Source organism: Dermacentor silvarum, chromosome 6, assembly GCF_013339745.2.
Source record: "Dermacentor silvarum isolate Dsil-2018 chromosome 6, BIME_Dsil_1.4, whole genome shotgun sequence".
Classification (NCBI taxonomy): Eukaryota; Metazoa; Arthropoda; class Arachnida; order Ixodida; family Ixodidae; genus Dermacentor; species Dermacentor silvarum.
In genome coordinates this window covers 3353765-3497943 of record NC_051159.1, presented here as the reverse complement: position 1 = coordinate 3497943, position 144179 = coordinate 3353765, and the positions used below count along the sequence as shown (strand labels likewise).

Sequence of the window (144179 nt, the reverse complement as noted above, 5' to 3'; positions counted from 1 at the left end):
GCGATGAGGCGCAAAAATAAAACCACGCGAACTCTACGCGAGTTTCGAGGCTGCGGGCACATCCGGTATATCCGGCGCTTGTTTGGAGGTTAACGCTTTACACCGCAGATGGCGCTGTATCGCGTTCCGGCGTAGGGTGCCTCGATGCCCAGCGCCGCCGTCCAGGGTGGAGACAACCCCGCTGGCGCCGCCATATTGTGTCACACGAGCTGAGACTCAGCTACGCTTGCGTTCATAAAGTGTTACTCGCGGCGCGCTTCCAAGTGCTTTGCCATGATGAGGATTTTTTTATCGGTGTCCCATCTGCATATCTTTATAACCAATAGCCGTTAACTCGTCGAAGGTCGAAGACGTAAATGTATGGCGCCGGGAACATGCCCCAAGTTGCCTAATTCAATCACATTTAATATGCCGTGTGTATGTTTAAAATACGCACTATTTTTTTATTTTTTTTTTGCGCTTCGTTGCTTGGTATATAAGGTTTGCGACCCCCTGTGTGTGGAAGTTTTTCTTTTTCGCTGTTGTATTTTGGTTTACACGTCACGCCTCCTTTACCGTAGCCAGCCACTCGCGCACGGCGGTTAGTTTCCCTTGCGTTGCGCGTGCTCTTCGCGTTCGTTGCAATTATTTGACGATATCTACGCGCAATTTTTGCTTTTTTTTGCCCACAAAACTGTGTGCTGACAGGATTAAGCTGGTGTAAAAATAACTGCGATGTGAAAATAAGGTTTAGTTAGTGCTGTAGAGAAAAATGTAACGTAACTTGTCTGCGTCAATCTTGCGTAGTACACACAAGAAATCAAACGATGCACAAAATACATTTACTTATAATGTCTAGTACAATCAATCATGAAAGAGATATGTACATGAAAAATTATATGTACTGTGTGGCGCCTGAAGGTTATGTTGAAAGACGAGATAAAAAAAATTAATTCGCAAGGTAGGCTCGACACACAATTCGGGATAGAGAGAGTTTTTTATTTTTTTATTTATTCATTACATGGGGGGGGGTTCAAGTGAGTACATCAACCTTATTACACACAATATAAATCGAAAACAAGAATGCAAACAAGAAAACGCAACCGCGGGTAATATTAATCAAGATATCCAGCCAGAATACATACATCAGCTACCATCGAATACGTCGCATCAGCCAAACACATCGATAGCGAGTACAGAACATTTCATAAATAACCATTAGAACACTGATAACTACATTGAAAAAATAAACAACACTGTATACATATCACGTACAAAACCGTAAATGAAACTAAGACAGTCAAATACAGATTAGCAATGTTTTTCACTTCGAAAATATAGTCCATGATGATGTAGGGCTGTTGACTTTAACAGACGGCGCCCATCCTGTCGATTTCCCTCGTACTGGTCCTCTTCAAAGTGTTTCTAAGTACAGGTAAAACAACAAAAGTGATTATTGATATGAAAAGTTGCCTTGTAAATACAGAGAACCCATTACAGTGCTTAAAAATAAATTTTAGCAGAAGCAATGCTGTATTACCTCGCTTCACACGTTTCGAAGAAATGCACAGGCTACAACAGACACCATGCCAGAAAGTGCCGAAACATTTTGGTCCCATGATGCCCCTTAACTGTACTACACCTGTGCATACCGTGCACAGGCATTTAAAGACCGTCACAGTACCCACTACGATCGGGAATGAGCACGAATGACCATCGGCTTACGATCACCACGCTACAAATATGTACAAGTCTAAAAAATCAGCTATGTAACGTAACACCCTGAGATCCGCAAGATATCTCCTGAGAAATCAGAGAAAATCACAATGTTTCGCTTACCACGTACAAAACAGCCGCTCTCCCCAGACGAAGCACTGCGTTCTTTAGTCCCAAATAACCAGTACCGAAAAAAAAAAAAGAAACAAGAGACACACACGATGTGTGCTTCCCGTGAAAAAGGAAAATAGGTGGCTTACGTGACGATTCGTAGCTAATGTAAGACTATTTCGCGGCTAAGCATCTTCGTCAGTCCTTAAAATAAGGGTACAGACTGCGCCCATCAAAACGAAAAAAGCCTATGCGACGCGCGCTCGCAAACCATACGCTACTCAGACAGCATCGGTGCAGTGCTTACTTAGTTCGTGAGCGAACGTAGGTACGTGAGCGAGGATCAGAGAATACTTTCTTATTTAAATGAAAAACACGGTGCGGTTGTCTAAACATTCTTGACACTTACCTCGCAAATGCAGGAGTTATCCGTTGCCTTCCAGTGATCGCGCTTTACTTGGGCTTCCCATCTCTTCCGTCGCTCTGGGTCCCGGGGGAAGCGAAAACAACGCAGTCCTTTACGCGTCGATCCGGCGCACTTGGGAACACAACAGCCCGTCATGTCGACACGATGCACTTGATAGCTTGTCAGTCATGCGGCTGAACACTGTCTAGCAAGTAGAAGCGTCCGCGAAGCATCCGCGCGCACTGTGCCTCGAACTCAGCACCGGCACCAAGCAATCGCAACGGCTCGCTGTGACACAATATGGCGTCGCAGCGAGAAAGCGGCGGCGCGGGGGCGGTCAAAGGTTGGCACCACCCTGAACGGCGGCGCTGGCATCGAGGCACCCTATTCCGGCGGCGCGGTCGGCTAGCGGTGTGACCGGCGCGAATTTCGGCGGCAGGAGAATTCCGTTCGCTGTAGACGCCAGATTCTCCAGTGTGAACGTGCCCTAAGGTTGGTTAGGTGTGCTCGTAGCCATCGAAGCCAAGTGCGTCTGCGTTGGTTTCAGAGGCATCGATGGCACGAAGGCTGGGGAAGCTGCGGCTACCTGCGCGTACGTTGGTGGGGGCCTAGGGACTAGAGGGTCCGTATACACAGTACCCGCCATAGACGCCAACTCCTCCTTGACAACGTCAAGCAAAATGGTACTGGGGGCGTGCGCAAGAATGGGACCTGCCGAGAAGCCAAAAGACTGCAACTCTTCTCGTATGATTGCGCGGACCATTGCGCGCAACGAGGAATCGATGATAGGGTTGTTGTCAGGGGTGTCCGGGGGTGGCAATCGGACAGATTCGAGTTCGTCGAGGCGCTGGCACGTAGCTACAATATCAGCGACGGTAGCCGGGTCTTTGATGGCCAACGCATTGAAGGCAAGAGTCCCAATGCCTTTGAGTATGTGGCGTACTCTGTCTGATTCGGTCATAGAAGCGTTGACGCGTCGACAGAGAGCGAGGACATCCTCTATATACGAGGTATATGACTCGCCGAGTTGTTGTTTGCGAGTGTCGAGTGTCTTCTTCGCGATGGCGAAACGAACAGCCGGAGTACCAAAAACCTGTCGGAGCTGCTGTTTGAAAATATTCCAGTCGGTGAGGTCGATCTCGTGGTTGAAAAACCAAGTCTTCGCAACGCCCGTGAGATAAAAGGAGACGTGGCGTAGCTTCATCACCTCGTTCCAGTGGTTAGCAGAACTCACCCGGTCGTAGTTGTCAAGCCAATCCTCCACATCTTCACCACGGAAGCCAGCGAACAGATGGGGGTCGCACTGGGGCCCACTGACGATCCAAGATGGAGAGGCTGCGGCAGGCGGAGCCAATATTGTAGACGTAGAAGTGCCCGATGGCTCGTCCTGCGGCATGTTGGCGGAAAGCTGGCACAAACGGCGACCTGAGCGAAGCTCCAGGAGGTAGAGCGGGCGAGCAGAGGACGGGGGACCGAGGAGCAACCTCCACCACTTGCGACATAGCGTTTACACGACCTTTAATACGCCCCGAAGACGCGGCGGACCGATCACACTCGAGGCACAGATCAGTCTCAAGATCAGTCCCCACAAGCGATGAAGACGACTAAGCCGATGAGATGATGAACTTGTGCAGCCAACGAAGAAGTCACTAAGAAATGCCCACACTCATTTATACCTGCACACGAAGAACAAAAGCCTGCATACTACATAGTCCAATGAAAGTTCAAAAATCGGGCAACGACCAGCGTCCGGATGCGAAATCCATGGTTGAACATTTACAACTTGGCCAAGTCAAGAGAAAAAATCTCTGCTTACGCTGTTTACATTTTTACGTTGATAGGGAAGGTGCGCTTTCATTCCGCAACGTGACCTGGCGCCTTTCTAGAAGAGCAATATTGTTGCTATTACCGATAAGAACTGCGTGAAGTGCTGGAACATTGATTTTGCTTTACGATATCTACTTGAGTTATGAAATTTAGAAATAGACTACGTCGACCTCCCCGGGCGACCTCCCCGCTCTCGGGTTGCTACTACTAATTTCGACAGCTGTCTCTAGCTCTTTACACTTTCGAGCACGCATATAATTTGTGTGTTCAGTGCAAAGTAGCTACATGAACGTTAGAAAAGTAGTGTACTCCCCCGATGTGAAACTGACATAAAATTTTAAAAGGGTAACGAGCATCGCGATGAAAAGCGCTTCTGTCGCGACGTCGGAAGTTCTGTCGTTGCGATAGAAAGTAAAGCATCTCTCACGACATTTGTCGTCGGGACAGAGAGTCCCTGTTGCACCGCTGGAATCGTTGTCCCAAATTCGTAACCAATAATATTAATATTAATAGTAATAATATTAATATTAATAATAGTAGTAGTAATAACTTTATTCATATTAATATACAAGTCTGATATGCGACAACGTCTGGATGCTAAGGATCCTGTCGTGACAACTCTTGTTGTCACGACAGAATGTTTATGTTGAGGCTTCAGAACTTCTGTCGTAACATCAGAAATGTTTGTCGCAACTGCAGAAAGCGATGTACGTCAGGAATTTGTGTCGTACGATAGAAATTTCTGCAGTCTCTTTCAACCGGGTTAAAACTGCGCTATTTTGGTCCCTGCTATATTGTTAAATATCGCAATACAGTTTGAGGCGCATCACAAGCCATGAGGGTTGTGGCGGCAGGCCTCCCGTTTATCAAATTCCCAACAACGGAGATTTTACCCAAAGGAAGTTCATACGACAGAAAAGGGCGGTGCAGTAGAGTCATCAACGGCGTACTGACGAAGCTATACTCGGTGAAAGCCTAAGCATTCGGCGAACGCTCCTCCCAGTACACCTCACGTACAGCATGTGCCCCCTGTACATCTGCGCTCCAATTAACACAAGTTCCCGAGGGATGCTAATATTGAAATAAGTTCTGCTCTACCATGACGTCACGGAATTGAGTAAACGTAATTGGCAGGCACCTTTATCCAACTTGGCAGTCAGAATTTGTTGCTGGGTGAGTTGGTACATCTCAATGACAACCAGAAGGGTGCAAACACATGCACATGCAATGTACAGCCAAGAAAAATAAAATTGTCTCTTATTTTTCTTCGCTATACAATGCATGTGCATGTGCTTGCACCCTTCGGGCTGTTATTAATTTCTCTATGATTCAGAGAGCGGTGTACAGCCGAACCCGGATATATCAAACCTGAAGGGGATCTAAAAAAATTCGATATATAGGTAATTCGATATATAAAATAAAAATTTTATGCAGAAATTTTCAAGGGGATTTTACAGCTGTTTCATACACACAATAATTCGTTATATGTGGGCTCTATATATCCGCGTTAGACATGTATTTGCCACTGCATTCTGAGGTGGTCACCAGCTATAGCATGTAAGAGAAAACCTGCTCTGTCTCCACTGACTTCTGTGCCCGAGACACTAGTACAACAAATGAAATATGTGGACAGCCCAGTTTTAGCTTCGGAAAGCAGGTAGCTGTCACATGGCGGCCGCCGTAATAGAGGCTTCCCTATGTTAGGAGGTCCTGTTACCGATGCAGTTGAGGTTTGAAAGTTGACAGTTGATATTTGACTGTTGATAGTTGTATGAAGCACAGGGACTCTAACGGGCTTTCCACATTTCAGGTCTGGACATCTCCTTAACAAGAAGTTTCCGTAATAATGAGGTACAAATACACTGGAAAAGTTCAGTGTCCACAAGACTGTCCGTAATTCGAGTCATGCATATAAACGAGGCTCATAATATCGACGCATGATTTCTATATGTCATTTTATTATATCTATCTTCACCCCTGTGAAGTCCTCAGGATATACTTATCTGTTTCTCGTGTGAAAAGTAGCCCCTCGTACACTTCCAAGGTGCCAACATCTCACATCAAAAAGAAAAAAAAAACATACGTGATAATACTAACGGTACCCCGGCAGTTCGTCAATTTGAAAGAAACACGAGGCGGCACTCGCCGTGTAGAGATTTAAGTCTACTACGTATCATGTATACATGTCCCAAGGAGCACAGAAGAGAAGTAGCTAATCCTGAGCAGTGGGAAGCCATGTTGCTCAGCTCCGACCCTTTTGTCTGAGACAGGGTCATTGCACTAGCTGAGGAAGACGCCCAGGTCCAAGGCAGCTTAAAGGGACACTAAAGGCAAATGTTTAGTGAAGCTAAAGTGATGGATTAGTGCTCGAGAATCTTTAAAGCGTCAATATTATCGCGAACAGAGCCTTAGTAATCGATAAATTGAGGTAAATGCAGGATGCGATGAGAGACTCCCCCGGGACATTACTTGCCCGATGACGAAGGGACTCCTCATTTAAATTCAGCCCATAGTACTCAACCACTCGTTACATAAACATCATTGTATTGCATTACACGACGAAAGAAAATGCTACTCGTCCAGTTCTATTTCATTTTTAGAAAAAAGAACTCATTCACATTACCCTCAACAACGACGCGGGTGGTCGAAAGGTTTCGTTTTCGCTCGACTGTTTGGTGCCCGCGCTTTCGCGTTTCAGTAGTTTCGTTATCGCGTAGTGCTGCGCTGATTTTGCTCGCACGAACTGCAAGTAGCAAAGAATTTGAGTTCCATGTGATGTCGCGGGATGCCTGAACGGTCCACGCCACTTGGCCAAAAGCAGCCGCAGCGGCGAATCCACCGCTCTGTCTTGGCTCGGTTTCTCCATAGCCATCCGTTTGCGTTTTGTGCAAAAAAATGACAGCAGATCCACGAGGTGAATGATGATGAGTGGGCGAAGCTCCGGAGGGAATCATCGGATCTCCCGCTTAAGGGGACGCTAGCACAAACGCGTTAGAAACGTGCAGTACTCTCTAGTAAGGGGGAGCGGCCACAGCGTCTTACGCAGCCATTTACACATGCCGGAACGTGCACCGCGTTTGCCGACGCCATCACATGACTGCTGAGAAATTATACCCCCCGTATTCATAAACGCTCCTCGACTTGAACTTGACTTGCCACCGCTTTGGGCAGCGCGTTCGAAACGCATTGAAGGTAAGGTGGAGAGGCCACAGCGTCTTACACCAGCTTCTTACACGGGCCGTAACGCGCTAGCACAAACGCGTTAGAAACGCGCTAGAAACGCGGCCTTTCGTTAATGTTGGGTATTTATAGCCATCGTGGTGCGTTTGTCCATGTCCGCTTCGTGGCCTAGAGGGCTAACGCCGCGCGCTCGGAAGCGAGGGGTCCCTGGTTCGATTCCGCGCTACGGACACAACTTCGGAATTTTTATTGCGATAGCAATTATATGGACACTCAAAAGCAGATTTCTGCCGTCGGCGTCGCCGTCGCCGTCGGCGTCGCCGTCGCCGTCGCCGTCGCCGTGAGGTTCCGTATGACGTCAATGGAGATGAAATCGTGGCCGCGCGCCGCCGAACGCTGTATGTGCGAGTGAAAGGGCGCGAGGGACGCGCTCTTTCACGGGGAGTGAACGCCGTGCTTCCTTAAGGGCTGCAGAAGTAGGCGTCTCTTTCCTCCTTTACAATCACCATATATGTAGAGCAAACGCGCCTTCTTCCGATGCGCGAGAGGCCGTGGGGGAGGGAAGGGAGGCGACGTTTAGCTGCGGCACCAAGTGCCTATTTATATCAGAGGCTCCGGCAACAGTCACCAACGCCGCACGCATTTTGAGCGAACGCGGGGCAAAACACCGACGGCGTCGACAACAGTTCTGCGTGTTGCCGGTGCTGCTGCATGTCCAAGTTTATACAGCTGATAAAGCTAATATCATTACTCCGTATATCTCTCTACAAATTTGCTATCGCAATTGATGCTTCACCTTTCAGGTGAAACTGCGACAACTTTTTTTCTCAGACTGGTTACACACTACTACTACTACTACGACGGGGACGGAACGGGTGCCGCCATAAGGAGCTTCGCCCCTAAAACCGTACCGCAGCCTGTCGGGCACCATTTTACTCACCGACGGCAGCAAAGGGTGGTGATGGCGTATGCAACTAACCACTCCCCTCTTTGGTGGCGGGAGACTTGTATTGTGATAAAGGTATTGGGACCCTTCAGATGAAATTTTCTCGTAAAATAAGTCTTTTATTGGCACGAAACAAGCGTTGCAAATTTTCTGGAATGGTATTTAAAGAGTCCACGTCAACTTAATATTTGCCTTTAATGTCCCTTTAACAGCGCCGCCTTCAGCACTCTAAAATCAGCCTTTTGCAAAATAAACTTTATACTTTCTTATCACAGTGTATTTTTACCTTTTTTTTTCTGTACTCGTCTTACACTTGAGCAATAATAATGAAAACAGTATTAGAGGAAAACGAAGAACAGTTTGAAGGCTTAATTCCGCGAAATGAAAACTTGCACAATTGAGGTCATGTTCAAGCCAGGCACCACGTCCCCTATGCCCACAATACCACTGTTGCCATAGAGGAGGCCTGATAATCTAGAAAAGACACAAAAACAAATTACAAGTGGTGACGCCGCTTTGAAGTTCTCGCACCAGCCAGCCGTGACGTCGTGAACTATGACGGCGTCTACTATGGGCTCGGTATTTTATTTTATCGGTGAGGATCAACTGCGTTGCAAACTAACGGATCCAGAGACCGCACTTACCAAGTTTCTAGAACTTTTACTGCGGCAGAACGGGGCAAACACGAGAAAATACGTTGAAACCCATGGCCTCACACAGCGACTTACCAGCGCTGTGGTTTCAACGCGAAATTTAAAAAAAAATGTATGACAGTTCGGACTTGATTATCAATTTTCATAATCAACCCATTATCGCGATGTTAACAAAATCGAATTTTTCACAGCATATCTTACAAATCTAAAACTGACTTAGGGTTTTACGTTTGTGTTCGTTTGCAACAGGGTCCGTCCTCCTTTAGTGTCCACATTGCAACAAAATTCATCCCTACATTTCTGAAGCATTCCGATGAGTGCAGTGGGAAGCCATGTTGCCACTGTATGTTGCCAACCATGTTGCCAAACCTGTATGAAGTCGCCGAGTTCGGCGTTTCAGATGATCATGCTACCGTGGGCGTACTGCTGTGTCTTCGCTGTTTCTATCGCAATCAAGGCCCCTATTTGCGCTCGTACACAAACCTATTCGGGTCTAATGCTTATATATATAAAAAAACAATGTATAGCCTGTAGGTGCATAGCGTGCAATTGTTCCTCTTTGGTAACTCCGACACAACGAAAGCTTGTATTCTAAAGACCCCACAATCCCTCAATAGCAGCTCTTAACGATACAACCATATTGAACGGGCTGAAGCACACATGACACGTAAATCAAAATATTTCTTGAGCTCCGCGCGAAATACTAAATCAGAGAAGTGTGTAGAAAACAATCAACTAATGAAGAAAGTTCCACAATGGCTAAAGAAAGGAACGAGACCAGCACTTAGAACAAAACATACGAAGAAGATAAGGCAAGATTAATCTTTAATCATCGCATGGCGCTTAGAGCACAATTCGGTCCATTCTGGTGCATTACCTAAAAAGGCTTAGATTACTTACATGACAAATAGAGGTGTCCAGGTAGCTAGTAAAAATATCAACAAACAGTTTTTCTTTTGCTATGCATTCGAGGCCCAGGTTGCGATAGCGAAATGGAAACCGAGTAGAGAACCTACATTGGTTTGGCGTTCCAGTTCGAGCCATCCTGGAATACTAGAGGGACGCTTTTAGGAGGCTGGTAATTGGAACGCCAATGTATTTTGCAGCACATTTTAGTGACGGATATCTCGAAAGCCTTGGGATTTCTTATAAGCAGACATGACTTTACTAGTGCTCGGTTTCAAGTTGCTGTTGCAGCATACAACCTGAAGTGAGTAATTAGGAAATGTTTTATTAAATATTTTAGTTGCCAACCTGAACAAAGGGATTTTCTGTGCGAATACTGTTCGCCTCTCCAGAAATGCATTTTTAAAAGCAGGACAAGTCTTTCGCAGGTTATTGCTAAAAAAAAAAAAACATCTGCTGGAGGTTAAGAAAAATTAACAGGTGGTAGTACGTATCACGCACTACCACCTGTGCGTCCTGTCAGCGTGCGTCCTGTGACAATCATGAGTGACCCCCAATCTTCCTCGTGTCAGTGACCTTTCAAGCGTCTTGCTGCGAACTTAGCTATTTAAGCTTGCAATTGAGTACACCAGTCAAAACATGTTAGGCAATGTGGTTCTGGTACAAGAAAATTGCGTTTTTCGGGATATCCGTGGTCGAAATACTCTTGCTCAAGAACGTACTTTTCTTTTACGTAGATATGTTTTGTTTGTAATTGAAATAAGGTATACAGGGTGTCCTAGCTATCACGCAGCCCGATTTAAAGAAATAGGAACGGCGTTACGCGAAGCGAACCTAGTGCGTATTGTTTCCAGTACAGTGGAGTAGCCGCCAGTAATTTTTTCGTTACTGAGATTTAATTAGGTAATTGTAATTAATAATCTAGCTAGAGAAGTACTGTCCTAATTATCAAAGTGTCAATGAGAAAGTTGTAGAGCAACATGAAAAACTCCCGATAGAGCTTTCGGTTGTTCAATGCGTGCTACATAAATGTGTTTTTCCGGGTGTGAAAGAAGCTCGCGAATACACGCAGAATTGCCGCTCGACTGGCCGCTCGAGGCACTTTGCGTGTATTCGCGGGCTTCTTTCACGCCCGGAAAAAAAACATTTATGTAGCACGCATTGAACAACCGAAAGCTCTATCGGGAGTTTTTCATGTTGCTCTACAACTTTCTCACGCACTAGGTTCGCTTGGCGTAACGCCGTTCCTATTTTTTTTAAATCGGGCTGCGTGATAGCTAGGACACCCTGTATAATAGCAATCAGAGAAGCAACACAGACATAGATGTCGCCAGGTAGTCAATAATCACGCGCCATCCTCATCACCACCATCATCCTTTGTTCTGTGCATTGCAAGACGAAGGCCTCTCCTATCGGTCTCCGATTACCACTGTCTTGTGCCCGGAAGATTCCTACTTTCATCACACCGGCTAGTTAGTTCTCTGCCGTCCTTGACTGCGCTTCCCTTGTCACCCAAGTCGATTGATTATCTGGCCCACGCATTACATGGCCTGCCCAACGCCATTTTTTTTCTTTTAATGTCAATGTCATCTGGAATATCGGCCACCCCCGTTTGTTTGCTAATCTACACTGCTGTCCTCCTGTCTCTTAAACTAACATTTGTTCGTTCCATCGCATGTTGCGTGGTCTCGAGCTTCTTTGTTAGCCTCCACCCTTCTGCCCTATGTGTTCGTATCGCACTTATGTAAGAGAAAATGTGTTTATCCCGGTACAGCGCCAGTATTACGAAGCACATAAATATGAGATTTGTCACCTATGAGCAATTCATGCTTAATTATTTTATAGTATGCTAATTTCTGATAGATTTCTGACACTAACAGAAACTTGGCTAACAGCTGATATTAAAGACGTTGAGATAGCCCCTCCCAACTACGCCATCATCCGGAAAGACCGGACGACAAGAGGCGGAGGCGTGGTCATTCTAGTAAAGAAGGGAATCCCGTTTTCACTGTTACCCGATGTTGCAGACGTTGAGGCTATCTTTTGTAAGCTGTGTTTCGCGTCTCGCACTGTAGTCGTGGGCTGCGTTTATCGCAGTCCTTCTTCCGGCCTCGACACATTGCGCCGGTTGCATGAATACACGGAGCAATATGCATCAGGGTCGAGATTAATAATCGCAGGTGATTTTAATGTTCCCGAAGTGAACTGGCAGACAATGCAGCATTATTCACCCTGTGCGGATGTATTATTTGATTTTATGTTATCGTTCAACCTCACTCAGATTGCAACTGAACCTACACGTGTACAGGGATCCAGCTGTTCCATACTAGATTTAATATTCCTCAGCAACCACTTTATAAAAGAAGATTAAATTAAGTTTACTAGATGGCATTTCTGATCACAAGATCACCTTTTGCACTATACCACTTCATGACGCCGTTATTCCTCAGCAAATTGTCGCATACCCTGACTACAGCAAAGCTAACGACACTAGTATACTTGATTACCTGATTAATGAATACGACTCATTCCTGCAACTTTCACTTAACAGTAAGGACATCGAAACCTTGTGGCTCGCATTTAAAGTGATTATATCTCACTGCATAACCAATTACATACCAACTAGAAGAAAGAAACGAGAAACTTGGTAAGCGTAATCCATGGATAAGTCGCGACGTTATTCATGCCAAACGTAAAGTAAGCCGAATGCGAAAATTGCTGAAAACTGAACCATTCAAGTTCACGCATCACGATCTCAGCACAGCTATCCAATGTATGAAATCAAAAATTAAGACAGCCAAGCAGTTCTACTTCACTAATACATTGACAAACTTTTTGAAAACTGCTCCAACCAAGTTTTAGAACTACATTAACCCAAAGAATCGTAACGACAACGGAGCCTCAAATGAACAAAACAGAAACTCTGCTAACGTGCTTAACGACTACTTCTGCTCCGTTTTCACAGAGGACGACGGCACAATATCACAAGCAGGATCTACTAGAAATGAGCCACTACAGCCGCTTCACTAACCGAAAAAAGCATACTTAACGTACTACTGAACTTAGACCCAAAGAAATCACCTGGACCTGATAGTATACCAAATGCATTCCTTCGCAGATACGCTAGCTGGATGGCCAAGTACTTATTAATAATTTTTAACAAATCACTGTCCTCAGGCGCCCTTCCTAAGGATTGGAAAACAGCTAAAATAAAACCAATCCATAAATCAGGAAGCAAAACAGAACCCTCTAACTTCAGGCCAATCTCACTAACATGTACAGTCTGTAAACTACTAGAACACATTACCTTAAAGCACATAACCAAACATCTTGAACAGGAACAAATACTAACAGCTTGTCAGCATGGTTTTCGCAGAGGAGTTTCCACGGTCACACAGCTCATTGAGCTTGTTCACGATGTATCATCAAGCATTGATCAACAGAAACAAATAGACCTAATCTTTCTAGATTTTTCAAGAGCTTTCGATCGCGTAACACATAAGAAATTAATTTATAAACTCGAACTTACCTTGGGAAAAGGACCTATTCTCGATTGGATCAAAGACTATCTTACTAATCGCACACAATTTGTAGAAGTTCAATTAAACACAATTCAATTAAAAGAGGAGTCATATCCGGCGTTCCACAAGGAAGTGTTCTCGCTCCAGTTTTATTTCTTATATACATTAATGACCTGCCACTTAATATTTCTGTCAATGTTAGACTTTTTGCTGACGATTGTGTTCTGTATCAGGTAATTAATTCGTATAAGGATAATCTAGCTTTGAATGACGCTTTATCATTAGTACACAAATGGTGTAACGAATGGCAAATGACTTTGAACATTAAAAAATCGGCTACACTATCAATTACGAGGAAAAAACACAGATCATAATTCAACTACACTATAAATAACGCCACACTTAACACAGTGAAGGAGTACAAGTACCTTGGCTTGACATTAACACACGACTTTAGATGGGAACGCCATGTTAACAACGTTACCTCGACCGCACAAAAAATGTTCTTTCTAAACAGACGTCTCAGACTAGCACCCCCAAACACAAAGCTACTAGCATATAACACATTTGTCACATCAGTATTAGAATATGCTAATGTCGTTTGGTTTCCTTTCACTAAAGAACTCATTAACAAACTGGAAGCAGTTCAAAGGAAGGCACTAAGATGTATTTACAATAAATAAAAGTTAACAGACTCAACCACGGAATTGCTAAAACAGGCCGGTATTCTTACCTTACAAAACCGAGCAAAGCTTGCGCGGTTTAAAATGATGTACCAACTTATTCATAACGAAATAAAAATAGACAGCTCAAAATACTTATCCACAACACAAACCCGACCCACCCGACATAAACACACTCTAACATTAAACGAACACCCAATTCATACGGAAAGTCATAAGCATTCCTTTTTTCCTTTAATGACGCGTGATTGGAACAAGCTGGACCCTACCATTACAAACAGCCCAACCTTATCTGCTTTTTTAACATTAGTCGAAAACAAATTGCATGCTTCACAATTCTGACCTACATGTGTCACCATTCATTTCTGTGGCATTTTATTCTATTTTATTGTATGTAAAATTCCAATTTACTTATAGATTATCACCTCTTGTGTAAACCTAATATTAATACCTTGTACTTTGTCATAGCTGAGTTCCTTTGTTTATTTATGCTAACTTTTACCTCTTTACCAGTTGTTTATTATAAAGTTTTTTGCCTTGTATTATTCTGTTATTACTACCTACCACTCTTTACCGCTTATAATTGTTATCCTATTTCATTACCTCTTGCTATTCCAAAGCATATGCAATGTATATGTTGTAATTAATGCTACGATTTCGTTCACCTTTGACAATTGTCTCCCTTTGTTTTGTACTCCTCGTTCATTTTTAATACGATTTATTTGCTTTGTTATTTCTGCCAACCTTACTGTTTGTCTTTGCTAATTGTCAATATATTGTATGCAAACTAAATATTGTATTAATTGTTATCGTAATATTGTAAGACAACTATGTACATGCCCTTCTGTTATGATCCCTGATGGGATCGACAGTATTAATAAATAAATAAATAAATAAATAAATAAATAAATAAATAAATAAATAAATAAATAAATAAATAAATAAATAAATAAATAAATAAATAAATAAATAAATGAAATTATTGGCTTGTGTATCTTGAGACAGAAATATTCTCTCAACAGCAATGCTTGGTGTCGTGATTTATGATCTTACTAATTGTCCCTGCCAGCCTGCAACAGTGTTCATAGTTCTGCACTCTACAGATTAGTAACTTTCTTGGACGCGGTTGTGAGTGCTTATACGCATAAAATGATTAATTGCAGGAAAGCTCGAATGACCTTCACTCCGCATAAGCACGAGTTCAGTTCAGAGAGGAAGCGATACCGGTTGCCGTGAACCGATGCCCGGAGATCTGGTAACGCAACAAAACAAATTTTATTGAACGGTAAAGGGCAAATCTGATACTAGCGATGTGAAAGCGTTTCAGATGTGCATCGAGTATTTTGCTGCGTTTAAGTTCTAACTTTGGTGAGCACGAACTACGATTTCATTTCAATGGCATTAAAGCGAGACGGTCCGTGTTTGAAGCTTGAAGGAGAACTTCTTGGAGCCAAGCTGAAAGCGGACACATTATTCATTCCTCTCTCACTTCTCTACCGTTTTAAAATCCCGTTCTTCAAAGGGCACACATGGTGGGAAAGAGACTGTTTCCCCGCCGTTGACTTGCTTTTGGCCGATCGAGAACGCGATGGATCGCGTCTTAGCGTCCACATCCCCGCAAACTTCACTGTTTACTGAACGCAGGGAGAAAATTGCTGCCGTTTGTTCTGTGCATTGCAAGAACGAATAGTGTTAATGCGGCACTCTGTCGACAGCAAAACGCGTTACGAGCTGCGCAACGCAAGCATTGCGAGCAAATCGCCAACCTCTTTCACCGAGCATTCATACGATTGCAAAAGTCGTGCTGATGTATCATCCGGAACTGGGAATGAAATTCTAAATACCTATCCACTAAACCATTTATTTTGCCGCGTTCTTTACTATAACTACTGAAACTTATTCAAAGCAGTCTAGACAGCACGAACGTAGACCATCAACGACAACTAGTGTGTCCCAGCTTACGTTAGCAAAGGTCTACAAAAAAAATGGTACAATATGTAAGTATGAGAACCACCGTTATCAGTCGATCCTCAGTCATGTTCTATTGCCGTGAGTGTATTTTTTCGTACTAATTACTCTGTGAATCCGCCCATGCCCCAAGGAGGCGCTACGCAATAAGCAAATCAGCATTTAGACCGTCAGGCTACGTTCACACTTGGCCCAAGGGGGCGGAAGCGGCAAAAACCCCAAGAAATCCGCTCTCTGCATGAGCGTAAAACTAGGCGGCGAGCCAGATCAGCATCGGACCGATTTTTTCGCCTCAGTGAAAGCAGAAAGTCGTTCCGCTTCACCGGAAGCTGAAGTAGCATGTAAACATCCGGTCGTATATGAACATTGCGGCCAAAGTGTCAGCGGTGATGCTCATAAGCGCAGTCAGAAATTACCCCGTGCTGTACGATAAAATTCACAGCCTCTACAGGCACACGTTCCAGAAGAGTGATATTGAGGCGAAGACTGTAAGCATTCCCTATTAGCAGAATGCGCAGCAACAAATGGTTGCCTTGTCCCAACTTGTCATGCTCTTGCAGGGCCGGGCGAATCCATCACCGCGGCTTCCGGAGCGTCCTCTTCTTCAGCTGCTTCCTGTGCATCTGCATAAAACAACAGTGGTAAACAGCGCAAATGACAGGACGAGAAGCAAACAGACGACAGCGATGATGTTAAGACAATGTTTATTGCTTCGTTCGCGCTAGAAACATACATACTCGCAGGGGGAGGGTGTCATGATGACGTCATTGCCAGTTATTTCCTAACACTTGCCACTGCTCGCCCGCGCTCCTTGGCAGCCATGCATCTACTAATTCAACCTCTTTATATACCAAACTGATTGAAGGTTTGCTTATACAATGTGCATCTCTTCGCGATTATGTAGGCTTCATAGATTTCCAAATCATGCGAACGTTGTCCGTGGCAAATCATGTCCGTTGAAAGTCATGTCTTTTGCAATACGTAATTTCGTAAAAGCGTTGTATCGCTCAAACCTGGAAGGCAACCGCACTCTTTGCAATGAATGGCGAGGTTGCCATTTAATTGAATTATGGCGAAGTTGAATGGCGAGGTTGCCAGTGATTTGAATTTGTTCAATAACGCAAGTGCGTCACAAAATTTGTAAAGTGCGACTGCAGACATGATAGCATCAGATTGTAATTTGAGCATACGAGAAAACATAATTCTGGAGCTTACTAAAAGCTAACTGGGACACTAGCCCAGGAGACGAAAATTTTTCTTTGTCGACGCGACGATGTACACGCACGGACGCAGAAGATGTGCCCGGGTAGCCATATACAGCTTCGCTGTAAAAACCAAGACCAACGGAAAAACAAATCCGGGAAGCCCTTGCAATTAAAAAAAAGAAAAACAAGGAAAAGTACGTAAGCACTCGCTCTATCACACCTATCGAATCAGATAAATTGTACGCAAGGTTCACTGAGTGGCAGCAAATTTGTTGTTTTGCTTTGCCAAGTCTTCCCATGTCATGATCCTGCTGCTTCTTATATTTTATTTCTATCATCATGTATATAAGCGTATTCACTGGCAGGATTAAAGAGTTGGTAGCTTGCGCTTTCTCCTTTTTGTCGCAGTCGTACACTTTTTTTTCAGTTTTAGAACTCAGCGGAACACAATCATGAATTACTCATGGACTTCTTACAACAGCTGCCTCTGGACGGAAGCGATAACGACGAGGGCTGAAGGGTGAGTGGATAGTGCTTGGTGGTACATTACACGAACGCACGTGGACCTCATCAATCTATCAATCAATCAACAAATCAATCTTTATTTTCACTCCAACCAGCAGAAGGCAACAGGAGAAAAAGCCGTAGCTTGACGAGCTCCTCAGCCCTACACAATCAGACAGTGCCAAGGACATGAAAATTGGCCACAATCAAGATTGCATACAGGCTTCAACAAGTACGCATAACAAAAGCAATCGTCAGTAATACAGGTTTCTTAAACCAAAGGAGCTCGAAGTCTCAGGGCTGTGTACACAGCTCGTGATGTGCCACTAGGACACGTCATTGCACACGTCCATGCCCTTTGCAGGCTTGGCGGTCAATCTCAGCCCTCCCCGAGACGGCGCGCCGCCGCCGAGCGTGGAATGTCAGTTCGGAGCGTCGTTATGGTTCAGGGCCTCTTCCTGGGAAGGCGAGAACAGCGGGAATAGGAAGCGTCCTCCGCAGCCATGACTAACGAGTTTTCATTGATCGCTGCTGCTACACACGTGAACACAGTGTAGTTCACACACGCGCCTGCTCCGGCTCGCGCGTCGCCTGCCAACGAGCGGCAGTGCTAATTTTCCGTTCACCTCCTTGTTTCGCTTTTTTCGCTGTTTCCTTCGCAGAGAAAGGACCGCTGTGTGGACCAGTCACCAAAGGCCGTGCTCGTCCCACGACGGCGAGTAAACACGCGCCCTTTGTCAAACCGGAAACAAAATATCCTAGGCCCTCCAACTTCATTTTCGGCAAAGTACAAGGAAACGCTTGTTGGAGTGGTGCGCCGTATTTAGGCTTAAGAAAGGCTGCGTTCATAATACTGCCCCAAACCATGTTTAAACATCTATGCCAAATCTCAATGAGTACCTTTGAAAAATTGGTGCGATAAGCTATAGGACACGTCGTTGACAATGCATGGCTACAATTTTTAATAAAAATATGCTTTTAAAGCTGCTTACACACGAGAGCAGATAAAAATTGTGTATCTACAACTCGAATGACTGGTGACCAAAGCAAAAGTTGCATGCTAGCATCAGCAATTGCTACCAAGCTACCAAACGAAAACTAACCAACTTGTATTCAACGCAGCGTTCAACCTTCAATCCATCCACCAACAGCAATTCCTGACACTAATCACTCCGATCAGAACACTTTTGGCGCTTTACGACATGCTGTTAGCTTAAAGCCAACGAAAGATATCAGCTGTGCAAATAATGACCCGGTATATAATTAAGCTTCTGCTGGAGACGTAGAGATGGTGATTGTGTACTGCTTCTCGGTTATGATTAGGCACCAACAAATTTTTCATCTCTGCAGCCATGATGGTGCACCCAGGGTTCATCAACATCGACAATATGGCGGCAAAGCAAGTCGTCAGCATCGTAATGTCTTTCACCCTTAAGAGCCCAACAAGTGTGCTTTGCTTTTCCTCATTTATATGTCGCTCTGAGTGCAATTTGGTATTGGTAGTTGTGAGCAAGTTATGCAGTCAGATCTGATTTACTTTCACTTGCCGTGTAATATGCTTTATTGTGCTTCTGTTGAAATGTACTGATTTTACCAGCCTTATAATTCGCAAACGCAATTGCACTTTTTGTATATATGGCCCCTTTGTCATTTGCCCTTGTTTCTTTGTACCTACTAAATAGAGGGCGGCAGGGGGGGGGGGGGGGGGGGGGCTAATTCCTACATGTGTATGTCGTCAAATTTCTGTATATACGACAATTGATGGATCCGGCACAAGCCTACTACGGCTATGGGTTCTGTGAACTGTGAGAAAATAAATGCACTGGCTTTGCATGAAAGTTCATGTAAATCCAATTCAATTGACTCAAAGTGAAACGAACAACAAATCGTTCTTACAGCAGTGCACAGGTCGTGCTAAACCGTAATCAAGCAGTGATCATAAGCCAGCCAGTACTATAGAGTCTCTGTCAGAGGTGCGCCCTTTTTACCTTCAGTGTTGGCTAACTTGTGGAGATCGCTCACTGGTTGTGTTGTCCTGCTGTTGAGCACGGGTGTGTTCAGGGGTTACACTCCTTATACCTTACTGCGCTAGCCGCCTTGCAACGGGCACTTATGTAGAAAGATATCCAAGCCCCAATATTTGGGACAGGTGCACGCTTAAAAATCCTGGGCGGTCCAAGTCAGTACAAAGCCCTGCACTACATCATTTATTAAAGTGCAACTTTTGACTTAGAAGATAGTTCCTATTAGTGGCTATTTATTTTTACTAAATTTAATTATCAAGTTCTCGAGAAAACTACACCCGGATTACAGTATACTGGATGTTGCGGGCACAGTTAGCATTGGTGCCGTTTTCTCGTATCAGCTTGCACACATAATTGTTTAAAAAACGTGTTTTGAAATTATTATCGTGACTGTGACGCACTCGCACAGTTCGTGTAGATTGTATCGAAGCCTTTATGTATTGGTGTGTATACATACGCGTACTATGTGCATACATAGATTTGTTTGCAAATCAGTTGTGCGGAAGCACGTAAAGCGAAGGAAAGGTTGTGAAAGAAAAAATTTATATCTACCCGATGTGTAGCACGAAGGTACAAAGGAAACCTTCTCAAAAAGTAATCTTCGTAGATGAAGAAAATTCGTCCTAGCCCGGGATTTGGACCTGGGACCAACGCCTTTTTGGTACGAGCTAACCAGGAGATCAGGAGATTGCAGGGCGAGAGTGAATTAATCGAGAACTCGAAGCACTGGGACACTGAATATGGCAAACCAGTTCTGCGGAAGGCCGCAAGGTGGGAGAAATATTGTGATAAGGAATATTGACATCCACGCAAGCATGCACATAACAGATTTTTCAGAATCAGAGCTCCGCAGTGGAAGAAAAAGGAAGAAAGATCGCTCTACGATCTGCTAGACTCCTCGTTAGCCAGATGGCAGAAAGACTGCGCCGGAAAGACGATGGCCCCGGGTTGAAATTCCGGACGAGGACGATTTTTTTTTCAGCTGCGAAGCTTTTTTTTTTTTTAGAAACCCGCAGGTTTCATTTGCAGCTTCGTGTTATACAAGTCGGGTGGATGTCAATTACCCCTTTCACATAGATGTGTTGTGAAAGATCCGGCCAATGCATGTCATCTGACAGAGGATGCCCTGCTCATTGTATCATATTTCGTCATTTCTTATCCTCCTCTACTTCTCTCTATTTGTCTTCGGCCTAATGTGGAGTAGCCGGTCAGAAGCACGCTCATCCGGCCAACGTCGGTGCTATTTTCCTTTTATTAAATTTTGTTCTCCCTCTTTCGCGGGTGTTCTTTCATGCTCACGGCAATTCGGAATGACCAGAAGTAAGCTGATATGCAAAAAAAAAGAAACATGCATACAAAAAATTCTAAGTAAACCAAAAAGGCGATGAACAACTTCATTCCCTGCTTGGGTTAACGACTTACTTGTCATGAGGTTAGCGCGACGCTCGTAAAAGTACGGACGTAAAGCTCAGAGTAACAACCCGGAAGATGGCCAGAAGCAATTCGCAGCACTTCTGCACTGCTCTGTCAATGCGATGCACGAAAGGAATAAGCAAAGCGACGGGGCACAGGTGTTCAGTTGGCAAGGCCACCTCGAAGCAGGATGGTCACACAAGATTAGAGGTCAGTTCTGAAAGCGCTGGCTTGTTTTTCTTTCGCATCACGAACTCTTCCAAGGACGTTTAACGAAGCTTCTGCATAAAGTCGAAGAACATAACCAAAAGCGCAAGTAACATGTGGTGAAATATTATATTAGGCTTAACATGCTAGTGCCAGAGGCCCTATGAGTCAACTGTCTCGAGAGAGAAAAACATTTTGATGTGAGAGAAGCAGAGAAGTCGGCCGGAGGAGCCTTACCTCTTGCCTGCTACTCTGCATAGGCGAAAGGGAGAAGGGGAAGGAATCGGAGAGACAGTGAGTCAAGATGATTATGATAGCGTGCAATTAACTATGCCCACGTCTGATCCGCATACGTGTTCTGCGCAAGCACACCTCAACCATGTCAGATTGGGCAGGCGTCTGTCACGTAGGTCTAGAGCCTTGAGGTGAGGCCACTCACCATTAGAAACGTCAAGAGCGCTCTTGTTCGCAGGGCGCTTTGACTGCTGTTCCATGGCCCTAGGAACTTCTGCTCCGAATGGGGCCTTTCGTCCAAACCAGACAATGTCGCGTTAAGTGTGTCTCGTTCTGTGCGGTAACCAGGGCAGTCGCAGAGGATGTCTAAGATTGTCTCTGAAGTGTCACATTCCTGACATTTGTAGGCCATTTTGTCATTTGGGTCATTTTGTAGGCCTAGCTTATGAAGATAACGTAGTGTGAACGCTACCACGAGCCTCAGCTTGTGTAGTCACATGATTGCACTTAGAGTGTCAAATGTATACACAGATTGACGGGCATTTCACAGAAAAACCGTCGGATGGACGTATGAACAAAGGCAACGCAGTGATGCAAAACGAGCGCGAAAATTGTTCTAATGCTAAAAGAAATATACGTTATATTCTAAAGAGTGATTTTATCGTCTGCAATACATAATTCATTTACATTATTTTTGGATTTAGCAAGAAAACAGAAAGTCAGGTCCGAAATTCCACAACGCACTAAACAAGATGGAAGATGTCGTTTGAAGATAATTCCTTTACTTGATTGTAATTAGAACAAATACATCCCTAAACCAGGTCACTGAGAAGAAATTGGTTGTCAGCGAAATAAGTTTCTAATAGTGCCTCCCCAGTGAAGCTAATCGCTCTTGAGAAGAAAGAAGTTCACATTAAAATGTGAATGTTTACCCTTTCATGTTGCAGAAACCCTGATGGTATTAACGTTTATGCGTGAATAAGTTACAGACCAGACTGACAATGCTTCAAGTCAAACAAGAAAATAAGCAGGAACAAGGACGAGCGATGGCAGTCGTCAGCTGGACTGTAAGACTGGTATGGCAGAGCGCACGCAGCTGATGCTAATAAACAATCGGGTTATGCGCAAACGCGCGAGCAATTTAATAGCGCCGAGAGCGAGCTCCAGGAGCGGCTAGGCCGAGACAGGTCAGACGATGAAAATTCCAAGAGGTAAGAGCGGACTACCAAGCAACTAGCATATCGGAAGGCAAGGTGCTTGACAGCAGCCTGCCAGGCCAGCTGCGTAAACACTTTTGACAGGCAAGTGAAAAAGCACAAACTCGTGGAAGAAGAGTCCCAAACAGTCTTTTGGCAGAATCGAAAGAACGTGGCGGCGGCAGGAAGAAGGAAAGTCAACACAGCGCCACTGACAAGCTGCCACTCCCCCCGCCAGGTTCCTGTCTGGACCCAGAGCTGGACTTGAGCAGGCAGCGGATGTTCGTGAAAAATAAGTGAAGCAAAGAAGAGGACCGACGAAATACCACAACATGCCATCATTTCTTGAGTGGAAAACAGCAAGATGTGGTAAAGTGACGAAGGTAGGCACCTCAATCAAGCAGAAAAGAAAAGAAGCCCAGGAGAACTTCTTGCTTGATTCTCGTAACAGGAGTCTTACAGTGGATGGGCGGAAACCGAAAGGAAGGGGGCGCAGTCACGCTGGGATGAGCGAAAGGGAGGCGTGGGGTGAGAGAGAGGTGCAGGCAGGAAAAAGAAGCGTAGCACGAGCGCGCGAACGCACGCGCGTGTAAAAGGGAAAAGAAAAGGAGAAAAAAAGATGGCGCCGGTCTACCTGTAAGCCGAGAAGGAAAGTCACGTGGACAGACCCCGCCTCCCCGTATAAAAACGTAGGCCGCGCTCTCCGCTTGAGGTCACTCGAAAACGGGTTTGGCGAGAGTGGGCCCCCAGTGCGGAACAGACCATCGTCGTCGTCGTCGTACTCCGCGGATGTGTGGTGTGTGCCAGGTTCGAGTCGGCCCCCACCAGCGAGCTCGGACCGCCTGACCGTCGGATTTTGCGTGCGCGCCCACGAAACGAAAGCCGCTACAGGAGACCGCTGTGCTTACGCCCTTCTCGAGAGAGTCCGGTACCGCGCGCGAGCGCCTCTCGACGACAACGCCTGGTCGAACGCGTCTGACGAACGAAGCCTGAAGTACGTCGTGTCGGCGCCGACTCACGTCGCCCACCACCTCTAGGTGAGTGAAAGTTCCTTTCGCGGCTTCGCGGCGTGGCAGCCGCGGTTTGCTCGTCCGAGCGGCTGTACTCTAACCACGCGTTCCCCAATGCGGTAGTGACCTGCCGGTGTGGGGAGTATGATTCAGCATTGCTGACGGCGTCCTCGGGCGGTGCGCCTTCGGGCCGGGAGATGCGGCACCCGCTCGCTGCGAGCGCTGCGTCCCAGATTTCCTCTAAGGTTGCGAGAGAGCCTTGCGGGCGCGCTTAGCGTGGGACTGACTTCCAATGGGCACGGACGCCCAGAGGGTCGCGGAAGGACCCGATGGTACGGTTGATTCCGCTCCTCACCGCGAATCGTGTTGTGCCACTTTGTTACTTTCAGCTGAAGGAAGCGATCGTTTGCTTTCTTTCTTATACTTTTGGATCGCGATCAGTGCCGTTGCTGCTCCAAACTTCATTGAAATTCATCTCTCCCACGCGGCAGATAGCGGTGTCGCCCTATACCCGGGCGAAAAACAGACGTTCACTGATAACCCGCACGTCTGCCAGTCGCGTGTAACAAACGGCGTGCGAGCTATTGGGTCTTGCACCAAACACGCGTTTGCACTGACCTGCTGTGCCTTCCCAGCTGCACGTAGTCTCTGTAGTGCATCACGTTGCCACGGGCGTTTCGACAAGGATTACGCAGCAAGCGACAGCGAAGCGCTCCATGCACGTCGTGTCGTTAAATGATTGCGATGCTTGAAGCGCGTGCTCTCGTGTGGTGCTGTCAACAAACTAACAGCAATGATCAGATCACGATGCAGGTAAACTTATACGACTTCAGGCTTCGTTGGTCAAGGCTTCGAAAGGCAGAATGTCGCTGCCTCCCGGGAGCACTTGAACTGGCTCTGCATCTACCCATTGCCAACCCGTTTCTCTCAGTTCGCTCTAGAACACCAGTACGTCAAATTCATTGCATGAAATGACGTTTGCAGGAGCGATAAACGGGCGGGCCCCCTTGTGATTTTATTTTGTTGGTTGTCCGATTCAAATTTCAAGGGTCGCTGCAACAAGTATTTTTCACTTCACTATTAAGGCCATGTCACTGAGAAGCTGTGTCATCTTCCAAGAGTCTCCTGTTTAAGAAAATTTGCTGAAATGATAACACTGGGTTTTCTTTCAAAATGCTTGCATAACGACGATTCTGCTTTCCGACAGCAATAGCTCCAGGTTTTCTGTCGACTTTCGTCGAGTTCCATGAGAAAATTATCAGTGCTCAAATTTCGCACCAATCCGTACCCTTTCAACATGCCAGTAAAATATGCAGTTAAATACCCTACCCACCTCCTCCCATGACAGCGCGACCTAAGCTTAATAATACTTAACCGTAGACTAATTCGTGTACAGGAGTTGCTTCACGGCATGCTATCAGAATGAAAATAAGGGTACTAACCATGTGTATGCAGGAACTTAAGAAGCGCTTTCAAAAAGTTGCACTAAGCATCGGTAGGTCCAGTTACAGCACTTCGGTGACGAAGGAGAATCATTTTCCTTGATGACTTCTCATGAACTATAAATTATTCATAGTCATTTTACACACCATTAACAGGTCACTCATTACTAACATATTAAAGCAGTAAATGCAGAATTTCATTGGATTCCATAAGGTCAAAAGAGGCTGAAACAGCACTCTAACAGCAGATGAAATTTTGCATGCACGCTGTAGTAAAGCATAGCTAACGCGCGCTACCACTTTTCTAAGTTGCTTTACTGCTGTTTCCTTTTTGCGTGAGCATGTATGTCCCATGACGAGGGTGCAGGAATCTATTGACCCATAGGTCAGGCTCGGCTAATTGTCTTCAATAGCCGGTCTGTGCAAGGCAAATTACGCTCAACTACAAGAGAGAGGTGCAGTGTGTCCCTTTGACCCCGGTAGAAGCTTGTAGAGTTTAACGTTTAAGCAAGTGCTGCTTTGTCTTTAGGCCGGAAACTACACAAAAATGACGTCTTTCTCATTTCTGTCAGCGAAGGAATAAATGAAACTAAAGAATAAATCGCTTCTACGTAAAAGAAGAAATGCCTTCCAGGAACTGTCACGTCTGGGAACGTTTCTTCAGGCAATCAGGACAGCTGAAGTTGGCATCTCGCATTGTTTCCGAATATAAGGTTCAAATAATTCTCAAAGCAATGTTTCTGTTTGTTTGTTTTGTTTTTTGCCAAGAACAAAGGCACGCACGTTAATGCTCGCACACACTGAGTTTTCATGCGCCCGTGCTGTTTGCGGATGCTTACGCATTTAGAAGTGATCGTTCAACATATTGCATGGTAACTATAGGGCACACGTGCTTGCAGAGCCTTTTGCATTACATTTGAATAACACATGGCTTCAAAGCGTGGCAACGCAGTGCAGTTTGGTTGCCTGAAGAAGCAGTTCACATCAAGAAATTTACAAAATTAGCCGTTTTTCACGTGGCGTAGCAAATTTGTACTTCTACAGTCATCTCCCAAAGTGTGCTGTAAGAAGCTTCAGCCAAAAAGCGCCGGAAAAGAATCAAGCTGGCTTTCCGAGTCTGTGAAACAAAAATGATTGCAGAATTTAGCTTGTCAGCTTAATGCAGCATTAGAAAGCGTTGCCAGAAGACTGTTTGGGCCCACAGTCACGAACAGCTCTTATGCTTGAATTGTTCGTAAGAGAAAATTTCAGCCAATCCTATCGTTAAGACGGCCGGCCAATGGACAAGAGCACGTACGAACAAGGGCGTTGCGAATTCAGCTCTTGTTACTTTTTTTTAATTTTTTAAAGAAATTGCAAGGAGCAGTTATTACCGAGAATCGCAAACTCAAAATAAGCAAATATTTGTTCGTTAAAGACATTTGTGTTTAATGTTTCTCTGAAACAGGAGCCGACATCAAATAAATGTTTCTTTTTCTAAAACTTTCTCTCGGCATGTTATACATTCATTCCTTGACACCACCGCCGTTCAGCAAAAAATACAATAAAACATTGATCCCTATTTCTAAAGTGAACTTGAAAGCCTAGTTATGAAGATAGGGACACCTAAGACAGAAAACGGAGACCGCGTATGTTTACTGCGGTAGCCCAGAAAGCACTCGTGCTTTTCACATTTTGCAGGCATTCATTCAGGCAACCAAAGGCATAGTGTTTATAAAAAAATAAATAAAGTTGCAATCTAGACAAGAAAGAGCCGCATAACAGAGCTATTTGCATTCCTTGTAGCAACCCAGTAAAAACATATTAATGACATGAGACATTGATCACTTTGTATTGTTATCCAACTGGAATTTTAACGCCCCTATCCCGGTGAAGCGCTTATAATTTGAGACGCGCCAGTTAGCCAACGTAGCGCGAGTTCGTAGTCTTTCACTGAGCTGGTACAGGGGCCAGGGTGGTATAGGACCAGGGGGGTAATCTGTAAGTGTCCACCTAGTGGGTTGTTCATTTCGGCTGCTGCTCAAGTGCTGCTTGGCTGGGCTGGGGTACCAACGAGGAGGAGGTGGGCGCCGACAGCCAGCCGCCTTCTGGCCGGTACAGCTCCAGCCAATTGGCGGTGGCCGAGAGGGACAGTCTACTTGGTGGACACTTGAAGAATACCAACTCTGGTCCTATACCACCCTCCGGCCCCAGCGTGTATAAGCTCAATGAAAGGCTGACTCGAGATACGTTGGTGTGAGCTTTATTATAGTGGGTGAGCGTTACGGCGGCAATTCGTGCGATAAGGCTTGTATACGAATTTCCTGCCTGAGGGTATACTGCGCTTCTTATAAAGACACTTGTGGAATGCCGTAAATGTTGCTAAATCAGTTGACGAGCAATATCGCATGCCTTGTCCTTGGCACTAAAGCAACCATAGAAACTTTATTCATGGTATCCACGTGCACCGATAACTGATCGTATAGCCATTTCTAAAGAAGCCCAAATAAGCGCCTCGGCGTCCCGAAGAACTCAAAGTGCAAAATTCTGTGTCATCAATTCGGCAATAAGGTATTCAAAAAATAAATTGAGTTTTATATTTATTTTCCTCTTGTGTCCTTTAACAGCAGTGAACCTTAAAAATTGCAGGCACAAGGCCAATGAAGTTTAATATAGTATAGGGCCGGACAAGAGGAAAAGAAAATCAAAAACCACTTCTTGCTCCTGAACTGGAAGATGCATCTTTGAAACACAAGCAGCTGTTACGCAATTTTTTTTCTTGCATACTGTAAGCCTTACACAGGCCCATACAAAAGTGAGTACCTATAATACAGGCAAAGATCGTCAAACAAAGCATATTAAAAGCATAAAATGAAAGTCTAGCCATACATTAACATTGTTAACAGTGTTAACCTAACAGCTTTTGAAAAAAGGGTGAGCATCTTTTATTTTGAAAAGAACATATACATAAAGCCTATATGCGTATACTAACGTATAGACATGTCTGTTCAGGTACATGGGCACACCTTTTCATCAGCTACCAAACAATTTCAAAAAAGACGTTTATAAAAGGGTTAGAACAGCTCGGGAGCGTCAACCTTTTATTGGTTGCGTTTAATAAAACAATTAAAGTTTAGCGGTGAATACGTCCGTTGATAGACTCATCCACTCACGTGGTAGTGTGGAACGTTCGATAGTGAGGCTATAAGTGCTTTGCGGCCTTTACGTATCATTCTGTCTATCAGTTGAAGTCTCTGACTGTGTAAGCACATTTGTACGCGCAGTCTGGTTAGTCTTAGACCTTAGATATGCTAAACCCAGGTTTTTAGGTTCTTGTCAAGTTCATGGACCCGCCTTTGTCTTTCTGTGGAAACATTCTGGTATTTGACATCGGTACTTTAGGCTGCTCTTCCTCAACAGTGTTCCTGTATTGATGTTGTTCTTATCTCCTTTTTACTTGTCGCTGAATCAGGCTGACTGAGTGTCAAGTTAGCCTAGTTTTCGACGTGTGGATACGTACTACTGTAAACTTCGCAAACACCAGCAAATGTTCACATTCAACCCGGCCTACTCACTCTTCTATATCTTATTGTGTACTAAATAAATAAATAAATAAATAAATAAATAAATAAATATGACGGCATTTTCGGCAAAGGAAGTCGCACTTTATATGTGGCCTAGCTGCTGTGTAGTAGAGAAAAATAACTCATAATTTGTTTCTACGCGTAGTGTTTTCGAATAAAAACGTAAACAATGCATTTGATATAAATGAAGATCACAATGTCTGAATTTTTTTACAACAAAAGAATTAGGACTCCAAACAATCACGGACTTTTCAAAGCATCCTTGAAGTGACAATGAAGAGAAAGATTAAATCAATTTAGACTGATAAAGTATGCTTTCAGAACTATGTTTCGGTAATTTGACTAATAAGTTGGTTATTAAAGATAAAATGATTATCAAAGCTGAATCTTGAAATTTCACGCCGGAACCCGAGTGCCGGCAGATCATTCTGACGCCACGGATGTAAAAGTATTTTTTTTTTTTTTTCGTATTGGGTCCATCGTGGCTCAGTAAATGTTCTCGAAACTTGCCAAGTTCAGTTTTTGGGTCTTTTTTTTAAGTGTCGTTCATTTTGATCAACGGAATATTAATTAGATCCTAGCAGACGCCGTCCAAACTCGTGACGTCATAGCGTGTTGGCGCCGAGACTTCAAGGCGGCATCGCGCCACCGTTTTGTCGTTTTCGCATCGTTTCTAGCTTATCGCGCCTCCTCTAGCGGTAGAAGTGGCTTTCGTCTTTCTCTTTTCTTTTTCTCTTTTTTTTTTATTCTAGAAAGGCAGTTTACTCATACAGCTGAAATTATTTTTGCGTCTAGTGTCCCTTTACCACAGTTTTCAATTTTTTTTTTACTATTATCGTCCGTCGCTCCTGCCTATGCTAAAGAGGCAGCAATACGGCGACATTTCGTGCTCTTCACAGTATAGATAAGCGTTACCATGGGCACGTTTTCGCAATAACGAAAAAAAAAGAAAGATTGCTGATCCTGCAGACGCCATCCAGCAGTATTTGAGGACAAGGCACGTACAAGCACCCAAGACTATGATAAGCCGCAGTATATTACAAGCAAATGGGCCAACTTGAGATCTGTTAGGTTGTATGTGAAGTGTACAATTACAATTAACGTTTCGTTTCAATAATTCTAATATGAAATATAAGTCCCTGTGCGTGTAACGGAATTGCGTCCGCGTGCAGTACGCTGCGAATTAGAATGCAGCTACGACGGTGGGTGCTCTTCGCATTTGTACGTGCAACCACGAAGTCTTCAGTCGGTGACGAGTACAGGACAACCTTTGCGCTTTGCCTTTTTGTTGTTCCTTTCGTCTGCCAGACGAACGCTGGGCTGTGTTCCTTTTTATGATGGCATCGTTCTACCGTTTTCCTTTTCAAAAATTCACTGCGCGAAACTGAAAAAAAAAATATGGCCTTGACGCAGGCATTAGTCTTTCCGAGCAGTCGTCGCTCTTAGTCGTTTTACCGGTTGCTGCACGCCAGTGCGATTTCGTATTCCTGTCCACACGACCTGAATTCGTTCAGCTGGCGGCGTCGCTGCTTTTACGGTTTTTCCAGGATAATTCGTTTCCCCCGTAAAGCGCCAATATCGAACTGCTTAGTTGTCATGGCTGTCGTCTTGAGGAAAGAGCACCACTACGTTATCTCTCCTGCGCATCAGTCAGCCTCGTATAAGACGGCGACATCAATAAAATTCGATAGTTCGATACTGCGCCTGACGCCATAGCGGCAAGTTTGTCTAGTGCCTGTTTATGTCGTATGCATATTATGTACATCCCGAGAGAAGAAATGAGCTCTAAGAGCCATGAACAGAGTGTGCGGAATCACAGATGTTTGATGACAGCGCTTAGATTTGCTCACCATCATTGCCCAGCCCACTTAATAAACAAATGAGCTTCGCAGGAATCCACATACTGCAGAAAGTGTCATGGAACGAAGAGCCCTCAAAACGAAAGATTCGCAGTGGTGGCCCAGACGAGTACGAGTCTTTCTTCCAACTGCGAAGTATTCTTTCTGAGGAATCTGCTATTTTGTCCCCTTTTACCTTTGCGTGGATAGCAAATTAGCTCTCGCATAAAATGGGTATACAGGGTGTTATTTTCCTCATTTACCAATGTTTTAAAGGAGCGGGTGCTAGTTCAGATTGCTAAAATGTAGTACCTTCCTTTGCACATCGAACAAAAACTTCGAATCCGACGGCGAGGGTGAAATCAAAATTTTGTGAAAGGGAAAACCGCAATTATGAATGATGCTGAACTATTCCCTACAGAAATTGCGAACGAGGTAACGTGTATAATGAATATAATAAATGGAAAAAAAATTATCGCACCTACAAGTATATCTAATACCTCTGTCACACGAGCACGCAAAAACTCTTTTACACAAGCGGTCTTTTACCAAGCTGAGAGACTTTTGAATGAAGAGGTGTTGCGCAGCAGACACACGGCGCCGACGATCTCCTTTTAGTGTTTCCTTCTGGACACACTACCGAAAGCGTGACGCTAACGTTCGAAACAATATCGGCCAAAAAACACTTATTTAGCTCAAAATATAAAGCGAGAACTTATTGTTTACACGTTTTTCAATTAAATTTAACATAAGAAACGTTAATATAAAGATTTATTATAGTAGTTTAAAGAGCGTCATCACGTGACATCCCCAGCCCGTTCGACCTGCTTACGAGAGTACAGAAAAAAATGAGCATTACTGGGTATACTACACCTTCTGCGAGACATAAAATTATTTTTTATGATGAGCCTAAGCGACAGAAAATTACGCATTCGATTATTTTGTTTAATATATGATAATTGCTCGTGCCCACTGGTTTCGAGGCTACTCCTTTTCGGCCGCAAAAGGAGATCGGCGAACTCCTCTTCCAGAAAAGACCGCTTCTGAAAAAGAGATCGCTCCCTGTCGTGTGTCTGCGGGTGAAACTCTTTTTCGGGAGAAGTCTTTTTGCTCAAAAGACATTCGAGTGCCCGTGTGACAGGGGTATAAGTCTAGTGACAACGACCAACTTAGCGCTACGCGTGTCCCTCCGTCGCCTTTTCTCTCCGTTAATCATATATATGCTACCTGTGTACCGAATCATGGATTATACTAACTCGCCCAAGCTTCTGCGCTTGTGTCCGAAATTACATGTCACGTTGTTTGCCGCTCGAAGAAGAACAACAATAACTTTATTAATGAGTAAAACGCTCAATGAATGGAGCCCCTAGACAAGGACCCCACTGGCTTCCGCGCGCCGTCTTTCGTAATCTGATTACTGTAGACTACATGTCTATAACAAACAGCTCGTCCGGTGCGATAGTCATTCCATCAAGATCGGTGTCGATCGAGTCCAAGTTTTCGCATACCACAACATCAATGGGATGTGGTGGTCTAGAGACGCTACATCTCTAGAGTCTCAAGAGCCATCTGAGCGGTGGTCCATATTTTGTAATTCTAAGGCGGCCCTCAAAACTCCACAGTCATGCTTAAGTCACGGCTCTAATTAACGGCGGGTATCTGAAATCAGATGATATTACCACTGCGCTGTTGATAATGGACACATAATCAAATTTAAGTGACTACCACGCCATTACGCTGTCATCGGCAACAAAAAAGCTTACGAAGCATGCACGCTCCGCCCACTAAGTCGAGCGTGTGTCTGCGCCATTGCCAAGTCATCATGCAGTGCAGCATCGACGCCCATTTGCTCGTCGCACTGCATTAGAACAATGGAATTCAGCGCAATGTGCCAACTCGGGGAATGCACTCCTTGACCATTTCTTGCGCCTTTGATTGCCACCTGGTCTACTTCGATGACATGCAACTTTCTGTGTCGCTTCTACAAACGCCTACTGTTATCGCATCTGCATGAGGGACAGTACCTCGTGCAACTGTTGTCATTGCGACGAGACCGTAGTGTGCACGTGTCCTTATCTACTGCCGCCTTCTTTTCGTAATGGAATACAGCCTTTGTGCGCCGCTTTAAGCCGCCTGGCTTAAAGAGCGCTCACGGAAGAAAAAATATTGGGACCGGGTGCTCGACCTTCAGATACGCACGCAGCCCTTCTGGCTCAGCCACCACCTTTGAATAAGCGGTGAACGCTGTTTTGTATGTGCGCGCATAACTTGTTATCTCATTCCTTTCCTTTTCCTTTCTGCTTCCCCCTCACCGAGTGTAAGGTAGTAAACCAGGTGCAACTTGCATTACATCCTTTTCTCTCCTTTCCACTCTCTCCCTCTCTGTCTCTTTTGACATAGAAAGCGAGCCGTATCTCGTGATATGGAATTTCGTAAACACTTGGTAATAAAGAGGTTAACCTTGTAATTTGTACTAGCCTAATGAATACAGCCAAGGGAGTTAATTGGAGTGCTCAGCATCATTAGAGTCCTCGCTCATAAAATTTACGCGGTGTCACGTTAATGCACCAGGCAAACATCTCTCGCCAACCCTTTCCCCCGTCACGCTGATATGTCGTTTTCTGATAACAGCGTATGGTTTCAGCATCCAGTGTTTTCTCACTTCAGCACGAAGCACCCATTTAGTACAATCTTAGAAACGGCGCGTAATCAAGTAGCGACTGCTCGAAATAGAAGACGCTTTTTTCTTCTTTTTATAATAAACGGAATAGTGTGCCTTCATCGTACTTATAGGAGCAATAGGCTACGTAATGTATTTCAAGACAGGCGCAAACTTTTTTCTGCAGTACGAACACTTGCGTGTACTAAGTAAGGTCCGAGAAAATTTTAAAAAAGAAAGTGCTGTCACAATAAAATGACTACAATGAAACCTTTCAACCAACTATTTACTTCTGAAACCTGCTTGGCCCACCACAGCAGTGCCCCGAGCAACAACAGAAGAAAAGAAAAAGTTGCCGGAGGTACGACAAAGCACGGAGATGTCACCGACAAGCACAGACCCAGCGATAAGGAGAGTCACCAGTGCTGAAACACTTGGTATTTGCATCTTTTTGGCTGGATACAACATGGTCACCAAACATTAGGGCAAAAATGGAAAGCCCAAGAGCGCTTATACAGCGGTCGCGTGATGAAGTCAGCGATTCGTCCTGCAGAATAAATTGAGAAAAATCAAGTAAGTAGATATTGCGCCCTGCTTCGGCCTCGAGCTCAAATTTAATGCGCCGGGAATGGCACAGCTATTATATTGATCAGATCGGACGCTACCCTACGGTTAAAGCGATCGGTTTCCCACGAAGGCTATAGCTGGATGCGCGCAAGCTTTCGATGCTGGAATAACGTTATCGCACTTGCGCCAGAAGGAAATGGCTGAATGGATGGTCTTGTTAGAGGACGATCGCCTTTACGAAACGCGTCCGCTTTAGCGCAATGCTCCAATCGGCCGTCGCTGGAACCGTGCCGAGTGCTTTGGACGTGACGTATAGAAACCGACGCCGGTAACTTATAATAACGAGATGTGATCAGTTGCCATTACAGCAACCACAATCAAGCTTTCATCTCCCGCAGAGTTGACGGGTCGGGCGGGCTAAAGGGCACAGAGAAAAAGTTCAGGGACGGCGCTGGTTCAAGGGACGAAGGGCGTCTCCGATAACAAATCGATCGGGCATGCAGAGCTCTGCGAGGCACCACTCGTGTGCGCCTTGTTGCTGAATAAGAAGTGAGTCGTGTTCGCGACGTCTGCATCCTGCCACTGACTATCAAATGCCAAACGACCGTGAGCGTGAGCGGAAGAAACAAAAGCAAAAAGCTCGCAGGGGATTGCGCGCGGAATGGAGCGAATCATCACGTGTTCCATCAGGTGCCGTTCGCCGCGGGGCTTGTTCCGGCGGTTCGTATCGAGCCGCCAGCGGCACCTTGCGGTGATTGAGTGGCAGCGCAGTCGCCGAGGTCTTTTACCCTTTCGGCGGCCTGCTAGCGTTCGCGGCAATTTTCTCTGGAAGACCGTCGTGCTCGCCGTCCGCCATCACTCTTGTTCAGCGTTTCCACAGCGAGTACACCGCTCGGTCACGTGACTGCCCGTGGGCCTTCAATTCGCGGGATCTTCACATTCCTCCTCTAACAAGTACTGCAGCACTATTTCAGAAGTCTGGTGTTCGGCGTTGCAGTTCCGCTGGCCAGCAGAGCAATCTGTCGGAGACACTTAAAAACGCAATCAGCTCATCGTTTCGTGCTATCAAAATCTCTAACCACCGTGGAGATTGGCGCACCCGTCACAAGTGGTTGCATACCGTATAACAGATGCCAATGAGAAGTTCACGTATCTGTCAACTTGTTGATAAAAGTGCGCAAAAGGTTGCTTAGGCTGAAAGCAAACACAGAGCCGCAGTGAACGAACATCTCATTCAGCAAACAGTTTGGTATTTAATTGTCATGGGGAAGGTTTGCAGTGCATATTACGAAACTGTGGCTGACTAGATAGTCGCTATACTAATCGCGCCGCACATGTTTATGGAGGCCAAAGTGCGTAGGCATCACTTCGTATTCGCTCGGTAGCGTTAGTGCTTCTGAACTGCCAGCCGTGCTGCCCCCTTGCGATGTTAAAATAAGAACAACGTGAGAAAGAGGGAAAAACGAAAAAAGACACGCACATTCGTTTGTCCCTACCTCTCACACTGTTCTTATTTTGACATGAACTAGCAACATGCCCAAGTCTCTATACCCTTCGTGACCCTTGCTCTGATTTCTCCGAAAGCTCTTGTTGATTACCACAAATTTACCATTGGCAGAATTGATGAAATTTTTTCTGTTAACAATATAATATTGTTCTTCACTTAAGATTAATTACGGGAGACAAAAATGAGAAAAGATGTGAAGCGATAATATAAGTGTTCATGGAGCGTCTATATATATATATACACATCAAGAAATTGAATGACGTGCTCTTCCTCGTGGTGCAGCGAGGTAGGACTCGGTCGGCGGCAGGCCGCTTGATCGCTCCTGTCCGTCACAACAATTGTTTTCATTGAAATGTAGGTATATCACTGAAATGACAAGGTATATCAGTTATATGTATGCACATATATAATCCTTCATTGTAGTCTCTTTTTCGTGTTCTCCGTTTACGTCTATTAAAATTGCCATGGGACTTGGTACGTCGTTTACTATATGCTACACAGAACTTATCACTGGCAGGCGAGTGAAGATCTATAACTGCGACTGAGATAGCGCGAAAACACCCATGACGCTTGCAGAACACGTGACGAGTGCTTGTCTTATAACAAAAACGCCCATCGTGTGTTCTTCAGTCATTTTGTGCCTATTCGCCGCTTTCGCAGTCATCAATGCAGACCAAGCCGCCCAGTTTACCATTTCGTTGAAGTGGAGATAGTTCGCTACAGCCGACAAGCAGCGGCGCGCATGGTTCGGAGGCAGCGGAGATTTCCAGTATAGCTATGGCACCTCTTGCCCAACAACGTTTAGGCCGTGGAAGCGGGTCCTTCGCGTGCAGCGCGGGATTAAGTTTGCGAGCGTCGCACTTGCTTGAGGTGATAAGTGAGCCGGCCGCCTCGCTTCGTGCCTTAGAAGCAATAGAACTACCAAGGTAGAGATTATCAGTACTTGTAACTGGGATTGTTGGTGCATATTCAGTAAATATAAAGGAGGCAACCTGTAACACGGACGAAGAAAGGGGACAACGCTCGTCGCTTCCTCTTTCTTCGTCCGTGTTCCGGGTTGCGTTCCATTATAATTACTGAAGATAGAGTTTGTTTACACATTATCGGAATTTCACCCTTCTAAAGTCATCATCATCAGCAGCAGCAGCCTATATTTATGTCCACTGCAGGACGAAGGCAATGGAGTTACAGGTATCCATTCTGTAACTCTAATGGTCTCCCGGTTATCAATCCTATGCATTACATGGCCTGCCCAGCTCCATTACTTTCTCTTAATGTCATCTATAGGATATCGGCTATCCCCGTTTGCTTTTTGATAGACACAGATGTCCCTTAACGTTAGGCCTAACATTTTTCGTTCCATCGCTCTTTGTGTTATCCTTAACTTGTTCTCGAGCTTCTTTGTAAACCTCCAAGTTTCTGCCCCATGTGTTAGCACCGGTAGAATGCAATGATTGTGCACCTTTCTTTTCAACGACAGTGGTAAGATCCCAGTCAGGATTTGGCAATGCCTGCCGTATATGCACTCCTACCCAATTTGATTCTTCTGTAAATTTTGCAGATTTTTTAGACTTTATTTAGGCGTCCTTGGGAAATGAAATCATTCAAAGGAGTCACCGAAGGCGTCACAGCTGCTCCTCAGGAGTCGCTGGATATTTAAACATAAAGCACTTCTTTCGGAAAAAGAAGAAGCAGAAGACCCAGTAAAAATACAGACAACGAAGTATCTTGGGTGTCACTGCACACTTGAGACACAATTTAGCTGGGCTGGTAACACAGCCCAGCTATCTCACAGAAACGACTGCGGGCTAACACAGGGCGAACGGTATGCCACTTTCATACGTTTAAAAAGACAATGTTTTCAGTCAGATTGCTTTGCAGTTACTGCTCTCACACAGAGTAATATACTGCAGCACTATGGATATGCGAACGGGCATTCGTAGTGCTTTCGCCTCGGCATTAGGACTGAACTCTTACGGAAAAACAATGTCATAACATCCCAACAGCGTGAAAGATTGCGACCTGTGCACATCGACGGGGTGCAGCAATGAATAATGCTTATGGACAGGCGTACATAATCAAATGGCATCGCCACACACGCGCACAACACACGAGCCTATAGGAAACGAAAACGAGTTCGAAAATCTAGTCCTTTTAGCGCAAATGGCTAAGAGTCCCCTTTTTTGGCGGGAGCCGGACAGCGATTGTGTACAGAGCTCAACAAGCAGTCATCTGACAGCGAGTGCACCAGCAAAGACAGCCACCGACGCCGGTCACTAACCTCGGCGCCCTTGGAACTTGCGAGGTTTAGGAGAACAGCTCAGCTCGTAATAGGAGCTGTCTCTTTCGCTGCATAAGTAAGCACGGCTTATTGCTGCGCCGAGAAACAGCGGGTGGCCGATCGGGCACGACCGCCGCTATCCATTTTCCCTGGCTGACTTGGCACCGCGAGGCACGTCGCCCGTGGCGAATGCGCCGTCTCACTGCAGCGGATGACCCAAGGCCAGAGAGAGGCTGAGGCTCAGGGCGACGGCGGGGGTCCTGCTCGCGCTCTCCACATTAGGCTTAACAGCAAGCTCTGCCGAAGCGGGTTGAGTCTGCGCAAGCAAAGAAAGCGGGATTCCGTGGAGCCTCCTCGGCGATGTGCCCCCTCCGGAAGGGCGGCCGTCCAGACGGGTTATTTCTCGGCGTGCCTCTGATGTGGTCGCATCTCCCTCCCGCCGGCACTGTTTTTTTTTTTTTTTCTCGTCGTTTGATCTTTTGGGTGGGTCGGACTTTCTCCGTTCAACCGGAATCGCATAGGTTTGGTGTTCTTCGACAGGCACACTCTCGCCCAGAGAGTAAGTCTGCAAACACGCAGTCTTTTGCGAGATAAAGGTTTCACTCGGAAGGAGCGAAATGCATTTGCTATACTTCCGAACGGAAGTCGTGGGTATCCGTTAATCTTCGCTCGGGAACACCTTATGTAGTTCTGCTTGTCAGAGTGAACGAATCATCTCATGAGAATAGAATTAAATTCGCGACATCTCCAACTTGCCCGACCTCTTTCAACAGACGTCAACCAGGAAGGCGGCCGTCGTACCCAGGAGCAGGGTGGCAGCTCAAGCGACTAAAGTGGTCTTTCAAAACGCGCTCAAAGGCAAGAACAACTCCTACCACATTTGGCAGAACTCTCCCTCACAGCTTAAAGAAACCGAGACCTGGATCAGACTGCGGTGATGTCGATACAAAATGCTGTTTGACATGCCCACGGAGATGACGGCAAAAGGAATGGATGAACGGGGTCGGCACACGTTAGGAGGAGAGAGTGCGGGTGGCCAGAAAACGTGGCCCAGCACTCAGTGAAAGGAAAGCAGAAGACAGCTAGACAGAGACGCGGATGCTCACGTCCGTCTTGCATACGTTCGCTAGCCACCAAGAAGCGGGTCAAGGGCCTCGGCCGCCGGACGGCCGAAGCGCCGGTTTCTCCCTACTAGTGCTCGTACGCCCATCCAGTGGCTGACTGGGTCCGGGAACTGCGCAGCGCGGCTGCGACCAGACAGAGCCGCCGCCGACCCTACAGCCCGCCTGACATCCAGACGTCCGCCTGGGTGGCTGCCCTGCCCTGTGTCGATGATGCGTCGCCGCCAACTCGCCTCCGAAAGTCGGGAATGCCACGGCCCCACCTAACGCAAGCTTGACGCATAGGAGACGCACTCCGTCGCTTGCCCCTAGACGGCCAGCGTGCGCGAGTAGGCACGAAGTACATGCCACGAGCGGCGGACGTGCACTTGTAGACGTGCGCAGAAAGTGCGCGCTGACATGCACTATACGGCAGCGCCCTGTCGAGTTAAGCCGCGATGCGTGTGCGCACGACTGGCGCGGCCGTCCACACCTGTCCGCTTAATTACTTGCGTTTCGCGGGGCGTGCGGTGTCTGTGCCACTGCTATGACGGGTTGACGGCGCCCAGTGCGCTGGGCCGGAGAAATCGAATGACGTGCTCTTCCTCGCACTGCAGCGAGATTGGACTTGGTCGGCGGCATGTACCTTGATCGCTCCTCTCCGTCACAACATTGTTACAACTAATCGCTGCGGGGCTTGGCCAAGGAGGCAACGTCAGTGGGAGGGGTTCCGGGCTGAATTGGCAGAGAGCGCAGAAGGTGACCGAACCGCACTTGAACTTAGTAGCTGCAGTTTCGCTCATGGATGTCATTTCATCTCTCTCTCTTCCAACATTATCTTTTTTACTAAATATGTCCCTCCATTTACGTGCAAAAAATGTATAATAAAAACTTGAATAAACTGGAAGCTGTGTTGGTACGTCCACGGTATTATAACGTCCTTTGCTCAATTCGTTGTCCACCTGCTTCGGCATCGCTGACACGTCACGAGCTCGAACAGACTGCCATCCCTCTGCCGCCTCCTAGATGCTTTGCTTGCGTGTCCACCTAGCAATCTCCCTTCTGCTTAAGGCAATGGGACGTGCCTCAAGGTCACTATAAATGGCCGTGAATGGGTGAGTTTCCGCTTTGATCCCGCTTCACAAAAAAAAAAAAAAAAAAACGCTCTTCGCTGCGCTCATCTATCACATCGATCTCTCAAGGAAGTTCATTTATGCGGTCAAGTTCCACCTTCCGTACCGGTGCTTTCTATACTGCCACCACTCGCGACTGTGGATGGGAATGGTCTTTCCTAAGGGGCACCACAACAAATGGACGACAGCGGTAGGTAAATTGACGCAGACACTCGGACTATCCTCAGTACACAAACAGACGTGGGGGCTTAAGATTGGACTGGCTTTACCGGTCCCTCCGGTTGCGCGCATCCACTTTAAAGTAACAAATGACAGGAAAAGGAGGCTCACCCAGGGTGCGCCAGACGCTAAGGAAGAAAGACGTCAGCACTCACATCGGCCATCTTGAGTTATTACGAGCGTATAACGCCTCATGCTGCTGCTGCTGTTGTTGTTGACCTTGGTGGTTGTGGCGCATACACACAGTGGGGATGCGCCATCAATCGGGTGGTTATGTTGGGTGTATAAAAACAAGTGAATTAAGAATTTGAAAGCTGGAGCTTAGGAAGTAAGATTTTGTGAGGGTAAAAAAGAAAAACAAGAGCGAAGAAAAGGTAAAAAATAAATAAATGAATAAAATAAAGCTATGTTGGGGAGGGGGACAATCAGTCTAGCATGGTAATCGATTAGATTCAATCAGTTAATTTTGGAGTGCCAAGCAAGCGTTTCTGTGGCTGAACCCAATAATAAGAGCTCTAAAAAATAGGATCACAGGCTCCGATAAATCTAAGCCAATATTCCGAAGCGGGATTTCCAGTAGTCTTTTTCTTATTACAGAAAAACGCCTAAGACAACAAGAAATGAACAATTGTCTGCGCTTCGCCACAGAATGAGCATAATGGTAAGGGGACACCTCATTGTCCGGGGGCATCGTTTCACCAGAAGTGAATAATAGAACATTGTGTTTTATACTAAAATGACACTTACTGTGGGAAAAACAGAGTATAGGAATCAAGGGTATGACATTGATTTGACTACGATTTGTTATGGTATTATTGCGAAAGCACATTTATTGTTGTCTTATCATTCATATTACATGCTATGTTCACAACGTTCCTTACGACTAGTTCAATTTGTTACTTAATTTGTAAAGTAAGAATAAATCGTTAAGCATTAAGCCACGCGCCAGTGTACATCTAAATGATGCTTAGGAAATAACACAACCCATGCGTAACTATTTGTCTAGGTCTATGCAAATATTTTTAACATTATTACTATCGGTAGGAGGTCACCTGATACTATTGTCACGCATCGATTTTTTATGATAAATTTGATTCAAAAATGTTAATATAAAATTCCTCGAGTTCGTCCGAAGCCAGAGGAACGAAGTTTAGGAAAGTTCGCGTATGCTGTCTGACGGCGCACGCAGACATTATCGCTAAGCTTAGCTTCAGCATCGTTAGTATGAAACTCAATGGGCTGGATGTCAGCAGTGTCACTACCTTTGCATGTTGCTTTAGTAGAAGTAGCAGTAACAGTATTTGGTTGTTCATTTTGACAAAGTCAAGAAAAGGAAACTAAGAAGGGATTACTACTGGCCGCACTGTAACTGTCTAGCTACACAGGCTAGACAGTACCAACCTGAAACCGCGGTCAGTAGTGTGGTTGGGGCTGTGGGCAAAGGGAGGAGGAGAGAGGATAGACGAAGGAAACTATTTACATAATGTGCAATGTGGTAATAGTGAATAAATAAGTAAATAAAAGTAAACAGATGAATAAAATTTTGAAATCTATAACAAAATAACATAACATACTACTAACAATCAAATAAAGAAATAAATACAATAAAACAAAAAGCGACTATGGTGGCAAAAAAAGGTTCATCGTCACCATTTCGCTCTCGCTTTCTTTTCATCCTTTTCCACTAACGCGCGCCGGTAAGCTCACGACCACGGCGCAGAGCTGTACCCCCGCATCGATTAAAATATACCGGGAACCAAGCACATCGAGCAGAGTCAGCCGAGCGCAGGATGTTGAGCCGACTTTTGGAGGCGCAGTATAGATAGATAAGGCGAATGGGATGACTTCACGGAGAGTTGGCTCGCCAAGGCTGGCAGCGTGACGTCGTGATCCTCCTCCCAGTTTATTTTCTTCGTCCATGGCTTCTATTTATTTATTTATTTCCATACCTTCAATGTCAGTATGGCGTTACACAAGGGGAAAAACATAAAATAGGATCACATGCGTTAACACGTACCGAAATGCGTACAGTCTCTTGCAATGTGAGCTGCAACACGGCGCCCATGGTTGAAGGGGCCCCCGAGACTGCACGGCACCGCCGACATACAAATCAATGGTTTCATAAATACCCGTAATCGGAATGGTATTTAGTTGTCTAATTTTTTCGTACGTACATATCATACAAGGTCATTTTCAAGTGCAACTTTAAACAAGCAAAAATCTGAAATTGTAGCAATAAAATGCGGTATTCCTTGCTGGTCAGTTGAATAAAGGAACGAAAGGACTGATTAGTTCTGCAAAAAAAGAAAACCAACATGAACTTTATGGCGATGATCAGTACGCGATGATATATAGGACGGCTCTGAGGAAAGGTTACGTCTGAGATATTTACTGTGGTGACAACTTTTATGAAAAAGACCCAGACGCGCCACTTTTCTCCTAAATGAAAGCAAAGGGAGACCTACAGGGTTACCTTCATACAGCGAGAGTTTCAGAGGCGATGGTGCCCTAAAGAAGTTTCGCTTTGTAGCGTTAACATGAGTTTCCCAAGACAAGTTAGAAGTTTTGTAGGCACCTAGGTAGTTAACGCTGTAACCTGTTCTGGTGTTTGCCAAATATATTGTAAGTCTGGCTGTTACCAGAAATCATCTTGGGAGAAACCCGTAGTAGTTAGCACTTGTTAGTATTTAACTGCGTTTGCCAATACATTATCGAATTAAGATTACAGAAGTGCGCTTTCGGAACTGGAGGAGATCGCCCTGTAAATCACACAGCCATCTGCGAACAATCTGACGGATGAATTAATGTAAGTTGGCAAATTGTGCATGTAAATGAGCAAGAACAAAGGACATAATTCAGATTCATGCGGAACTCCGGAAATAATGGGAGTCAGTGATGAATCGGAATCGTTTACGCTGACAAACTGGGACCGGTTTGCAAAACAGTTATTTATCCAAGCAAAACGTGTGTGCCTAGGTTAAGTTTGCGAAGCTTGAAACAGAGAAGCTGGTGGGAAGCGGAAGTTGAAGTTTCTTCGAATTGAAGTCCGTTCTTGTGCCCCGTCTTCAGTATGTCTGCATTATGTGCTCATGCCATTATCCATGTCGTCACGCGCTCAGAAAATTACAACAGTCGCAACGGCAGCTCCTTGAGTTGCACTGCGTGCCGCCACCGATCGTGGCAGCGTACGCCAGGGTGACAGTCCTTATAAGATTGTCCACGGGCCCGTTCGTCATAAACATTTCGAAACCCTGACCGCGCCGACGAACAAAACCGCTTTCAAGCGCGGTTCACGATGCATCCAGTTGACCCCGCGGTGCGCTCACCTGGCTCGTTTATTTCTCCAGCCGGTGGCCGGCTCCGAAAGGTGAGGTGGACGCCCGGAGAACTCGCTTCCGTCGAAGGTCAAGGCATCCCGGCGTGAGCTCGGATTAGGAAGACGGCGCCTCCCGCTAGATCGGCTAGTGCCGACGAGCACCGGCTAGATGGGTATCGCGACGTCCATCTCGTGAAAATCGATTACCCGGGCTCCTTCCTCTTCCACGAGACGCGAACCACTGGAAAGGAGAGCAGAGCTCAAAGGGGCGGTTCGGCTTTATTTAATCTCTTTGCTCTGGAATTTTCTTCCGGAGGCTTTGAGAGGGAAAAGAAAGTGAGGAAGGGCAGGTCAAAGCTCGAGCATCGTTTGACAGGAACACAGCTGAAGGGCGTGCATTGCTCACGTTGCTGCGTAGCGCTTCTGCCTTTCCTTGTTCTGACCGCGCCCGCAACGGACATTCGCGTGAAATTCGCATCGCGCCCGAAGGCAAATCGTACACCAATAACAGGAAGGCCGAATTCCAGCCACCGCTACAATGTGGCAATGGTAACGCCTGTGATGTCCGTAACAGATCACGCGTAGCGTGCGGAATTGTTGTCAAGATTGACAGGTTAGGATGAGAGGCTATCTGCGGCGCAAGACCGCTCCGGGGCTTCGAGGAGGAGCTGTCGATGTGCCAATCATCTATAGAGTTTGCGCAGAAATACGTGCTGTCGTTGTTTGCATTCCGCTTGTACTGCAGCTGCTTCTCTGCGTTGCTAATTTTGAATATAACAAAAAAAAGGGACAAATATTCCAGTCAAAGAAAGCTTTCAAAAGTTTACGTTTGGTCGCCACATAGGAACCTTCTTTCCGTTCTTATCCTTTCTTGTCCTGATTCCTCCCGACCAAGGTCGAGAGCAATCAGGACAAGGCTTGAAGCCAAGGCTCGAGGTCTTGAGGCTGTCAATCTCGTATATAATGAACATTACTCACAAAGCTTTATTACTTGTTAGTTCTGCTCTGCGGCGCTAGTGCGTCATTGCTTTTTTTTTTTTTTTTCTACGGGCGTGGTAAGAAAATGCGGTGCGACTATGGCACCGGCTACTCTTTGTGTCATGAGCAGAAAATGTTGTGCACTTGTACACATGTACTCTTATAAACTTTAAGCATAGTTTGTGCAGGAAAACGGTATTGTAGCACTGAATGCGCACACGTCGACATTACAATGTACTAATGTAAACAGCGCAACGGCATTGCGATATCTCTTCCTTCCATAGTGAGTCTAAACATTAACCTATCTTTACCGTTTATAAGTTAGCGAGAAAGTGCTGTGCACTCGCGCTGAATATTCACACTGTTGTGCATTGAGTGGCTGTCCAGCTTCTCTTCTTTCGTGCAGACATCCTTTTCATTCTGCGCTGTTTAGGCCGCCTTTAGATTTCAAAGTTTCAATTTCATGAATATCGGCGTTACCACGAGTAAATGTATGCCTCGATATAGAGTAACAAGAAAAACTCACATAATGTAATACGAAAGACCGCGTTGCGTGTCGGCACACATTCAAGAGAAGCCGATAGAAAAAGGAAGGCGCTGATTATCGCGGAACACGACGCTTACGCAACAAACGAGTATCACGGGCTCGGCTAATGACCGACAAAAGTGATGCGCAACAAGGTCGGTGCGCACAGAAGAGCCGTCCCGAATGAAACAGGATACGTGTGATTAAAGTCCCGCGGTCATCACTCACGGCAGAGGCGCTTTCTCCGCCGCGCGTTCACCTGCGTCTCGACGGGCCGAACCCTGGCGCAGCCATTGGCGAGCAGCAATCTATAGGGTGGCGGGCGCCCACAGACGGTTCAATACGTTCCTGGGCGAAGGTGGTGTTGCTCACGCGACCACTTCGTAATGGCATCACTACCTGGGGCTCCCAGCGTCGCGCCCAACAACGTCCTGGTATGAGCGATGCTTCGCGTACACCTCTGGGCGCCTCTCCCGCGAAGTCATGCCTCGGCCGGAAAGAAACAATTAGAGACCTTTCACCCCCTAAAGGTGCCCCCGCCGAGGCGCGAAAAGGGAGGAGGCGGCTGCCAAACCGAGGGTTGCTTGAGGCCCTACGACTCCACGACCGCCGTCTTACAAGTGCGTTCGCAGCCATTCTGGCTCCTCTCGTTAAGCCTCGTTGGCACTCAGCTTTTCTATGAAATTTTCTACCGGTTTATTTCGTTTCTATTCTTTTTTTTTTCGCCTTGACATATGGATCCCACTCGTGCCGTTTATACTTTCGTTGCGCTTTAAAGGTGTCAAAATGATTTATTGTTCCCGGTATAAAATTATGAGTCGAAGCTATTGCGCAACCGGCTGGCTCAGCACCGCTTACATTTCGCGCTTGCGTTTAGAGGCGTCAAAACGATTTATAGTTCCAGGTATTTCATTGAGGTCTTAAACGTTTCAAACATAGTGACCGGGAACTTCGCTGTAAGTAGGTAAACGTCAAATTCGAGGTTTCTTTCTGTGGTTGTTAGCAAGCCTCACTGGGTAATGGCGCCCCGATGCCATGCAGCAAAACGACGTTAAACGTGAACGCACGTTTATATCACGCCATAATTTCGTGCTCTTTCGTTTCGCTGGCCGTATTCTTTCGAGCGATTAATTGTTTCAAGGCGCACTCTTGATACTTCGAAACGATTACGGCTGAAATTGTCCGATTCCGTTTTCGCGTGAAAGGGAAACAAGAAGCATAGAACCATGTAGTCCGTCTTATCTGCGCTTGATTAAGCGAGTTTTCTTTTTTTTATTATTATTTCAGGAGATATAACAAATATCATGTAATAAAAATAGCTTATTTGATCTTATCTGTAGGACAATGTTGTGTTCTGTGCGGCACACCACACTCGATAAGAACAGCACACGAATGTATCGCGGTCAGAGGAGTGTAATTTTGATAATACGATAACGTTTTTTGACACAAGCTGCTTTGATGTTCTGTTATAGTTGTGGCTTCACCTGCCGCGGTAGCCCAGTAGATGTGGCGTTTTTCTGCTGAGCTCGAGGTTACGGGTTCGATCCCGGCCCTGGTGGCCGCAATCTGATGGGGGCGGTATGCAAGACGCTCGTACGTGTAGCGTGCATTGCATGCATGTCAAAGAACCTCAGGTAGTCCAAGTTAATTCGGAGCAAGAAAACTCATTATGAGCCCTACGGCATGCTCATAATGAGATCGTGGTTTCCGAACCCCATGATGTAATTAAAATTTGGGCCCTTGCTGTTTTGCCAGAATCAGCCTCTATGCGCCTTTCCTCTTTGCAGGTATAGTGAATCGAATGTTCGTCTGGTTCACCTTACTGTCGTTGATTTTCTTTCTCTGTGATTCAGCTATATGATTAAGCGATTCGTTAAGCGGAGTCGCATTGCCGCTCTTACTAGAGCTCTAGCTCCTTCACACCTCCGGCTAGTTGGCCCCTGGCATTGATAGAGCACTGACTGCCTAGGGTAGAATATTGGGCCGGTTGGTGTAGCATGGTTGAAATTCCGGAAGACCAGCGTTCCGAAGAAATGGGAGATGCCTTCGCCGTGCTGTTCATGCAAGAGATGATGGTGGTGGTGGTGATGATGATGACGACGATGATAAAGACGTGCATGATGAGACGCAAAGAAGGCAATACGGAACCGAACTTGCGACTACGCTGAAATTCCCTCCGGACAAGCGAGGCGTGTTCGACCTCGCAAGACATAACAGGAGCGCACAAAAACGCGAGCGCCCACGTCCCCACGAGGCCCCACGGCGAGGGGCGACCTTCGTAGTCGCTGCCAGACGCGAGCGCCGGTGACGTCGGCTCTGGCGCGTCGACCCACACACGCGGCGTCGCCCACATCGCCGTCAGCTCCTTTCGGTGCGCGCTTGCATGGTGGTTGCACATCAACTGTGCTGCATAGCAGGTTCCTTACCAACCACTGCACACACCGCTGAGCATTTCAGCCTGAAAGAGTGTCCGAGGCATTCATTGCTACTTCCGTGTCGACCTCTTGTGTCACAACCAGCGTCGGTAGATCCTCAACACGGGAATGGTTTGTCAGACGTTTAAATAGCAATGCTCAGTCAGAATTGGCTGGTGAAGTCGTCTCTTGAAATTGCCATCATTCATTTGGCGGGAATACGTTCATATTACTGGAGACAATGAAGGCCAGACATCTCTATTTAGTTTAATTTCGCGCCTGAAGCTCAGCTCTAATACGAGAGTGTGACTTCGCGTGGGAATTTGTCGAAACACCCCTAGGTTGAGCGTTCGGTTTGTCGAGAATGCAATAAACCCTTTTTTTGCTGGCAACTAGACCCTAACAGCTAGACGTTGTCAAACTTGCTGTCAAACGGCCACTCGGTAAGAGTGGACGTTTTGCTACTGCAGAAGCATAGCGTGTACCGCCTATTGCAAATTAAAACACGATTTCCTGTGGTTGGCAGTTGGTGCGCGGTGAGTGGAACAGAGCAGCCTGAATGACGTCAGGAAGCGGGTATGTGCTACACTCAAGCGTGCTTGAACAGTAAGTTAGCGTTTTAGGTAATCTTGTGCCAGCCCAGCATAAATACTAACTCTGGCCGCACTTTTCATCAGACCTACGCGTGCCTAGCACATTTCATGAAAAGTTTACCATCGCTCAACTTCGTAACCTAAAGGGTTGCGCAAGAAAAAAAAAAGCAAGAAAGCACGAGGCAAATATATATCTTTTTTAATTATTATAAGGTCCACAAATTATGGACACCCTTCCTTATGTTATACAGCCCACAGTTTGGAGGCTTGCGTAACCTGTATACACGCCTATTATAGTTTAACGGAGTGCTGTTCCAATAACTTGGGCTTATTAGGTTGGTCTGAAGTGGCTCGCCTCCCTAAAATGCAGAGGCGCCTTCTGCGCCAGTAGACGCGTGCTTTTCTTTTTGCAATAATTTTGATACATGTGACATCAACAAAGATATGCAGTATGTACAGTGCGCATATCGTTGCGTGACTACAGCCTAGGAATGCTCAAATGTGTTTCTCGTGGTAATGATTATAAGCACTAGTTCTTTGCTCGTGACATCAAAAATATTAAAGCGAAGCTTTAATAAGCGAAAGCTAAGCGAAATCGCCTGTCCACAGAAAACTATCATCATCAGCATTGGCTCGAGCCTCCTCGTCTTCTCCCACAGCTGGCTCGTGCTCGGCACGCGCTCGTGCCACTGCTCCCGCGTTCGTCGTCGTCTTCCACAGCTGGCTCCGTTCATTCATTCCAGCGTAGAATTTCATTTCTGTCATCGTAATGGGGAGGCCGCGTTTATGGGGTTATGAGTCATTGCTTAAGGGGGTATGAGCCATTCATTGTATTACGTAACGGACAGATTTAATTTTGAAGCAATTTAATTTCGAAGAATCGCAAGCGGCAATGGGCGGGCGAATGCTGCTAACCACGCCGCCGAGCAAACTCGAGACATCGAACGCAAGCGACAACGGCAGACTGCGGGCATACCGTCAGTGACGTCGTTTTCTACGTCGCAGCCGAACGTGTGTGTAACCTCATAATTGCGAAATACTTTAATGAACCCTTGGGATTAATCCAGTGATAAACACCGGGCCGCACATTTCAGCTTCGCTGTAGGGAGCCTACATGCAAGCGCTGTTTTGAAACGGCGTTGCATGTAGGCTCCCTACTTCGCTGGTTAACCATCTTCAGGGAGTGGAAGCGTCCGACGGATTATTTTTTATTTTTTGTGTGTGGTTCAACGTCCCGACGCAGCAGCGGGGCTACATGAGAGACGCCGTATAGTGCAGGCAGTACGCTTCCCGAGTCAACAGCAGTCAATTCACTTTGGAGTTTCGCGCAAAGCCAGCTCATACTAGCCGTCAATCCCCTGCCTCATCGCTGTTTTAACAGCGAAGCTGTTTAAGCCAGCCGTAATTTGTGGTGCTTATCAAGAAACTACCAAGAAAGAAACTTTCTTGCCGAGGCGGGATTCGAGCCCCTGTGCCCCCTATCCCCAAGCGAGCGTCGTAGCCACTAGGCTATAGAGCAACTTTTTTTTTTCTTAAGATAGAGCCACGCTTGCAGAACATGCATTTATGCGAACCATATGATTGCGTTCGAACGTCGTCGTCTTCGTCCACAGCTGGCGCGTTCGTACGCTCGTGCTCTGCGAGGTGAAGAGGTTTTTGCGCGCTATGAAGATGACGAGAGAGAGCACGGAGCGGTCCCGGAGCGCGGTTTTGGCGTGGAGCGTGTCCCTCAAGGGCTGCATGAAGATAGCGCCAACCTTCCCTTTCCCCAAAACCCCTTATCATCATCATGGTATCGCGTTAAAGTTGGCGCAGCATTCCGGGGTTGCAAGCTGGCTATGCAACGCTCAGTGACGCTAAGTCCAGCACGCGCGAAAGAATTAGGATCATCATGGTAATAATGAAAGTTGTCGCCGTCCTTGGAAAATGCTAGGTACATCGCTCAATTTCGCATGTTTCAGCGTTGCGCGAGCCGAGTGCAAGCTAAAGCGTTTTTTTTTTTTTTTTTTTTTTTTAAGACGTTCTTTTTGTCGTCGTCGTCATTGTGTTGTTATTTTAATCTTCTTTTCGCATTTATCACTTCACACCGCTACTTCTATAGCTGCAATAATGTCGTATTTTTGTGGTGTTATCAATCAATTTTAGCTTGTCAGTCACTTCCCATTTGTTTCCACGGCGGCCGCATTTCGATGCGGGCGAAATGCGAAATTACCCGTGCACTTATATTTAGGTGCACGTTTAAGAACCCCAGGTGGTCGAAATATATTCCGGAGTCCCCCACTACGGCGTACGTCATAATCATATCGGGATTTGGCACCTAAAAGCCCATAATTTTCACTCTCCCTTTGTTCAATCTCACCGCCAACCGCAGGAGGCAGTTAACAGGAGGTAGTTATCAGTTACCGCAGGAGGCACAGCAAGCACGCGATCAAGCGCTTACGAATACAGGCCATAATAGTTTTTAATAAACAGCGCAACGCGCAGGCATTTAATTACCGCGGAGGAACAGCCCAGTGGTTAAGGCTGGAGCGGGTTCACCTGCGCTAGAAGCCACATCGATTACAGCCGTGTTTTCTTCGACGAGTTAGGTAGATAGGCCGTTCAAGTAGTCAAGAATTAAATGCTGCTTACGTTCGAAGGAGGCCAGTTCCCGCACGATAGCCGGTGGTACGTAATAGTCGTTCGCAAGGGCGCAGTGAAAACTGGCGCTACTGCTGTGGTCTGTACCCTTCAGGAAAGGGAGAGGGGGGGAGGGCTCGCCCAGTACACGTTACCTCTTAGCGATCAAATTAAATCAAAGCTTCATTCACATCACAAGTGTGCTTGCACATGTGAATAAAAGGCGTAATTGAGGCTTGACTAAGGGTAGACGTCCTCTGCAAACACGTCCAAACACTCGGTATTCGGTGCACAAAAAATACAGATTCAGAGAAGAGATGAGTGTCAACAATAGCTATAGGCACTCGATTGTAGGTGTGCTTTAGAATGACACTTACGTGTTCCAGAATATATATATATATATATATATATATATATATATATATATATATATATATATTCGCATTTCTCTCTCCACTTTCGAAGGAGAAAAAGGCCCATTCGGTGGGCACAAAAATGTTGCATTGTTTTACTGAATCTTAATTCTATTTACTGCAAATTGCTTTTTCCATCAAGTATTGTCTTCGCTGTTGTCTCCATCTCCTCAGAAACAAACGAGTATGTCTACTTAGCTAAATTTGGTAAATGTATTAATCCGCTTTCTTATGTTTGAACTATACCGCGGCGCAAGCGTTAGCATATGCGTGAATCGCTGACATCAAAGGTCGATCGCCTTTCATCGCATGCGTAATTAATTTCGTTTTTACTTACACGGGATGTGTCAGTATAGGGAGGCCTTCTACTATTTCACTTCAACAGTAACTGTAACCAGCAGTCGTGATTGCCGCCGGTGAGCGGAGAAGGTAAGCTTCACTAAGAAATTATCTCGCACTTCTCTGCGGAACGGGTCGTAAGGCAGAGCTCGAATATGATCGACACAAAGCCCCACTGCATGTTTATGCATAAACGGCGAAATCTGGTAGATATATACGAGGACATGCGGTGCGAACGCGCGTCACCTCTTTAGATCGAAAATGGAGCGCTTTCCCACGGGCTATTGCGTAGATATGTCTTTCTTCGTGCCCATATATATGCAGATAACTGCTCCGGAGACAGTCACCGACGTGCGCTGTAGCGCGGCCGCATCGGGTCAAGGTTTCGGCGCCGAGCTGATCTTCCCTCGCTCAGGAACGAGAAAAGGATCGAGCAACGGGCCGTTTTGTGTCAAGGCGAAGCCACGCTGTGCGTCGGTGACACGCGCTCGCGCGGCTCCGGGGACGAGCCGTGCAAATCGGACACGCGATATAAACAGGCTCAGCGCGCGTTAGACTTGCAAATATCGGCAGCGGCAGAGACGAGCGTATCTACCTCGATGCGATGCGAATAGACGGCGATCGAATCTCGGCCGTCAGGCGGTTATCGTGAATCGAAACCGCGCAGACGTCACCGCGCTGCCCGCGCGGGTATATCACGATGAAATGATGGCAACCGAAAAGTCTGAACTCTTTACGTGGCCGCGCATCTTGTGCATACCACAATGCGTATATTTATAATTTGCTATGCGCAGTTTTAATCCAGAGCATTTATAGAATCATTGACGCAGTTTTTTTTTTTCTTTTTTTTTTTTTGTACGTATGTCATCCGGGGCGGCTAGCCTCAATCGCACACTTAAAAAAATTGCGTGTCCGATGGCGGGATTTTAACCAGTGTCCCCAGCATAGAAACAGGACACACACGCACGCATGGTAGGTGAGAACAAGAAACTTACAAGTGCTTCCCAAGTGTAAGCTAGCACTTTGAGACGCTTGGCGCGTGCGTCGCATCCCATAGCAGCAATTTACTTATAAACCAATGAGACAGTGCCCCTTTCCCCTATTCTACCCTAATGGCAGCTCGCGCTTCGAGACGCTATGTGACATTTCAACGCCTTCAGGATCGGCTCAGGTCGGCGGCAGAAAGGATGCGCCCTGCGATGCGCGTTACGTAACAATATTGCACGTGACAAATGCGAAACACGTTTCCCACGAAGTTGAAGCACAACTTGCTCTGCTCGCTGTCATGCCTGTGCTAAGTGCGAGGTGAAGCCGTGCAACAGCCGCACAAAATTGCAACGATTCGAAATTCGGCGTCAACAAGCATCGGAACAGCTCGAGACCGATAAGTGCATTGGCGTTCCAGTTACTTTTGTGCTTAAATGCATAAAATGACGTTTTGTTGAGAAAGTAACTGGAACGCCAATGCATTTCACCGCAAAGCTTGAGAACTAATATCTCGAAACTTGTCATCATGTGAATCCGTACCAAGTGGATCCGACTTGCGAACTCCACGGCTAGAATTTGTAAAATGCAGTATGGGTCATAAAAGTTGAAAGATGAAATTTTAATTAGTGAATTCTTGGTAATGAGTCGATTATGCATTTCAATTTTTTGTGCAAGTAATGTCCGCCTCTTTGAGTAGACCAGCTCATGAACTAGAATGTTGCTATCTACCACAGACAACCTTTAAACATTTTGAAAGGGTTCGCTGAAACACCCTGTGTATATTTACGCAGTTTTACCCAAGTGCATGCTTGGCCTGCAGACGTCTGCTGCAGCAAAGTCTTTCTTTTTTTGTCTGCGTATAAGTTAGTAGAAGAGGTGGTACAGATGAGCTGACGCTGTTTCCAGATGCTTTTAGTGGCATCCAGAAAAAAAAGCAACCAATGCGTGGAGAAAGCAGTATAGAGCCAATGGCCCCGAGCACAGAACAGAAACGAGCCTCGCAGTCGGAAAAGAAAGAACTCGTTCCGGAACAGTTTATCACGCACACAGTAGTTCCGTTTCTGCTCGTTGGCCGCCTCGGTCCCCGAGTGGTGTCAGCTTTATGGCCCGGATCTTGCCGCCGTTACGGTTCGCCATGTACGGTATGCTCGCTTTTGTCCCGCCTGACTGACTCAAACGAGCTGTCCGCCTAGCGGGCTTTTTTTTTTTCTCTGTCTTGCCGAAGGTGTTGCGTGTCTTCTAACCTTGCTCTCTTTCCGTTTCGTTTCAGTCCATCGACATGCAGCCAAGGCTACCTGTGATAATATTATTGGTGAGTGCATTTCCTGCCATTTCACGGCTTCCTTAGCACCGAAAGAAGACCCGCGAAGTTCAGCGCAAAAAAAATATATATATTTATATATTTTCTGGCATACAGATGCACGCGCGATGCTGTCTTTAACGCGTGGTTATGCATGGATGAAACTTCATTCTGCTGCTCATTAAAGGAAAAGGGATAGCAGGCGAAAAGCTACAGTGATACATGCATGCCGCCGCAGCACTGTTTAGTTATTGTCGCGGGCAATCTATTTCATTTTTAATCCTATATAAACAAACTTAAAAAAGGACCCCTCGATTCCGAACGCGCGGCGCTAACCACTACGCCACGAAGCGCACATAAACAAACTTAGGCGTCCGTTGTCACCGAGGCACCCCGACTCCTACCTACCTCTCCCATAAACCTAACGAAAGAAGGGAATTCCATTACATTTCGCTAGTGCATTTTTCAGTGATCCCTGAGCTATCATTTTGCAGTCAACAATCCTGAGCAATAGAACGAGTGAGTGTATCTCAAGCCGCTGTTTATCAAGGGGTTACCGAGGGGCGTTGTTCGAGCGCAGGTCCTCGCTCTTGAGGCAACTTGTCGTGCCACTCGGCGTAGTCGATCATGTGGTTGCAGTCGAGGTGCGTTTGGGGAAGTGGCCATTAATTGGCGACTGTTACTCCTTTCACGTAGGTATGGACTAATACGAGCAATACGACTGATAGGAGTTCAAGCTGAATAACCCCAGCGCGAAGGTTTAGCGAGCCTAATTAAGGGCACCGCAAGCTACACAAACACTGCGACTGCGCTAATTGGTTCACGGGTAGTCGGTTTTGTGCTGCATGTAACCGCGAGCAGTCGTGCAAACTCCATTCGAGAGACGACACGCGCACACGCTCAAAAAAAAAAAAAAAAAAAAAGAAAAACACTGCGGCACGAAGAAAAATACCTTAAATCATTTTCAACGTAATAATACGAATTAAACAAGTAATAAAGCAGATAAAACCAAGCTTGACAGTTAGGTCCGAGCAGCTTGTGAATTTGTGGACAACGCTCTGCTTCGCTTAACCCTACAGCGAATTTTCGCTGGCGACTCAGTAGTGTACTGAACTAGGGTCTGTATCCGAGTTAGTTGGTACGAGGTCATCTTAAAGCAGATACAGCGCAAATAAAATGCGGGCAGCGGAAAGAACAAGGACATACAGGGCGCTACTTCCAACTAAATTTATTACGCAAGAAAACCCGCGTACATGCAGACACCATTCGTAGTATGAGTCAGAAAACATTCGATATCTCGATTATTCACCGCACACCAATAGTGTACGTCGCGTGTGTTAGCAAATAAGCCGCGTATGTTAATGTTTTAGCAAACTAGTGCAGTGAAATTTGTCGTTATCTGTGTGTGCTATCGATTTAGACGAGTCACGTAGGCGTACGCGCATCTAGTAGCTCTTGTTTGCAAGTTGATGATGCTGAACGTGCTTTGGGCACTCGAGGTGCGTAGGTGACGCACATCTTCGTCATGTCAATGAAAAAAAAAAAACGTTAGGAATAAAACACGCTTGTTGCTGCGCAGGTAGTGTTATCAGCATGCTGTGAGTGTTGTTGCTATCGCATTCATTGCTTCGCCCTTAGGGCGAAACTGTGACATTTTTTTAGTAAAGTAACTGGGCCGCTCCTTTCGTTTGCTACGTGCAGAAATAAATAATGGACTACTTTAGGAATTACTTGAGACTAAAAAGTATACGAAATAGATCATTTCATATTTTAGTTTAGTGGTTGTGTATTTGCATTGCTCGTGTCTTTATTTTTTCTTCGTCTTCAAGCGAAAGTAAATCAACAACACGCGGAGTTTCTGTAATGGTAGCGGAGTAGCGACAGAGTTGGTGATCAGCAAGTGATGCCGCTACATGCACAAAAAAAGAAAGAGACAATCCCGATTAAGTACTCCGTCTTATACTGAGGGATGGCGATGATTGTGGTCAGTATCGTCAGCAGACGTCGACGACGTGTACGAAGAAGGGTTTCATGCTTACGCAAACTTTTGGGCACGGCATAAGCGATTGACAAGGACACGGGAAACACGTAAGCGGCAACCGCACGGAAAGCACATAATTACAGCGTGGCGGCCACTGGCGTGTCTATCTTACGGTACGCGGCCGCCGCTCCAGTGATCGTGACACCCTTTTTCTTCGCTTTTATTAATTTCTTATCATCTGTCACACCCGGTCCCCAATTGCGGCAACTGGCAATACTACGCCACACGTACATCGTGGAGCCGCACCACGCAATTGCTGGTTTACACGCAGAACGAGCGTATTCTGGTTGCACAGTCTTCTAGTGAAATTATTTTTTTAAGCCTGGTGAACCTGAAGTATTTTCGTCAGGCGTTCTTCATCATCAGTATATCAATTTTCCTTCTAGCTTCGAACGAATCAACGCTCAATACTGAGTCTGCTTCCATCCTCAAAATAATTATGGGCTGTGTGACACTTGTGTTTCATTGCATTCATTATACTAAGCCACGCCATATCGGTTTCTTGTGCGCTTTCTAGTTGCCGCACGCAGTTCTCGATCTCCTACGAATCTCATTTAATCCCACATTGTGCGTAACACACTTGGGAAGACAGAAAAAGGAAATGGCCACCGGCAGACGACGCGGGCCCGTGCGACTTCACCGTTGCTTTCGCGGAGCCAATATTGTCGACGTCGTCGCTGACGTCGTTCTCCTGCCACGCTCGGCCGCGCTTCGTCAGCGGACGAGTCCGGAGCGTTCACCTTGGCAGCCGCCGAAGACAGCCACGTACCGTCTCAGCTCAGCGTCGCACGCGAGAAAGAACGCCGTCGAAGTGTCGCAGTCCTCGGAGACGCCTGTCACGCTCCGCCAAACAAAGAACCCAAGCAGATGTGCGAGGCAAGTCGCCATGCTCATTCGGCGGCTTCATGGACAGACGAATGGGAGATGACGACCGCCTTGTTCGCGAGCACTTTCTCACGTCCATTACTAACGTCACCTATAACAAAAACAACATCATAACAACAGTGTTCGAGTGCACTTATATGAAAGATTACAGAAGTCTTTTTTTTTTTCAATTTGTTTTTCAGGCGGACACCAATACCCGGTAAATTACTCTATTTAAGTGGCCTTCCACGATTCAATATACCAGATATATTACTAACGTTAACAAATGCTAAAGCGAACACGGTATAAAATCCCAATTCATCATTGCAATATAAGAAGGATGACAGAGCCAAAAAAAAAAAAAAAACACGCGTTGATCTTGAGGAAGAATCCTCGAGCACGAGGAAAGCAAACGCCATATCTGTAGTGAAGGTATCGATATTCATTTTGAGTGCTTTTCTTTATTTTCTTGTCCGCATATTCGTAGCGCTGAATTATACCTATCATTTTCCAAAGTACGGGGCGCAATAAAGTCGCAGCATCTGTTGCTTAAATGCGGAAGCATCGCCACGAAGACAGCACAGGATAGCATGACGCGATAGCAACCGCACTTCGTAAGCCTTCGTCATGTGCCTGGCCGCTATCTCAGCCGGTTGTTCGGCACCGCCTGAGCTACTCTCTCCGGCCGCCTCGCCGGTGGGCGCTCCTGCGCAAGGTTTGGCGGTATGCACACAACCAACCCGGCGGGTACGTGAGTCCGGTTTCTGTGCGGAGGTCGGAGATAACGGGCGTGCTGCCTCGAGTTGAGGTTCTGGGATGGCAGCGGACGGGACGATTCCGCATCCTTTGGTGATGATGGCGACCTGACCTCCCGGAACAACACAGGGGCTATGAGAGACGCCGCTTCGGGTTAACTTTAACCACCAGTAGTTCTTTAGCATGGCACAAAATCTCGGTTCAAGAACGTGTTTTGTATTCCGTTTGCCCAGCAAAGTGCCTGCCCAGATCTGGAGTCGAGTCCGCGACCTCGTGCTCGCATGTATTTGTTTTGTTGTGCAGCAAGCCCGCGGTTCGACGACAGAGACGTTCATGCTGCAATCTTGACACTCCACCGATCTGTCTGTTTCCGCTCTCAAGCTGGCGTGCCTTCTTCGCAGTAGTCAAGGAAATCTCCTTGACTACTGTGCATTACATTAGATTGGTCGACCGCCAGTGGGCGTTATCGGGGAAACTAAATCATAATCCAACTGAAATCCAACGAAATCTTAGTTCAGTTCTGCGCACCTTGTAGTGCGTCTGCAATCAACGATGAAATTTAGGATAATAACGAACGATTGTCGTGCTGTCGAAAGTTGGTCGTGTTGTCGTTTCATTTTGTTGTCCAAGGTAACTAATAATCATGGTCGAAATACGAGTACATTGGATTTTTTTTCTGTAGTAGTGAAACGGTACTGACAACATTGCAGATATTTCTTGAAAGTTTAAAGCAGTCAGTAACAATGCGTAACGTTACGCATGCATCCACACAGCTTAATTTTGTTTCTGAAACTGGCGTTAATTTATAGCTAAATACCGAGGACGAAAACAAGATGACCCAAGAGAGGCTGGAGAAGGTCTCTATTTGCGAAAAAAGAACTTGTTATAATTACCTTAAGTTTGAAATTTTCACCGCAATTGCACTTCATTTTTTACCTATATATTTCAGCTACTGTTGTTTTATATAATTAAGCCATAGAAATACCGGATGCCGTAAATGTGTTTCTTCCTTAATGACATGTTGCCCAGGAACGTTTTCCTTGTGAATGTATAACTGGACTTACATAAATTAAACAAACTTTAGAGCTTCCAATTGATGAATCTTCAAGTCCTATTGATATATTTACCACTACACTCACAGCGTATGACGCAAATATAGGGCGAGGAAAAATAGGAGGGTGCAAAATCTTCTTGTTGAATTCTCCTCGTTTACCGCCAAAGCAACGTAGGCATTCGAATTTTTAAATTTTGACGCGACTAAAAAGGAGCGCTGCAGTATAATGCGGAAAGCATACCTAGAACAGATACGCTGATCGTTGAATATGTCGTGCATGACAGCGAAACGTTAAAACTTTGAACACTTTTTTTTTTCTTTTACTTGCATCTCGCTTCCTTCCTTCCTTTCACTATGGCGCAGGGGCATTCCTGAAAGCTACATTCTAAAGCCTGGCAGGGCGTTGAAGCCGACTGCAATGTAGATTCGCACATTCCACTAGATTATAGCTTTCCGGGAATCCTCACTCCTTCACACCCTCCCCACACATTTCCCTTCACTCCTACACATTTGCTTTGGCGCTCTCAAACTGCCACCAGCGTGAATGCCGAAAATTCCGAGATTGTTCGACGCCAGAGAGACGAGTGTGCGACAAAATATTCTGAAACTCGAGATAGGAATTAATGCGCGCGTGGAAGGGAAAGTGGGGAGTGCTGGGAGGACGGAAGGAAGCTGCGCACTCCGGAAAGAGGGGCCCCGCGGCTCGAGAGAGCGCGTCACGTAACCACAACGTCGAAAAACAAAAAGGAGCAGTGGAGTATGAGGGCGCTCAAGTCGGGGCATAAATTTCACCGCCAGCATAATCTCGAGGAAGCACGACGTCACGCACCGGTTGCGACCGCGCGGAAATGGACGTCAGGAACATCCTAAACAGAAAACAAGGCACGAGCCTCGAAGCGGCCAGAAGCCCGACGGCGCATAAGGAATGCGCGAGCGACTGCGGCCCTCCTCACCTAACGGTTGTATGCATAAAGAAGCAACAGGGAACGTGAGAGCCTTTCTTGGAAGTGAAAAAATGAAAAGCAGATGAACATGTATCAACAGATAATCTGCGACCAGACTTCGACTTCGAACAAGTAGGGCATTCGACAGAGAAGCCATCTGTACTCGCATAAAAAGCTGACCTCAGCGGAACCGCTTACAGTATAGTTACAGCGCAATTGAATTTGCGACCGATAGGCGACACTACAGCACATAAATAATGTGCGAACGACTGCGGCCCTCCTCACTTAACAGTTGTATGCATAAAGAAGCAACAGGGAACGTTACAGCCTTTCGTAGAAGTGAATAAAGAAAAACAGATGAACATGTATCAACTGATAATCTGCGACCATGCACACTTCGACTTCGAACAAGTAGGGCATTCGACAAAGAAACCATCTGTACTCGCATAAAAAGCTGACCTCAACGGAACCGCTTAACAGTCGTTATACCGCAATTGAATTTGCGACCGATAGGCGACAGTACAGCACACATCTTCCTCCAACACGCGATGGAGGTTCACCAGCTCTTCACTAACGTGCGACGGTACAGATAACTCCTTGCTAAAACAATTTGTCGGGAAAGTACAAGATATTTGCAGGATGAAGTGCACTTCACATGAAGTTGTCAGCAGCTTTGCATTGACACGTCTTTTCTGAAAATATCTTTTTTTTTTTCGCTTTCTGACAACGAATACTAAGTAGACACGTAAAAATGGCTGTTAGGTTTCACTGGTCATTATTATCGTAATTATTGGCCCATTTACGTCCACTGCAGGGTGGTGGCTTCTTCCAGGGATCGTGCATTACCCACTGCCGTGCGTCAGCCAAAACGCGCTATACCGGCGGATTCTTTATTCTGCTCCTGATTATTGCTGCCTGCGACTTCGATTCCTCCCCACTGCCAATTGACAACTATGCGACTCTAACAGGCCACTGCTAATTCTTTAAGCACTATGCGATCTGGCCAAGCCCACTTAAAGTTTATCTCGGCTACAATTTGCGGTATCCGCTTTTTCATTTTAACCCACACTGGCGTCCTCTTAAGGCTGTCATTTTCCGTTGCATCCCTCGGTGCATGCTCCTTGGCTGCCTTCTCAAAGATAGCGGTAAGCCACCGTTCACGACCTGGGAGGGCCTGTAAAATGCTCTCCAACCCATTTCTATTCTTCTCATAATAGAGAGTTTTAGAATAGAGGCCCCAAAGAGCTTTGTGGGTGTTAACGTTGGGGCATGCAGGTGTGAAGAGTTTTAGAATAGGGCTTTGCGTTTGCGAATAGCGTCTTGCGCTTGCAGTGCCACTACGGTGTCAAAGAAAAACTATTTTAAATATTAAAATAAACTATGCCATTTTATCATAAGAAGAGTAATTTTGACTTTCGTGCTTTTGCGTTTAATTACAATTGAGAGGTTATTCGATTAGCAGCAAGCGATTTGTTGCGCTTAATTTTGAGTAACCAACTTCACCTGCCTTCACCAGCCAAGCTAATCCACGTTAGGCCTACGAGCCAAGAAATCGACAATCGAATTCGAAATCAGTGGCGTCTAATGAATCAATCTTCACTACAAACGTTCGTTGAGAGAAAGCGATAGCCGCAGTCACTTCTCCTAGCTTACGAACTTCATGCGTTACCACGAATCGAGCCGTTTGGTACTCGGTTAGAGCCGTCGCTTCGATGGGTGCCGCCATGTTTGTTGACGCAAAGCTTTTGGGGCAGCTTTTGGGGCTCCCGCTAAATCAGTGAAATAGCGGGCCCAACGCAAAACCCAAACGCAGTTTGCGTCTTGCGCATGCGCAGTGGTGTCGACGCTATTTCTTTAGGGCCCAAAACGTTTGGGGCCCCTATTCTAAAGCTCTCTAATACGGAACCCCGACGTGACTACGGGGCCAAAATAAATATATCCCTCGACCTTCACTGCTGGCACAAAAAAGTTGAACTCGCCACATTCACGTTTCATCCCCTTGAACGTATCTTAACACTCTATCGCATCGTTTACTCAATGCGTGCGGGTGGAGTCCCAAGTCAGGCTAAGCAGAGAGTTCACAGACGAATCATCGACCCCGATCTGCTAACCTGACACGACGGCTGGATATCGCCTAGACAAGCCCACTCTACCAGACGTTGTCGGGTATACATAAACGTAGCGTATGCACCTGCCCTTTATAGCATACGAACGTTGCGTGCATGGAGCGAAGTCTCGTGGTGCCCATTGAAAATGTCCGGGCCGCGACGAAGAGCGGTGCAAGCGTCATTGGTACACCAGCGCAACGCCCTGTCAGCCATTGTTGCAAAGCTGCACCCGCATTGGCTGATGACTTCTCCTTTTGAACTCGCGCCAGGCTTCATTCCGCCGCGCCTCGGCGTGAACATCCCGATGCGTCGCCATCGACAGGTCGCGATGCCGCACTTCCTCCCCTTTCGGTCGTGACCGTCTAATTCGGCGGATCCGTCCGCATTCACGCCTCGACCGCGGATCTCCCTGTGTATGGAGAAGCCGCCCACCCGCAGAAAAAGTCGCGCCTTTCCACTCTTCCGCGAAGTGCATAGGCGGCGGCGCGACCGCGAACTCTGTAAACGTGACTTCCGAGAAGACGTTCTTTTGACAGGAGTTCAGTAGTCAATACTAAGTGGAGAGAACGTGTACCTCACTCGCATTCTTTCTGTCGCTTTGGTCTGTTTCTTGCGCTGTCTGACCACCCGGATGACGAAAATCGCGTTCGCTGCGTGCGCCATATGTGAAACAACGTGTGAGTGCACGCTATGAATGAGGCGCTCACTTTAAGACGAGAGGCAAATAAGCAAATGTGTGGTTTGGGTGACGTCGGGATGGTGAACTTAGGTGAACTTAGTGCAGGGGCTGATAAGATCTCATATGTTTACTTTCACTTTGAATTCCAACCGTTGTGATTTGCCCTTGAACGTGCAAGGAAATTCAATGTTTGATGGCAACCCGTCTGGCCGCTAAAGTACATATAAAGACGGCTCCCTATTTTTCGGCTAGTTTCGGCTCCCACACGGGAGCCGAAACGTCATTAAATTGTGGTACTATTTTCGTCCGTGCTTCATTTCACGTTTTTACGATTTGTACATTACAAGCCAGGTGAATGACACGACCATCAGCACAGACACGACAGCACAGAAACCCGCGAATACACGCCAAGTGCCTCGAGCGGCCGGTCGCGCGTCAATTTTTCGTGTATTCGCGGGCTTCTTTCATGCTCCGAAAAACACTTTTATGTAGCACGTATTGAGCAACAGAAAGCTGTATCGGGGGCTTGTCATATTGGTCTACAATTTTCTCATTTACACTTTTCATCTAATTATAATATTTGAGAAGTTGGTTAATTAATTAAGACTAATTATGCAATTAGGCGGAATGTAAAAATTGATCTGAGTATCTCCTAGCGACTGGAAACAACATTACCTTGGTTCTGTCCAGATACGTGGCATTTGCATATTTTTAAAGCTTGACTCAAATTACGTGGGACACCCTACATATATTGTGACCTTTGTCGTGGATAAACAAGAACACGTCCCGAGATTACAGAGTGAATAAGATGAAAGTTCGATCAGATTATTGCCTTATCTCCCACAACGATATTGCAAGCAAATTCAATTCAAAGTAAGTGCAATTGCACGCAGCCTGCATGGTTAGCAGTAGTATAAAAATTAATTATCCGCTTCACTAAAGCTTCGCTGCACATAGATTCGAACAAGTGCATTGTATCGGCATAATGATTTGTACTAATTAGGTAATTTGTTCCCTGACATTAAAGAACGCAATCTGCTATCACGGAGTTCGTTCATTTTGCTGACGGCGTTAGAACTCAGAAAGAGAGGAACACGCAGAAAAAAAACGCACATATCTGCCTCAAGGCCAAAAAACTGGCCATGCACAAGCAGATATAGTGGGATATGTTGTACTGCCAGAGATATGTAAAAAAAAAGGAGAGAGAGAGAGAGAGAGGGGGTGGCTAACATAGAAATTAAGAGAAATTGGAATACCAACCGTAACCGGAAGCAGCAATAGAATGCAGCGCTAAATTTATTAAAAGACATGAATTAGGATTCATCAAGGACGCTGGCACCAATTAAGTGCTAAAGTCAGCACTTGCCCTGATTGTACCTTTTCCTTCTGCGTTGTTTGAACGCTGCCAGCATGTCGCTGAATTCTTCAGCTTACCTTTACAATTTACCTCATAAACAGGCTATAAATTACTTTTCCTTCGCTCACGTCAAAGGGTGCCCCAGCTCGGACGAGCTCTGACGTTTACTACAGTTGAACCTCGTTATAACGAAGTCGGATCTCACTCAAAAATACATGCGTTATTTCCAATAATCGTTATAACCATATATCCGCTACGCACTGATATCGGCGAGAAACATTTAAAACTATTTCGTTATATGTGATAACTATATCCGCGTTCGCTATATGGAGGTTTGACTGTAAATCACGCCGATCAGCAAGCCCTAGTGCCCATCGAGGGCTTGCTGCTGTGTGCGTATGCCGGGAACTTCCACGATGCCCTGATGAACCACCCAGAAGCGCGCGTGCCAAACGACGTTTACGGTGAATGACACGAGTGAACGGCAGGCAGCGAACGAGAGCGGAGGAGTGGCATCTCGCACAGAGCCGGAGGCTGAATCGCAGGGGTGGTTGTCACTCGCGACGGAAGCTCCCCCATGCGGCGCTGCGACATTGCAAACGGCGGTCGCCACCACCCGTGCCACAAAGGCACACTCCATCACCATCTTCCGATCGTTCAACCGAGCGCCGCGTGAAAGGCAGACACTCACAAATGCACCCCTCGTCATCGCCGCGGAACTACTACGGGGTTCTGAACGGGACCCGCCCGGTCTCTTCTCTCTTGTGACGTCACGTCCGCTTCTAGAGAGGAACGGCGGGAGACGCCCTCTGGTGGAATCGTAGGGCTTCTTTGCGCAGGAAAGGGCACCGAGCGGCTTTTCTACCTGTTTCACTGCGTCGCTCTCCCCCTCATTTAATTTTCGCGCACACACATGAGTGTGACTCGAGTTGGTTCTGCGTGACTGGAATGATGAACGAGACGCGAGTTTCTTCTGGCATTTTGAGAGTGACGTTGGTAAACACAGCGGAAGCGTTAGTGAAGGTGTAGTCTGCTCTACGCTTGTTCCGGCGTGGCGTTTGGCCCACCCACTCAGCGTCACATATTTTCAAAGATTTCACGCGCGTGTAGTGGTTACTGCATTCTGATTTAACACGGTAGGACATGTGCTTTCGTTTTGTGTAAGAATGCGTCAGCATTAGTCGGTCTTTCGATGTTGTGCACCTGGCAGGGACCGGGCGAAGACAAAAAAGGTCGTTTGTGGTCTGTTGTCGATAATTGTCAGCAGTGCTACAAAGTATATGTTGACAGCGTTAAGCGCGCTTACTGTTGCAGTACTTCGTGATGCTTGATAGAAGAAGTGAAGTACCAGCGTAGTTTAGCCAAGAGGTGCGAGAAGACACGACCCTCGCTCTATCACGTGAACACAACTTTCTCTGTTCCTACACTCATTTACGTAAACGACGCGAATGAAAACGTTACGTTGAGTTCGCAAGTATACAAAGGCCGAAGGCGCTTTTAAATTTTGCGCGTCCCACACTTGCACTGTGATGGAATCAAGCCAGTTGGTCGATTGTATCCTGCGAAGTATTGCGCCTGACGTATAAATATAAATATCCTGCCACAGTAACCTAAGCCGGGCATTGGAGGAGTATCCGAAGACGTCTTCATCGGTGCATTCAGACACCCGTTCGCCAAAGGCATCGCCGTCAACAAGGCACGTTGTCGATGGTGTTGTGACGGCTCGGAGGCCTAAAAGACACCACCTGTATAGATTGCGTAATGACGTGCCAAGCCCGCTCTCGCGAGACCGATTGCCGTTAGCTCTCGCGTGTGAAAGCATCGCATGCAAGCCGTACCGACAGTCGCTGCAGGCGGGGCTCTGCGCAGACGAAGACCAGTGAAAGCGTTCGTGGCGTCGGCCGTGCTCAAAGAAGAAAAACCGGCGACACCCATTCGAGGCCAGCGAACCTGTTAGGGCGCTGCTTTGCGTGACAGGAAGCGCAGAGACGATCCGCGCAGCTTCCGCGCGGCGTGCCTTTAAGGGCGACTCGCACTGCCGCCAGAGGCGGGGCAGCGCGAGTAATAACTCGATTTCGACCGGCAGTAATCCGAACGGCGTGCCCGTTCATCTTGTGCAATGCGGCGAGCGGCTAGTCTGAGGCTGTGGGTAGAAACGGTCGCATATTTTGCCCGTAAGGAGTCCGCCCTAAGGCGAGAGCCGAGCACGACGCTAACAAGCAGCAGCGCGGTCACGACTCGCGCCTCCTTGAGATGCAGCGTGGTACAGATGTGCACGATGCAGAGATCGTCCCGATTGCAGTTACAGGTGGTTGGTGCGAGCGAGGCTTCCACGTGCTTACCTCACGGCGCATTATCTGTCTCTTTCACTGCTGCAATCGTCCACTTCGTTTTCAAGGCAGATGCTTCCGACTTTCTGTACGCCTTCTCCAAAACAAAGCATCCTCAGCTTCAATATTCATGTGACACTTTTAAATAGCCGACCCGGTTTGAAGGACACTGCTCTCAAGTCGTGAACCCCCCTTTCATTGGAACGTATACCCTGATAAAAGCTACGTAGGCAGCAAGTTCTGATTTATTTCTTATTCATTTTTTTTTACATGGCTGAAATTTGGAAGTACTCATTCAAGAGACCGAACATCGAGTGCAGTATTATAGTCTGGTTCCAGGACAAAATAAATATACAGTCGCGATATTAGAGGCAAGCAATCGATGAGGGAATATGCGCTGCCTTCAACGCCACGTTGTTGTGGGGCCAAGCAAGGAATGGTGAGCGAGGTCACAGAGCGGAGTAATCTTTACACCTTCGCTGGGAAGGCTGTTGCAGAATTGTTCCATACCGCAGTTCTCCTGGAAGACTTCAGTGATGCATGGTTCGGGCAGGAGACGCTGGTTCAGGTCTTGCCCCACCAGTAGCCAAGAAGAGCAAGATCGGCAGAGAAACCCGTTTGCAGCGCATCGCGCAAAACGCCGAATGTGAGTGATCTCCGCGAAAACTGCGTTCCGCACCACTGAGCTCTCGTGGGCTTCTTCTTTGCGTGCGCCGCGGCGTCCACGAGAGGGCGTTGACACTTACTCGTGTCTGTCTACACTGCAGCAGTGGCGTGGCTTTTTCGCCATTGTAACGACTGCCCGCAATGAGCCCAGCAGCGCGCACACGTTGGCGCCTCTCACCCGCAGGATTCGGCAGCGCCATCGAAGTCGCTATAGCGCGCTGGACCTCCAGAAAAACGAGCAGTGGGCATCGCACCAGCTAGCGTTCGGGATGGCTGAGCAGGCATGCAGTTTCGATGGTCCTTTTGAGTATTTCAAAGGCGTACGCCAGCAACTTCCTTTCCTTTCCTTTCTTTCTTTGTTTTGTTCAGGAGAGGTGAGGGATCTTTTTAATGACCAGGCAGGGATGAAAGTGCCGAAGTGAGCATCGCGGAAGCGCTTGGGCCTTGCTCACGTCACACGCGCACGAAGTCACGCAAATTGGTCACGCTGGTGGCGCGCCATTCGAGGGAGGGCTTTGCTTCTTCATTATGCGAAACGTGGTAAGCTCGCGAACTGCGATCGATCGTCGCTGCACGAATGTTGCAGGATGGGGATCCAGGCACACGGGCCAGCATCCTTCTTCGTCGGTGCTGTTGTGGTTTATACGTGCGGGTCCGTACGCGCGCTAACGGAGACGAGGATGAACGATCTGTACGTGCGCTCAGCCTTAGCAAGGGGGCAGTCTCCTCGGCTCGCCGCTCACTCGTACTGATCGCCGAGCACGCTGAAAAGGATGACCACTTAGGCCGCAGCGGTCGTGGCCCGTTACTCTTTCCGAGCACGCGTCCCTCGATCCGCTCGTTCTCTGCGGGGGCCTGACCCCTTCTCGCTCTGCGCATTTGTCGTTACGGTTTCTCTGGTCGCATAACGGGCCCACCCAGGATCGCCTGCTGCGATCGTCGAAGGTTGCCCGAGATGAGACTAGTGGGCGGCGAGGTCAGAACAGGTGCGCTTCGCATGTAGTCTGTGTACGCAACAATGTTAAGCGGTGTAGCGTCATACATCCTGCGCTGGCACGACCTTTCATTTGGTGCCGGCGGGGAAAGAATAGCCTTATTCTTCATGATATACAATGCGAAGACGGAGATGCTTTCCCACGCCACGGAGTTTACGGTTGGGACGAGGCAGGGATTGCATGTCCCATTAATTCAAGGATTGAAACCCAATCTCATCGATCAGCTACATAGTAATCGTTCAGGAGCTTTCCTCCTTGAATTACCGCTTTTGCGGATTCTTTTCCGACAATATGCAATTGGGGTTCTTTCTGGCTTTATACCTATAGGTAGGGGTAACATATAGTATACTGAGAGGTTGAAGGAGCACGCTTCCGGCTACTCCATCTTACTGATAGTAAAACAGCATAATAATGCTAAAGAAATCAATAAAGTAGCATAGAATATGAAGAGGATGACGATGAACCTGCGATTTACCAGTTATGTCGTGTGGCCCAGACTTCATTCTATAGTAAGGTCATTTTCACGACTGGGAAAGAAATATTGAGTACTGTTCTTTCATTCGAGCGTAATTTCACGAATTTGTCACCCAAGGATTCTACAAAGCTGCGCGCCTTAAATGGGCGCGTTCTACAGTCGCAGAGTTCAAAGTCCGTCCATGTTTCGGACAATGACGCGCGTCTCGTGTACTTTCCACAACAGCGTCGCGCAACAGTGTCGCTTGAAAACAGAGGCTCGCTCGGAACCATTGTCACTCACGTCATCCGTGCATCTCTCCTGGAGAGAGGGGGGCGCGCACGCAAACAAAGATGCCGCTCCCGGCCAGGCAGCATCATCTTCGCGCAGGGGATCGTTATTACGCCGCCCGTTGTTAGCCAGAGGGCGCGCGTGCGTTGACGAGGAAGCGATCCGCAGTGCGAGAAAGCGGCCGCACGAGCTCGCGCGCGCTTGCGCCGCACGAAAGCGCCCGGGGCGAATCACGCGAGGGTGAGCGCGCAACCTTGCCCTTGGGAGACGGGGCGCACGTCATTCCCACGATTGAGCCTCGTAACGGCGCCGAAGGGGTCGCCGACGGGGGACAATACTTCCTCCTGTCACTGGCACGAAAGGAAACGATCCTCGCTTCTTCCGCGGCTTCGCTGAACCGACAGCGCGCCGTTCTTTGTCCGCGTGCACCGCACGGGACACAGCGCGGCTGCTCTGCATTCGAGAGGCAAAGGATGCGTCTTCACTAACGTGCGACGGCTACGCGCGTTTCAACGTATAGCGTGACGCGTAGCGGCGTTCCCTACGGCTACACGCACCTCGAGGTCACTTTATGCGCGTGGAGATGCTGTGCCGACCGCGTGATAGTCCGGTGCAAGCAGGCGAACTGGTTGGGAGCCGCACATGTCGCTGCGTCGGCTTGGAGATCGGATGACCTCGGCATCCTCGATGTTATCGCGACCGCCGCCCTCTTCTAAGAGCGACGGGCGTAGTGGACCGTTAGTGCCTACAGACGGACGTAAGCATACGTATTCTGCTTCTTTGAATGTGTTGTAAATAAACCACTGGCATGGAAGGCGAGCTTGTGTCATGCTCATGGCAAATTTAGCCGCGCAGTGCTAGGCGCTACCAGCATTCCTACCAGATATGCCGAGTGCAGACTTCGCCTCCGATATGGCGCACTGATGTCTCTACTGAGCACCATAAGCGACTGAAAGGGACACACGAATAGTGCTACGTGAATATGCTGCCATGCGCAGTTCGTATACCTGTCACTTCAGCCCTTCGCTGAAGTGACAAAATGAAATGTCTGTTCATATTTTGCCACATGAGAAAGGTGTGCGAGGCAGGACTAATTGGAAATCGTCCTTCGTGCAGCAGTGGCCATAGCTGCTGATGATAATGAAGATGATGAGGATGGTAGATGGTGCTTATGACATTCCTTTAGTAAAAGAACACGCGCAGACAGACAGACAACGAACTTTATTTGATCCTGAGGAGCTACTGTCAGGACCCCCTAACGGGAGGTGCAAGGGCTTTTTCTATCGGGCGGTAGTCTGGATAACGATGTATCTAATTAGCTATACAGTCGAGTTTCACCAGATGAGCCTGCCAGCTGATGTGCCGCTTTTTTTACGGAACTTTAGGGCGACCTTTTGCAACAAGCTGTTATCGTACCGTTTACATGTTACGCACCGTTATATCGTACCAGAAAACGCGTTGTCGATTATCGGTTAAAATTTTTGATGTAGGGAAAAAATTGACATAGATTTCTCGTAACAGTCCATACACCCGAGAATACCTCTTTCTACAAGTAACGGCAGTATCCCGCAGCCTTCGGCACACGTTATGCGCCAGATACACGTTATTGTCGATCGTGCCCTAATCAATGTCAAACTCGGCGCAAATTGAGCGAGTCTACAGGCCATTTTCAAAGTTGTGCGATTTCGATTGTTCTACCCTCACGTACGCTTAGCTCTTCGGTCGCGGTCGAAAAATGCTGTGCATGTTGACTTCAGTGGGGATGGAACTTGCCTGTGTAACAGAGGCATTGCATCTAGTTTCCCTTCCACCATCTTGCCGCTCATCAGGCAGCTACGAATGGCTCAGCAGCCTCTCCACCTGCCTCACTAAGCTTAGTCTTTTCGGTAGGGCCAGCCGGACGGCGGAGTGATGGGCTTGAGGTTTTGTGAATACAAAAAGTTGGTGTTAAGCTCCAAAAGGGCACCGGTAACTGCACCTGCGCAGCCATGCTGTGACGCCAGTGAGTTAGCGGAGCGTCATATACTCCAAGAATCATTGTCACTGACCAATGACGCACTGAGGGCGTCCATATTTTCTCGCAAACTCTGCTCGGGGGAAGTGCATCCACAAGAGTTCTTTCCGAGGCACAGAGAGGTCGCTGGTGAAGACAACGGTCGTTCGGCAGAGATGACGAAGGAGCCAAAACAAATGCCGCAACAGGAAGGGGCGAAAGCAAGGGCTGATGGCAGCAGCCGACCTTGCCCGGCATTGAGAGGCGGCGTCCGGCCGAAATTAGGACCTGCTCCGCCGGCTGCCGCCAATGGCGCCCGCTTGGGCCGTCGTCGGTCGGTCAACGAACTGCCGGCACTCTTCCGCCGCCGCTCACTGGCAGCGAAGAAGTTACGAGCAGAGACGAAGGGCACCGGAGGCGAGCCCCTCTCGGGCGAGGAGGAGGCCGCCCGACTTGACGCTGGCCGCCGGCGCGGGTCGGTGGCATGCGCTGCCGAGCGAGCATTTCGGGGGGCGATACTGCGCGCCTCGGTGTGCGCGCCGCTGCGCGTTTCCGACTCCTTTCGCGGCCGCAGTGTCCCTCTCGCCCCTCCGTCTACCTTTCTCCGGGCGGCCACCGCAATACGCCACGTACACAAACACGAGTCACAAACCCGATGCGCCTGTCGACAGCAAGGGGCCAAGAGGAGTAAAGGTCCAAGCGGGATGCCAACTGCCAGTGAAATGTATATATCTCGGCGCGTTGAGTTTCTGATTTCGAGAGGCCGCAATAGGTAGTACGAGCAAGCGTATCATCAGATCCTACACGAACAGACTTGCCACTGCGTTCCGTGTGCATCGCTCCCGGGGAGTTTCCGCGTGTTCCTTGCGACTGACAGTTAATGGAGGCCGCTCAATTTCTGAAGACAGCAAGCGAGTGCATAAAGCACAATGAAGGGAATGAGAATGAGTAGAAGTCTACGCAACCCGTTATTTTATGTCCCCGTTGGAGGTGGGGAACAGACGGCTATGGAACGCTGCCAAGGAAAGCAGTTGTTGCCCTGATGAAGACGTGTCCTCTTGTCCGCGACATCCCTTGTTGGACCACTGTTCATCACATATACGATGCATATAGGACATCCGTGTACTCCAAAGCTGGAAGCTTGCAACAAACATGTTCATCTAGCTTTTGCTTCAGCATACAGCTTTCGGAGTGTGACCGGGAGCACTCATAACAGAGACTCTTCATGGAATTGACTGATTGATTGATTGATTGATTTGCTGACTCAGAGGGTGAGTATGATACTGAAAATTCTGACAAGGAATGTGTCGCCGTCCTCTGCACAACGCTAAATTGCGAAATAGATGAAAGGGTAACATGAGGGGTGAAACGAAGCCTTACGGCGATAAAACAGTTCGCTATCACACACGGAGCCGTCTTCTGAAAAAAATAAAGAAAAAAAAACAAAAACAACGTGCTTTGAGGGTTCTACGAAGCAAAAAAAATTAATCAGTATTGCCATAGCACTCTAATTGTGTGGAAAGCCGTTCTAACATACAGTTTACCTATTCAAGCGAAGCTTGTATTGCGTTACAGACTTCGGTGGCGGCGTAGTCACGCAAAAAGTCATGTGTGGCGCATACCCGATGCGGGTATGATCCAGGGACAAGAAAGAAGGAAAGAGCAGGTGTGGGAAAAGCTGCGCCTGCGCCGGTTCACGTGACGCGCGCGACCAATCAGAGTCGTTTGGTGCGTCGCGGGGATGTAAAGGGAAGGAAAGCGGGGTTGGCGCGCGCTCCCTGGACATCCCTCGCTTCAGCTCAGTTTCGGCGATCGGACGGGAAGGCCTCGCGTGGTGCGTTCTGCCGAGGAGCAGGCTGCGTTTGAGCAACGGCGCCGCAAACTCGCTCGGGAAAGGGCTCATCGTCCACGCTGCGATTCTAGCGTGAGCGCTTCCGAAGCCCAGGCGAAACATCAGCGAAGAGCAGCGGACCCCGAGTTGCGGGAGGGCGATGTTGAGGACAAACGTCAGTGAAGAGCCGCCGACCCTGAGTTTTAGGCAAACGAAGCAGAACGCATGCGACAGCGTCGTCTTGCCACAAGCTTCGCTTACCCCCATTTCCGCGACAGGGGAAGGGCTCTGAATTTTTCTGTCCAGGACGTATCTTCGGAGAGAGCGCAAATATTATTCATCGTGCGAGCACTTGTGTATTTGAAGATCGTAATTGCAGACTGAAATTTGGTTCAAGAGCAAGGACAAATCTGACGCCATCGCCTCCGTTCAGCTGCATTTCTTCGCTAGCACATTAGTCCAGCTAACCTGACTGGACTGGTGGAGTTAAGGGACCGACAGCGTAATAGTAGGAAAGAAAAGATTATAAAAATATTACCTGTGCGCATAAGCGAGATGAAGCGCGCGACATCACACAAAGAACATTTACATGGGTTAACGACGGTTAAAGTTAAATCTACTGTAGTAAGGCAATTTTCCATGAAAATCTTAACTGCAGTCATTTCCTTAGTAATGTTAACCGCATTATACAATATAAATGGTGTTCGGTTTACCTTGCAATTGCACTTAAGTGCTGTAGGCTGTAAGCGAGGTCCATATTAGCCATAAACGAGAAGAAGGGGAACGGAAGGGCCCGATTTTTTTAATCACAGCTATAAGAAGCCCGCAGATAATGATGCCAAGTTAATTGTAGTTTTAATTGAAGTCTAAAAATTATAAATCCCAAGGAAATGAAAGTGGAAGAATGAACAACTTGCTGCCGGTGGGAGCCGAACCCACAACCTTCGCGTGATTCTACAACTAGCTTGCTTCTACAACTATAGGGTATTAATTTTACACTTGTTCCGGGAGCAATGATTCGTTAAGCGAACACTAAGAGGTTCAAAGCTAGGGTTCAATTCAACAACTCTGTCCCTTACGTTTACTAGTCATCCGTGTGCTTCTTGTTGATCTGCACTTGCGGACCTAAAGAGCCACCTGACGGACTTAAAAGAAATGTCGCACCGATTAGACATGTTACCGAAGTAACCTTTCTGTTCACTTTGCGAAAGATCTGGGGCCGGATTCGCAACGCTTTTGTTCGTAAGTTCTCTTCATGATTGGTAAGTCAGCTTCGCTAATGATATGTCATGCATCAGGATTAGCTGAAATTTGCTCTTAAGAACAATTCTAGCGTAAGGTATTTTTGGGAAGACGGTCCCCGTGTACCTTTGTGTACGCTTTCTGTAACAGTTGAAACAATCCCTAACTTTTGACTGGTTCATTCCAATGTCTCAAGCAATCCAATTAACTTTTCCATTCATGATGCTTGCAGAAGCGCTCGCTGGCATCTAGCACGCATAACAGGATAATTTTACAAAGAAGCTGCAGAAATTCGTCAGTGAACATCATGTAAAACTATTCAACGTTGAGGTAGCTGGCCATCAAGGATCACTTCCAGGTTGTTTTCAACGATACATGGCAACGCTTCAAATCGTCCTTTGCAAAACTTCAAGTTTGTACGAAGAAGCGTGCCTCTGCATTCAGTGGGCTGCATTGATCGGCAATTGCTTGCGATAGCGGCTCGAAAGCATTCAACGAGTTACTTTTTGTGGCTGCAGCATTAAATAATACGCAAGTCAGCGCGAAACATAAGAACTCAAAGAAAAGGTAGCGCGAGGCCACAGGCCGTAGGCTTCAGCCGCTTCTGCGCACTTGGCAAATATTGTATACGAGTGGCACGGACGCAACCAGTCGAGCGCCAACAGCTGTCCCTCTTTATAATCCTTTCGAGCTCGTTGGCCGTTCGTGCTAGGCTTTTCCGTTGGTTCCCATATCACTCCTCGCTGAAGGACACAGCTGCGACCTTCCCCTGTTTTCGCATTGCTTTACGCGGTCGTGTCTTCGTATGCTTCGTCACAAGTTGCAAATTTCAAACGTTGAACTCGCGAAAGGACCGCCATGAAGCAGCCTAACGGGTTTGGCCACAATTGTCGAATCTGCGCAATGCAGCTGCGAAAAGCGTGCGATGAAAGCCGACTGAGATCTTTCCTGCTGCTGTCGAGTCGATATTGCATGAGTGACCTTGTTGTAATTTCCTTCTTTCTTTTCTTCTTTTTTTAAATTGTATGTTTATATCCGTGCAACATCAGCGTTCGGATGATTCGAAGCAGTCAAGGACGGGTGATTGAGCCAACGCCCAAGCATTAAGGGCTGTAAAATAATTCAGTACTTCCCTGGATCGTCGCTTTTTTGTGACGTCCTGGCAGTCCCCCTCCCTTCCACCTTTTAGGCTTCTGCAGATGCATCGCTGAAGAAACATTGCTCATTTGTGGTGATATGCAGGGTTTCAAGAAACCCTGTAACAGTTGTTTGGTGTGCCCTTTTTTTTCCGAGTCTCTGTGCTTCGAAAGGAGTGAACACAAAATGAACTGTAAGGATCGGCGCTCTGTAAAAGCCAGTTATTGAAAACAAACAAGCCTTGATGTAGCACACGAGGGATTATTGGCTGGTTACCTGCTCCAACTTCACGTACTACGTGACGCCTGCACTTGAAAGCATGTTTCACACCTGGCGCATGACATTGAGTGCGCTGGCTAACACGCCAGCGCCACCCCAGGAAGTGGAAGGTTTGGGGTTCGCCTCCCGCAGGCAGCAAGTTATCTTTTTTCCACTTTGATTTCCCTTTTAATTATTATTTGACAATTCAATGGAAAACGGATAAGCTTCCACGTGTCTTCCTTGGCTTAATTGTCCGTTGATTGGTATGGTTGTTACGAAGGAAAACATCGATCCACTTGCTTCCCCCGCCCCTGCTCGCTCAAAGCAAAGGTCACTTTCAGCTCGAATCTCGAAGGGTTTCATGTTCTTATTTCACTCTCCGAATGACGTTACAACTCGGCGCCAATGCAACAACAGCGTGCAGCGGCACGTCGTGAAAGCTGGTGCAACATTATGTCATCGCCACCTCAACCCTTGAACTCGTCAGACATGAGTACTTAGACGGGCTCCAAAAGTGATTTAGCAAGTGCTAATGGAAATCTAGGCATCACTTCCGAAGCTGGCTCGCGACCTAAGAGCACTATTCTGAAATGTTGCATTTGGTTCAGCCCGCTGAGTAAAATTTGCAATCAGATTGATTCTAACAAAGGCAAAAAAAAAGCAAAAAAATCTAACCGCTGATTGCCGTCTAGCGTGAGCATTTACCGTCGGTATAGTAGAAGTTAATGCGAAAGGCAGATCAAGATCAATCTCAATAAATAGTCTGCAATAGCGACCGTCGTAAACGGTGTCGGTGTACCTCGCGTCACTTATCTTGTGTCACTTGTTTTCTGGTGCGCAACCGAATTGAAGAAAGGTAAGGTGAGGTAAGGTAAGGTACGTAATATCCACATCGCACATGCGCCACAATACGAACTCCAACTGTATATTTTATTCTCAACTGATCACGGTCAAACTATGGACCGACGTTTCGCAACGTAATTTGTGTACGGAAAATTGACGCTACGCTGTGGTACCGTTGGTGACGCATTGATCCTCAAAGAGATTTCAAGGGTTCCACAAGGGGGTATTGTGAAAGAAATGCCTGCAGCTGAAATTTTTTGGCCGCAGTTTCAGGCCCACAAAGTAAGTAATCAACAAAAAGTTCTCATTCCAAGTCGCATTAGAACCGCACTAGCATCTGTTGCAGAGACGTCGTTGTGGTGCTGCGCCTTATTTCTTGGCACTGTGCCACGAGTTCCTTGTATAGTATCGTGCGCATACACAGTAATGAAGGTACCAAAGTACTGGTGTTAGCCAAAAGCACCCTTAAAGGTAATTTTAGTTTCTCTCATGGCTAATACTTTCAACTTTAGAGTGCAAACATTTTTGCTGTTCACTGTAATGCCTAAGCAGGCCAGCTTGAGAGCACAGATCTCTGCGTTGAAACTTTTGTGCTCTGCAGTGTAGGAGTCGTAAGCATTTTATTTTGCCCTCGGTGCAATATGAAACAAGGAGAAGGACAAGAAAAAGAGGAGGAATTAAGGGCCATGAATAAAGGATCATCAGCATCGTCATCGCCAACAATCTCTGTGGCATGGTATTCAAGAACAAATTAAATTGGTTATGTATAGCATTTGAGACGTGTGTTCTAACAATAGTCACTTGATCAATGCTTTCCGTTTTAGTTAAATAGGCGTTTGTATAGACTTGTATGTGCACTGTAACTATGAAGTATTGGTGCATGCAGAAAGATAGCTAACGGCTATGAAGTCCTAATATGTCTTAGTTTGCGTGCTCAGGCTTCATTTTTCGCTTTTTCGTATTGGCTTGTGATATATTTTGTAGGTGCGCGGCAGCGCACAAAATTTGTAGTTTTGTATATATCCGCCTATAATAACTTTAATTACAAGTCATTACGTTTAAGTCGTTTCCTGTAAAACTGTTGCAATTGTTTTTTTTTTTTGCATACTGTCTGTAAGTTAAGCATGCATATACATTAAATTGTCATCTAAAGAGTCACTTAATAAGTAGCCTACCCTCTAACTTTGTACAAGCTTCCCTCTTTCTAACCCCTATATCCCCCACCCCAGTGCAGGGTAGCAAACCGGAAATTCGCCTCTGGTTGATCTCCCTGCCTTTCTTCTCTCCCTCTAGCCGGAGGGGTACTGCCTCCCACCTCTGCAGTTAAGCCCCATTTAACCCTACCCTACCTAAATACACTTTTGATAAGTCAGTTAAGTGCACAACTTTTATTCAGCCTGATTTAACCGGGTCGGTATGTTCACGGAGAGAAAATAAATTCAATGAATCTTGAGGCTTTAGTGAAATGCCGAAATCTTAAGATCGGGCTTTACTTTCCGTGATGTTTTAAATATGTCACCACTCAGTCATAGATATATCCTGATTGACATGTCTGGTATTACCTGATTTGTATACCTTTGAGTAATTCTGAATATTTCCAATTTCGGTGATCATTTTCTTGGTTCCCTTTGAATGCTTTAACAAAGTGTTGTAATCCTGCAAATATAGAATTTATACGTTTCTCAGGCGCTGTGACACATTTACGCCGAATTAGGTCTGTCGGGCCTTTTATGCATTTTTTATCACAACTTGGAATAGACCGAAGGCTTATACATAGTCTATTTTTTCAAAACTTGCAGTAAGAGCAAACGCAGCTACCGCTTCTACAACAAGAACAGTGATTGTATTCTTTTATTATGAATAAAGACAAGACCCGAAATTTAGTAAGCTGTACTTACATCTAATTTGCAAGATAGATAGGGCGCCGATACAGCTTAGCCTTGCCACCATGTTAACAATTCCATCGCGTCCAGGAGCACGAAATAGTTTGCCGACGGTAGGGGGCCTTCTGCTCCACTTTTATATCAGAGCCCTGAATACAGACACTACGAGTCGGTGTCCACCAACAAAAATGGGTCCTGCTCTGCCATTAGTGCACACATGCTATACAGCGGCGTACAGAATGGAGCAGCACATCACATTAATCAATGCAGTAGCATCACATAATCAATGCAAACACGTAGCACTTCAAGCCTCACGCGATTGCGTCCGAAACAAGCTCTTGCCAGCTTTTAGCGAGCGCGTCCTTGGCGTGTAATTGCAGGAGATAAATGATTATCGTCTAAGGTCTCGCTCTTGCTCGCTCCCGTGTGATGCCGGGAGCCGTATTGCCGCTGTCCGTATCCGCTGTCCGTATCCGCTGGCCGTTTACACATGAATTCGCCAAAGGCGACTTAATCCACTGCCTGTCGCATTAAGCTGACGCGTCTTCATAGCACACCATCCTCGTTTACCCGATGCGCTACAGTCACATTCATGTAAATGCGGCTCTATAAGGAAAACGACATAAAGAAAAGCATTTTCCTTCGTCTGTCTTGTTTTTCTCGAACCCTCGAACCAACCAGCCTGAGCGTTTACGTTCTTCAATGCGCTCGTAACCGTTGATTTACTGGAAAGCGCTAGAAACAAGAGTCGACGGAAACCTCACGGTCAGAGGTCGCTGATACAACGTACAATGTCAATATAACTGTGTTATCTACTTCTTTTTAGTTTCACATTATGTTACAAAACATGTGGTTGTGTTCGACATAAAATTAAGCAGGCTGCAGTGCCAGGCTAATGAATCCTAGTCACGTACTGAGGGGAGTCACTGTCAACAGCGAGTCACTCGGAAGAAAGAAATAAAAAGAAGCCAGAGTTCGAAAGCTTTATTATATGCTTCTTAATGGATACCGGCATTGTGTCATATTATTGAGACCTTTTTCTTTTCATTTTCTTTATTTTCGATATTCTGATCTTAATGCGCTCGTTGATTTGATGCGTTATTCTTGTTTTTATACATATTTTCCCGCACGTGTAGTTTGTCCTCAGTTGACCCATGCTGAAGTCATTGCGCATCCATCTCAACGCTTCCCTAAGATTTGTGATTATTGATCTTCTTATAATGCCATACATTTCTTCAAGTGTTTTTTTTTTTTCTTCTTCGACTGTACATATATGTGCACGACATTGGGCCGAGTGAGGCTGCTACATACGCCGTCAATTCTAGCGCGCCGACGCACAAGTTAGTCGCCGTGCGCAGTTGTGTGTGTGCGTGCGTGCGTGTGTGCGTGCGTGCGTGCGTGCGTGTGTGTGTGTGTGTGTGTGTGCGTGCGTGCGTGCGTGCGTGTGTGTGTGTGTGTGTGTGTGTGTGTGTGTGTGTGTGTGTGTGTGTGTGTGTGTGTGTGTGTGTGTGTGTGTGTGTGTGTGTGTGTGTGTGTGTGTGTGTGTGTGTGTGTGTGTGTGTGTGTGTGTGTGTGTGTGTTTTATTATTTATTTCCCGTCGGTTCATTTGACAATCTACTAAGTGCTGTCGAAAAACCCGCTGCGCAAGCTACGAAGATCAATAAATCAAGCAAGCCGCGGTAGCCGCCGCTCTGACAGTGTAAATTCAAGCAGCCGCGTGACCAGAACCCCGTTGGATCTTGGTCGCACGAAGATGAGAGTGCCTTCGAGTGCAAATGTGTCCCGAACACTCGATTTCGACCAGCACGCGCCGATGTCACTCCGGAGCGCTCGAAGGCAACCCGTTCGGATGTGCTACTAATGAAAGTGTCCAGCTCATCGTCTCTGTACGTGTAGGCGGTGCATGCGCGGGCACCCTTCCGTCCGGCATTCCGACGCAGCGGCCGTCGCGACCGTTGCACGGATGCGTGTTACGCGACCTTGTGCGCAACGGGAAGGACGCGTCTTGGTCGTCGTGCCCCTGCATCCGTATTTCGCGGCCACCTGATGCCGCACCGTGAGTCAGCGCGGCTGGTCGTGAGCGCGTCTCGGACACGCTCGTGACGGCGTTCCCCCCTTTGCGCGCGGCCGCTGTATGGAAAGGAGCGAAAGAAAACGCGCTTCCTGGTGCAGCAGAGGAGACGCGTGCGAGGACACCACACTTGCGTGGCGCCCATCGTCGGCAAGGGCACATCGGTTGTTCGGGCGGCGCAAAGGTCAGCGCTGTAAAGTGTGGCTAAAGATAGGACTGCGTGTCCCCCTCCCACGCAAAGGTGGATACATACACATTCGTAACGGTCAGAAGAAGACGCACGCGATAGTGGGCTACTACTCTCTCTCTATCAAGAAATAAGTCTTACCGGGAGTTCCTGCTGTGAGACACAGAACATTTACGTATATGTAAAGATATTTCAGAAAAGGAGAGGCGCGGTCTGGCAAAGGTCTCCCTGCACACGTTACACGCAGCGCCGTCCCATGCAAGATCTGACATGCATGCACGAAGTACATGCGATCCAGCAGAATGAAAACACGAGACGCCGAATGGGAAATGCCTAATCGTGAACTCGAGTGAAACCATACGATCAATATTGTGGCTGAATAGAATCTTATCCGTCTGTTGCTTCGAAATCATTGCTGACAACAGAACTTTGTGCAGTAACCAGGATGTTTTGGGTGTCATTATGATCTGTGTCATGATAGTCTTGATTGACTTCAAATTTTATTTTTACGCAGGTGGCACAACTATATTTAACTGTGACAATGACATCTCACCTGTGGTTTTTCTGTGTTTCGAGACCAAAGTCTGATCTATCGAATGTACGTGGTGTAGTGGCAACATGCCGGCAACATCCAAAACTAAATTTGCCTGATCGTCAACGCAGCAATAAAAATTAGAAACTGTTATAACGTCCAAGTAACCATCGTTTTTCTCCAAGTATTTGCTTATAATTTCCAGGCATCCAGTTTCGTTGCAATTTGAAATATCAGCGTCCCATTGCACAGAGACAACCAAATATGGGACTTGGCGTACATACAACACGCCCATATTTTACCGATACCAAATTAAGACCACTTTATCACTCAATTTTTCATTTGCGTATTACTTCCGCTTAATATGCTTCAAATGGCCTATAATACTCCCCTTGCCACCGTTCAGGTAGTTAGCCAAGCCATAAAAATTGTTACATCTAGCCCACGTAATGTCAACGCTAAAGCCGTAAACTATACGAGCATAACATCCTTATAAGTACAGAACTCGTTAGATAAGCCTCGGTATTTTCCCCTTTACAACCGTGAATAAACAGCTACCACTAACCACTTTCTTTCTTTCTTTTTTTTTTTTTTTTTTTTTGGGGGGGGGGGGGGGAAGGTATGGCGGCTGTTGCTATAATTGCGTCCTACGTATCCTTTCAACCTTTTGCAGATGCGTTACGCATCCCGCAACATTGTTTTTGTGCAATTATGTCCGACGCATCTCGTTTATTTTGCATGTTTCGTGTTAAGATACGTCGGGCAGGCGGAGCAGCTTAATACGCGCTTCCCTCGCGTCAACGTTATAGCTGTGTGTGTTGCAGTGTAGTGCCCTTGAGTGAGCGCAGGTTGGCGTGCTCATCACTGCTGCAACAACTGTCGCATCTGCTTCCATAGCGTTGATGCGCACTTCACAGAAAGAAAACGCATTCCATTCAGTACGTCTCGACGCGATACTATGACAACGTGTGCTTCTCACAAACGGACCAACGATGCAATTACGGTCCGCTACCGCTTCGCTACCTTGAGTGATTGGTCGACATGCGTCCATATTGTAGCTGTTACTCGTTTATTTCGCAATTACGAACATGCTGAAGTTTAAACTGCAATCCACAAATTAACGGAAACTTCAACTAATTCGAAGCAGCGAAGCCCAACTCTAGATATACACACGTAGAAGAGATATATACAGCGCTGTTCCAGCAACCGGAAACAGTAGTCACGTTTTTGTTAATTACTTGAAAGGGCTTTATTTCTCTGCGACGTTTTACAGATCACACTAAAGAAAGATTTTCCTTTATGGTCTCCGGGTCAGGTGTTTAGCAATAGATAATGAAGATGGAACACCCTTTAACCATTTAATGCGAACTGGCGTCTGTTGTATACGGCGCTCCTGTATGGTGGCTTCTATTGTCATCCAGATAGACCAGCCCGCGCGTGCGTGCGGTGCGTGTGTGCGTGTGTGGAGAGAGAGAGAGAACGTAAGGTTTGTCTTTGTTTTCTGCGTCTATTCGTGATGAACAGCACACAAAAACGATAGCAGGCATAATATTCGGCAAAACACTGATGTCCATAATTAGACTTTTTGTTCATAGTGCACAACAAACTGCCAGACGCAGTAGCAACAAGTTGCGCACCACACCGATCGTAAATGTGAAGTGTGTATCAGTAGTGTACGGTAAAATTTATACCTGCGACAAAATTGTAACCTTAGCTTCTGGTCGTCAGCCTTGGTGTGCGAGCTGCTGCTTTGACTGTGCAGTCTGCGCGCTGCAATACGCGCCGTGAGTGCCGATCAATCCTGACCATATTTACCAGCCGGAAACGCTATCTGCTTTTTTTTTCTTAGCAATGCAAAGCGAATGGACATTATTAGCTTTTTATTTCAGTTATTGCGCGATTGGGCATATGCTCGGGACGTACTTCCGCACTTGAGTAAATCTAGTACATCCGGTCTGCCTTTACTTTTATCCTTCTTCTTCCGTTCACTCGTTTTTAATTGTGCGACCGCGTGCGGGCAGTTGCCACTTGGCGGAGCGTGCAGCATAAGCATTTCAACGGCCGCCATAAAGAAAAGCCTGCTTTCATTGCGCAGTCGGCAACTGTTTGAAGCGGGGCGCTTGCACAATGCTGCTACCTGGCTGCTCAGCTTCTGGCAAAAAGTTATAGAGAAATGAAAAAAAAAAAAAGCCCATTTCCAGCGCCCCCCAACGGAAACAACCGCGACCGCTTTCGCCTTTCACGTTCATTGAAACTGACCAACTGCCAAGTGGTGGCTATTTCGGGCACCGAGCGTTGCGTAATGCTTGCAGTGGCGCTCCTTACGAGCCGACTGGAAGCCCTGTTTTCCTTTGCAGGCCGGACGCAGTGTCAGAAAACTCGATGGCAGCCCAGTCGATACGCATTTGCCGTCCAATCTACAGCGCTAAAAACGCAAGTGCATGAGAAAGAAAGATCGGAGATGCCTTATTTTTGCCGATTGCTGCGACCGCGCAGCGCGAAATTGTGCAACAAGAAGAATACTCTAGTCTTGGTCTGACAATTGATCTTAGCTGTGAGTATATAGGTCATTCACTACTAGATCAAGCCACAGGATACAGCAATGCCTTCCTTCCAAACGTGTTACAGCCCAATTATTTTTTTTCTCCGCGTTGCCAAAGTTTTGTTATAGAGACTAATCTTATATTCAGGCGGCCATGCACACGAACAACCAAGGGCTGGAACAGGCGAACACCGCGGCCTACAAGAACCCCTCCCTCCCCCCCCCCCCCCCCCCTCCATCTCCATGATCTATGGGAGAAACACGAAAAAGCACTGCGCTGGCAGTGCTCGAAGAAAAAACGCAAGAAGCGCCATCTCTGCGCCGCGGCCGGGCAACAGTTTATCTCGTCGGTCGGGTAGGCATGAATCTTGCGCGTCCGCGTGTTAAAAAGCAATATCGTAATAGCCCTGGGTTGTTTACACACGCTTTGCGCACCGTGGTGGCAGCACATAATCAAAGCCGGCGTCCGCCTGACCCGCTGACCGGCTGGTCCGGAAACCTCGGCGGTCCCCATAGAGGCGCCGCCGTCGACGCGACGAGTCCCACGCGTCCACCGCTTTCCCCGCAATGCGGCGCAGGGGGCGTGTTCAAAGGGGTGCCTCTCTCGGACACGCCGAACCCAAAGAGGTGCAATTAGCCGACTGCGATTGCGCCATTCATCACGAATCGCCGACGGAAAGGGGTTCGAAATGGCCGCAGGGAGGCCAGCCCGCCCATCGTTTTCGCTTACGCAGCAGCGTTCGCCGAGCTTTTACTTCCCTTCCCTTCTCTTTTTTTTTTTTTTCCTATTGGCGGAGGTCCCTGATTGAATTATTGCGTGAGCGTTTGCACCTCGCAGCGGTGTCGCCTCTGATTGGCCGCTAATTTTTCAAACTGTGAGTGGCCCATATCAAGAGTGCAGGCCATCGTTCGCAGTTATAATTAGCTTCTCTGCAGGTATGCCAACGCTGCTGAACGTCCTGAACGCTTTTTATCCGATGATTGATATAGTAATCTACACAAAGTTCGCTCAGCAAGCTACACAAAGTTGACAAAGTGCAGTTCAGGCTAAACAGTGAACTAATAATTTTCTCGTTCAGTAATAACATGTTCGCTTTCAAAGCTTTCCTTACAAGGGAGATCGAAATGATACTTCTTCTTTCTGGGGTTTTACGTGCCAAAACCAGTTCTGATTGTCAGGCACGCCGTAGTGGAGGGCTCCGGATTAATTTTGACCACCTGAGGTTCTTTAACGTGCACTACAACGCAAGCACACGGGTGTTTTTGCATTTATACAAAGGTTGGTGAAATGTTCCCGGGTCACTGCTAACATTTAAGATCTAAAGAAGAAGCGTACCAGACAGTCTGATTAATAATTAGCACTGAAGCAGTAAAAATAGCTGTGGAGTTTGACTTGTGGTACGTTATTCGGTCTTCATGTCGGAGTTCCTGTCACTGCCAAGGATATTAGTCATAACAGTTACACAACTGGAGTGAAAAGGCCGTGATTTACTTCTGTGTTTGAAATACATCATTCCTGGCACAATCTTTCCCACTCTTGCACCTATTGCTCTAAGTTGGGGATTTTCAGGCGCTCTCTGTAGGAAGGCCCTGATGCCTATGTATGCCTTGACGCGTCACACCTCCATTCTCGTGTAAGGGAAAACAGCGAATCGTTTAGCGCAATATTGCTTGTGTGATCGCTATAACTCAGAAGCCAAATTCATGTTCTGCTCCAATTTTTTTCCTCAACACTATTCTATTTCAAACCACGCTTTAGTGGCAGTTTAATCAGACAAACATGAAGCTAGTCGTAGGTAAAGGACCTTTTTTTTCTCTCTGGCTCTCGCAGGCGTTCCTGGCGACATGTACCACTGCACAGGAAGACACGGCCGTCTCGGCGAAAATTGGTAAGTCATGCTAACTTGCCTTCGTGGCGTGTAGAGTGCACTCTGCGGACAGTTGAGCACAGCGCGCTCCCTGTAAACACACAATATGCCAATTTGTAGCCCTCCAAGCAAAGCTATTCGTATCAAGCGCACACACACACACAATAAAAATAGGCAGAAACAAATAAAAAATTTCCGTGATGTTTCTTAAGAGGAAGCTTTAGCTCGGGGCTTCCTAGCTAAATACATGGGAAAGGTGACATCGTTTTTCTCGACAACCACTCCACCAAATTTCGTGAGATTTGTTGCATTTAAAAGAAAAAGTTAAAATCTAGTGACTGTTGGTTGTGAATTTTTTATTGTGGTCGCCAATTCTTTTATAAATACTGTCAAAAGTCAGAAATCTTCAGAAAACTAGACTGTCATGTTTACAATTCTGTAACTCAGCAATGCAAAACGATATCACAATTCTGTAAATTGTACCTAATAGTACATCTAAAGCGGACAAAATTGATATATTATACATGGCTCTCAAATAGCCCACTGATTTGTGAGTAGAACTTTTGCAAAACCCTTGTAAACAATGTTACAATATCACGTACGATGTAAATTTACATATAAAATTTGTCCGCTGTGGATGCTCTAATAGATGCAGCTTACAGAACTGCGATATCTGGTCCAGGTGCTGAGCTATAAATTTGTAAACAACGTGCTTCTATTTTCTGCAAACTTACCAATATTTGAAAAATGTATCAGAACATTTAGCTCAAAATCGAAATTGCGCTTCCAACAGTCACTGGAATTTAACTTTCTCTTTCAAACCCAACAAAGTTCATTAAATCGGCCCAGTGGTTATCTCAGAAAAGCGTTTCTGCGTTTTACATGTATTATTTGAATAGGCGGCATCGGGAGTTGGGGCCCGAGCTAAAGCTCCCTCTTAATGTCAATCCGGCAGATGACTTTATGGCGCAGCGTACGTCACAAAAGGTCGAAGTACAAATTGTAGCTATGTTCTTGTTAAGGTACAAAATCATAAAGTTGAAAATGTGGGACCGAATTCACAAAAATTTTCTTTGGTAAGTGAAGTTTTTCACTGGACAGCAGCCTTCGCTAATATGTCCGGCTTCAGGATTGGCTATAATTTGCTCTTACGAACAATCGTAGCGTAAGATTTTTTTTGTGTGTGTGTGAATACGGGTCCTGCTCTGCGTTGCGTCTTCAAACACCTCTCTAATTTCGCGGTACTCTAGACGTAAGTTATGAAACTTATATAATAAAATCTAAAACTGAGTAAGTTGGTAAGTGTGTTCATAGTTTACAAGGAGGCGCAGAGACAAGGATACATGGAAGAGGGAAGCGAGGAACGCCACTCGCGCTGTCCTTTTTGTTTCCCCCGTGTCCAGACTTCTGCGGATGTTTTCCTATCGCGAAGACAACGTATGTTCTCACCCTATATCTTTTATGATACGTGACTTTAACTTCAGTCTTTCCTCGCTTGTTCAAGTCGAAATTTTGTTCACTTCCGGGTAGTGCGTAGCTTGGTCTTAAACTGACTACAAGTTCAAGTATCGCACTAATATTTTCTGCGCAAAAAGAAAAAGTTGTGATATTTTTATGACTTAAAGGTGACCTTTAAAACCGCTCCAAAAATAGTTTGCCTGGTTTGTCGTTGCCGCAAGTTGTAATGTTCGCTCCTTCCCATATGGTTGCGTCACATTACCGGTCCTCATTCTGGTCTATATTACTGGTCATTGTTCTCGACGCTGTTCGTCTGTCTAAGAGGGAGCCCTCGGTGCTCGCAACTTCCGCGAGCGTGCAATATTAACCAGTGCAGGCCCACCCCCTTCCGGGCAGAGAGCACAGCATCGACGCGTGACCACCACGCTGGAATCTTCGTTCCATGCGGGTTCACGCATGCGTGTCCACTGTGCGAAGCCAGGTCGGAAAACGTACACACTCCGATCCCCTGCCTCCTCCGCACTCCACAAGCAGGGCTGTGTCTGGAAGGAGGAGGAGGGTGTCTGGTGCGAGGGTCCTCGGAGAGCCCCAGAGCCCCAGAATGTTTAAGCCGCTTAGCGCGCAGTGGCTTGCCGATGCGCCTGTAGCTGAGGTCAGCGAGCCACCAAGTCAGGAAGCGGCTATTAACGGGTGCGCCGTTTCACGCCGAGCATTGTTCTGCTGAGGCTTCATTTCGTCCCGTCATCGTCGAGGAAATGCGGATGCTCGTGGACGCTTCGGCGCTCGACAATGCACGCCCTCGCGGAATACAGACAACCCGCCTCTTGTTTCGTGGCACTTTTTGCGGATGTAGCAGAGACCAACATTGTTTGAGTTCTCAACAGGGCTATATTCTGTGCGATGTTCAATACTCCAGACAAGTATAGCATCATTGTTTGTGCTGTTCGAGAAAGACAGCGAACTGAGCTTTTCTATCACGCCATTCTTTTGTGTTTCGGAAAGAGCTTTCCGCATTTGTTAGACTCAAGCAAAAGAGGAAAGAAAGTTTTTGGCTCTCTGACTTTCGAGTGTAGTGTTTGCTTAAACTGGAAGGCGGAGACTTTCAAAGAGGTCCAACATGACACCCGTCCGGCCCTTTCTGTTCGTTTGCCGTGCGCGAAAATTGTGTTATTACGCCTCCGCTAGATCGTAACCAACTCACCGAGCAACAATTGGGGCGGAAACAAGACAGGCGCCTTGCGCGCCTCGCCACGTCTGAGTGTTCGCCGTTCGATGAAGAGACTGACACCTCGGAAGAAAAGCGGAAGGAGTTGCCGGGATCCCTGCGTTTTGGCGTGACTTGGTGCGACTAAGCGTGACCGACCCGTTACCTGGCGCCCAGCTGTGTACAAACGCTCTTGGACACACACACGGGCGTGCGCCGCCGAGCCGTGCGTGCCGCCGCCGCCGGCAGGAGAGGAACGGGTCAGCTGCTGGCGCGGCCAACGGCGGATCCGTGTTATTGTGTGTCCAGGGCGAGGAGAGAGGAGCGCCCAAGGTCGGGCCTCACTCGGGGCCGCGCAATGGCGCGCTCGTCAGATGCTGAGCTGGCGGCGAAAGAAAGAGCACGAGATCGCAGACACTTCGAGAGGTAGACGACGGTGTTTGCCGGAGGCCGCGTGTTCTTTTTCGCGCGCCGATCGGAGTAAGCGTCCTCGCGCGTGCTCTTCTCCCATTAGCTCGCCAGAGGTGGGGGAAAGCGAACCTTAGGGGGCGAGTACGGCAGTGTGAGGGGGAAGTCGACGACGCCGGGGTATGCCCGACCCTTTCCACATCCGTTCTCTCCAGAAGGCGTCCGACGACGAACACGGCGCACTGGTTGTATTTCTTCCGGAGTTACACAAAGAAGCTGCTCTGAGGGTGGAGGTGCAAGCAGTACTGCAGACCGACCAAGAGGAATGGCGGCGAGCGTGCTATCGGCGCGTCGAAGCGCTGCTAGTCTGGACTGAGGGGTGGCCACAGACCGCGCGTGACTGAGTGTACTTGCTTTGTTTTTCACCTCGTGTGTACGCAGTTCCTCATTTCTCGGTTTCTGGCGGATGCGTAAGTGCACGGATAACCCGTGCATAACTTTTACAGGCAGGCCCACCCAACATCGCGTGGTCGTAACTTATAATCACTAAATCTACGGACGCATACTATTCTCCCTTCGAAGCAGCGTCAAGCTTTAATTTTTTTTATTTTCATTCCTTTAAGGCATTGCCTTAATAGACAAGCCAGCTCTAGCCTATTTACAACAATACCATCACATTTGTCTCGCCTGTACAGACCGTCATCATATACCTTCCAGCCTTTCTTTCTTTCTTTTTCTTTTCTTTCTTTTCTTTTCCTGTCTTACTGCTCGTGGGGCCTTTCTGTCCCCGATCCTCTTCCCTGTGCAGAGTAGCATGTCGGCGCCTGCGTACACGCCGGCAGGATTCTATGCATCTCATTATAGAGCTTTGTATGTCTCTCATTCTCCGTACTGCTAAAACGTGTGTAGCGTTGACCCACTTTCGTTCTCACTGCTCAAGTGCTGTAATCCGGATTGCGCCTGAGTGTTAACTAGAAGCGAGTAAGTGAACGCGACCTGCGCGCCGCTTGGGAAAAGTGTTCCAGTGGCGCACAACGCAGGCGCTTGCGCGGTAGCCATTGCTGGTGTGTTGTAAGTTTCACGAAGTGCTACGCCTTTGCTGTCTGTTGCGTTTATGATCAACGACTGCCTTGCTCATTTGTTTGGCACGCGTGGAAACCAGCGCGCAGGCGCTCGCATCTACAGGTAGCAAGGATAAACTCAAGCCTTAAGGATCTCCTTCAAAAGCCATTTAAACCGAGTCAGCTACTTTTGTTGTTCAGAAAATATTAGTTGACAACACAGTGGTTGCGTTCCTTCAAATCGAAAGCATGGTCGCACCAAAAAAAATATTTTAGCGACATATTTTTTTATCATTATGTGAGAAGGCTGAGTATAGCGACTACGGCACAAGCGAACAATGGTGCGAGTACAAATCGCTCTCCTCGTGCAAAACAAAACAGCAAGGAGAGAAGAAAATAAATGCTGTACTCAGGTCGGCTCCAAGAGGCCTCAAGGAGGCATAGCTCTTGTGCAGCGAAGCGCCGCTGCTCCTCTTGGAACAATTACCGAAATGTGTCGTCTAATTTTCCAGACGTGAGGAGCCTTAGCTGCAAGAAGAGCTTCTCACTATGACCCACCGCCGAGCTATGGAGGTCAATAACGAGACACGTGGTGGCTTAGGCTGACTCCTCATTAGTGACTGGATCTGCTATAGCAACTCATCGCGAGCAAAAGGGTGGCGGAAACTGCAGGAGAACGTGGAGGGCGCCTAATGCAGACTTGGTCAGACCATCCACGTGGTCGCTTTGTCTTGACGGTGGCGTATGCGTTGATCGTTTGAGTCTGTGTGACAAGCCTCATTATCGTGCTGTAGTTTATTGTTCCAGACCATCGGCCGTTTTTAGAGCAGTATATGTCGCACTGATTTATTTAGGAGCCTGTTACTTTACGGCAGCAACGTTTCCTTGCCCCCTCTTCCGACGCATTGGCTAAAACTCGGGAAGTCGGAATGTGTGGCATATTGCTTTTCGCATTTACTCAGCGTCCCCTGTTTCAATATGCAGGAGTCACACATGGAAAGGAAGGCCAACTGCCGTATTTATCTTGCCCACTCTGAGACTTCTTAACTACAGCGATCTGAACCAGTGTGTGCTGAATAAATTAGGGCAACAATCCTTCCCTTTGCGTCCGTGACATTGAACTACAATGGCAGCAAGAAACACGACAAGTTGTACTGCCACTTCGACAACGCTTCTATTGTTTACTCAAGATCAGGATTGTTATGCATGGCAAACTGATCTCGTAACAGACGCGACATATTCGCCGTTAACTGTTTCCGTCTTGTCATTCTTCTTAGGGTCACGCGGTCACGAAGCCGAGTAATCTAACAAAACATCACCGTGCATCTTCTTTTGTTAGCGACGACGCGACTCGCTTAGTTGTCTCTGGGTTACGCTTCCCAAACCAGAAACGGCGGCGGTGCCAAGTACTGCTGCAACCGGGGGAAGTAGTCGCACCCCCTGGTGGCCGTGAAATTCCTGGCGTCTCGCTCCAGCGGCACTGAGATGGCGGTCGCGATAGCCACTGTCCGAGCGATGGGAATGCCACGCAACTATCGGCTCGTAATGAAAATGACACCCAACGGATCTCGGCCGAAGCACCGCGCCGAAGACGCCGGGCTGCGCGGCATACTAACAAGCGGCGCCCCCCTCCGGCAGCGGCCACCGTGGGTCATGCGTGCGCGCGCGCCGACGCGACTGGTTCGCCGCCTGGCGGAACTGAACTGTGCCGAGAGAAACATGGGAGATTCATGCGTGACCGCCTGCCTGCGAAAACGCATACTGCGAGGAGACGGCGTTCGGTCTCACGCACGTCTGAGCACACCGCTAACGTCGGAGAACAGCTACAGCCGTACATGACAACGGCCTCTATTTAAAGAGAAAAAAGCTTGTGAGGAATAAATATCAATCACGAGAGTATTGATTGAGAGAAGATGAGGGGTTCCCCCGTCCATGCATCGTAGGCGATGCAAACACTCTAGAAGTGCGTTAGTTAAAGAAGTCATTAGTGACAGGATTCAAATAACACATACGGTCAAATTCTGTTGTTAAAGAATCTAAATGTCATGTTTTTTGTTACTTGTAATTAATAAAACAAAAGGAGAATAAAAGAAGGATAATGGAGCAGTACAAACGCGCCTATTGCATGATTGTGATCTCAGAATGACATAATTACGAGAATGTGCTTCCTCCATTCGATGATGGATAGACAGACTGAGAAGTGGCAAGGCGCTTATCCGTTATTATCCGTTATTCCTTTGATCCCCTTTCCTCAGCACAGGGTAGCCAGCCGATCTGATAACTGGCTAACCTCCCTGTCTTTCCGTCTATTCTTCTTTCCTCCTCCTTCGTCTCCTACTGTTTTCAGTATGTATGCGTCTACAGGCAATGTTGCAATAAGCATTACATCGTTTATATTTTAAATATCAATTTTCTTTCTTCTTTTACTTATTGCGGTATATTTCGTGTACTTTCAGTGATTGCACGTTTAAACCAAATAGTCCGTCAATAACTCGATCAATTAATCAGTCAAATATGACTGGTGCCTTTCTTATAAGATTGAAACAAGGTCAATTCAAATATGAACTATCCCTGGACCGAGCAGACGTTCACTCTCAGCCAATCCTCATAGATAGTTTGAACTGCTAAAACTTCCGCGATGGAGACGTTTTTCGCTAGCCCATGATAAAGGCAATAGAATTAAGATTGATGGCTAAGCGATTTAAGAGGACGCCTTAATGAATTAAGAGGATGACTAAGCGCATTAGGCTAATCGAATTAAGAGGATGAGTAAGCGAATTAGGATGACTCAGCGAATTAAGAGGGATCACTAAGCGAAGTAGACTAAGCGAATGAAGAGGGATGACTAAGCGAAGTAGACTAAGCGAATTAAGGGGGATGTGTACGTCATGCGTCCGTCTTCAATGCACCGGCACTTGGGCTTTCGCCTTCAATTCATCTTCGGGATAACAAAAGAGACCCTGTGAATTTTTATAGTTTAACCAGAAATGAAAAAAGAATTTAAAAACTGTGTGCATCAATGGTATCTATATGCCTGCCTGAGGCGCTTAAATCTCCATGAGTAAAGCAACAGCATGTGCCAACACTCCAAGCACTTAATCATTGAACTCGCCCGTTCAAAAGCATCACGCGTTTCATTCCTATCACGATATGTCCGTTGTGAAGGCAAGATTTCTCTAAATATTTATTATTGATGCTCTAAAAACCTCTTCTTGCAGCGACTTTTTAAATGGGCAGCTTATATAGGTCTATATGCTGTGACAATTAGTGTTCACCTTTGTCTTTTTCCTCTAGGAGAGTGGTACGGCCCGTTACGAATATCAAATAGATATATACGCCCGATCCGCCCATGTCACAATGCTCAAGCACGTACGCTGTACCACATCATGATCAGAATATTTCCAGCGGTAAGAATATCGGCTAAGAGAAAAAGGCTTGAAGCGCCAGCCTATTCTACATCGGCTATATCAAGGTTGGCAAAAATATTAGCGACAATAAAAAATGGCACAAGGGATCCCTGACACAGCCAATGTGTCGCAAGAATTGCAGATCTTTCCGCCAGTATCGAAAAAAAAAGCAGCTATAGTTTCCGCTGAAGTACACGAACGTACCGTTGATACTCCAAGAAAACGTTTAAAAAAATCTCGGCGTTGAAGACGCTCTGAAAGTGAGCAGTTTGCCAGGCCCGTGTCTGGCAGAAGCACAAGGCGAGGTCGTGGAAGCGAAAAGCGAGGGGCGCTAAATGAATAACAATCAGCAGTTTCATCTCGAGGGCTCTTATCATAAGTCACCGTAAAAATCCCCGCTATTGCTGTTCCGTTCTCCCCACTGTTGGATATCTGCACGAGGCAAGGGTTGGTCGAGAATGCACAAGGAGGCCTGGCGCGACTCGACCTTGCATCGCACACGCCGCTTGCCTAAAAAAAGAAAGCGCACAGCTGAATGTGTAGCAGGGAACAAGCAGAAAAAAAAAATAAGATGGGGGGGGGGGGGGGGGGGGGCGGTAGAATTCGCTAGCTTGGAGAGACGTGACAACACTGCCCGATGAGCGCGACGCAACTCGTTGTCGCGCGTGGCATGCACCGCTCAATTTATGTTCGCCGAGAAACTTGCCAGCGGATTTTCACCCGCGAATGACGGAAGAAGAGATCGGCGACTCGGGGATGGCGTGAATATGGATGGTGGATGGCGTGAGTTTCTCGAATGTGGTTATAATGCGGCCGGTGTATAGTATGCGACAGTCATCCCCCGGGACATCGAGAGGGGTGAAACGCGCCCGGTACTTGCGCACGAGAAGTTGTTTGTGCCAACACTCACGCATCCCTCGACGTGCCGAGCCTGAGCCGGTGTCACTGTTTCGTTGCGGCCTGAACGGCGAGCGCAGTTTTACTCGCCGATAACAATGTACAGTTACAGTTACATATTATACTGTTACAGTGACAAAGAACTCGTCATTATTACGCGTACGTGTATACCGTACATGTACTGCTTTTTTTTTATTGAAATGAAAATAAAAAGAGGGATTTATTCACCCTATAATGGTGACGGTGACTGTTTATTGTGTATGTACTTTACCCTTCCTACTTGAGCCTTCCAAGGCCTGCAGTATTTCATAAATAAAAAAAAACATTGTGGTAGCTTGCACTAGTGGCGCAAGGCTAAAGACACAGCGGAGCTGATCGGTTCCTATAGCTGGTCCTGGTTATACGAAGTGATGCTAAGTTATACGAAGTAATGCCGGCGGTTTGTTCGTGTGCTGTTTGTTACCTTTTCCATATAGTAGTTTTGAATTTCAGTAGTTCCCTTCAGCACTTCTAGCTTCGTCTTAAGCTCTATCTTATCCGAACCCAATGCCATGCGTAAGCAAGACAATGCCTATTTGACCGGATACCCTCAGTTTTAGCAACAACTGTATGTTTATGAATTGTAAATTAGAATATTAGGTGCTACGTCGACATTAACCTGCACCTACAGGGCTAGCACGTCGTTTTCTGTAATTTGGGGCAGCTCGCTGCGCATCAAATAATCCGCTAAAAAAATACGGGGATGAACGAGACAACTAGCAATGTATACTTCCACTTTGTTATAAAAGTCTTCCGTTCTATCTATTCTACTCATACAACCGATCCGTCCTACCTTGTGGAACCGTCAAACCTGTGTAAGAAATGCCAACTGGCCGCACAGTTTTCCTGAAAGGACTCTCGTGAAGAGACCGAGGCGGAAGCGGCTGAGCAAGCAACGTTCAGCGCAGACTTTCTTCTTACCGCTCACTGACTGTTTTCTCACTCTCGGCGTGTCTGCACGTCAGTGAGGGCACCAGTGCCACCGCGTGGCCATCTTTTGTTGAGCGCGCTGTTATAGTACCTTTGTTTTTTTTTCGCGCTGTTTGTACGGCTGCTCTTATTACGGCAACGTAGTCGCTGACGGCGTAGCCCACAGAAGATCGCCATACACGAGCGCCGTCCCACCTGGTCGGGCCTCCTCCCCCCCCTTCAGCTCCTGGTCTGACGAAACATCCTCAAGCATTCCTTCGCCAGCCGTGTCCTGTCGGCGTGCATCGTCAAGGCCGCGCGTCTTCCTCGTGCGACTAGTGTACGGCTTAGGGAAAGGCCGCTGCGTTCTGGCTTTATTTTATTTCGATGCACGATCTCTAGCACACGTTGGCATCTGTAAGTGGCTCTGGATGCTCCTTTTCGCTTAAAAGGAAATGTAATAACTCTAATATACTAATACTAATTATGCTACTACTAATATTGATATATAATAATGCGAGATGATGCCTGAAAAAAAATGTTACCCATGAGGTGGTACCCATGACACAATAAGGGCCACAAAATACATATGTCGTCTGGTCACAGATAGGCGTAGAAAGTCGGGATGGAAAACGTAGAAGCACATATACAGACAAATACACGCATAAATTGAAGCTACAACGAATCATGTACACTTTTATTCCTTTGCGAGTTATCAGAATTCAGCGCAATTTCATTATTTGTAGAGGTGGCGGCTGTGCTGCTCTTGGGCCGCGTCAGAGAAAGATTTTCAATATGTTCGACGTAGTGAAGTGCAGAATGTTACACTACCCACAGACGAAAGGTCATGCGTAAAAGTGAACCATGATTCTGATTGTGATGGACAACGGCTAATACGTAATTATGGTTGCCTACGGTGCCTCTAGTGAATGACACTAATTCGACCGCCGATTCGTCTTGCAGTGGGCAGAAAATTGGCAGAAATATACAAGAGTATACGCCTCGGGAGAGTGTGTACACAAATAAGCAATTACAGGAGGATAAATATACCATTATAATTACATTGTTAATTACGAATAAGTTTTAATTCTGATTCCGAAAAAAAACGCTTACTTCTGAGAGATCTGTTTTCGGACCTTTGTTCCTACTCGTTGGCTACTCTCCATACATGTACAAGCCTTTTATTCCTACGGGCTTTAAGGAACAGAGTTTTCTTCGTAGCCTACTCAAGGCATCTCTCCTTTCATTCTGTCAGATAAATATTAATTGTCGTATTTTGAAAAAATGAGAGACTGAGAAATTCTGAAGTGTGAAAGACAGATTATGTAAACACAAAGCAGCAATCAATCGCAAAGAACGTATTTTATTTCCTTCATACAGCGTGTTACGCAATGGACTTATGAGCAGGTGGGATAATGTGTCTGCGCAGGCCTTGACCTCGGCATGCACGAGTCAAAAGAAAGCTGCCTTTCCGTCCAAGGCCGAACCTAGTGCATAAGGAGAGCGAGAATTCCTCCGGGATACACAACGGCCGCGCGTCCACAAGGGAGCGTGTTGTTGTGAAGGCTTGACAAATGCGCAGACATTTACGCCGTTATGGAATCGTGTATGCATTGCTTAACAGTTTCCTGCGCTACTTTATCTCGCTGCAACATCAATGTTAATGTAACTTGTGTGAATTGACGCTCAAAATACGTCAGCACGTAAAGAAAATTTTTGTGGTTCACAAGTAGCTCCTCAGAAGACAGACGAGTGGAGCCTTAACGCAGCCCGAGCTTAAACTCCGAACTCTCGTTATACATATACTGAAGTAAATGCTTTAACCTCTTCCACACATACGTCTCTTCCATTCGCATAGTGAACCTATATACTCACCACGTTACACTTATTCGCACTGTCATGGTGCTCTCTCCCCTTTTCTTGTCTTCTTTTTTGTGTGTGTATTGAACTGTTTATAAAAACGCTAGAAACTAAAGGTTAGCCATATTACCACTGATATTCCGTCGTACTTTCCAACACTACATTTTACACTATAAATGCGATGCAAATAACTTTATGGTAACGCTATTCAAGCAACTGCCATGCATATATATATATATATATATATATATATATATATATATATATATATGAACGCTCAAGGAAACTGCCAGCGCCTTTGGGTATCGCTCGACGACTGGTACAAGAGCGGACGTTCGCCAGCTTACTTCGGAACTATCATTAACAGCTAGGGGCGTCGTGAAATAGCTCATCGAAAATTTAGGGCGGTTTTGAAGAGGAACGCACGTTTCTGGTTTCATGTGTTCTTGTCAGGGACAAAGAGAAAGACACGAATTCACGCCGCACTGCAGTCTTATAGGAAGCAACGATCGATGCTTGCGATATGTCACTTCGTCTCTCGGCATGACGAAAGATGGTGCCGTCGCGCACTGCTGCTGCAGACAGCGAACGGGAAGCGAACGTTAGCTGTTCGAGGTAAAGGCGGCCTCCGTCTAGCCGTTTTTCTAAGAATGCGTTGCGTGAGTCACTTTGCTTCGGAAGCCGCGTACCTAAGCTTGTCTGGCGTTGTCCAATATAAAAGAAAAATCGGGACTCAAGAAAAAAATTATAAAGACAGAAGGAGTTCCTTGCAGCTTATTCACGCAGCCTGAAATTGACTACTGCACTCCAAACTTTGCCACACGAATACTCGCCAATTTTCACCTGTGCGTCTAAATAACGAAGAACCTACTAGCACCTACTACTGCTGCTACTACTACTACTACTACTACGACTTCTACTACTACTACTACTACTACTACTACTACTACTACTACTACTACTACTGCTACTATGACTATTATGATTATTATTAATAATAATTATCGTTCTTGTTGTTGTCGTCGTCGTTGTTGTTGTTGTCAAAAGCAGTGGTCCGTACACTTTCGTTCACGGTTGAACATTCCGCACAATGCTGGCAAGGTGGCGCTAATAACGCAAGAGCTCCCATTCAAATCTCCTTACAAACCATCTTATGCACTTCGTCAATGGCTAGTATTTCTATTTTAATTTAATTTAATTTAATTTTTTTTTTCAGACCGGCGCGGGTTGTAAGAAGGGGACGGTTGTACGGAGACAACTGTTTCGCTATATTCAGGTGTTCCCCCACGATACAGAGACAGCTGGTGGGAGACGTGTGCAGCAGAGGTTCGCTGGTTTAAACATAGGTGTGACACGACCGTCCGCCTCCGCACTTTCTTCGCGGTTGCTCAATTTGCGCGGCAGATTCTACACTCATTAGGAAGAGAAGGGGACACGCGGCGTCGATTGAAGGAGGTGGTGCACATCCGCGCAGCTCCCCGCAAACGGACGCTGGCGCAGAGCCAGATCTGTGACCGAGACTCGGCGGCGGCAGCAGCCTTGCGCGAGTCCACGGCCACGGTCCCTCATTTTCGGTCTCTGAAACGGCGCCGAAGGATGCGACTTTGATGCCATCTAGCTTCGGCGTCTCGGAAGATGGTGAATTCGACTTATTGTCGCCATCTTTTCGGCTCTGATTGGTCCAGAGGGCTCCTACGGCCTCTGTGATTGGCTCAAAATGCCGCCATTACAGAATTTGACAATATGGAGCAATTTGGCAACGTACAGAATAGCACCCCGGGGTTGCATGATCAAAGACTGCAGTGACGTCCTCTGAACGCGTGAGGGTATTCAGTTCGACTTAATGCCGCACGACGACCCCGTCTTCTTTTGCTTGCAATCTCCGCCTGTTCGGGCACGTACACTCGCGCTCCACGTGTCGTTTCGGGGTATTAACGCCCACTTCTACCGTATACCACCTTCACTCGCATACTCAAGTTTCCATGGTCGTTTGTGTTACGTATTGGATCCACTCGTGGTTGAATAGCAGAGAAGGCGAATGTGGCGACATATGAGCACTCAAATGCAAATGTAAACTATGGGTGCTTGCGTAATAGGAAAGCGTGCAACAAGAAATTGGGGCAATAACAGCTGAGTATTGAACATGCCACCGTCACGACTTTCGCATACTTTCACGTGACCTCTCAATGCGTACACGTAGCGCTGTGCATATTGAGAAATGGAGGGAACCTAATATGCCCCGAAAGAGCACTGAAGCATCACAGGTGCCACACTCCATCCGCAACTGGTCGAGCTACTGCGCTTCCCCTACCACAATGCCCGTGCATTTCGGTTTTCTTTCCTTCGTATGCGTTTGAATTCCAACTTTCAGTCAAACCGGAATCAGTACGGCATTACCACTAGCCGGTGTAATACGGTAATCGCGATGAGCCGCAACGTTATCGCGGACCTGTTACTCGGGCAGCCTTCGACTGGAAAGGTGCAGATATCATCGCGTATTTTCATTTTATTATTCGAAAGCGACTCCTTACGAACCAGGATGCGACACTCTCGCTCCGCTCGTATAGCATGCAGTGAAATTGCTATGCGAGTCGCATATAAGCCTGGGCGCGCAGATAGCCATCGTCTGTGCAGCGCACATCCGCGCGAAGGCCGCGAGCGGAGCAACCTAGAACCGGTAGCAGCCGGACTTCCAACATCGCGACCGTCCCCCTCGCCCCCGCGGGATGTGAGCGGCGCTAACGACGCCACAAGTGCCTCTCTGCCGCCAGGCGTGACCTTTGCAGCGCAGAGGGCACCGTCGCCTCCGCCGACGTCAAAAGTCACCTTCCGACTACAATGGTACCAAGGAAGTAGAGCAGCCCGAAATGACACCCAGGTCGTAAATAAGGCCTTCGGCAGCGTGCCTAAACTACCTCAATTAGATTTCCATAAGATGTGAAGATATCTTTATCGAATATAGCAAATGCTTTCAGTGACAGATATCTGAGGCCACGTGTAATGCTGGCAGCAAGAAGAGTCCTTCATATCAGTTGTTTATATTATTATTATTATTATTATTATTATTATTATTATTATTATTATTATTATTATTATTATTATTATTATTATTATTATTATTATTATTATTATTATTGAATGAGCGTTATTTATTGGCAAATATGCACGAATAGAATACGCTTGAAACAAGGTGCCACTGGACGGTAAAGGCCACAAGAATACCTATCTAGTCAAAAGTTCGCCGAAAGTTTGTCTGGTCAGGTAACATAATAAAGAAGTTGTGGTCACTGACAAAGTCATAGAAAAAAAAAGCAGATACGTTTCGGAATCCGTATGGGTTCTTTGATCGCCCTAAAGCAGGCAAGAGCCGTGTGTCGTTCACGCTTCAAACGACGGACGAGAGTATCAACAGAGCTGATGGAAATCTGCCTGCTACCTACGTCAGTTCATTACGTCGCAAATTGGGTTGACAAATGACACACGGTTCTTGCTCGGTTTAGTGTGATCAAGGAACCCGTACGGGTTCCGAAACGTCTCTTCGTGCTTTTTCATCTTGACTCGGCCAGCGACTGTAACTTATTCTTCATGAATATCTACAATAACGAAGAAAAAGAAAAGTTGAAGATACCAAACATTAGGCTCAACTGAAAGTTTCTGATAGATAAGGCGTGCATGTCGATCAGGGAAAAGATGTATGCACTGTTGTCGACTGTTTTAATACTGAGTGAGATAGACTGTAGGAATGTAGCAAAAAAGACACCAAAGAAAGGGTAAAAACAGGAGCGCTGTGTCCGTCCCCATTTGTATGTGTGTTGCACGCGCTGTCTATCATTCAGTATACCAGCCGTAGCGTAAACTGTCACCTTTTTGTCTGTGAATGTAAACTGCTCCAAACAACGATGACGTTTTTTAGAGTGAAATCAGCACAAATGTCTAATCGATCAGAATTGTATCTGTGTCATAAATGTCATATGTCATAAATGTCGAGCTAATTAAGGAGCGAATTTGTTTCGACAAGCCGTGGTTAAGTCGCCTGCAGCATGTTTTCAAAAGCCGAAAGGCACGGTCAATGCACTTGCGATTCAGTACGCAGAATCATGCGTGCGTTACAGAATGAACAAGTGCTGAAAACGCATGTCAACACTTTCTCCCTGTTCATATAGGCGCACAACGTCGCATTGGCGAGCGCCTGCAGCCGCATCCGTCGCAAAGTTTTACGCAGTCGATCTACCGTGTGCGCTAAATGAAGATGCTTTACGGTCTCTGTGTCAAAATGACTCCACAGCGAGGCTGGTTAACCTGAAGATAGGTTAACCCTTGTCACGTTCGGAACTTTTTGCTGCGGATTCATTTAATCGGTCCTATCGCATAATTTTTAACACTGAGATCACACGAATGCTGTAGTCAACATGCAGCTTAAAGAGGACTCAGGTACAATCACGGAAGGAAGAGTCAGGCTGGAGGACGGATCGGATGAACGTAACATGCGAAGTAACCGCACGAAAGGCGACAGAATGGGCACCACTTGAGTGAACACAAGAGTAACCGTTCCTCGACTGTGACACCCCCTAGCGCGTGCGGCGGTGAGCGTTTAAACAAAGCCAACCTGGACGCACATTTGTTCGGAGGCGAGGGTTTTGACAGCGCTGCGCCGAAGACAAAAACGGTCCCAATGAAATCGCCGGCCGCCGTAGAAGGGGAAAGGAGCGTCTCTACAATGCGACCGTCGCGCCCACGCCTTTGTAGTAACTTGCACAAAGGCGAGTCGAGCACGAACAATGGAGCCTAACGGAACGGCCGCCAAGTCAACGCACTGGCGCGGAAGTGAGAAGGCGGATGGTCAGTCCTGATGTGTATGGAGGGCCGTGCGTACTCACCATCGCGCAGGTTCGCGGAGATGTGTGCTGCAGACACCTGCGTATCACGCTGCATCCGACATGTCCTTTTGCCCTTTCTTGGCTTCTCGGAGGAGCTCTGAGCTCCATTAAGGTTGCTCCGCTGGCTGAAGACAGCTTATCAACAGCTAGCTAAATATAACGAAAGTTCTACTCCTGCTTTCTAATCCTGAACTACGGACACCATTGGCTATCACCGCGAAGAAAAAAGGTGCGTTGTTCGGCAGGAGAGACGGTCTCGCAAATTGTTTTCACTTGGGCCCGAAGGAATATATGCGGAAAGCGCAATGTTTCGAAAGCTACAAATGGAATCTAAGCACTAAATTCGATTTTTAAAAAGCCTAATTTCTTTCTGTCTCGCTGTTGGTTTTGTTGTTGCTGCTGTTCTTTCGTAATTGGGACAAAATGGGAAACTTGGCTACCTAAGAGTCCCGCTTTCCCCATATCGCTGCTAAAAACAAGCAAACATACAAACAAAAGCACTGCACAAAAGAACAATACAGATATCGAAAATAGAGTACATGTTTTTGCATAGCTAGAGTGTCCGCATAGCTAGAGTATCCGCTGAATATTTCAATTTAACGACCTATGCTTTGGCTACAATGATCGTCTTTGTTTTTATTTTTTTTCCTCAGAACAGCTCGCTTCACTTTCCCAATCATGATGATCCCGCTGAAACTAAAGATTTAAAAGTATATAATTAACTATTGGTAATTAGCGACTAGTTACCACGGATCACCCGTCGTCACGTGATCGCCAACACTGGGGGCATGTCTCAGAAAGAACTGTGCTTGTATTTTAGAACGGCTATCTTTAAATTTTACTTAAAATCTTCCTAGGAAGACCCGGTATATAGAAAAAGTTTGAACATACGAGTATGTATCCTCAGAGTTAGTTCAAAGTAGATATGGCTTGTAACCTCATCGGCTGCAATTCGTAAACTGCAATATGTATATGCCGTAGAGCAATTACTTAAAAGGTTAATGAGTAATATTTAGCTCATTAGTCGAGTTTGCATTTCTGTTTTGCATGCAAGTAATGTAGGCCTCTTTGAGCAATCCAGCTGAAGATTAGAATTGTACTATCTGCCACAGTCAGTTTATTAAAATTCTGTATTATCTAAACAGTCACACACACACACGCACGCAGACACACATGCACACACGCGCGCGCGCGCCTGGTATATGATTTGGAGAGGTTGTCTTCCTACAGTGGCCTGAATTATGATAACGATGATGTTAAAAATCGGATATTCATTGCAATCATAATGAAAAGTTGAGGCAACGATTTGATGTTCTGATGACTATACGTAAGGTGTCACTATCTTCCCTAACCTACTATCGCCATTTGTACTGGCTCATCGTACCTGTTGAGCAGACTTTTCATCAGTGGTGATTTGTTCGCCTTTTAAGCATTTTGCATCCCATTGCCGGCTCATTTACTTATGCCAAGTTCTGATGGCAGATCCAGAGCTGTCCGCAAGCTGTGCCACGTGCGCCGACCTCCCTCAGCGAGCACTTCCTGCAAATCTGCGACAAAAATACCTGGCATACCACACCGCATACGCTTGTCGTCTGCTTTTTGAAACAACAATGATTTCTGATACGCAGCCAACCTAGTTCTCAAATGGTATCTCGCAGCAGTGTCTTGCCACACTTCTGTAACCTGCTAAATATTACCTAAATTCCGTGTTCTGTATAAATAAAAACTCGTATGTGAACTGTGACGATTGTATAGTGTATACCTTGCTCCTGAATGCACTGTTCCAGAGTAAATACAGTGGACTCCGTTTCACGCATAATTTGTCGTAGTCTAAGCACATCCACAGCACATCCAATACAGCACTAAATAAGACGTGCGTACCTCCAGCGCACTGTGCATGCGGCTACTCAAGAAACTAAACTGTTAACATACAAAGCAATCAAACGTATATTCAGTTAATATTAAGCTCCATAGTGTTGAAATGTATCGCAAAGATGATGTTAAGAGGACGGAGTCATACAGAAAGAATCTGTGCATTCTGTCGTAGATACGATTGAGACTCTTCACCATCCTCTATAGCTTTTGAACTGAATCTAATTTCGCCTTCAACTCGTCGCGACATTGCATGCCTAATGATTCTACATGTTCTAATTATTTGGTGACGCTGTACAAGCGTAAATACATGTACAAGTTCGCTAAACCCTCATATACTCGAAGCTCCCACTATTTAAAAATTTTAACGTTCTATTCTCGGATCAGCATGTTAAAGAATTTTTTTTGTCTATAGAGCGTTGTAATTGTCCTCCTGGTAATGTTAATTCATTCTCATTGACCGATTTCTCGTCTGTTATTGATGCGTAATATTTTCCCCACACTTGCAATACTCCCAGCGGGGTTACAATATGTATAAACAATTAATATCATCAACAAATAACTTTTCGCTTACGGAGAAAACAGCTGACACGCAACATAGCTTTATTTAGAGAAAAATGATACATTACAGAATGCCACCTGGTGTCATGAGGCTGGAAGAAGTGAAGTGAAAGTTGGATGAAGTGACGTTCATCGAACTTTCGACGTGCGGCAGCAATTAAGACAAGCGGAGTTGTCACATAGTTGCAGAAAACGAAGGAATGCAGACGACGTCTTGCAGGAGGAGGAGACGCTTCTTCGAACAGCGCACGCCGCCTGTGAAACGACCGAACAATGGTGCGGTGCCCGCTGGGAGGCGCGCGCACTCCAGCTGCGACGCAATGCACGTGCGCCGCGTAGCGACGCGCTCCGGACGCTTCCGCCATGATGGATGCGCGACAAGCTTCGGACGATCGGTCGAAGGCGCAGTCAGGTCTCCAACCTCGGTGCGCAGAAAGAGTGCAGGAAGTCGATAAAAAGAAGAAGAGCAGAGGGGGGCGGGGGACATAAGGCGCCGCATGATCGAGTGGCCGAGGACGACGAACTTGTGGAAGAACCCACACTTTTTCATTAAGCCTAACCCAACCTAGTCGAGACGCCGGTAGGGGGAGTAAGGGGGCGGGAGCAGGAGAGGCGAGAGTTGGTCGGGTTAGCCGGTCATGAACGCCGCCGCAATGCAGCTCCGCCTTGAAGGCGAACGAACCCGAAGCGCGTAAGTTGCCGCCCCGTCTCACCCCTTTCGCTTGCACCGTGGACTGATTAATGAGCTCTGCCGGGGCTGAAGGCAATTTAGTCAAGCCGGCTTAGCGCCGCCGCCGCTTGACACGAGACGGCGCTGCCGTCCATTCTTCCAACTATTGCGTTTGTGCGTGCGCGCGCATAGTGGGAGGGGCTACGCATTCTCTTTCGCAAGTGTGCGCACTTGAGCCTGCAGCTTGCCGTGGGGTCGCAGAACCCTCCAGCTACGGGGCACCAGTTCCTGTTTCCACCTCCTCTCTCCACTATCGTTCTTCGAGCTCGCTTGAGGATGGAAAGGCGCTTCGCACTTGCATAATTGTGGCACTTTCCTGCCAAAAACGGTTTTGTCAGTCCTTTACCGAGAGGGGATAATCCGTGTAATGGCAACAGATAAATACCATTTGGTGGGCTGCAGTACTGATTAGGCAATATTCGGGTCTTGTGTTAATGCGGATGGCCGTGTGCGTGTCGTCTGCGTGACTTAGAATCATATCCATATATCGTTCTTGTCCATATTTCGATATCAATACATCGGACTTGTCCCAACGCCTTTAGTCATGTGCCGTCCTCGTTCCAAACCTTGCCTACCTTTTTTTTATTCTCTTTAGTCTGCGCCGTGCCCCTAAATTAATCGAGTCTGTCGTCGATTGCGATGCTTGCTATAAGGACCGAATCTCTCTCTCCAGTTAAGCCGTATAATAGTATAGACCCGACGGCTGAAAGCTTGTCTCATATTTTGTGTAGTTCAAAGATGGGCATTTTAGCAAATTTACAATACGTTGGACTTCCCGCGGCCGCGATTGTTATGTAAACTCTGCTGCAATATCAGTAACGCCAATCAGTGCTGCTGTGCCACGCGGCCATGCTGATGGTACGACAATTTGGCGGAGTCGTGCTCCCTACGGATTACCAGCGTACGGCGAGAGAATGCAGCCAGATTATGTAGAGACCCGGCGGGAAGGAGCAGAAAATTTACAAGGATGACGGAGGACACAGGACCGATGCTCAATTACAACTTATATTTATGGAAAACCGTAAAAGTTGTAAGTGAGCGCCTGTCCTATGTCCTCCCTCGTCTGTCTCAATATTGTGCTCGTTCCTACCCTGTGAATGTTTACCAAATCGCCCAGATTTGATAAACAGCGAGATTATAGAACACTGAAACTGTGTGTCATAAAACACGAACAGATTTCAGCTTAGTATAAGAATTGGAAGCGAAGGTGACACATAGAATCGCATGTCCGACTCCGCTATCCCGGAGCTTTACGAGATGCTAGCAAAGCTATAAAGTGGTAAAATGAAAGCTAACTACTGAAGCGCAAGCTTGACTAAATATATTTGGTCGAAACAAACAGACGAGTTGAATTACCGACTTTACGAGTGACGTTGGTCTTTGTTCACTTAGGCGGTTGAAGTTTGAAAGGATTTGCGGAAAGAAACGTTACGCAGTAGGCACTAAAGAAATGTCGTTGTTAGAGTTCTGCAAGGGGCTTCCTGGACGCGTGTCCGGCTGTGTTGAAGCGATGGCTATAACCAAAGATTATTTGGTCGTTTTACTGCGCGTGATCGCAGCCGTGTTTAGTGCCGAAAGTAGTGACAAAAATGTGGCATTTAGTAGTGGAATTTGCGGTGGGACAGGATGTGTCCTCCACGGATTCGGCCACGCACGGACCAATCGCTGAAGCTTACATTTCGCTTCTCTCTCCCCTCACTCGCAGATGGCGGCGAGGCGTCGGACGTGAACATCGAATGCAACAGCAACAACATCCAGGTCACCCTGGAGGCCACGCACGACTTCAATGGCATGATCTACCCCAAGGGCCTGTCCAAGAACTCCACCTGCATGGCCGAGTACAGCAACGTGCGCGACAAGATCGTCTATACGCTGCCACTCCGCTCCTGCAACACCATGAGCACCGAAGTGGTACGTGTCTCTCCGCCATCCCCCCCCCCCCCCCTCCCTTTGCTTCGGGCTCTTTCCGTACGTGGAACACAATCGCCCTGGTTTCGGGGACTCTTCGAGCGTCCAATTTTCGATCGATGTGAACAGTTATGTTGCAGAAGCACTCGGTATGTATCGCGTTCCTGCGCAGAAGCAACGTACGGAAATTTCTCAGGATAGTCTTTTATCCACTGCGTGTTAGTTGCATACATGCTGGTTGGACTGAACCAGGCCACGAAAAGTAAGTAAATAATCGCCCTGTGCGCTTTGCAGAGTATTACTAATTTCGACCATTTTCTTTAAGTACACTATCACCTTTGATGGGAAGTTCGACCTGCCGCGTTCCGTGAGCAATTATAAAGGAATACTTCTTTTCTTCCTCATAATGTCTGCAGCCAATAATTAACTAGTGCACGAGCTTCTTACTGCCGATTAAATTGTTTTTATAAATAAAGCGCGACATGACTAACTGTAGATTAAATCGAGCTTTGGGAGAGAGCCTTGGCCAGCTCCGACCTCTAAGATCAGCAACGGCTGATTGCGAGGGCCCAGGACGCGGCCCGAGCTCAAGGCATTCTGGAATGAGGACGCCTCTCCAAAGCTGCATTTACATATTAAAGATGTTTATTCTCTCTCTCTCTCGACATTTATTTACTCTGTACTCACGAGGACTCACTAGAAAATACGCAAGATGTCATCCTATCACCTTGATTTTTTGTTAGCCTAGTGTGCAGTGCCTTCCGCTAAAATAAGGTAAATTTGGCACATATTATTCGCAGTCCATTATAATTCGTGACTAAAATAAATATACTTGGGTAAATTTTGTCTGCTTGCTCTTTTGGTGCTGTCACTGCACTTATAAGGCATTTCAGGTCGAAAATGGCATGCATCTTGGCGTGCTTGAACACAACCTCGATTTAAGCAAGAAGTCAAACAAGAAGTCAAAGCGCTTGTCCGTGTCCCTCACTTCGTCTTTGTTTGAATCTTGCGCAGTATATTTGTTTTCCTCGAAGTCAAACTAAGAGGTCTGTAATTAACCTCTTGTAATGTGAAAATTTTCTCCTGCGAAGAACATTCAATTGCATTCAAAAATACTTGTATGCGAGGTAAGGACCTCCAAAATTACTCTCACACCATTTGCTACCCCCGGCGAGATATGTAGACTCGTTTAAAGAAAGCTGAAATGGACATCTAGCACAAAACAATGCATTTATATTAGCACGTTTTCGTACTGAACAAACTCAGACTTGGCAGGTGAAGCGTCTCACATCTTATGGTAGTCTGTAAAACAGTCGGTATCGCGGAGACGCTGACTTCCAACTTATGCACCTGAATGGACGCAGCCGCGCGAGTTTCTTGCAGCGTTCACCCTCGTTGGAAACCTAACTAGCAAAGCTGTGTTTTCTGGGTGAGACAGTGACCTGCTGACGCGTTCCTTGTTGGGTGACCACACATGACGTCGAAATCAGGATTTCTCTCACTTAAGCGTCCCGTTTGGTCTGTTATCGCGAAATCGCAACAACAAGCTCGAAGATGTTAGGAGGACTCGACTGCACTTCATGGCAGCAGCCGATCGACTTGCTCACCCTACACGCGGCCTTCACATTCGACGTTATCAGAGTGTAATATACAAGACAGGTTCCTAGTGTTTACACGCGCTTGTCCTTTTATTGTCTGCAGGATGAAGGAGTGGAGTACTTCAACACCGTGGTAGTGCAACCTCACCGAAAGCTGGTGACAAACCAAGGCCGTGGATTCCACATCCGATGTCGGTACCAGACTAAAGAGAAGACCATCACCAATTTCTTCAACGTTAGGTACGCCTTTCGGTTTCACAGCTTCACGCAATTTCGCTACTTTTATTAGACAACCTACGTCTCCTTGCCGAACCATTAATTCCATCAACTAGTTATCATTTACGGAACGATTCATTTTATAGCTATTCTAGCGCCTCTAAATACTATAGCGTACCGCATCGCGAGACACACACCAGATCAGAACACAAACACAGGTGACCGTAACTTACAAAAGTCGTTTTATTTACAGCATCCAGCCCATACCCTCTGCCTAGAGCGTCACAACGTACGCGTAAAAGTACTCGCTCATCGCTTCACTCCAGCCGCGTTGCATTTCTATATCTTCTCGTACGTCACCGGCAAAAATCTGCGTTCTCCGCCGAGCCACTCAGTTGTTGCCTCGCATTCTGACGGCCACGTACGGCGCTGCCGCACTTTGATGCACACTCGTGCCTTCCACAGTGTTGCAATGAAACACTACGACAGATGTTTCGTAGCGAGCTCGGCTAGAACACCCACCTTTTGCTTTCCCGCTGTTGGTAGTCGCGGCCACTCCCACGCCGCGCGTCGCCTGCTTGCACGTCAGTGCTGCTCTCCAAAGAAAGCGCCCTCTGTGGCTTGGAGGGAAGAGGCCGCGGGCGACTGCCGCCGGAACAGGCGCTCAAACACGCCGACGATCGGTTAATCTATCCGGGATGCCCGTCAGCCACGTCAGGTTGGGGTCTCGGCTCAAGGGGACTGCCTGCAGGTGGCGTACGCATGCAACTGGTTCCGCCTTCGCCTTTCGCTCTTCGCAGGCGCACCTACTCCTCACGCTGTCATTATATCGTAAGAAAACAACAATCTGCAACACACGCACCGAAACGAGGGAAAATTTACTGCTCTATACAGCAGACAACGTAGCGCGTAACTGAGCACACGATTTTAATGCACCGTGACGAGCTTACGTGATACGAGGTTGTCTGACAAGTAGACGACCGTCTAAAACGAGGTTCATAATATAGGACACGAGAAATAGTAGGCGACTGTGCATTGTGCCATGCCCTGACATACATCAGCCATGCATGTCAGGACTTTGCGGCGCTTTGTTTCTTGTCATTTAGGCGAAATTCTGGCCGTGTATTTCGTTCGCTTTCGATAAACACAGAAGGCTTTGGTTATAGCGCCTTATGCTCTCAAGATTTCAAATTATTTCTTGACTCGGAGAAGCCTTCTGAGAGCGTTCAAGTCCTCCAAACCCATCTCTTCCAAAGCAGAAACCGACATCCTGCTTTCGTTAAACAAATGGCTCGACGAGAACCTACGAGAAACGGGGTGGAGGGACGGGCTATATTTTTGAATAACGTCTGTATTTGGGCGCGTTAGTATAGACGTGACGTATTTCTTCCTCAAGAGCCAAAAAATGAGGCAAACCATTTCCTTCTACTGACTGAAGCAGGTGCTATCATACGCCTGAAACAAGTGAACGACCCGACACATGGTACGCGTGCAGCAATGAATATGGTCCTGGGGTGGACAGCTTCTGCAAAGGCGCGTCTGCACTAAGCGAGCGGCACTGATCGAGGGTGCTGCAGCGGGAGAGACTGGCACTCCAGTGCACATCGACTCTTGGCTTTCTCTCCTTTCCTTAATACTTTCCTCCCCTTTCCCCTTCGCTCAGTGCAGGGTAGCTAGCCGGGTTAAGTTCTGCTTAACTTCCCTGACTTTCATTTATCTCTCCTCTGCCACAAAAAGGTGAAATTTGCTGCCAGTTCCACCGCTGCCCGCCTTAAGCCCAGCTGGCGATTTCACACACGTTCCAGAAGCTTACGCTGATGCATGATAATTCCCCACATCTGTTACTAGAGGCAAACGCAATGCCAGTGTCTGAGTGTGCCGTATTGAAATTATGATGATGATGATTATCCTCTATTCTGGCACGTACCCACCCAGGGGGACAGGCCATGTATGACGTGAGATATTTCGATGTCTTTGAACGTCGTTCTTCTCGCTTCGTTCATCTTCGTTCTTCATCTTCATCTTCGTTCATCAACGAGGTTCAGTGCATGAAAGAGACGTAATAAAAAAAAACTACTCTTACTTCCTGATATCCCCAACCGAATCCGTAACGCTAGAGATCCTGTTTCCCCCTCCCCCATTCGGCCTAAGTACGTTGAAACAGGCTTTTGTGGCAGGGCAGACCTGCCCAGCCCTGACTAAAGCTCGTTCTTTGCCTATGGTAGCATGCTGGGAACGACGCCGCTGGTGGCCACGGCGCCCATGCCCGGCTGCAGCATGAAGATCTTCGTCGGCGACTCCGAGGAAGAAGTGATCGCGGAGAACGTCAAGATCGGAGACCCACTCACTCTGGTCATCAGCATCGACTACCAGGGCAAGTGCTGCTTTCCATGGAGGATTTCTTTCTTACTTTAAGCAAGAGATACAGTTAGTCCGCTAGCTATGTCACTGGGGCTGATTCGACACAAACGTGTTATCCGCACAATGCCAGACAACTGAAAGCTTTCTTTCTTTCATTTTTTATTACAATGATTTGGTTCTTGACTCGTTGTGCCCATTCATCTCCCGTTTATACCTGGAGTTACTGTATCTGCTACCAAAAGTATACACAATAACTCATGTTAATATGTTGTCCCGAAAGCACTCTCTGTCGGCCGATAGAGAAAGGCTTCAAAGGAGGACCGACGCACAATTTTGTAGAGTCAGCTGAAAAAGGAGAAATCAATGGAAACCAATGGAAGGCGTCATAGCCCTTGACACAAGCACGCCTTTGTCAGTTTCTTAACTCACTGGCCAGTCCAGAAAAAGCCAATTTGCCCCGTATGCACGTATTGGTCACGAATATCGAGGAACCTTATACGCGTGGTGGCGGCTGTGCCTTCGCGAGGCTTCGGCCCGAAGCGACTTTGCAGATGATCGGCCGATCGCGCGGTGACGAAACCGAACTTCGCTCTGGCGCTGTAATTGTGGTGCTTGTAGAGGGGCACCAAGGAGACGATTATGAGGCACGCCGTAGTAGGAATTAATTGTTACTACCCGGGGTTCTTTAACGTGCCCCTAAATCTAAGTGCACGGACGTTCTTGCATTTCATCCCCATCAAATTGCGGCCGCCGCAGCCACTATGGAACCCGCGACCTCGTGCTTAGTGGCGCAACACCATAGCCGCTAAGCCGCCGTGGTCAGTTTTAGCGGAGAAAATGGAGGTCACACCTGCGTATCTGTGTTTATCGTCCATAACGTTACTGTGATGTTAGGGATGTTATGGTGAGTTCACGTACATGGACATCGTCTTGTGATAACTGTTCCTAATGTTGTGAGGTTGAGCCCACGCTTACCTTTGAGTGCAATTGGTTTTTTTTTTTTTTCAGGGGCGCGCAATAATCTAGCGCAGCAATCGATCAATCAATTCTATATTCTGTATTTCACAAACATACAGAGGAGCGGCGAATAGAAGCTGCCTTGACCAGCCCGCTGCCCCCTTTACAAGGGCTCATAGCACCACAGATATAATTATATATTACTTCAAAATAAACAGAAAAAAAAACATGAATATAAACGCGGAATAAAGATCGCATCGTTAAAGTCATCATCATCATCATGAGCCTATATTTATGTCCACGTACTGCAGGACGAAGGCCTCTCCCTGCGATCTCCAATTACCCCTGTCTTGCGCTAGCTGATTTCAATATGTCACAATATGGCAAATATAATCACAATGCACAAATTACCTATACTACTAAATTGTGCTCTCGGGCGTTTGCAACATTCAAGCGCAATGACGCGGCAACCAAGATAAACAAAAGAATATGCATAAAAAGGCAGAGCCGCTAACCAGAGTTAATTATGGTTAGGTATACCCTGCACGGGGAGAAAGGGTAAAGGAACAAAAACAGAGAGATGGGCGCAATGAAACAAAGAAGTATTCTGCAGATCCGTAATGTAATCGACTGTCATATTCACAATTTCTAAAGTGTTCGTTTATATTTCTCTTTTGTGCTTTACCCTCTTGTAACGGTAGCTCAGTTTTTCATTTTATTGCGATAGCAATTATATGGACACTCCAAGCGCATTTTTGCCGTCGCCGTCGCCGTGAGGTTCCGTACAAGGTCCAACGGCGGGAAAATCCTCGCCGCGCGCCGTACGCTGCGTGTGCAAGTGAAAGCGTGCGCGGGTGAGCCGGCAACTGCAGCTTAATCTTGCGCACGCGAGAGAATGCGGCCGGAAGCACACGGTCTTCGTTTGCGCGCGAGGCACGGGGAGGAGGCGACGGAGACGAGAGGGTGGGGTGGGGGGGTGCGTTCTGCTCTTGCGGCTGCTTAAGCTGCCGCGCGGGAGCCTATCTTGAAAGCGATCTGCGATGTGGCCGGAGTGCATTCGCCGAGTGCCGGTAGCGCATGTATGCGCTGTGCTTTCGACGTTTAGTTCGCGTTGAAGCGAGAGCCAGCGCGAAGGTCGATTTGCTCGCGCTTTCTCACTGGCGCCTTTTGACGAGCTTCCGCGGTCATCGAGCGAGATGTGTTCATGTTTACCTGTGCGCGCGTGACACCGTGCTTGTTTATTTAGTTAGTAAGCGAATATTTACAACTTTATATGGCCGATAAAGCTACTATCCTTACTTCGTATAGCTATCTACCAATTTGATATCGCAATCGATGCTTCGCCTTTCGGGCGGAACTGCGAATTGTTTTATTATTATTGAAAGGCAAATAAAGGAAATAGATGACTCACCCTATAATGGTGACGGCTGCTACTTTTCGCATAGCAGAAAAAACAATATATACAAATGTATATGTATTAAGAAAAGGAAAAGAAACAACGCCTTAGGGCCAAAAATCCACAGCACACTCAGTCACTAGGGCGTTCTCATGTTCAGCACGAGGTTGACGGTTCGATTCCCGGACGCGGCAGCTGTTCCGATGGACGCGAAATCCGAACACTCTCTTGTACTGTGCTTTGTGTGCACGTTTAAGAAGCCCAAGTGGTCAAAAATAGTCTTGAATCCTGCTCTACGATCTCTTTCATATCCTCTGTACTGATTTGTAATATTAAAACAAATTCATCAATCAGCCAGTCGATCAATTACTCAATCACTTTTCTGTTTTGTTTGTGTGTTTCATTAGGAGTCAATGCCTTCGAGCAGTGCTTGCTAGAAAACCATGTCACGAGAAGCAGCTGAAATTTCACATTTGCCAAGTCTGTGAAGCGTGCCTACATATTTAGATGTGCGCGGAAGCGATGAAGCCCAGAAGAGCAGCATCTAAATGCAGAGTGAGGTGTAAAGGTGGCTAGGACTAAGTGAAAATCGTTTGTAATGGTAGTGCGACACTTTACAATTAGCGCACGCGAATAGCAGCCCTGCAAAACACACTCAAAACCAACATATGTAACTATAGCGCGACAAGGCGTGAACCATTCCATTGCTTTTTTGCAGAAACCTACGGCATGCGTGTCACGAACTGCCTCGTGCGCGACGGTCTCAACTGGGGGGAGCAGCCGCTGATCAACAACGAAGGGTGAGTCAGCTCTTTCCATATGAGCATTCTCTCAACATGACCTCATTACAAAAATGTGGTTAACGTGTGGCGCGAAATGATTGCCGTGCAATTTTTTTTTTACTCTCTCTGCGACGTTATTGTTATACATCTACATTTACGGCATGAAACGAGTTTAAGCGAAAGCGTCGTGCTCTCTGTAGTGACTCTATTCATATAGAAATGGACGAAGTGCGGCTATCTCCCATTTGTTTGGCTACTTTGAGGCTGCAAGTAAGAAATTCAGAATTTATTGCTCCTTAATTAGTCAGAATGCAGAAAATGGTGTGAAACTGACAACTGGGAAGGTTCTGTTGCATGTGTCACACCCTTGCACCGTCACGCCTTTTGCAGGTGTCCCGTGGACAACGAGATCCTGGGTCCGTTCGAGTACACGATGAACAAGACGCGCGCCTCGGTCACCTTCCAGGCGCACAAGTTCCCGTACACCTCGTCCGTCTACTACCAGTGCAACGTGCGACTGTGCCTCAAGTCTAGCGGTGGCTGCGACGACGTGGTGAGTGACACATGCTGCTGCGCTAAGAGAATCGCACCCTGCCAGACCATTACGCGGTAGACGTGACGTCGCATGGATGGCAGTAAGTTCAGACCGCCTTCACGCTTCGCCCCGCTGTCTCTTTTTAGGTGCGAAGCACCTTAGGCACTCGGGCTGTCGGCGTCTCCTGTCGTAATCGTCGTCTTCCGGCACGCGCCCCGGCACGAGCGCGTGCCCCCGCGTACCGAGCGATCCCGCGTTCGTCGTCGTCTTCCACAGCTGGCTGCGTTGCCGCTCATCATTCCAGCGTAGAATTTCACATCTCTTCTGTCGTCGTAATGGGGACGCTGCGTTTACGGGGTTATGAGCCATTGCTTCAGGAAGTATGAGCCCATTAGCGGTGCATCACTGCATGCTTCGCACCGCCCCAGGTTTCACGTCAGTGGAGCTGCATATCGCTGCATGGGTCATTTGACACTTTCACCGCTCAAACCGAGCCTACGGCTTTACTCGTGCTAACTGTAATAACTAATAAAAACTAAAACAGTAAGAAAGGCTTCCATAATTGCCAAAATTTTGACTGGCTTCCTGTATCACAAATTAGCTCTCTGAAGAGGCACGCCCACGGGCTGCCGAGAAAACCTCCGCAAAAGAAAGAAAACATTACGAAATTCCCATAGAAAGCAGCAGTTAAGCGAATTACTTTGTTTGTCAAGGAAATGAAGATTGAAGTACATACGGCTGCGATAGGTTTGGCGAGGAATCCTTGGGATATTGATAAAGGCAGATTATTGAAACATGGGGGATAGTTAGGTATAGTTATTGCTGAGAGCTAATATAAGTATTTTCTTTTCTCATCAAACCCGAGCACCTTCCGCCATTTTTGACGGGGAAAAAAGGGGGAAAGGAGTTTCTTATTTTCTAATAAATAAGGCATTTAAAAATAAGGACAGTATTGTGAAAGCACTGCTGTAGCATCATTGACGAATGATGGCGCTGCACACGAAGACCGTTAACAATATGAAAACCGTGTGGGGTATAGCCATGCCAAAATATGACAATGTGGGCCAATAGCGGCGAAGAGACTGCGTGCGTGCGTGTGTGCGTGCGTGCGGAACCGGTGGCCCCCAGGCTGGCTAACCTTCTCTTCGCACCGCCAACCTGTCACCACGTCGTTAAACTGCGCGTAATATATAGATCAAGCAAGATGCTAATCCAAACGCTGCGGGCAGTGTTGCCCACTGAAGGGAAATCGCGTCCTTCTCTACCCTTCTCGTTGCCTTCCAGGCTAATGACACGTGTCTCCTCCCCACGCACGCACGCACGTACACGCTTAACCTTGCAGTTTAGCTAATCAGTTTTTACATGGTATGTTGTGAGATCATGGTTGTGAAAATGCGCCTAAGCTGAAGGGACTGCATAGCTCTCACAGGTGGCTTGTCTTGTTTCCGTGTACTGCGAACAATCGGTACATTGAACACCGGCATTCCCTCTCTTCTTTTCTTGTCTCTTTCCTTTACTTGCCCGGGATGTGGCCACTGAGAAATGACTTCTGAGTGCTACAGACTGCATCCTTTTAGCGTTCCAAGCCTCGCACCACCTGCAAGAGGTCGTCTAGAGGGGTGCTACAGCTTTGAATTCAAGGTCGTTCGGATCGTTAAAAACCACACGACGACAACAATAATATGCGAGGGAAAGCCTCGTGCAGCAGCGTCCGTCCCGGGAGAGTACGCCCAGTGATTATGTGCTCGTTTGGAAGGCAGCGCCGAGAACGGGCGAAACTGTCGACAGTCGTTGCACTGCTGCTCGCCGTGCGCAGTGGCACGCAAAATAAAAAGGCTGCACAGTGTACACGTATGTCGGTCTCCGGACTGACACTCCTCCTTTAAAACTCGATCGTTTTGTGCAACAGCTACCAAAATGCGCCCTTTCATTTTAGAGTGTTTGCCTTTCCCGCTCGTCAGAGGCCCTTCTCAGGAAAATGTACTTGAACGTGGTTCTCAGAAACCGCCTAACAGACCGTGTATTGAGGTCAGCGATGAAGGGGAAACCCCTGTCTGCCGTCTTATTGCTTACCGGAGAGCGCAGACGCACTGCAGTTACTCCTGCTCTATATTCACAGCCTGCGGCTTAGGCGTTACTAATTTTGCTGAGATAAGGTTACTGCGAAAGCATTTCTGTGCCTTAGAACCAGTGTTGCCCAGGTATAACATAACACTGTAGTTTTACACATAGTACGAAGAGCGAAACTAAATATCTGATAATTCACCCGGCGCAGGGGGAAATTTTGGACCACAACAACGACTGCCAATATCGAGTCACGTGCTGGCGAAAATGCGCTGAAAGGCCGAGGATCTCGGTTAGCTACTCGTAACAGCAACGAACCTAAATGAAGTGTAATTTAGAAAATGAATCCTGCACAACTGGCCGCACATCACGCATGCACGTTTCATGCTGGCAAAGGTCTCCTCCAAACTCGTGCCATGTTTTAACTACGGAATCGTGGCAGCAATCAAAACTTGCGCAGGAAAGAAACGCATTTGCTAACAAACTTTTGGATATATTTAAAAGTATGAAAGTATAATCATGTAGTTCCAGCTTCTTCAATCATTTCTTTCGAACAGTTCATCTGTAAGGTATACATATATATTATTGGACGATCGCAGTTCTCAAATTTTAGTAACAAAATCTAACGGCAGTGCATATATATAAATGTCCTCAGCAAAGGCCGCTCGCACACGTGGTGGCCTCGCGGTTTGACTGACTGCTTTCAAGGACTTCTTGACGCTACTATTGTTCGCTTGTGTTGAATGCACTTGCGACTAATAATTTATGATCTGATTCTGCAAGGACGCAGTGTACCTGGCATACGCCTTGTTAATGTTCAACAATAGCGCTCATTGTATTCGCAATGTACCATCGTGAGCAAAGGTTTCACCACGGCAGCAGCAACATTATTAATTTGCACTCGTCTCGGCAAAGAGAACCTAGCTCATCTTTCTTTTCCAGCTTCTTTGTCAGCTAACAATAAGAATGGAATAAGAAGAACCAGAGGAAGAACGTATATAGTAGTAGCAGTATCGCAGCATTGACGAAAACAGCAGCGATGGTGATTACATCGTGTGGCGCTTTGTTAATCCAAGCAGCCTCCTCTCCTCAACATCCCCGTCTCACCCGCAACCTCTCTACGCATTACCCTTTCCATATTCCTCCTCTCCATAGTACAACCACCGACCACTGCATCAAAAACTGTTCGACATCAGGAAGCTTCGCTTTAATGTACTTGCGGCAGTAGGAGTTAAAATCGAGGCAACGCGGCACAGTCCAATCGATGACTGCAGCATTAATACCCGTCCGACTGCACAGAGAAACGTTATTTCATAAACGTGTTAAAGCAGTGGAAATGCAAAAAGAGACTTCCCGCTGCCCAAGATGCGCAGTTTCCCAAATTCGCGCGCGCATATTATAGATGGTCGATTAATTTGTTTAATAGATTAACGATTAATCTTTCGTCGGTTTAGCTTATAATCGATTAATCGCTTTCGATGCGGGGTTTTTCGTCGATTGATCGATTAATCGACTTTTTTTTCGGGCGCTTTAAAAAGCCTGAAACCCAGTTACCTACTCACGTAAGTACCTATTTTAACGTTTGAAAGGTGGAACCAGGATAATAAATACAAGCCTATAAACTTTAATAAAGAATAATGTTTAATTTGTTAGAGGTCAAGTATAATTGCCATTAGTGACTAGTGAAGGAATAAGCAATATACAGGGTGTTCATACGGACACGTGTACTTGTTTATCTTTCCCCGGTGATCGCTTTTCATCAGCTAACAAATGTTTAACGTTATCGCTCGGCGCAGGAAGCGCCTGCAGGTATCGGAAGTTTCTCGAACGTTATCGATGCTTCTATCCGTTGTCTATTGTCACCGACGCTTATGTAATCTGATTGTATGAGCGACGCGAATTGTCTAGTACTTTCTGGAAGACACGCGGGCACCAGGGATTACTCTGGAACCTTCGATGACTCCCGTATAAAAGCCGACGGGTTTCGCCGCTGATCAGATTTCGACGATCGCCGACTGCGTTCGCTGCTATCGTTGTGCTTCGAGTGCAACTTGCTTTGTGGGCACAGGTTCGCCCAATAAGAAATCCGTTTCGTTATTCACAGTTTTGCGACTGTTCACCGTCACTACTACGTGACAATATTTAAGTTTTACGGAATTTTTTAAAATCGCCTGTGGCAAGTAGCATAATTCTTATCGTTGAGCTGGGTTATTCGAAGAGGCGGACATTAGTAGCACGAGAAATCGAAAGACATATTCAACCAATTAACAAAAAATTGACTAATGATCTTCTTATTTAATTACTTTACGACACATATTGCAATTTACGAATTGTAGCCAGAATTGTAGTTTGTAAGACGCATCTATTTGAAATGAATTTCCAGGATGACACCCCTTTCGAGATATTATTTCTCAAAGTGTGAGACGAAATACATGGGCGTTCCAGTTACTTTTGTGCTGCAATGCATTTTGGTAAAAAAGTAAATGGAACAACAGTGCATTTTTACGGCGAGTATGATGACGCATATCTCCAAACTAGTGTCATTCTGGAAATTCATTCCAAGTGGATGTGCCTGACAAGCTCACAGGCTACAATTCGTAAATTGTTATATGTGTCGTAAAGTAATTAACTAAGAAGTTAATTAGTGATTTTTTGTTAATTAGTTGAATATGTGTTTTGATTTCTTATGTTAATGTCCGCCTCATCGAATAACCCAGCTCCTTGATAAGAATTATGCTACCTGCCACAGGCGATTTCTAAAGGTTCCGTAAAACTTAAAAATGAGCACCTTGTATGTAAAAAATGACACTTACTGAGGGGGGTGGGCATGTAGGAAGGAGAAATTAGAATAGAGCATCGCAGCACGACTGACATCAAGAAGTAACGGCGCAACACGTGATCGCCACATCAGAGCGCGCGGTATTTTTAGTGCTGCCGGGTGCAGGGCTGCAGCGCAGCTGGACGGGTGCGCACCGATTTGAAACTACTGCGAACCAAACATTATTGGCCAATACGTTGTCTCTCACGGTCACGTGCTGACCCTATACTGCGAGGTAAAAAGCGAAGGGAATGGCTTTACGGTGAGTTCGCTTGCCAAGACTTGCTGCCTCACGTAATTCTCTCTCCTATTATAGTTTATTTGTTCCTGCACGGGGGCGGCCTCTCGACAGTCGCCCTCGACAGTCGCCCTCGGTCTTCGCAGCCGCGCTGTCGTTGCTCGTACTCCGCATTCTATAGTACGATTTCAAAATTTTCACGCCACTTTAGTCACTGTCTGATTAAATTAAACCGATTAAATTAAAGGTAGACATCGATGACGATTAATCGTTTTGCGGCGTACTTTTAGTCGATTGATCGATTAATCGTTCATCGATATTACCATCTCTAGCACATATTGGAAAATTCTTCTACTTCAGTGCTAAATATTGCGATATTGTCCGAGAAAAAAATGTATATGTGTCTGTAACGACGACTTTTTATTTGAGTTGAGACCCGTTGTTACAACCAGGTGAAAAGTTGAATCGTTCAGCTTAATGCGGCCGCACATGATTTCAAATGGACAACGTTTTCCGCGGGTTCTATTCGCCGTGGCCATGCACCGTATCCCCACACCCGACTCGACGTCCGGCCATTTCTCGTCCCGCGCGGCTCATGCGAGCGTGTCGCTTTTGCGCAGCCTCCCGACTGCAGTGATGTGCGCCACAGTGTTCGTCGCCGCCGTGACGTCGAGGCCAAGGGAGACCTGACCGCCCTGGAGAAGTCCGAGCAGGATGTGCGCGACCTGAGCATTGAGGTCTTCTCGGGACTGTACGTCAACGAAGTCACCGACGCCGAGGACCCAGAAGGTGAGCGTGGCCGGCGTGACAACGACCCGTTTGTCCCCCGTCCGGTGCTTGCATTTTCGACTAAGCAGTGCAGACCATACTGTGCACAGTGAATCCCGATACAGGAAGCTTGAGCAGACACTAGAGATAAACGTGAAATTGCTGTTTACACTGTTCCACTGTTTGTTCAAAACCCAATTTTCGCGAATTTCACGGTAGTAGGAATTCACGGTAGTAGGGAAAATGAATGTCAAAGTCCCATTTATGGAATTTCGTGCCGAAACACCTGCGCCGGAACATCAATGTGACGTCACAAATTTCAAAATATTTTATTTCATATTTGGGTCCCTGTGGCTCGCTAAAGGTCATTGAGACTTTCTGCGTTCAATCTTTGTGTTATTTAGAATAGAATGTAGCCCATCTTTAACATAAGAATATTAACTAGGCCCAAGCGGATAGCCTTCAAAATCCATGATGTCACGGGGTGTGCGAACTTTAATGTGGCATCGCCAACCGTGTTTCATTTTACTGCGATAGCAATTATATGCCCACTGCAGACGCACTTTCGTCGTCGTCGTCACCGCGATGGCTGTGTATGACGCGGCTAAGTGCGGCCGCGCCAGCCCCACCTTGAAAGCGATCTGCGATTAGTACATAGTCTAGGTGAGCCGAGGGCTTATAATTTCGTGTGCGATGTGTTCTCGGCGCTTAGTTCGCGTTGAAGCGAGAGCCAGCACGAAGGTCAAATTGCTGGCTTCTGCTGGCGCTCTTCCTCACGCCAGCGTGTTGACAGCGATTGCGCGCGCTCATCGAGTGAGGTTTGTTTCTGTTTGCCTGTGCGCGCATGACAACATGCTTGTTAATTTAGTAAGTGAATGCCTACAACCTTATGCGGCCGATAAATCTACTGTCCTTACTTCGTATAGCTGTCTACTAATTTGCCATAGGAATCGATGCTTCGCCTTTTAGGCGAAACTGCGACTTCTTTATTTACTGATCTATCTATTTATTTTGAATACTGCTGCTCTCAGTTGACAGCATATCAGATGAGCGTACAATAATTTTGAAAAAAAGGAAAAAAATATATCGGTGTGTAAATATACATCAAATCAAGTCGAATTAACTAAAACGCAAGAAAGAAGAAGAAAACGCCAGAAGTTTGTTAATGAACAAATGGATCTCTCAACTAGCAAACATTGGTTACACAATTGAAGAAAGCGCATCTGTTATGCGCATCCACCTTGGCACTAAACATTTGTACTCACGGGAGACAGTATTTTCATGCGGTAAGGAACAATTCAAGTCCACATTGAACAAATCACAAAAAACAAAACAAAAAGAGAACGAGAAAGAAATTAAAAAAAGAAAAGTTCACGAAAGAGTAATGAAGATAACGACAACATCGGTACACTACGAAGGCCACAAAGAAGTGCACTACGAAGGGATGCACTGATTCAGTTCAGCAATGACCGCTAACTGAACAAGGTACTGTTCGTTCACAACACACAAATTACACACTAAAAAAACAAAAAAACACGAGACATTTAAACGATAAGAAAAATCGAGAGCAAAAAATTGTTGAGAAAAATCGAGAGAAAAATTGTATGTAATCTTAATAGCAGTGCCACAGGAACGCTACAAATGATGATTCAGTGCGGTCATGGCACGTGATTGCAACAGTTCTAGCAGAGGTTCTAGTCTTGTGTCGCGGCTTCCACCATGACAGAGAAGGCTGAAAATAAATCGACAATTGAGGTGAACGGGTGAAGTTGATCCCACTCCCGCATTCGGAGTGAAAAGAATAAATGTAAATGTTTAGTTATTGAAAAAAGCACCCTGTTAATGTGTGTTGATCCTTACTAAGTGTTGTGCGAGATATATTTCGACGTGTCTATATTACAATGATGACGTAATAGTTTAAATAACTTTAGGCAAACTTCTTTCGCTCAGACAATGTTTCAAGCAGCTATCTATCACAGTGTATTTTAGCAGCCCTACGAACAGCACAGTTTGTAGCACTACTTTCCAATCGCAGAAATCGCAGAATTGGCATACTTCACTTATGATACAACTAGTGGGGGTCCTATGGTCTAATCTTGCAATCGTGCTCAATTCGCCCGCCGTGGCCAAAGGCTGTGGGCGCGAACTGGTATCACTCTGTCGCGCAGCCCGAGTTCGTTCACGCCATTTATGAACCCTACGTGTCGAACGAAGGGGCGCCATAACCGAGTAACCGTCGAATCTCTGCATCACATTGCACACTTGCAAGCCTTAGACAACTCCTGATGAGCACAGGCCTGAGGTTGATGGCACGTCTCTCAAATACGACAACTGGTGATACATCTTAACGCCGTGCGAGAGGATCAATTGAGCTCCAATTGCGTTATGCGCGGCACGGCAACTTCGCCATCTGTGCACGCGACCCATGCACGATCGAGTAATGGTGTTTTTCCTGTACACAACGACACCAAAGTAAGGAGCGTGGGTGGTTCGGTTGCAAATATATAAGCGATAATAATATCACATGTCGTCGTTACATGCGGTTTTAGCAAGCGACTCCCTATGCTGACCGACCTGAAAAGCATTTCACGTCAAAAAATAACGGGTCAAGTAGGCTGCGCTCGCCGCACAACGGTGCACAACTCTTACACGCGGCAAAGAAAGATCTAACGCTATCGTGCGAGCAGCGGTAACCTAATTTGCCGATTGACGACAAACGTTTTATTTTTCGCCCGCTTTGCAGTGAGCTCCCGGCCGACGTCGTCCGCCAGCTCTTCGGACCACGACTTCTGCGTGTCGTCGCGCAAGTTCGCCATCGGCATCGCCATCGCGGGCGTGTTGCTGATGCTGGCAGTGATGCTCCTGGTGGCATGCATCCTGCACCGCCGCCGCCGCAGGAAGGGATCCAGCACCGCCGGAAGCTCCATCTACTCCGGGCCCTACTCCAACCACGGATACTCGAGGGAATAGGCGCGCCCGCTCTCCACGCACACCGGGAGTCACTCGCGAGGCTCCCTAGAATACCGCAACCAGCTCTGACGGGGCCCGACAAACGCGCCTTCACCGCAGAAGCCGGTCTTCCTTCTTTCGTGAGCTGATTGCAGTATTATAGGGACTTACTGAGCAAAACAAAAGAGCGGCATCTTCTACTGATGATTTCTAGACGGGTGCACAAGTCACCGAGGAGTGTTGTTCGTCTGTCGACTGAAACGAACGGCGAATACCAGCTACAAACAATTAGGTGCCCACCCTGTATAAGACGCTGTTCCCGAAGGCAACAAACCGCTGAATGCGTGACGCGGCTTGTCACCTACAGCAGGCAAGCGGCATGGTGTTCTCCTGTAACTTAGTGCCAACGCCAAATCGGGACGAATGTGTTATACCACTTCGGCTTCGACTGACCGATTCAATCCATTTTTTTTTTTTTCCTTTTTTGCAGTCCAACATTCCAGGCTTGTCTTAAGCTGGGTGTCACTTAAGTGGAACCCGCAGTGCCAGGTTTTTGCTGAAAAGAAAGGTTTCAGTCGTCACACGAAGTCGTCCACACGTCCTGCCGAGTGACTCCCGGCTCAAAGCTGAAAGAACAAATGTAACGGCTATTGTGCAGGCGTGACTTTGTTCTTTCCGTGCTCTAGCTACGATACTACAAAACTGCTCCTGTTTATGGTGTTGTTATTCCTTTCTAAACAATCGTTAAGTTGTCGATGTTAAAATTACCATTTTAGAACTGCAATCAACCGTGAATTCCCCCCCCCCCTTTTTTTTTACTATACTTAATTTGAAGTTGTTCATCACAGGCCTTGAAAAACTGTCCCTGCACTGTAATACGGCAGGTAATTTTCGGACGTTGTCGGCTAAGGTCCCCTATATGGCAGGGCAGATTTCCACATTATTAAATAAGACAAAGCTGTCGCAGTGCTTTTTTTTTTCTTTTTTTTAATAAGTGGCTTTGCAAGAGCGAACAAGGAGTGCTGGTCAGCTGAAACAGGATTGGCGGTCAGCTGTACCTTGTTGAGGCTGGTGTAATGTCGGCGGCAGTATCTTTCTGATAATCCGTCAGGTAACGTTTTACTCCTTTAGGCTCTTTGAAAAGTTTAATAGCGAAATTGGCAGGCCCTTATCTTGAACGGCTACGACCGTTCGCGAACCCAGCTTCTTTCTACCAAGCCAAATCAGCATTCACGTTTTACAGAAATGACAAAAAACAAATGTCCCTTGCCAAAACATGCAATTGAGATTCGAGCACATGGCCTATTTATCTTTTTTTTTTCTTTTTTAATATTACTTGTATAGAAGAGTCAGCCTTTCAGACAACGCACAGTAAGCAGTAAATTTAACTACATTGAAAAAATGCAGCGACGTTTCTAATTTGATGGTCCTCTCAGGCCCTGGTCAGAAGAAAAGCTAAATAATTTTATTTACAACGCTCGAAACATGTTACCGGCTTACACGCAGGCCAAGTGGCAAATATTGCAAAAAAAAAAAAACTTTTGGAGCCTTCATGTGCTAGACAAAAGCAGGTACTGACCAGCAGCTGTGCATGCCCTGCATTGCAGTACATCGGGCGCGCATTGAGAAGGCAAGTTGTAAGGGTAACAACCTCGAGGGCAGCTCTGTCCTTTCCCTTATTTATATATTACGTCACAATTCCCGTTACTTCACCTAGTTCATGTCATCGCTGCCTCGTCATGTCCTGCTCGAGCTTCGTGCACTGGCAAGCATGAGACGCTGAAGGCATGACCAAGTCATGCGTTGCGTGCTAGTATACCCTCTCTTTTGCCTGAACTAAGGACGGAATACAGACCGGTGATGTCTAAAAAAACAAAAACAAAAATTGTCGCTGCGATGCTTTCGCTGAGCTTTCACGCGAATATGGCGTGGGAGCCAATCGTTTCACTTTCAAGCCTATTTTTCGATTCAGCGGCTTTCCGTCCCTATAGGCATTTGAACCTTTAAAGATTTTTTTTGTTACTCAAAAACAGTGTGCAAAAATAGATATCAATGCACCAGGATGCGCTGAGAGTACGGTGCGCTTAATGTGTTCGGTTTCGTACACATAAGTTATCATTTTTATGCCTGTTGGGTTAGGATCGCAAAACAAGGCGAATGATAAGCAGTGAAGGAACACAGTTAGAATGCAATTTGCAGCCAAGCTTGGAAAGGCTGGAACTCATTGCAACCATACATGTTCGGTATTGGAAAAGGCTTTCATGGACTACGCACGCCATGAAGGAATAGAGTAGACACAATTACGACTTAGGGTACGCGTGTTAAGTTTCATTTACAACGTTATTTTTCTTCTCCGCTCCATGTATGCAGTCTTAATTTATTTTGATGTAACTACTTCGAGTTGCGGAGATTAATGGCATAGGACGCCAAGGAGCGTAAACCGCACGACGATGAGCCATTCAGCCCTCATGATAGGCAGCTATAGCCGTTTATACGAGCACGCATACAGATGTAGTACACGTTCGTGCCAAATGGACTCTGATATGCGTTCGCGCTTAGCCTGTTCTTAATCTTGCTTAGCTCTTGCTCTCTAGGCACGCTAAAGACCTGAGGATGCACCACTCATGCGCACAACTGCCACGTCATGGAAAACGTTCTCGCTGTCGCACACTACCGTAGCGGAACGCATGTTTGTCATGGCTAACGTAGAACTACAATATCAAAAAAAAAGGGGGGAAGAATGTGCTGTCCGCAAGGCCTACGCGCATTTCTTTTAATTTTCTGTTTGTTTTGTTTTTTTTCTGTGTACCCGTTAGGCTAAACATAGGCACGCGAGCCCCTGTTAAAGAAATGTTCTTCAGTTCCGAACGAGAAATTCGCTGTCACTATAACAGCTGCATCACGTCAGGAGACGTGCAACGTTCTCGGTCAGTTATTATACGAAGAACCTTGACAAAACTTGCAAACTCTCAAGCACCCGTACCCGAACCCCCCGGTCTTTGATTATTCTCGTCGTGTGTTTGTCCCGCTCGGAGGGTTTTTTAGCGCTGGTGCCTCGGCGCATCAGTCTGCACGCCCTGGGGATGGTCTGCCCGGCCAGATATGCAAACGCAGAGGCAACGCAATGTGCCCTTGAAGGGAAAAGTTCCAGAGACTTACGTAGACCGACCGGCATCCCTAGTACGTCAGTCATGGTTTATGTGGCCTTTTGTACAATACACGCGCGCGCGGCTGAGATCTGCATCTGCATGATACGGGCTGCGCATTCCGCTCTTCTTATTGTTTTGAGCCGTAACCACGCGTCATTGTCCGTGTGCTTGTAGCCGGTGTCGGGGCCCTCGTATCTCGTTTAGTGCGTGCACGTAGTCAGCGTTCCTTTTTACAGAGTTTCTTGTATCTTAATTTGTACCGTATGACTTTCCTTGTGTGTAATAAGAGTCGTGGATACCTCGTAAAATACGAACCGTGGCAGCCATTCTTCGACGGTACGCGGGTGCGATGCGCCACGCAACTGCTCTCGCGAGACGTGCCTTGGGTGGGGTAGACCTGGGAGTGGCTACTCACGCAGCAGCTCGTGAAAACAGCATGCAATATGAACGCAAACACACGTCGGTGCATCTGCCGCGTGTGCTTTTGTTTAACTATTGGAACAACCGACCCCGCGCCTACTTAATTGTCACCTTGATTTGGCCGGAAGGTTTCCTGTGTCTGATGACAATAAATAAAGAGTTGCACTAGCTTGACAAGAATGGCAGCGAATTGTCCACTAATCATAGTTTGGAGTGTTTAGACGCGCAGGCAATGTGCGCCTTTCCGCATTTCTTACCGCAGCGCAATAGAAATTGGATTCTTCTCGCCCTGGGCGCGCAGTCTGGAGTTTAAGCTTGCGCTGCGGAGGTCCCAGCAAGCCTGCACGGTGCAAGGCTCCAGTTATGAATTCACGCTCAAGCAAGAACTTCTGTGGGCAGAGGTCCTTGCGGGGGTCACATGTGAAATGCGTTAAGGGCTGCGTGTGATGGACCAGTAATGCAAGCAACAGTGTGCGCATTGAAAGCAAAACAGGCCTTTATCACGCCTCACGATTTGCAGTTGAATGCACGTAACCCTTGGAGAATGGCTGCAGAGACGATCGACTGTGTGCGTCGTCAGTGCAGAGTATAGTGTTTCTTTGTTAACTGTCTCCTACGCTAATGATAAATGATTACGCGTCCTCGTGTTTCTGCCATATAGAGGTCATAATACAGATTCCGCAGGTACTTCTTTAATTAACTTTACTGTTCGAAGCCTGTGCCTCTGAAACCGATTGCGACCTGCGCGTAAAGAAATTTACTGAGTCGCGTCCACCAAATATGAAAATTTCTTCGCATTCATCCGTCAATATTGGCGAATTTCTTTACTGCCGGTCAATGAATATTTGCGAGAAACCATCTGTATCTGCAGGGTTACACACAGTTACGTCCAGCATAGTGGTGTCTGACGGGCTTTGTTGATCTTCTCTACTAGCTTTTCCGAACAAAAGATGAAAGCTCGAAGTGCGCTGTTTTCTTGCCGAAGAAGCCTGGGCGCAAAGACCTAGTTCTCAACGTATGTAAGTAAACATTTGACGTAACGTAAACACCGCGCATATGTTTGAGGACGCCGTTGCAGTCCCTGACCTGAATGTGATGTCGTCATAGCAGTTTTTACTTGTAGAAAAGCAACTAGGATATATGAGAAATAAATCTGTCTTTCACATATTTATGAATGCGCACAGGACATTTCACGATGCTCATAAGTCCGCTAAGAGATCTTTGCATTTACACGTGTTCTTTGTAACCTGTGAGAGCAAAATTATTGCACTACTACTCGCGTTTTTCAACTGTGTTGCAGTCACGCCTTTTTGGGTTGTCATACTGCCATTCCCTTTTACTGCGTTTCTTTGGCTACTCGTCCATGCCATACGGGACTACCACTGCCAGATTACACAACTGACACTGCCTCCCCTTTATTAGCCGTTTCTCCTTTATAAGGAAACCGCGCGCTTGTTTCGCGGTGTTGCAATATGTATTCTCCAATTTCTGAGCCAGTGAATGTGTTATCTACCAATCGGAGAGCCAGACACGGGCTGCTTATGCGCAGCGGAACGGAGCTCTACTCGTCCAAGTGCCTGCAAGATCAATTAAACATTTGTCCTGTATTTTTCGGGTACGACCACGCCAGTGTTGTTCCTTTTTGTAGTAAAGAATTGTCTCCGCACATATGTGAACTCTTTTGTAGCACGAATGTCCATGGCCCGCTTGTGTACAGAACGTAGTTATTTCTTTGTGTACATCTACCTGTGAACTTTTTTTGTGAAAATAAATAAAATGTCTTTCAGGGTACATCAGAAAGCCTTATTTACTTGTTAGCCGCAAAGCTTTGGCCACTGAAAGGGCCGCCTGTATTAAATTTATAGCCACGAAAAACAATGAGAAAATAAAAAAATAAAAACCTTCGCAGATGTATGCAAATCAAAAGAACTCGTTTATCAATGACAGAGAAGCTGTTTAAAGGAGCTTTCAACCTTTTCGGAAGTTCTCTGAATGTAGTTTTTTACTGCCGGAAATCTACACAAGCTTTTGCAGACACTTGACTATAATTTTTCCGGTACAATTATCTCGCTATATTCCAGTCTTTCTTAGACGCTTCACTATAACAGATCTTCGATATTATCCGCTATGTCGGACCTTGTATGCTGCGCCGGCTCTGATTGGGCCAGAGGGCTGCTGCGGTCACTGATTGGCTCAAAATGGCGCCATTGAGCAATATGGCGGAATTTGACTACGTCCAAAATATCACCATTGGTCAGTGGCTGCGTCGACGCTGTGACGCACGACAAAGAGCGCTAGCTGCACGCTCTCGCCGGCGGCACGCAGCCTCTACGGGACACAGGCTTCGTGTCTGGCTCTTGTCTGGCTGTCATTGCATACTGACCATTCACGCTGCCACACGTTGCCGCTGTTGCACGAAAACCGCTGTGGAACTCATCTATACAGTTTCACTGTCAAAAAAAGAGACAACAAAAGGAAAAAAAAAAAAAGAAGCTAACCACACAGGTTTCTTGAGAATCTAGGAAAGCGTAAAAATAAAGTATGAAAGACCGAAGTAAAGCTTACTGCATAAACATACAAAACGCTAACATGCAACCCCCGTTAGATGTGCAAACCTCTTAGAGCACAGATGCAGCGCACCTGTGCCAAAGTTAAATGAGCGCGAAGACATCATAAGCATGAACAAGTTATGAGCGTAAAAAATGGAAAAGCACGAATAAAAATCTCATCTGTAATGGAATTAAAAAGCAATGACCTGCAGTTAAAGAGACAGTAATAGAGTGATAACATCTGCATTACAAAGTAAAAAATAATAATAATGCAAGAAAAACCAGCGCAAAGTGAGGCAAATAGGCTGTCTTTTTTTCTTTCTTTTTTTTGAGATAGTCATTGCTCTAACTGAATGAAATTCACAATAACACCTCACCGCGAAAAACTTGGAGCGCGGTCGATCGGAAAGAATTCTAACCGAGCCTGCAGTTGAAGAAGTTGAAAAAGCTTACAGTTGAAAAAGCACTGAGCGGGCAAAAAATATTAGAATAATGTTTGCCTGTGCCACTCACAGAGGTAACCATTGTGCTGGCGCTATTTTGGTTGTGACAACACTGTCGGTTGAGATTATCCTGTCCTGCTTGCTGTCACGAAAACAAGATGTTTGTAGACTCTGAAGCATGATGTCATGGAGGCGTCTATATTTAGTCACGCTGGAAAACCAGCAAAGGTGACCATGTTTTTGATTAATCTGACCAAAGCTACATATATGTGCCTTCGTGCGCAAGAATAACAGATCAATCTCTCTGTCATTGACGTCCATTTTTCCATTACCTAACGAGTATGTCGTCCTTTCTGCCGTCCTCGATGGTGATGGTGACAGGTGATGAAGTGAGGAAATTTGCAGGTGCAAGTTGGAATCAGCTAGCACAAGACATGGGTAATTGGAGACCGCAGGGAGAGGCTTTCGTCCTGCAGTGGACATAAATATAGGCTGATGATGATGTCGTCGTCCTTGTTTCTATTCGACCACCTTCACCAATAATTAACGGCAACCGTACCATCAAGTGGTGCCCCATCGTAGATTTAAAAATTCTGAGAGGTCTCTTACTCTTGCACGCGCGTCTGTAAATGTGGCACAGCTTTCAAGAAGCCCATACCTGTAAAAAATGCAGTTTCGTCCAAGCAATGGCCCGATATATAAGCCGAGAAGGCTCATATATATCCTTGATTTGTGTCGGCAAACGGCTTCGAATGGGGTTTTTATGCGTCCCTAGCCTCACCTTGAGGCGAATAAATTCTTCGCCAATGCCATGTTCGAGTATCGCTGAAGTCTATCCACACAAGACATACTGCTACTACAACTCGATGAGGATGTTGTGGATGGCCCCAGTATGGCTCAAACCAGAAATACTGAATCTCAAGGGGGCCTTCGAAAACGCCTCCAGTGACCTCATTTTAAGCGAGCGATGCGAAAAACGCACTTACGATTGCACCCGGGCATTTCTTTTTATCTGACAGCCCGGCCACCATCATCCTAGGCGAAATCCGGTAAGACATCACAATACTTTCTGGCAGAGGCACTCTTCACAAGGATCGGTGCTTTCATCGACCCTGTTCAACGTGGTCATGGCAAAGCAGCCACTGCTTATAAGCGAGAATATTGTCGCGGGCGAAACAACAGAGACAGCCAGAAGTTCACGTCATTACCGCAACCTGACCAAAAGAAAAACGTTCTCTTCTTCTTCCAACCCCCAAGCGTGTACGTGCCACAGCAGATGGCTCATATGTGACGGCATGTGTCATTATCCGCTCTCCTAAAGAAGCGTCGTCTCGATGCTGTAAATGAGGGTAAAAATATATATATAAATTAGGATTACAATATAAACGAAAGAAATGTGTCGTAACGCGAAATAACAATCTGCTGCTCTGAAAGAAGGAACAAAAGTAAAAAAACACAGGACACAGCGAAAACGAACAAAAACAAAAAGGACGACGCAAAGTCGTGAATGTAGTATAGTCACTCAACGGTCGAGTCACGGCGCGAAAAAAAAATGTCACAGTTTCGCCCGAAAGGCGAAGCATCAATTGCGATAGCAAATTAGTAGAGATCTATTCGGAGTAGGGATAGTAGTTTTATCGGCTGCATAAACTTGGACACATTCGCTTCCTAACTCAATTAACAAGCGTGGTGTCAGCGCGCACAAGCAAACATGAATAGATCACACTGAATGACCACAGACAACGACTGTCAAAACGCTGGCAGCAAGCGCAGCCGCCGCAGCGGGCGAAGGTTCGCGCGGTCTATCGCTTCAACGGAAACTGAGCGGCGAATGCACAGCGCATAGAAAGGTCAGAGCCGTGTGGAGATAGACGGTGCGGGCGACCGCCGCCGCCGGGCAGAAAAATAAAAAAATACTGCTCCAGTCAGGTAGACTGCTCCCTCCCTGATAGTGAGATTATATTTGGATCATCAAAACAGTGATGCGTTCCTTTAGGAATATCATCGTTTCTCTCTCGCACCCTGTAAATCCGCTTGTTTACACCACCACAGTTCACCGAGATCAAAAGCCGTCATGCCACACCACCACTACTGCAAGGATTTCCGCCACTAGAACGAACACTACAAAAATAAAGCGCGGCCGGCGTGACCCAGACACCGCCCGACATTCAACGCGCCCTGAACAATTCGCGTCCTACGCACGTAGGAGCTGCGCTCGGCAAGGTCGCTGCGCGCGGTCCCGGAGATAAAGAGAGCCACGCTCAGTAACTAGCAGCCGCCGCGCCGGACCAGTGCCTCAAAAGTCCCTAAGCGATTATGTCCCTAAGCGCCTAGGAGCTCCACGATTGCCATGACAACACGTGTTAAGCGGAAGTCACGTAACCCGCAGTGCCATGCCCCCGCTGTATCTACTAGCATTTGGAAAGTCACCGCCGGGCACAGTGCAGAGGAGTTGTGCATAGGAGAAGTTGTTGTCAGAGGAAAAGCTGCCCCGCCCCCTCCCTCCCGCGCTGCCTTCCCGCTTTCTTGCTTTCGCGTGGGAGATTGAGTGGCCATTTCCCCTTGCGCCCGGTTGCAAAATAAGCATTTGGTGAAGCAGCACAGTGTCGCCCCGCCTCCCTCCCTCCCTCCCTCTCATACCCCCACGGCTTTTCGCGCGACGGTCGCGTTTGCTTTCCACCGTGCGTTCGCTCTCCGTGATAGCGTGCGTCCCCCGCGCGCTTTCACTCGCGCGTGTGGCGCACGGCGACGCTTTTATCGCCCTTGGACTTTATACAGAACCTCACGACGACGGCGATGACGACGGCAGAAATCCGGTTGAAGTGTCCATGTAATTGCTATCGCAATAATATGGTTTTAGTCTTGAAACATGAACCACTTCAGTTTGAGGAAGCCGACGGGAGTTTCTTTGGGTGCCTTCTGGGAGAGCCTCGTAGGTGACGTCACTGAGTCTCCGTACAATCTTGTAGGGACCGAAGTAGCGATGCAGCAACTTTTCTGACCGGCCGGGCTGTCGGATGGGGGTCCACACCCACACTTCATCGCCGGGATTGTAAGCAACCTCTCAGTGGCGAAGGTTGTAGCAGCGTGTGTCTGCGGTTTGGCGACACCGAATACGGCACCGCGCGAGTTGACTGGCCTCCTCGGCGCGCTGGGCGAACATGGCCGCATCCGTGTAAAACATTCCCAAGTTGTCGGGAAGGAGCATGGCGTCGAGCATCGTAGTGACCTCTCGACCATGCACTAAGCAAAAAAGTATGAAGCCTGTACTTTCTTGGCTCACCCTTACTGAAACGGGACGCTTTATTCTATCTACGCTTGGCTTTACTTATCATCAGCAGCAGGGCCCCAAACAATCGATCCCGACTGACATCCGTAGCTGGATCCACACAGACCCTATTCCTAGAAATATGCACCCTGAATATAACAGGGCCCGGCGCCAAGCTCGGGCCGGAGCAATCATAAAAGCCTTTGCTCGTGTACCTGGCGTTACATTTGTTGATGCAGCCCAATATTCCCATGGCACACGATTTGTGGCCGTCGCCACACGCGATGGAGTCCTACACCACGCCTCCAGCGTCATTACCCCCACTGCCGAAACGGCTGAAGAAGTGGCCATCGCCCTGGCCACTCTAGATCCCACCTGTCACACCATCGTGTGTGACTCTCGCTCAGCCGTCACTAACTTCAGCAAAGGCCGTATTTCTCCTCAAGCTCTTCATATCCTCCGCCAAGCACCACACTCTAAAGAAAGCATGATCTCCCTGACATGGATCCCGGCCCACGCGGGCACTGTCCACCCACACCTCCCCAACCTCAACGAGGTCACCCACTCCATTGCGCGAGGACTAGTCAACCGCGCCGGAGACACTGGAGACGAGTTGGACACCAGGGACAATCTGACTACTTACAACGATCTTGTTAAGGCATTTTACCTTAGTCGCCGAACCTTCCCTCCACCTCACCCCAAGTTCAGCCGGGCGCAGGCTACCACCCTGCATCTGCTACAAACAAATACGTACCCTTCACCCGCCCGCCTCCACCTTAGATTCTCTGAAGTTTACAATACCCCCAACTGCCGGTGCTGTGGCACTCACCCGGCTACGCTTCCGTATATGCTGTGGGAGTGCCCAGCACAGTACACACACATTAACACCACGACCCTCTCGTCGAGGTTGCGTGAGGCTCTGCGGAGCTCCGCCCTCGACGACCAAACCTGGGCGACCCAGTACGCCCGTGAGGCGGCGGCGAGGCAAGCCCTCGACGTGCCCTCATGGGAGGCTTAGGCCCGGCCATCTTAAAGTGCTGGTTCCGCAATAAATGTTTATTCCTCCTCCTGTACTTTCTTGAATTGCGGTTTTGTACGCAAAAGTGACGTAAAGAAGGATATCGTCCCAGTTCTTGTGGTCAATGACCCCATACATTGAGAGCCTATCCGCGATTGTCTTGTTCAGGCGTTCAGTCAGTCCATTTTTTGGGGGGTGATAAGCCGGCGTTTTGCGATGTGCAGTGCCACTTAGCCTCAAGACTTCCTGTAGCTTCTCGGTTGTGAAAGCTGTCCCACGATCAGTAATGACGACCGCTGGCGCTCCGTGAGGGAGGACGACGCTGTGCACGAAAAAATGGGCGATGTCTGCTGCGGTAGCTTTTTGGAGTGCCTTTGTTTCGCAGTACCATGTTAGGTAAACGGTAGCGACCACAATCCACCAATTGCCGGACGAAGACGTGGGGAATGATCCCAGTAAGTCCATACCAATCTGATGAAATGGCCTCTGTGGTATTGCTATTGGTTGTAGCATTCCTGCTGGCCGCACAGGTGGAGTCTTACGTCGTTGGCAGTAGCGACATGTGCGAACGTACTGCTTCACAATCTTGAAAAGAATCGAGTACATCCAGAAGCCTTTCTCGTTGTTCGGATGGTAGGCTCTGGTTCACATCGAGAGTGATCGCTAACGCCTTGGCAGAATGGTCGCACGGCGAAAGAGCAGCTAATACTGGCGGACCGTTGGCATCGGCACTTTCCGCAAAGTATGCAATCGCGGTGCCTCTTGCAAGATGACGATATTCCTCACTGAAGTTCGTGACCAGGAGGTGATCATGTCTGTTTCGAGGCTGAATAACTCCTCGGACAACGCATATTTGTCGTGCAAGAAGGAAAGACAAATTTGCCTCCGCAATTACAGCGTGGGGAACGTCCTGCTCACATTCCACACCGACAAAGAGGCTGCTGCGAGGAGGCAGAGTCACGGATTCATCGGACACACGCAGCGCGGTCTTCGGTAATTGGGTGATGTCAGCTTCAGAAGGAAAAGGGTCCTCGAACGACACCAGCAACTCACGTAGGTCATTCATTGCGCCGTATTCACAAAGAAAGTCCATTCCAAGGATTATTGGGCCGGAGCACACAGGTAATACGAGGAAAGACCCCGTGAACGTCGACGCACGGATTCGAATACGAGCCGTGCACATACCAGTTGGCATCACCAGATGGCGACCTGCCGTGCGTAACTGGGGCCCTTGCCATGGCGTGGTGACTTTCCTCAATTTAGATGCCAGTGCGCCGCTCATAACTGAATAATCAGCACCGATGTCGACGAGGGCAGTGACAGCGTGATTATCAACAACTACGGCGATGTCGGCAGAAGTAATCTTAGTACTGACGGAAAATAAAGAAAAACCGGAACGATCGTCGTCGGGTCCTTGCGTCGAGGGAGGTTCTTGGAATGTTCGTTGGAAAGCGACTTCACCCCCAGAAGTCGCGGTTACTAGTTTCCCCTGTGGGGACTCGGTGAGCGGTTCCTTATGGGAGCGTAAGACGACGAGGGCAGGCTAGGTGACATGGACCGGCGAGGGGATGGTGATCGCGATTGGCGGCGCTGAACAGTCGAAGGAATTCGCTGGCCCGTCAGATACGCTTCAATTTCGCGGGGACGCTCACCGTAACGTGGGCACCGCGTGCCGGGATGGAAGCCGCGGAGACCTAGCTGGCGGTACTGGCAGTCGCGGTACACGTGACGCGCATCGCCACAGTGGTAGCGGACGGTTATCCGACGAGCGCCATACAGTTGCCTTAGTAGCGCACTGTCTTTATTCAGGTGGTCGATACGTAGGTACGCTTGTGTACCTTGCGCCGGGTAGCGGATGCGAAGAGGTGTCCGGGAACAGATGTGTAGCCTGGTCCACTGTACGCATGATGGGATCTGTAGGTGGTGGTGCAGGAGCCCTCAATGCCGCCGCATATGTTATCACAGGGACCTCAGGTCTTGATGGTGCGAGTGGTTGCACCGCCTGCCTGATTTCACTCCGGATGACGTCCGCAAGTGCTGTCATAGGTGGTTGGGGTGCCACTGGTGCCACTGCTTGGAGTTGCCGCAGTTGGTCAGGCACAACGCTTCGTATGAAGTCTGCGAGGGCCTGCTTCTCGCTGTCGGACCCAAGAGAGCATGCAGTGCATGCTCTCTTGGATGCATGCAGTGCATGCTCTCTTCAACAGAACGCCTTCACTTGGCAAGGCCTCGTTGCAGGCGGCACACACGACGCTCGCAGACATGGTGGCGAAGAAAGCACGTACGCACAAAAACGGCGCGGCACAAAGCACCAGTGGCAAGAAGCAGCAAGGAAGCAAGGCAGCAGCGGCGGTAGTGTAAGAAAAGATAGCGACAAGCTATAGCTTAAGATAACCATGTCACCAATCTGGCAAATGAAGACAGACAGGGTTAGGGCTATACGCAGGGGCTCCGGAACCGGCGCGGGCGGGGGGGAGGGGGGGGGGGGCTGTGGAGGCAGTGGCCTCCACAGGTTCTAAACCAGTGGTGGCCTGCTCTCGTTCTGTCCCTTTTTCCTTGCCCCTATCCAAGCCCACGACAAACAAGATAACAAAGGTCAGTGTAAGCCTGTTCCTAGAAAAGCACGATGTAAATGAGACTGCAGCCTTCATTTCTATGCACTGCGCTTCGTCAGTGCATAGTCTACTTGACTTCTTCCACCATACTGGCGCCTCTGGAAGGACAATCAAGAAAAACCACGTTGGCATCCATTGGTGCTGACATGGCTGCTTCCACCAGGGCGAGGTATTCTACCGAAAACAAAATAGACGTGGTTCTTGCAATGGCTGAGATGGATGGCAGCGCCTCATTAGCGATGCGGCTGTGCGTGGCTTGCCACCCAGACCGTCCACTTCCAACTGAGCCACCCTTCATAAACGTCTTCTGGCACTTTCGCACAACAGGCTCAATCCAGGATGAGAGACAGACCAAGCAGAGAATCGTCGATGAAGACCTCGTAATTGATGTTCTCGCTTATGTAATGTTGATGCCAGAAATCAGTATCTGACGGATTGCCGATGAGTGCGGACGCAGCTTCGGAACAGTCGCAAGGCTGCTAAAGAAGCTATGCTTCTTTACAGCCTTGCTGGTGAAGGCAAACATGGTAAGCAGAGCTTACCATGTTTGCCTTCACCAGGGCCAAAATGAGGCAGGCTTCGAAAGGCGGCTTGACTTCTGCCATTGGGGCCTGATGAAAATTGATGAAGAAGAGTTCCTGCGAAGAGTAATTTGGACAGATAAAAATCGGTTTTGCCGGAATGGCACCGTGAATGTTCACAACGCCCATTACTGGTCCCAAGGAAATCCACTCTGACCTCGGCAACACAAGCACCAAGTTCGCTGGAATGTGAACGTGTGTTGTGGCATACTCGGGGGCAAGATCATTGGATCTTACTTTTTTCAGGACAACCTCAACGGAAAGAAATACACGCAAGAAATACTAAGTATTGTCGTCGACAACTTATTTTATCTCAAATATTTCCCTGAATGACCTGCGCCAAGTATGGTTCCAGCATGCAGAGCACCACCTTGATTTCTCCACCTCTGCAAAGAGCTGATTGGACCGTCATTTTCTATGAGAGTGGATTGGGCGCGCAGGAGCGATGTTTTGGCAGCCGAGACCCCCGACCTTTCTCCGCTCGACTTTTTTCCTTGGAGCTACGTAAAAGATCGAGTTCATGCAGCAGAGCCCACTGACATTAAAGATATGAAGAACAGGATAGTAGCTGCCTGTGCGAGCACCGGCACAAAAGTATTGCGCAGATTTATTGAGTGAACGCGAGAGCGGTTTATGCTTTGCATTCCTGTGGAGAAGCATTTTGAGCCTTTTTAAGGCGTTGACATCTTTATGGGTGTAGTGTTTTCATGAAAAGCGAGATTTCTGGATGAACACACCAACTTTAAAATAGCAGAACGAAATATGTTTTACCACGGCTAAATCTGTTTTTGTGATCCTCACTGTATGGCATGCGTAATCATGCGAACGGAAATTAAAATTTGCAGTGGGGTATCTCAGAACACCCATTCTGTAACTCTAATGGTGCACCGGTAACCTACCCTACGCATTACATGGTCGGTCCAGCTCCATTTATTTCTCTTAATGTCAGCTAGAATATCGGCTATCCCCGTTTGCTCTCCGATCCACAGCGCTCTCTTTCTGGCTCTTGACGTTAGGCCTAACATTTTTCCTTCCATCGCTGTTTGTGCGGTCTCATAAAGATGTTCTTGAGCTTCTTTGTTAACCTCCAAGTTTCTGCCCCATATGTTAACACCGGTAGAATGCCATGATTGTAAACTTTTCTTTTCAACAACAGTGGGAAGCTCCCAGTCAGGATTTGGCGATGGGTGCCAAGAGTAGGGACGCGCAGTTGAGGACGACAGAAAACTAGGTGGAGAGATCAAGTTATGAAATTTGCAGGCCCAAGTTGGAATGAGCTAGCGCAAGACAACGGTAATTGGAGATCGCAGGGAGAGGCCTTCGTCCTGCAGTGGACATAAATATAGGCTGCTGCTGATGATGATGAGGATCTCGGAACAAGGGCATATACTAAAAGAATTCTGCCAAGTGAAGCTGTGTAGTATCACGACAGCCTCTAACTTTTCAATACAAACATACCGGCTTACTGCAGTCGCTAAAAAGTTAATTATTCAATTTTAGTAGATCGGCCAGCAGACAGCGATAATTATCATCTCACTTTGTGTCCCCCTGGCCACATTACTTATCTGCGTAGGTGAACTTCACGTACCTCCCAGCGCCTAATTTTAAGAAAACCGTAAAACTTAATTTTGATCCTCCTATATATTATATATATATATATATATATTATTATTATTATTATTATTATTATTATTATTATTATTATTATTATTATTATTATTATTATTATTATTATTATTATTATTACGATATCCTCGAAAGATGTTCAAGAGACGACCAGAGTGGCAAGATGGGCTTGTTGGTTCATCATGAAGGCAGTATTTCAGCGCTTAGTAAGGACGAGGACAAAGAAGGAGACGTACGAACATACAGAAGAAACTAGCTTCAGAAGAAGACTTCAGAAGAAACTAGCTGCTCGGAACAATGTACAGGAGGAGGAGGAGGAAAAAGAAGAAAGGAAAGGCAGGGAGGTCAACCAGACGCACGTCCGGTTTGCTACCCTACACGGGGGAAGGGGATTAAAGGGATGAAAAGAAAGGAGAGAAAGGGAAGAAAGTACTCGCAGTTTGAACATGTGCAGTTGTCCAACACTTCACAGTCGGTCACTGAGGCCAGTCGACTTCATGAATTTTAACAATGCCCGCGTCGCTTTGTGAGCCTGCGACGCGTGGGGCCACGGTTCAAGAATCTTTGTCTCTGAAAACGGTCTCCTGTCTAATTTGTTTAACACACTCCGGAGAATGTCGCGTTCGGTCTCATAAAGATGACAAAAACACAACACGTGTTCCACCGTCTCCTCACAGTTGCACGAGTCACAGATTGGTGTGTCGGACATGCCCAGAAGGAATGAGTATGCTTTCGTAAAAGCCACCCCTAACCACAGGCGGCAAAGTAAAGTTGCATCACGGCGGGGTAAGTTCGGTGGAATTTGTAGCCTCAGTGTAGGATCCAGCCGGTGGAGATGACAGTTCGTACAAATCGGGCTGCTCCATGATGTTTCTGTCTCGGTTTGAGCGAGTAAACGAAGACCCCTCGCTGCGTCTGTCCTTGATAAGGGTATAGGAACAGTTAGGGTTTCCTTATGGGCTGACCGGGCGGCACCATCAGCAAGGTCATTACCGACGATGCCACAGTGCCCCGGCAGCCATTGAAAGATGATGTCATGTCCGTTCATGAGGGCTCGATGGAGAACCTCTCTGGTCTCAAACACCAGTTGTTCATGTGTCTTGCGTCGTAATGCTGACTGCAGACTCTGAAGGGCTGCCTTGGAGTGACAAAAAATGACCCACTTTCGAGGTGGTGTTTCTGCGATGTAATTAACAGCAGCACGTAGGGCGGCAAGTTCTGTTGCCGTAGAAGTCGTTATGTGGGACACTTTGAACTTGCTTGTGACTTGTAAGGTCGGGATGATAAAAGCGCCTGTGGAGCTGGTGGCTGAGACAGATCCATCGGTGTAAACCTGCGTTCTTAATTCATATGCATCGTTAAGCAATGACAATGTCAACTGTCGTAGAGCTACCGTGGAATGACGGAGCTTTTTCGTAATTCCCGGAATCGTGAGGTGTACTTGTGGCTGTCGTAGACACCACGGGGGTGACAGTGGTCTTGCTGCTGGTGTAAATCCGGATGGAAGGCAGCCTCGATGTGTCGCAACAAGTTTCGAAAACGTGGCCTGAGGTCTTTGTGCCGGCAAAGCAGCAATGTGATGACTAGGTACGCGACACAGGTGTCGAATGTGTGCTCTGAGGTTGTCAACCGTAATGTATGTTGTAATCAAGTAGTCTCTAGCAATCACGATTGTTGCATGAGTCGAGGCGCATCGTGGAAGTCCAAGACATGTCCGCAGAGCCTGGCCTTGCAAACTTTGGAGGGTACGAATATTTGTTTTGCATGTGTTCGCTAAAACCGGCAAGCTGTATCGTAAAATTCCCAGAAACAGTGTTCTGTACAGCTGCAGCATGGACCGCACCGACGTTCCCCAAGTTTTTCCACACAGGAACTTCATTATATGTATAATCGAAATTAGTCACCGCTTCAGGTAGATGCAGTGGGGGCTCCATGAAAGGTTCCTGTCAATAATCACACCTAAGAAGCGGTGAGACTTCTGGTATGTAATAGCCTGGCCATTGAGAGAAACAAGGTACGGTGTCATGGGTTTGCGCGTAAACGCAATGAGCGCACATTTTTCGATGGACATAGTAAGGCCTTGTTTTCTGAGATACGAACAAGTTAGGGTGGCTGCCCGCTGAATTCTTGCGCGCACTTGAAGACGAGTCACCGCAGAAGACCAAAGACAAATATCGTCGGCGTAGATCGACAGGTGACAGGGACAGTGTACAAGTTTTCTCGGCACCTAGCAAGCTGGGTAGGTTATGTAGGACTACTGACCCGACTGAGAAAGTAAAGAAAAGCTGCAAAAAGCAACACAAGAATGTGTTCACTGAGTGCAGATCGGGCGTCGTTTATCGCATTCCGTTGAAGTGCGGCCGATGTTACGTTGGGCAGACGACGGGACGCTGCCTGAATGAACGGCTCAAGGAGCATAACTACAAAGTTAACAAAACGCCTTCAGATGGTTTTCTAGCTATTCATTGCCATACTTGTGGGTGTCTTCCTCTCTTTGACAAAACGCAGGTAGTTGGAAGTAGCAAGTGTGAACTAACCCGTCTAATAATCGAGAGTGAGCAGATAAACTATCATGGTGACTCTTGTATTAGTAAGACTTCCCTAGCGTTGAGTGACAAAGAACTTGCTTTTTTGCGCATGTACAACTAAATTTTCACTGCTGTTTGCACGCCCTTTTTTGTCACCCTGCTCTCCGCGAGCAATGTGGCTCACGTGGTCGGTGACGTACTTCCATGGCACTATAGTCGGATACAACTTTAGAAGACAGCGGCATTTGCCCCTCAAAGGCGGATGGACACGAGCCGGCACCAATAGGCGCGCACTTCAGGTGACGTCATGAGCCGGACGGCCGGTGTCCCCGCCGACGGAGAACATGCCTAACATGGCCGCCCTCGCTTCGAACGGGGCCGAGTCGCGTCAGCTCTGTGCGTCTCCCTTCGTCAGAGTGAATTCGAATTGTTTGTGGTGGTCTGTCATGCCGGAAATATTATTGTGAGCTTACGATGCACAATTTGTGCCGCGTGCGTTTGTTCTGAGCCTTGAGCCGGCGAAGAAAGATTGCAGCGAACATCGGTGGCGCTGCGCTGCACTTCGTGTGGAAACAAGATCCCGCGGCGGCATACCGCTGCAAACAAACATCGTACGTGTTTGTTCCGTGGTGTTTTGTTTTGCTCCTAAGTGAAGTTACGACGAGGAGAGTTCGCCAAAGTCTGGTACCTACTGTGAGCGGCGGGTGTGTTTGTGTACTGTGCCCCTGCGTTTCTCGTCGGACGTGGTGAAGTGATGGAGCAAAACCATTATCAGGATAAATGAGAAAACCGTGCGCGGATGAAACCAACCTCCGAGTTTCTCGACAGAAAAGATTTGTGAAAGCAACCTCCAACGCAAAGATTCGTTGCTGCCAGCTCTGCGTGCAAACGACCGATCGTTGGCAGCAGTGTGACAAGATAGCCGAGCGTCTAGCGGCGTCGTTCGAGTGTTGTGTAGCACCGTCGATTGATTGCTTTCCACCAATGCTAACAATCAGTGACTAACACGCGCTGCTTGAGCGAATGTCATTGGATTGTTAACGGTCAGGCGTTTGGAAGCAGTGGTCAACGCAATAAACTTCATTGTTGTGAGTAGCGCCTGTGTGTTTGTACGTCTCCTTCTTCGTCCTCGTCCTTACTAAGCGCTGAAATACTGCCTTCAAGAGACGAGCCGCCGTGAGATAGATGATGAAGTGTGTCTGTGCTCTGGGTGCGAGCGAGTGTGGGCCTGGCTTTCTAGCTTCAGTGTAAATAGCCTGTAAATAGTCTCTTTCGTCTGTGTCCTTCCACACGTAACATTCTGGTGGAGGTTAGCGATCCCCGTCCTCGCCACGGAACTCCGAAGTGGTCGGTACATCGAGCTTGTCACCATGCCCCCCGGTGACGAGAAAGCCTCTGCAACGGCTTCGGCTCGTCCGACTACTCCTATCGGCACTGTTGCCCAACATCGCGACCCTGGTGTGTTCTCTAGCCTGGAGGGACAGGACGTTGACGAATAGATCATGCTCTATGAACACGCCTGTGCGAATAACAGGTGGGACCCAACGATTATGCTCGCGAATATCATCTTTTATCTCGGCGGCGCCCCACGCGTGTGGCACCAAACGCATGACGACGAGATAACCAGTTGGGACAGTTTCAAAGAAAAGCTACGGGAACTATTCGGCGACCCCATTGGGCGCAAGGTTGCCGCGAGAAAGGCTCTTGCGTCGCGTGTTCAGACCTCTACAGAGCCGTACGTTTCATACATCCCCGACGTATTGGCTCTATGCCGCAAGGCTGACGATACTATGTCTGAAGCAGATAAAGTGGTCCATGTGTTAAAAGGCATTGCCGACGACGCTTTCAATTTGCTTGTTTTAGCCAACGTCCCGACTATCGACGCCATCATGAAAGAATGCCGTCGCCTTGAACACGCTAAGAGCCGCGGTATCACGCCCCACATCACCCGGATACCCAACACTGCTGCTACGTCGACATGTGAGGGTCGACCGCTTCAGGCCACCACCTGTGACGACGTAACTCGTATTGTTCGCCGCGAGCTCGAGGCCTCCTGTTCCCCAGCTTTCTCCGCGACGCCTCCCGATCCGCCAACTACCACGATTGCGATGATTCAGGCCGTCGTCAGACAGGAATTTGAGAACATGCGTCTGAACTCCGCGTGTTCAACGTCTCACCTTAGCGTTCCCCAGTTAGCTGCCCTCCTCGCCCTCGGCAGTCCTTTTCTGCCACATCTCGCCGCAACCCGTCCGAATGGCGTACCCCTGATGACAGGCCGATCTGCTTCCACTGCTGTCGCATCGGCCACGTCGCTCGTCACTGTCGCAACCGATGGCCACCTCCTCCTCGGACATACGCCTCCGCTTATTCCCGCACCTTTGGACCTTCTGTTCCCTATGCCACCCGCCACGAACCCACTGCCGCTGATACCCCTGCTCCGAACCTTCGCTACAGTCGCTCACCCTCACCTCGACGCCATCAGTCTCGTTCGCCCCAACCCCGTCGCTTTTGTTCGCCGCCTATCGCCTCCCGGATGCCGCCGGAAAACTAGGCACTGCAGCTTCTGGAGGTGAAGCTGCGTTGTCGAACCTGCCCTGAAATCCTCTGCTCACGTTGCCTACGAACCAAAACCTTCTTGACGTTGACGTCGACGGCTATCCTGTCACTGCACTGATCGATACAGGGGCCCATATTTCAATTATGAGTGCTGCCTTCCGACGACGACTCAGAAAGCTCCTCACCCCAGCGTCGGCACGCGTCATCCGCGTTGCGGATGGCGGTACTGTCCCTATCGTCGGCATGTGTACGGCACGTATCAGCATCGCCGGCCGCCACACTCCTGTCCTCTTCACCGTGCTTACTCATTGCCCCCACGACCTAATTCTCGGACTCGATTTTCTTTCTGCGCATTCTGCTCTTATTGACTGCTCCGCCAGTACCCTTCGCCTTGAGTTGCCGATTCTCGCAGATCCTCCTGATGAACCCCAGTTCCGCTTACGCCCCAACGGCTTGATTTGTCTACCACCAAAGTCAATAGCCTATATTGAACTGTTGTCTTCCCCACCTGTTCCTGATGGCGAGTACCTCGTCACTCCTCTGCCCGACATTCCACTACAGTATGACGCCACCGTGCCTCAAAGTGTCCTTACTATTACTAATAACTGTACTAGCATGCCTATCTTTAACTTTGGATTGGCAAAACAAATTCTCCCGCAAGGTATTTGCCTTGCCAACGTTGATTGCCTCGACGACCATCAAGTGGCAGCTTTATCAACGGATGGTTCTTCTGAACTTGGCGTGCCCCTCGTGCCAGCCTTGGGCGCTGATCCCAACATAAATAAAATGGTTGCGGTGGACCTGTCCTCTACACAGGCTGAAGACCTTTGCAAAGTGTTGTTGGCCTACCGAGATATTTTTGACATCGATGATCGCCCATTAGGCCAGACGCTCGCGGTCAAGCATCGGATTCCTACTGGCGATGCTACGCCTATTCACCGACGACCATATCGCGTTTCTGCGTCGGAACGCCGAGGAATTCAAAATGAAGTGACCAAAATGCTAGATAAAGACATCATTGAGCCTTCTTCGAGTCCCTGGGCGTCACCTGTGGTGTTGGTTAAGAAGAAGGACGGCACATGGCGCTTCTGTGTAGACTACCGCCATTTGAACAAAATTGCTAAGAAGGACGTCTACCCG

At 47.2% G+C, this 144179-nt stretch overlaps 1 protein-coding gene across 1 annotated transcript; it reads left to right on the top strand.

The window, feature by feature from the left end:
* The first annotated feature begins 23402 nt into the window (after positions 1-23402).
* Positions 23403-127655, top strand: LOC119455260 (cuticlin-1). Its single transcript, XM_037716661.2, has 10 exons — positions 23403-23716; positions 53454-53495; positions 84377-84434; positions 105402-105607; positions 107306-107442; positions 109644-109792; positions 112851-112932; positions 113305-113467; positions 119190-119358; positions 122081-127655. Exons 2-10 carry the CDS (start codon positions 53463-53465, stop codon positions 122305-122307), a joined length of 1224 nt encoding a protein of 407 aa, XP_037572589.1. The 5' UTR covers positions 23403-23716; positions 53454-53462; the 3' UTR covers positions 122308-127655.
* The last annotated feature ends 16524 nt before the right edge of the window (positions 127656-144179 follow it).

Bases quoted from the DNA above. Each gene is read 5' to 3' on its own strand.
- LOC119455260 (XM_037716661.2), top strand. From the start codon at position 53,463: ATGCAGCCAAGGCTACCTGTGATAATATTATTG. The intron at 84,435-105,401 runs GTAAGTCATGCT...CCTCACTCGCAG, and splicing joins GGCCGTCTCGGCGAAAATTG to ATGGCGGCGAGGCGTCGGAC. The intron at 109,793-112,850 runs GCAAGTGCTGCT...GCTTTTTTGCAG, and splicing joins CATCAGCATCGACTACCAGG to AAACCTACGGCATGCGTGTC.